The 121,896-nt window shown below is 38.7% G+C and overlaps 2 protein-coding genes, 1 long non-coding RNA gene and 2 pseudogenes across 6 annotated transcripts in view, besides 8 other annotated features; 3 read left to right on the top strand and 2 right to left on the bottom strand.

Annotated features, from left to right (window-relative positions):
• Positions 834–24,598, bottom strand: GSKIP (GSK3B interacting protein). 4 transcript variants are annotated; one of them, NM_001271904.1, is given in 4 exon segments: positions 834–2,601; positions 5,619–5,877; positions 8,336–8,436; positions 22,858–23,388. In NM_001271904.1, coding segments are annotated over 2 exon segments (420 nt in total). In that variant the 5' UTR covers position 5,877; positions 8,336–8,436; positions 22,858–23,388; the 3' UTR covers positions 834–2,439.
• RNU2-33P (RNA, U2 small nuclear 33, pseudogene) lies at positions 3,312–3,500 on the bottom strand (annotated as a pseudogene).
• Positions 23,877–24,697: an enhancer, noted in NCBI's record as "H3K27ac hESC enhancer chr14:96829764-96830584 (GRCh37/hg19 assembly coordinates)". NCBI's record gives its function as "activates a minimal SCP1, AML or CMV promoter by ChIP-STARR-seq in primed H9 embryonic stem cells {active_cell/tissue: H9 hESC(primed)}" and the evidence as "EXISTENCE:reporter gene assay evidence [ECO:0000049][PMID:30033119]".
• Positions 23,877–24,912: a biological region, named in NCBI's record as "Sharpr-MPRA regulatory region 11883".
• Positions 24,326–24,675: a silencer, noted in NCBI's record as "silent region_6053". NCBI's record gives its function as "represses an Ori minimal core promoter by ATAC-STARR-seq in GM12878 lymphoblastoid cells {active_cell/tissue: GM12878}" and the evidence as "EXISTENCE:reporter gene assay evidence [ECO:0000049][PMID:35858748]".
• Positions 24,618–24,912: an enhancer, noted in NCBI's record as "tiled region #11883; HepG2 Activating non-DNase unmatched - State 1:Tss, and K562 Activating DNase matched - State 1:Tss". NCBI's record gives its function as "activates a minimal TATA promoter and a strong SV40 promoter by Sharpr-MPRA in HepG2 and K562 cells {active_cell/tissue: HepG2 | K562}" and the evidence as "EXISTENCE:reporter gene assay evidence [ECO:0000049][PMID:27701403]".
• Positions 24,783–108,929, top strand: ATG2B (autophagy related 2B). The gene is made up of 42 exons (NM_018036.7): positions 24,783–25,309; positions 40,783–40,945; positions 42,739–42,891; positions 43,368–43,470; positions 44,843–45,005; positions 46,423–46,602; positions 53,623–53,719; positions 54,251–54,436; positions 55,469–55,623; positions 55,714–55,819; positions 56,487–56,748; positions 58,490–58,640; positions 59,358–59,450; positions 59,589–59,777; positions 62,202–62,475; positions 64,126–64,228; positions 65,389–65,584; positions 65,870–66,012; positions 70,269–70,426; positions 70,807–70,979; positions 71,441–71,591; positions 72,541–72,740; positions 72,890–72,970; positions 74,689–74,795; positions 74,967–75,059; positions 75,965–76,035; positions 76,506–76,582; positions 76,837–77,007; positions 78,530–78,671; positions 81,208–81,410; positions 82,309–82,535; positions 83,521–83,629; positions 84,869–85,063; positions 86,016–86,117; positions 92,564–92,642; positions 92,957–93,164; positions 96,026–96,095; positions 96,442–96,524; positions 97,189–97,310; positions 97,534–97,688; positions 98,319–98,468; positions 102,139–108,929. The coding sequence occupies exons 1-42, from the start codon at positions 25,148–25,150 to the stop codon at positions 102,367–102,369; spliced, it is 6,237 nt and encodes a 2,078-aa protein (NP_060506.6). The 5' UTR covers positions 24,783–25,147; the 3' UTR covers positions 102,370–108,929.
• Positions 26,154–26,223: an enhancer, noted in NCBI's record as "active region_8985". NCBI's record gives its function as "activates an Ori minimal core promoter by ATAC-STARR-seq in GM12878 lymphoblastoid cells {active_cell/tissue: GM12878}" and the evidence as "EXISTENCE:reporter gene assay evidence [ECO:0000049][PMID:35858748]".
• LOC124903430 (uncharacterized) lies at positions 64,337–64,433 on the top strand (annotated as a pseudogene).
• Positions 101,560–101,729: an enhancer, noted in NCBI's record as "experimental_38870 CRE fragment used in MPRA reporter constructs". NCBI's record gives its function as "activates a minimal promoter by MPRAs in K562 erythroleukemia cells, with activity observed for both the introgressed and non-introgressed 14:96752817 variant alleles {active_cell/tissue: K562}" and the evidence as "EXISTENCE:reporter gene assay evidence [ECO:0000049][PMID:34662402]".
• Positions 105,264–105,804: an enhancer, noted in NCBI's record as "NANOG hESC enhancer chr14:96748657-96749197 (GRCh37/hg19 assembly coordinates)". NCBI's record gives its function as "activates a minimal SCP1, AML or CMV promoter by ChIP-STARR-seq in naive H9 embryonic stem cells {active_cell/tissue: H9 hESC(naive)}" and the evidence as "EXISTENCE:reporter gene assay evidence [ECO:0000049][PMID:30033119]".
• Positions 118,270–119,469: an enhancer, noted in NCBI's record as "CDK7 strongly-dependent group 2 enhancer chr14:96734992-96736191 (GRCh37/hg19 assembly coordinates)". NCBI's record gives its function as "activates an origin of replication core promoter dependent on BRD2, BRD4, P300/CBP, MED14 and CDK7 cofactors, with strong dependence on CDK7, by STARR-seq in HCT116 cells {active_cell/tissue: HCT116}" and the evidence as "EXISTENCE:reporter gene assay evidence [ECO:0000049][PMID:35650434]".
• The window catches only part of BDKRB1-AS1 (BDKRB1 antisense RNA 1), a 9,350-nt gene continuing 6,997 nt past the window's right edge, over positions 119,544–121,896 (top strand). Inside the window, exon 1 of the long non-coding RNA XR_007064322.1 lies at positions 119,544–119,755. This is a non-coding gene — a long non-coding RNA (BDKRB1 antisense RNA 1). The remainder of the gene's footprint in view (positions 119,756–121,896) is intronic.

The following is a 121,896-nucleotide window of genomic DNA, read 5'->3' as shown; positions in this document are numbered from 1 at the left end:
AAAGATTTCAACAATATACCCTCCAATAGAATGTAAGAGTGCTTCCTCATTAAATCCTTACTGGTATTAAGTTTAAATAAGAAGAATCACAAAAGTAGCAGGTGAAATGACCCAATAACTTAAAATTTCTCTTTCTTGAGTTAATGGTTGGGTTGGGCCTCTTTCAAGTAGTTACTGACATCTATTTTTTTTTCTGAGTTGACCATATTATTTGCCCACTGTTTGCATTTTTTCTTCCTACTGATTTGTAAAAGTTATTTATATAAAAGTTTTTTTTTTCTTTTTCCTTTAGAAGTGAAATCAAGGCTTAATTTATCTGGTTAAGTTTTATAATTTTCATTTTTTTTTTTTTTTTTTAAGAGACAGGGTCTTGTTCTGTCATCCAGGCTGGAGCGCAGCAGCACGATTGTAGCTCACTGCAGTCTCCAATTCCTGGGCTCAAGCAATCTTCATGCTTCAGCTTTCCTAATAGCTAGGACTGCAGGCATGTGTCACCAGGCCATGCTTTTATAATTTTTTGTAGAAATGGGATCTATGTTGCGCAGGCTGTCTTGCACTCCTGGCCTCAAGTGATCCTCCTGCCTGGGCCTCCCAAACCACTGGAATTGCAAGTGTGAGCCACGACACCTGGCCTATCTGCTGGTTAAGTTCTTTAAACAGACCAGGTAAAATGGAGGTTTTAATATCTAGATTCTCATGTATATCTGTGTAGTTTTATTAATGTCCTCTCCTCTTGTTCCTCATTGCTCTTTCATAGTAGTAACAAGAGAAAGCTCACTTCAGTCATTTCAAATCCAAATGTAACAATGCAGAATTAAAAAATGGAAACAAGCTCTTGGAATTAATCATTTATCACAAAATGAACAATTTCAATTCTTAAACATACAATCACTTTTTTTCATACTAACTCAAAATGAGTAAACAGAATTTTATTCAAACTTTACAAATATCATTTACATTTAGCCTGAGATTAAACATGAGAAAGTTCAACCTGAAGTTAGACTTCGTTGCCCAGTTAAGCATCTGAAAATAAAGCTGAGAATGAACATACATCATCAAACAAAGCATTCCAATGAAGTCTGGCAATGAATTGTGACACAAACTGAACTTTAATTTGCTCTGGTCCACATGATCTTCAGAGCCTAAAAGTTCCTGTTTTTTAATAATGATGGAAAAATATCTGCAAATGATAAATGCATGAAGGTATGACCAGATGCAAAATTTTAGTTCAACATTTCTATAGCAGCTGCTTTAGGTGACCATTAAAAAACAACTCCCCAATCCTTACTGTTCAACATGTACTTGAAAACATGCAGCAGCATGGTACAGTTTATTAAATTTATAAATATCAGTACCTGTAATAAAATATAAAATACTGACTATTCCTTTTTCAAATATTAAGTCTCTGAATGCTTCATTCATCCTTTGGTTTCAAACCCATACAATGCACTCATATTACATTGTAGATTTCGAATGGAGACAGAACACTGTACATCTGTTGGGGAAGGTGGGGTGCTGTAGGAATACCAAAGCACTACATCATAGAAAGTAAACGTTGAAGCAAAAATACTTTCTGAATATATACTGTACATTATGTAAACACACATTCAGAATAAGAATCAACACAGGCCAAAATATTGTTTTCTAGGAAACCAGAATCTTCTTTCTTTTAAATCACACACTGAAGATGCTTTTTTGTTAAGAAAAAGAATGAAGTCTGTTCCTGTATTTGCTTATGTGCTTAGATATCTTGGAAATGAGTAATTATTACATTCATTTGCTAACGGTTTATCCTCTGCTTAGTTGGCTGGCTGTTGCAAACACGGAATACAGAACTATTTCAGTCCCTGTTTTTCATTTAATACTAGTTAAGTAATATATAATTAATTCATCTTTATTAATCCATTATTAGTAATATAAATAGATTAAGTGAAGCAGTGAATTTCAAAATTTGTGCAGGGGAAACTAGTTGATAATTTGTTTCCAATAAGGCTGGTAGCAATTAATTACTACAAAGTTTGTCCAAGCTAGTATTGAACCCCTGATTTAGCAGGCTGAATCAAAGTGTATAGTTAGGTACTTCTAATTCCTCTATTACTGTGCAAATCTAGAATTTCCTATGTAAAAGACAGTGCTGGCAGCATCAAAGCCCTGTAATAGTATGAAATAGTGATTAGGATTTGAAATGAAGAGATATTATATGAAGACATGTGAATGTCTTAATGATGGTATCATAGCAACGGCCTCAGAATTCCCTTACTGAAACAGAAACTAAGACAAATCATTATTCAATAATCTTCTGAGCCAAAAGCCTAAGTTGGAAGCAAGTGATAAAAACACAAAACCAAAGATGCATTTTCTATGACCATATGCAAGAATTTTAAGCTTTATATCAACATTCTGTACCAGCACCAGCCCCTCTGAAAGGAAAAAGTGTAGTCATGACTGTCCATCTCTTTTCAAAGCTTCCAGTCTTTGAAGCAGTGCGTTTCCAAATGCTTCTCGGTAGGCGGGGCTGAGTGTATCCAACAAGGAGTAGACTGTTTCATGGTAGGGAGTCTGTAAATGATCATCTACCTGGTCAAAAGCATAGCCTACCACCTACAAGAGAAATGCAACAGTGAATTCATTAGTTTTCATGTTGGTACAGAAAGCAAAATCCAAGTGTTTATGTGAGTAATCATCCTTTCAAAAAAATAAATTATTTCTTTTCCTAGCCACTAGACCACCAGATACATGGGTAACTGAGTGAAACTATTTCTCAAAGTCAGAGTATACACATTTTAAATACAACCTTTAATACTTCAGCAACTTATAATGTATAACACAGAAACACCACTAAAATGCTCCCTATAGAATTTTCAACATTTAAAAGGTTTTACTTAGAAGCTCAAGGAAATGCAGAGAAAGAATTTGAAAAGCTACACAAAAATGGTATTTCATTTTCATATTCTAAAACATGCATCTATTATTTACCCCATTTAATTCCACATATATTGAGGGTCCACTATATTAAGTACTATAATAGGTAATATATCATTAGTTCATATTTTTTTCATTATTTTTCACTTCTTTTATAAACAATTCTAAAAATTATTCCTAATAATTTAGTTTTAATAATTAGTTGTTAATTTTAATAATTGTTTATTAATAATTGGTTTAATAGTTTATTAGTTTTAATAACTGTTTAGCTTTATTATTAGTAATCTGAAAGGCCACTTTCACCTAATATATTTCTTACCTGACAGGGAATAAATGCTCAATTCTGTGAGATAAAAGAACATGTTAATGTGTTTTTTTTTTCTTGGTAGGGGTACACTATTTCTGGAGGTATTTGCAATACCAGGTCGATGTGTGAAGTTAATGGAGCAAGAGCCTATTCTATCTCCCTGCTCCAAAAATCCATTTAATATATTGTCCTTAGATAGAGGACATAACAGATATTAAACTGATAAGAAAAGATACTCCAATTGATCTTAGGCAAAAGGCTGACAGGCCATGTGTTTTTCTTTTTTTTTTTTTCCTGTGAACACAGCTACAACTTTTCTTTTTGACAAGATTATAAGGTATATCATGGTTCACCAGCACAATATAGGGCAAAATTAATTTAGTTTTTGCTGACTTAAGTGTGTACATTCCCTATATAAATCCTAAATTTTTATGACATCTATTTAAGCCATAGGAGGTGAAAGTTTGTGTTAGAAATAGAAGCTGAGTTTTTTTTTTTTTAAATGAAAAGCAGAGGCAGACACCTAAGGAAAATGAATCACACCTCTTCAGATCCATGCTCTATTACTGCACTCTCTACAGTGGAGTACAGTTCAGTTTGCCTTCTTCCTCTTATCTCTGCTAGACTGTGATCTTCCTGGTGGACAGGGATCATGTCTTATGCATGGTTTGATTTTCAATTGCTGACACAGGATAGTTGCTCAATAAATGTTAACTGAATCAGACTGAAAAACAAACAAATATTTGAGCACCTACTACATGTCAGGTTTTACATATGGTTCAGATCTTTCTGTATCATACAGTCATATAATCATTCCCCAAATCGTTTTAAGTTTTTTTTAAATCTCCAAGTTATAGATTAAGAAGCAGAAACTCTCTCAGGGGTAGACGGACTCACTCAAGATCACTTAAATTCACATTTAAGACTGCTGACTCTCTGATCAGAACTCCTTCTACCTCTCCACAGTCAACTTAGAATTAACCAACACAAGACAGAATTATCTTACTAATTCTGTCATTTATCTCTACTTCTGATTTAAGATTCACCTCTAAATACTCTGAGCTTTTAGTACAAATTTAAGGATGTGAAAAGAAGTGCACAAAAATTAGTTAATTCAGGTACTATGCTTAAAGCTAAGCAGCTATCTTTGCAGCAGCTGTGAGGGAACTGAGGGTAGTACAGATGCTGGCCTTGCAATTTGCTCCATCAAGGAATATACAGTATACACGACTCATCTTCAGCAAAGTGAATCCAGCGAATTAAAGAGATGTTTATGTACTTGATATCATGTGACATTCTTACTTGCTTAGGCAGGCCTTGCTCACCACCTTATGATAATGTACAATTACTTTGAATAAATATAGAAACACAGAAATGTATGACATTTTCTAAGACTGAAGATTCACTGATTAGTAAGGTTAAAACTAGATTTTAGATTTTCTAATGTCTATCCCTTTGTTCAGTAGGTCAAAGATTTTATAATAGTTTTTTTTTTTTTTTAAACAGGGTCTGTGTACCCAGGCTGGAGTATAGTGGCCCAATCCTAGCTCACTGCAACCTCGAACTCATAGGCCCCCTCCTAAGCCTCCCAGGTAGCTGGATTACAGGCAAGTGCTGCCATGTTGGGTTAATTAACAAAAAATATATTGTAGAAACACGGTCTTGCTATGCTGCCCAGGCTGGTCTTGAACTTCTGCTCTAAAATGATCCTACCAGCTTGGCCTCCCTAAGTGCTGGGATTACAGGTAAGAGCCCGCAGGTCTGGCCTATAGTTTTTTCTTTTTTAATTAAAAGTTGCTCTCAGGTGATGTTTTCTACTATTCTAAACTCATGATTTTGGTTTAAAGAATGGAAAGGTTAATCCGCCTAGAAAAGCTCTCATAATAAAGAGATACTCATAATAAAGGGTTAATGGGACACTCTTGGAAATCTGGGGGTGGAATGTTCTGCTCTGATTTATTTCTGATCTCAGAGTTGGAAAACAGTGTTGTCAAGTATGTTATTTTAACAGAAGCGACATTTTCAAGAGGTGTTGAAAATCTTTTCAACACAGTGACTGCAAAACCCATTCAATGCAAAGAATGTATGTATAATTCTGGTGAACACATTTAGCTATAGATGAGAAATAAATTAGTTTTGGGGGTCATGATTAAAACAAAGTCACGCCCTGCAAATCAAATGTTTTTCAAAAAAATTCTGTTTCCCCATATCGATCAAAAGCCTTTAAAATTAATAAAAATTTCTAGGTTAAAAGTTTTTCTTAAAAAAATTTGGAAGCTACTGAATATCCAGTTCTCTTTTAACACTCTTCCCCTCCCCACTACCCCTCTTTTTGATAAAGTGGTAAAGACATAAATAATTTTTTTTTCTAAAAGGAAAAGTGAGTTACCTTGAGCCCTGCTTCAGTGAGTTCTAGGCAATATCTGTTTCTTTCCTTTGTTTCCACATTGATATAGGCCACATCATCCGCACACCGCAGGCTTTTCGAGACAAACATGTTGTTAACAGCAAAGAGAACATCATTTACAACTGCTTCAGCTTCGAGCCTCATGTCTTTCATGTCAGTTCCTTCAAAACCGTTCAGCTCTGAACCTTCTTCAAATCCTGACATACTGCTTAGCTCCATGGGATTACAGTCTGTTTCCATTCTGTAAAAAAAAAAAAAAGCAGTTATAAAATTTGTTTATAGAAAGACATTCAAACTACTACATTTGATTAAAATTAGCTATGCCTTACAATTGCTCCTTAGTACAAAACACTAGCTAACAATTGTTAGGAAAAATACTATCTAAAAACATTTCTAGTGGTTTTTCACAGCAAAATCACCGACACCCATAGATCTTCAAAAAAAAGAATCTCCCTTCTCCACTTACCCCCAACAGGTCAATTTCCATATTGATAAGCATTTAGAATATTGTGTTTTTTAGCTATTTTGAATAATGCCTCAGTAACAATCCTAGTACATATTTTTAAATGTATAATTATTTCTCTAGGACAGATATTTAGGACTGAAATTGCTGAGTCAAAGGACATACTTATTTTAACTTTTAATAGATACTGTCAATTTACCCTTCAAAAAAACAAAAAAAGAGAGTATGACTTATACTTTACCAATAGAATATGAGGGACTGTACTCTTTTTCACCTCTTTCCAATTCTTTTAAATTTTTGCCAATTTAAGAGGCAAAGAATGATAGCTCATTGTTGTAATATGTATTTCCTTGAGTAAACATCTGTTTGGATGTTTAAAGGATAGTTTTAGTTCTAAGATCATACAGTTGCAATAAGCAGAAATGGAAATAAATCTAAATTGCATGAAATCAGAGTGCAAGTCTTTACCTACCACAGTAGGTAAGTCTCAGTAGCTCCTTTTATGACTTCTGGATTGGGGTTCTGCTCTAGGCCTTCCCCATACCATGATTACATTTTAAAAATCCCCTAAATTCTCGTTGTATCTGAATTTAACTCATCCATCTGGAATTTATTTTGCATAACTTTATTTTCCAAATGGATAGCCAACTGTACCAATACCATTTACTGAATAACTCATCTTTTCACCATTAATTTGAACTGACCCAAATGTTATATTTTGAAAAATATTATTTCTAATTTCTCACGCTAACTTGATCAAATATTACTGCCAGGCTGCTATGTGGTTTTAGCTTTTCTTCTGTAACTGGGGTTAAAAAAGATCTTCCTGGCTATATGTATTGTTAAAATTTGAAATGTATGAATGAGAAAAGTTAATGTGAAAGTGCTTTGGAATGTACAAAAGGCTTTACAGAACAAGTTATGGTGAGCTATTGTGCTTTCTTTTTGCTTGGCAGGTTTTAAAAGTAAAGTTTCACTTCTCTGATATGGATTAAGCATCTGCTGTCGTGAATGAAGCATAACTCTTCACTCACTCACATATTCAATCAACATTCATTTCCTATCTACTTGGGCACTGTGGTCAAGGTCTAGTCCCACCCCCTCACCACACTGGAGTTAGATTAGACTGGTAAGAAACTCATTGTATTTTAAGAGACAAGGTCTCACCATGTTGCCCAGGCTGGCGTGCAGTGGTTATTCACAGGTGTGATCACTGTGCACTATAGCCTAGAACTCCTGAGCTCAAGCCATCCTACTACCTCAGCCGCCTGAGTAGTTGAGACTACAGGCTCAAGCCACCACACCTGGCTCTTAAATGCATTTTTAGAAGGAGTCTCAATTTTTTTCTGACAATATGGACACCGATCTGGTACACTGCACAGTCCATTGCTATTTCCAAGTTATGCCCTATTTGTGTAATATTCAAAATCCTTCAAGATAGTGACATTCAAAATCCTTTAAGCTAGTCATTAGAATTACCTGTAAGAGCTTATAAAATTACAGATACATTTTCCTCACTGCAGAAAAACAAAATCAAAATCTCTGGAAGACGAGTTATTTTTTTCAGAGCTCCTGAGTGATTTTGCTGTGCAGCCACTGCTCTAAATTATCAGCAAAAATCTTAAGAAGCTGGAGTTCCTACAGCTGAATGTCATTTGCACATTACAAAAGTCAGAACTACTTGCTGAATGCAATTTATAATAACATATGTAAAGCTATTTCAAAAACTTACATAGCAAATGTATAATGTATTCCTCCAATCCTATTTCAATTAATAATGTTTTAAAGACTCTTTATCTCGTCTCTCACAGCACTTTACAGAATTAGTCACTCGCTACAAACAACAGAAGTTAATTATAAAATTACCAATTATTGCTGGAGCAATCTGTTGGGTAACTGAAAGCTCAAATTGACTTATTATATAGGAAAAAAAATTTGGCTTTCCAAATTTTACCTTATTCCAAAAATAATCAGTATACTGCTCAAGATTATATTTGGTCTTATACATACAAAATGAGCCCTTTCTTTTTTACATAGTTTTGAAGATTTAGAAATGACTACTATAAATCTCTTGACATCATGAATATCAAACATCTTAATTTTGCTTAAGTTATCAAGTACTTCAATTGGAGATGTCAGAAATAATGATCATTACATAAAAAGATGTTTATATGAGAAAGTTTTACATTTATAAAGCTTTTTTTTAAGCAAGAGTGTAATTCATTGCAATTAGGACCTTGATGATGCAGAAAGATCAAGAATCCAGTACCTGAAGGGAAGGAATCCTCACAGGTCAGTGAAGTAGGTCACCAAACAGTTGTGATAATCAGCACCGAGCTGCAAAAAAGAGGAAGACACCTTTCCTAAGACTGAACTTTTAAGACACTTTCCCTGAAATGTCTTTGAATAACATACAATTTAGAACTTTTGATGATACATATAAATTAAAGTAATGGAGCATTACATAAATAACATTTTTAGCTATTATTTTAAGGTATGATTACAACTTGTTTTTTGTTGGTTGAAGCAGGTTCTTGATTATTTACCAATATCCTTTTCCCTGCCTATGACCACCCATATTTTCCAAGGGCAACCATAATGCTCCCTTCCCGTACTAAGTAAAGTAACCAAGCAATTTGGCTGAGATTGACTCCAATCCCCAGATACAGACTCTTCAAACTAATTAATACATGAAATTCTTCCTGGTCACTTTACTTTTTTGAGACAGAGTCTCGCTCTGTTGCCCAGGCTGGAGTGCAGTGACATGATCTCGGCTCACTGCAACCTCTGCCTCCCGGCTTCAAGTGATTCTCCCGCCTCAGCCTCCCGAGTAGCTGGGATTACAGACCCGGCTAATTTTTGTATTTTTAGTCAAGACAAGGTTTCACCATGTTGGCCAGGCTTGTCTTGAACTCCCGACCTCAAGCAATCCACCCGCCTCAGCCTCCCAAAGTGCTGGGATTACAGGCATGAACCACTGCGCCCGGACTTCTTGGTCACTTTAATCAGATTAGTTCAGTCACAGCACACAGCTCAAGCTGTTCCAAGTAGCCATGTTGAGATGGGGCCACTAGCCCAAGCATGATGCTGACAACAGAAAAAAACAGAGCCAAGAGATTCACAGAGAAATGTGGCCAGAGCCCATGCTGGTTTCCCAGGATTTGCACTTTTCAGTTATCGGAGCCAACAAATTCCTATTATCTTACGGGCAACAGAAAGCATTCTATTGGATTTAGGAGTCTACCCATAATGAAAGGCAGTGATTGATTTAGCTCTATAACAGCCCTATGAAGGTAAAAAGGTTTAGAAAATGGAGCTCGGGTGATCATGATGAATATTTTTGTGCCTGCCATGTAGAAAGTGCTTAATAAAAGCTTTATAGATAAATATCCAAAATCTTTGGATATCAATTAGTGTCCTATTGCTACTATAATAAATTACCAAATTAGTGGCTTCAAATAGCACACACTTATTCTCTTACAGTTCTGGAGATGAGAAGTCTAAAAGCAAGATGTCAGCAGGTCTGTATTCCTTCTAGAGGCTTCAGGAAGGAATCTGTTTCCTTACCTTTTCTCACTTCTAGAGGCCATCTGAATTCCTTAGCTTATGGTACCTTCCTCAATCTTTAACATAATAAAAACATTCAAATGACTTCTTTTTCTGCTCTTCCTTTTTTTTTGGAGAGTTATTTATTTATGAGGCAGGATCTTGCTGTCACCTAGGCCATAGTGCAGTGGCACAATCTCAGGCTCAAATGATCCTCCCACCTCAACCTCCCAAGTAGTTGGGACTGCAGGTGGGTGCCATCAGGTCCGGGTGATTCTATTTTTTGGAGAGACAGGGTCTTCCTATGTTTACCCAGGCTAGTCTTGAACTCCTGGGATCCAGCAATCCTCCTGCCTTGGTCTCCCACAATGCTGGGATTACAGGTGTGAGCCACTGCGCTTGGCCATAATTTATTTTCAGTGAACACATTTGATGGGCAACATAAGGTGCTAAGCAGTTTACATGCTTCTCTTAAAAGGAAGCCTAGAGTACTTGCCAAGCCCATTGCCTTCTCTGGAAAGGTTTCTGAATCATAGGTTTCATGCTTTGTATTTTAATTCCAGCATCATCATAGCAACATGTACTGGGGATGGGTATTCCAATTAAAGGCACCATCTCAAGGTTGGCAAGGGGTTTATTTATGTCCCAAGTCAAGAGCTTTGTCCAACTACTTCCGGATGGTGGTCTAGCTAATCAGATGCTCTCTCAAGGAGTTTGAAAAGAGCCAAAAACCATGAAGTCAGTTAGCTGGTGATGACAGGAGTTACAGAGGCAGAGCAGTGAGCAGCTAGGTTGCTATGTTGACCGACACTTGAGAAGCAGCTTCCACACTTTGGATTATGTACCCCAGAAGGTAAAAATATTTTGAGCAGACACCTTATTATAAGCACTTATATAAATATTCTACCACAATTAAAATATTTAAGACATATAAATATACATTTAAACAGAAGGTAAAGATGGAATATAGATATATTTTCTGCTCAATGGATTATCTGTGTACCTGACTAGAAGCCTGTACCATTGAGGATGAGAAAATACACGCCCATTTCAGCGAAGGAACAACCACTAGAATTACTATCAACACTTTAGAACTGCCATCAGGTTACCAGAATGGTTGACTCATCAATGTGAATCCTGTAAAAATCTTTGCTTTCCCTTTTTGTACACAAAACAATTTATCATCATATAAGAAATTCTAAATGAATGGAACTTTCTGTGATGACGGAAATGTTCTTTATTGTTGCCCTCCAATACAGCAGCTAATAGCCATCTGAAGTTTGGCTACTGTGATGGAGAAATTGAATTAAAAATTTATTTAATTTTGGTTCATTTAAATTTAAATAGCTAGTGGCCACTGTATCAGATGGCACAGGTCTAGACCTCTGTGAAAACTTGCAGATAATATAATAAGCAGAGTTTATACTAAGGTTGAAAAATCTCAGCAGATGTAAAGGCACTGAATCAAACTTTATATATGAGTAGCAAAATTTGGAACTTGAGATATAATTGAATCTTAATTACTGTATGTAAAGGAATCAATCATCATTGTTTCAAATAGTAAAAACTAATGAATCATTATCCTATGTTTTATAATCTTGTCTACTTGGATTCTAAGTTTATTAATCAAATATCATAATCCACTCGGTACCTACATAGCCGACTTTTTTTTAAGCACTAGAATACTAATAAAAGATATCTACTGGTAGCTTGCAGTCTACTTTGGGAAAGAAAACAGGCACATGAAATATTTGCACAAATATTAATGCCATACACACACATCATAATTATTCTCCCCAAATGTACTTAATTGTGAGTGGCAGATAATTACAGAAAACAATGATATGTCTTCGTCCTACTACAAACTCTTATCACTAAACTTGTATGAACCTGAGTTGGGCACATAATCTCATTGGTCTTACGGAGGTCTCATCTACAAAATAAGGTAAATAGGCAGAAAATTCTTTACTGTTCTAAGAGCTTTGACATTCTATAATCTATGACGTAATGGTTAGTTATGATGGGGCTTGACTAAGGGTACAGGTCAGTCAAAATTGGTTTGGAATGAGCATGAATAAAGAGTTATAAATAAGCAAAAAGGTCTTGAGAGTTGTGAAAAATTCTGTGTAGGGAACAAAGCATAAGCAAAGGTCAGCACAGGGTGTGGCAGGAACTAGTCGGGCTAAAATACAAGGATATGCAGGGATGGCCCAATCTGACAGCATGCTGACACCTAGAGAGAGGAATTTGATTTTGATATAATAGGCTGTTTTAAGGTCTTCGGAATGGAAATACAAATATCTTTTTATTTAATATGGGTTTCTTACTGGCAGTATGTAGTGTGGTCCTGCTTTTTCATCCATCTGGCAACCTCTTTTAATTGGGGTGTGCTATTAGTATGAATACTTGTCCCCTCCAAAACTCATGTTGAAATTCAATTTCCAATGCAACGTGGCAGCACCAAAAAGTGAAGCCTTAAGAGGTGACTGGGTCATGAGTGCTCTACCCAAAGAGTGGATTAATCCATTTATGGATTAATAGTTTAATGGGTTATCATGCAAGTGGAACTGGTGGCTCTGTAAGAAGAGGGGGAAAGATGTGAGCCAGCACATTCAGCCCCCTCACCATGTGATACCCTGTGCCACCTCAGGACTCTGCAGAGTCCCCACCGCCAAGAAGGCCCTCTCCAAATGTGACCCCTCTACCTTGGACTTCTCAGCCTCCATTACTATAAGAAATAAATTTCAAGCCGGGCGTGGTGGCTCACGCCTGTTATCCCAGCACTTTGGGAGAATGAGGTGGGTGGATCACGAGGTCAGGAGTTCGAGACCAGCCTGGCCAATATGGTGAAACCCCATCTCTACTATAAATACAAAAATTAGCCAGGCGTGGTGGTGCATGCCTGTAGTCCCAGCTACTCGGGAGGCTGAGGCAGGAGAATCGCTTGAACCTGGGAGGCGGAGGTTGCAGTGAGCCGAGATTGCGCCACTGTACTCTAGCCGGGGCAACAGAGTGAGACGCTGTCTCAAAAAAAAAAAAAAAGAGAGAAAAAGAAATAAATTTCTTTTCTTTATAAATTTTCGAGTTTCAGGTATTCTGTTATAAGCAACTGAAAATGGACTAAGGGTGTTCAGACCACTTACATTTGATTACTGTAATTATTGATATAGTTGAGTGTGAATTTGCTGTCTTGCTATTTCTTTGCTTTTAGTCCCATCTGTACTTTACTCCCTTTTCCTTATTTTCCTCCTTGCTTTTGAATTAACCACTTTTTAGGATTCTATTTTATATCTTTTGGTTCTTATTAACGATATTTTTTGTTGTGTTTTTGGTGGTTGCTTTAAAGCTTATAGTATACATCTTTATCACAATGTACCTCCAATTAATACTATACTACTTCATGTATATGAACTTTACAAAACACTACTATATAGCATTTGCTATTTTTGTCACATATTTTACTTCTACATAAATTATAAACTTCATCATAATGTTATTATTCTTGCTTTAAAGAGTCAATTATTTTTCAGAGAGATTAGATAAGTCTTTTTATATGTAATATATAATTACCATTTTTTGTGCTCCTTCATTTGTACTGATCTATATCTACATGTATTATCTGTATCATTTTCCTTCTGCCTGAATAACTTCTTTCAACATTTCCTGTAGTGTAGGTCTGCTGTTGATGAATCCTTTCAACTTTCCTATGTCTGAACTAGTCTCCTTTTCATCTTCATTTGTGAAAGATGTTTTTGCTGGGTAGAGAATCCTAGGTTGGCAGTTTTTTTTTCTTTCAAGTCTTTAAATATGTTTCTTGGATGCAGTAGCATACACCTGCAGTCCCGGCTATTTGGGAGTCTAAGGTGGAAGAACTGCTTGAGCTCAGTTCATGACCAGCCTGGGCAAAATAGTAAGAGCCTGTGTCTCTAAAATAAAAAAATTAAAAAGATGTTTCTCGACTATCACACCTTGCTTGTCTTGTTTCCCATGAAACATTTGATGTGATTGTTATCTTTGTTCCTCTTGGTGTAGTTTTTTCATGCTTCTTTTCCTTAGGTTTCATTGAGATTCTGGAATCTGTAGGTTTAGAGTTTTCAACAAATTTGGAAAATTTCTGGCCATTATTTCTTCAAACATTTATGTGTCCCTATCCTCTTTGGGGACTCTAATTTTATGTATATTAGTCCAAGTGAAGGTGTCCTGTTCCTCATTGCTGTATTTATTTTTTTCACTGTTTCATTTTGAATTGTTTATTGATATGTCTTCAAGTTTGTTAGTCTTTTCTTCAGTATCTATTCTATTTGTGTCTTTTAATCTTTTAAACATATTTTCCATGTCTTTGCTTAATTTGCTCAATCTTTTTTCTAGCTTTTTGAACATATAAAATACAGCCATAATAAGTGTTATAATGTCCTGCCTACTAATTTCAAGTATTATTTCTGGGTTACTCTCAACGGACAGATTTTTCTTCTCAATTGTAGGTTATATTCTGCTGCTCTGCATGCCTGGTCTTTTCTGACTGGATGCCAGACATTGTGAATGTGGTGCTGAATGTTTTTATATTATTTTAAATATTATTGAATTCATTTGGTTAGACGCATGGTGAGAAAAAATTTAAAAAGTAATAAATATTGTTGAGCATTGTCCTGGGAGGTAGTTATCTGGAAACAGCTTGATCTTTCTGGGTCTTGCTTTTAGACAAGATCTGCGTTTAATCTCTAGTTAATTCTGTCCCATTACAGAGGCAAAACCTTTCTGAGTACTCTACCCAATGCCCTATGAATTACGAGGGTTTCTATTCTGTGTGATAAGAATGGGAATTATCCCTAGTCCTGCTTTAGCTCAGAAAACTGTTTCCTGTAATTCTTTTTTTTTTTTAATGGAAGAACAGAAATGATTATTAAACACATGAAAATACACTCACAGTTAGAAATTATAGAAATAATTAAAATGAGGTAACATTTAACATCTTGCAGATCAGTAAGACATTTTCCTTTTTGAGTCTATGCATAAAAAATTTTCTAAATCAAGTATTATTGAGGATGCAGAACACAGAACATTTAGACACTGAGTGGGAGTGTAAACTGGCACAACACTTTGGAAAATGATTTGATATTATCCAATAAAGATGAAGATCCAGCAACTTAGTCTCCAAAGAAATGAGGAGATGTATAATTTTCATATCACCTCTGCTTCAGAAAGTCCCAAACTGAGTATCCTCCTTTCTTTTTTTTTTTTTTTTTTTTTTTGAGACAGAGTCTCGCTCTGTCACCCAGGCTGGAGTATAGTGGTGCTATCTCAGTTCACTGCAATCCGGGCCTTCTGGGTTCATGCCATTCTCCTGCCTCAGCCTCCTGAGTAGCTGGGATTACAAGTGGCCACCACCGTGCCTGGCTAATCTTTGTATTTTTAGTATAGACGGGGTTTCATCATGTTGGTTAGGCTGGTCTCAAACTCTTGACCTCAAGTGATCCACCCACCTCAGCCTCCCAAGTGTTGGGATTACAGGCGTGAGCCACAGCACCTGGCCCCTCCTCTCATTCTTTTTGGTAGTTCTTTCCCCAGCCTAGGGCAGTGAACTCATGAATTAGTATTCAGCTACAGGCTGGAGGGAGACCCTTCCTATATCCTCACAGTCCTTGCTTTCTGTGAAGCTATTTACTTTCTAGTACTCTGTCCTAGCTGCCTTGGCCTTCTTGGGTTTCCAGCTCTATGTCCTCAATTCAGGGAGACCATCAGGCTTTACCTGGATTTTTCTTTCCAGTGCCATGCCTGGCTCTAGGCAATACAATAGGGCAACAGGCTCACCATATTTGTATGATGCTTCTCAGGGATCACCTATACTACTCTGAACCAACTTTTACCATCTTGTTGTTTGTTTCATTAATGAATTAAATGCATTTTGACACATGCTCACCATATGTTTTATGAGATCCATGTTTTTAACTTAAAAAATTTTATTTTAACACGACTTTGAAGACTTTTAGTCCTCTAAAATTCAGCTCAGACAAACCTATTTCAGGATTGTGTATCTGCTCTCAAGATGGCCAATCACTGTATCTTCCTGAACAGCATCTCTGCTTTGGTACTGCTGTACTTAAGCCTCATGGCAAATAATTTTTGTGTCTGTACTACTACAGACCCATGAAGATGGGAGCCTGTGATATACACATCACCAGCACAGTGTCTGGCATAAAGCAGGACTTCATTGAATATTTCCTGAATGAATAAAACAGAGAAAATTCTAACTCTCTGCTTCTCAGGTGTGATACTCGGCTCTGTGACAAGGAGTATACAAAGACTCAGGACAAACATGGCAGATATTCTTGGAAAATACATATCACTGTTACTATATCAATATCAGGAAATATTACAGAACTGCCTAGAATTTTAATGAAAAAGTACACAAATGTTTGGATGTCTCAAGCCACATCCTCTTTAGATTATACCCCTACGCGTCTAGGGTTTCCTTTGCCTCTAAAAGGTACATTCGAGTGAGGAATATTGGCATGAAAAATACGTTTTAGAAGTATAGCCCTAACCCAAGGACTTAATTCAACAAGATGAAAATTTCAGGCACCGTGTCTGGCAGTATAAAGTTAACAAGCAGAGGCAGGAGCTGGTAAAAGGATACAAGGTTAGGGCTGAGTTAGGCCTTCTCTAAGTTTTTGCAACTCTTTCCACTTCAGTTATGCTATTGCTCTTTGTTAAAAATTAATTGTTGATAGTTTTGGCTGGGTGTGGTGGCCCACACCTGTAATCCCAACACTTTGGGAGGCTGAGGCAGGTGGATCACTCAAGGTCAGGAGTTTGTGACCAGTCTGGCCAACATGGCGAAACCCCATCTCTACTAAAAATAGAAAAAAATTAGCCAGGTGTGGTGGCACGTGCCTATAATCCCAGCTACTGGGGAGGCTGAGGCGGGAGAATCTCTTGAACCCGAGAGGCAGAGGCTGCAGTGAGCTGAGATTGCACCAGTGTACTCCAGCCTGGGTGACAGAGTGAGACTCTGTCTCAAAAAAAAAAAAAAAAAAAAGATTGTTGATAGCTTTAATTTTTTAATATTCTAATTTTCCTATGGTGAAAAGAAAATGATTATGTTTTCAATAAGAAAAAACAATTTAAAAATTGCAGTCTTTTGGAAAGTATAGGGTGTAGGAAGCAGAAATCTTTTTCTTAGAGAAGTCAGGTTATTATTCAGACACTTAAAATAACTGGTAGCATCAGTTACAAATAAAACAAGAGTTCTGAATTTATCTGCATTTCCAACAACTGTTTTGAAAGTAAAGATGAATAAAGTTTATTAATTATTATCAGCAAGATTTAGAATTTAGGCAAAGCTAAAACTCAATTTAACCTTTGTTTTCTGTAACACATAACATTTAATCTGTTTTCAATAGCTTACAGATGTATTTGTTTTGAAATAAAACATTTTAATTCAGAATCATGTGTAGTATCACAAATATAAAGTATTTGTAATTCAAGTAAGAATGGCTATTTTCCCATTTATACTCTGGTTTATAAAATTATTCTGCACCCCATTTTCAGCAATAACACAGACATATTTATATTCTTGTAATTATAAATCTAGACAACAGAATTGTGCTTATCTTAGTCTCTATGTATTGCTGTAAAGAAATATGTGAGGCTGGGTAATTTCTAAAGAAAAGAGGTTTATTTGGCTCATCGTTCCACAGGCTGTACACAAAGCACAGTGCCGGCATTTGCAATGGCCTCCAGCTGCTTCCGCTCGTGGTGGAAGGGGAGCCAGTGTGTGAAGATCACACAGTCAGAAAGGGTGGAGGTGGGGGAGATAGACAGATAGGTAGGTAGGTAGATAGAAAGCAGGAGATCCAGGCTCTTTTCAACAACCAGTTCTGTCAGAAACTGAGAGTGAAAACTCACTCATTCCTGGGAGAAAGACACCGGGCCATTCATGAGAGATCCACACCTCTCCCACCTCAAACTGGCCCCCCAACCCTACCCCGCCCCAACTCCCTGACCCAAACAGCTCTCACCACGTCCCATCTCCAATAGTGGGGATCATATTTTGACAAGAGACTTGATGGGGCCAAACGAACCATATCCAAACCATAGCCTTCCACTCCTCGCTTCTCAAATCTAGTGTCCTTCTCACATTCAAAATACAACCATTCTATCCCAATAGTCCCCAAGTCTTAACTTGTTCTAGCACCAACTCAAAAGTCCAAATTCTTATGAGACTCAAGGCAAGTTCCTTGCAGCTATAAGCTTGTGAAGTAAAAAACCAAGTTATTTACTTCCAAGATACACAATGACGGAAAAGTCATTGGATAAATGCTGTTTTCCAAAGGGAGAAATTGGCCAAGAGAAAAGGGTAAGATACTCCATGAGAATCTAAAGCCCATCAGGGCAGACATTAAACCTTCAAGTTCCAAAATCTCCTTTTAGCATGTCCTGCATCCTGGCACAGCAGTATGAGGGGTGGGCTCCCAAGGCTTTGGGCAGTCTCATCCCTATGACTCTGCTGGGTACAGCTCATGTGGCTGCTCTCATGAGTTGGAGTCAAATGCCTGAGGCTTTTCCAGGATGAGGGTGCACACTGCCAGTGGCTGTGCAATTCTGTGGTCCCCATGGCATCCCTGTTCTACTAGGCAATACCCCAGTGGAGACTCTCCATCGGGGCTCCAACACCACATTTCTGCTTGGCAATGTCCTAGCAGAGTCTTTCTGTGACACCTAGGCCTTCTGATACATCCTCTAAAATCTAAAATCTAAAATCTAAAATCTAGGTGGAAGCTGCCAAGCCTCTGCCACTTTTGCATTCTGTGCCCCAAAGTCCTAACAACACATAGAAGCTGCAAAGACATACAGCTTACAGCCTGAGCTGAGTACCTGGAGCCCTTTGAAACAGAACTGGAGCTGGAGCAACCAGGATGCAGGGAGCAGCATTCCAAGGTGGCACAGGACAGTTGCGCCCATGGCTTTGACTGTGGAAACCATTCTTGTCTTCTAGACTTGTGATGAGAGGGACAGCCTAGGAGATTTCTGAAATACCTTGAGGGCCTTTTCCCCATTGTCTTGGCTATTAGCACCTGGCTCCCTTTTATCTGAACTAACTGGATTCTTCTCCTGAAAATGCTCTTTCCTTCTTTAACACAAGGCCAGGCTGCATATTTTCCCATATTTTTATGCTCTGCTTTCCTTTTAAATTCCAACTTTAGGTCATTCCTTTCCTCCCATATTTAATTGTAAGCTGTTAAAAGCAGCCACGCCACTTCTTGAACCCTTTGCTGCTTAGACATTTCTTCTACCAGATACTCTAGGTCATCACTCAAGTTGGGCCTTCCACAAAGCCCTAGGGTATGGAGGCAATGCAGCCAAGTTCTTCGCTACAGTGTAACAAGGGTGATGTTTGCTCCAATTCCCAATAAGATCCTCATTTCCATCTGAGCTCTCCTCAGCATAGCCTTTACTGTCTATATTTCTATCAGCATTTTGGTCACAACCATTTAACCAATCTCTAAGAAGTTCCAAACATTCTTTCATCTTCCTGTTTTCTGAGCCCTTCAAGCTCTTTCAACCTCTGCCCATTACCCAGTTCTAAAGCTGCTTCCGCATTTTCAAGTCTCTTTATATCAACACCCCACTCTCAGTACCAATTTTCTGCCTTAGATGTTTCCACTCATGACAGAAGGGGAGCTGGGATATGCAGATCACATGGTGAAGGAAGGAAGGAGGGAGGGAGGGGAAGTGAGAGAGAAAGAGGGAGTAGGGGAGAGGGAGGGAGACAGATATACAGAGAGATACAGAGAGAAAGCCATTCATGAGGGATCCACCCCCATGATCCAAACACCTCCCACCAGGATTCACCTCTAACACCAGGGATCAAATTTCAACATGAGGCTTGGTGGGGCCAAACCATATCCAAACCACAGCAGTGCTTTTGTTGATTAAGGAGGGAACTCAGAAGAAAGAAATACACAGGGTTAATTTGAGTTTTTACAAACTGTAAATAAGCAGCAACACTGGCTGGGTGCTGTGGCTCATGCCTGTAATCCCAGCACTTTGGGAGGCCAAGGTGGGTGGATTGCTTGAGTCCAGGAGTTCGAGACCAGCATGGGCAACATGGTGAAACCCTGTCTCTACAAAAAAATACAAAAATTAGTGGCACAAGCCTGTAGTCCCAGCTACTTAGGGGCTGAGGTAGGAGGATCGGTTGAACCTGGGAGGTTGAGGCTACAATGAGCTATCGTGCCACTGCACTCCAGTCTGAGTGACAAAGTGAGACTCTGTCTCAAAAAAAAAAAAAAAAGAGTAGCAATACAACCTTGTAAACCTTTCCTTCGAAACCAGAAACTGTAAATGAGACTCTAGGAAAAGACACTCAAAAATGGAATGTAAAAAAAAAAAAAAATTCCAGTTATTACAGTTTCTTATTTCTATATAATCCTCTAGGAAATAAGTATTACTTGGCACTATATTTAAAGTACATTCTAACAAACATAAATCAATATCTACAGAGACATAAAATAGAAAACCTCACTGCTTTCCATTTAAACTCCAAATTGGTTCTCTACCAGATCCTGAGCAATATTCTGTTTCTAGCAAAGAGACAAAAATTGGAATACTTGACAATTGCTATTATTTATTCTGGTAGGTTGTATCACCTGATGTAAAGTTTCCATAAATGATTCCTTAAAACATCATACATAAATTATTTAGGAACCAGCTCTTTCTCCATAATTTTTGGGCGGTGTTCGGGTGTTTGTGTTTTTGGAGGATTCATCCAACTGGTTATTATGACATTGATTACTAAATCGTTTATTCTTTACTTCCTAATTTATTAGACTATTTTGTTTCATTACGAGTTCAGAGCATCAAAGAGCTTTATCCTTGATGACAAAAAAATGGGCAAAGACAGTCATATATACTTAGTCTGACAAAAGAACAGCCCCAGAAAGATTTCAAGAACATATGGAGTGCAAATTTTCACTTTGAAAGTCTGACCTTTCAGTTGACATTGTTAACAGTCAGCTGAGGGCAGGATACGATATCTTAATCATGATTACCTTTATTTGTATCACACACTACAACCTGGTAAATCCTCTCAATATGAACAAGGGGCCAGGAAGATGTGATGGTTAACAGGCTCTCAAGCAGACTGACTGGGGCTAGAATTTTAGCTTGGCCACTTAATTTACTCTGGGACTTGGAAAAAGATGTTTTAATCTTTCTCAGTCACACATTCCTCCTCTTTAAAATGATGTTAAAATAGCATCTACCTTTAAGTGATATTGAGAGAACTAAATGAATGAATACATGGAAAGTGCTTAGAACTGTGCTGGGCAAACAGCTGAAAAAATATAATCTATTATATTAAAAGTATTTAACACTATCTTTCAAGAAGAAAGCCTGACCCTGAAGCTCAAGCCATGTGGCTCCAAGTTAGGTGCTCTTTACATTATGTGGGGGATTGGCTGCTGCTGTGTTGTACAATTCCTCCAAGAGCCGTGAGGTGTGGAGCCCTGACAGCGTCGTCCTGTTACCTCAGGTGCAAGTCATTAAAAAAGGTCAAATACATCTCCTTGGCTTTTCTTTCATTTCCCATGTTAACAGATTTCTCTGAAGGAGGATTATTTTGACATGACCCATTTAGCCTCTGGCATACAGCCTCTCACCTGTCACTTCAAACTTTTACATAATTCTTAATAAGCTGACAATATTCGGTTGGGTAATTATTTTCTTTTTTAAAATTTATTATTATTTTTTGAAATAGGGTCTTGCTCTGGCACCAAGGCTGGTTTCAAACTCCTGGTCTCAGGTGATCCTTCCGGCCTTGGCCTTCCAAAGTGCTGGGATTACAGGGGCACGTCACCACACCTGGCCAGGGTAATTATTTTCATCTTCCTTAATTAATGCAAGGTGTTAACATTTTGTGACAGGTACTTTGTCTTTGACAAAACACAAAAATGGCACTGTGATTTGAGATGAGTTTGTACCCTACTGTAGCCAAAGATATCATAATGACAGGTCCTAAACCTTAACATTTATACTGAATTTCTCCTAGAAAGCATAAAGTTTACAAGGCAACACACAATACTCTGAATAGAGCATATTTGTTATTGCAAAACCGTCGTTTTAATTTTCCTTTCTGATATTTGAAATTGCAGGCACTCTATGGATAGCCCGAATGCAATTCTATATTGAAAAAGGAAACCACTTATTTAATAACTGCTGAAAGAAGTCCAAATTGTATCTATTTGTCAGAAGTCTATTTCAAACCTTCCAAAGCCTATTCTAATTTCTTGCAAGATCCCACCTTTGCCTTTTCATACCACCTTGTTTGTATTCCTTTTATGGCAAATATTAGAATTATTATTTACAAACATGTCTTATCTTCAAAATATATCCAGAATCCAACTGCTTCTAACTAATCATTTTCACCGCTACCGCTTTGGTCCAAACCACTGTCATCTTTTCCTTGCATTACGGTGATATCCTTCTAACTGGTTCTGCTGTTTTCACTCTGGCCCTCCCACTTCCACACCAGACTATTCTTAACAGCAGTTAGCATGATCCCATAGAAACTTAGGCCATACTGTGTCACTCCTCTCCTAAATCCACCTCACCCAGAGTAAAGGCCAAAGTTCTTTTTATTTTTTTAAGATAGAGTCTCACTCTGTTGCCCAGGCTGGAGTGCAGTGGCACAATCTCGGCTCACTGCAACCTCCGCCTCTCGGGTTCAAGCAATTCTCCTGCCTCAGCCTCCCAAGTAGCTGGGATTACAGGTGCACGCCATCACACCTGACTGATTTTTTATATATTTTTGGTAAAGACAGGGTTTCACCATGTTGGCCATGCTAGTCTTGAACTCCTGACCTCAAGTGATCCGCCCACCTCGGCCTCCCAAAAGTTCTGGGATTACAGGAGTGAGCCACTGTGCCCGGCTCCAAAGTTCTTATCAATGGCCTACGAGGCCCTACATGATGTGCTTCCTCTGCGCCCCGCCCGCCCCACCCCCCACCCCCAAACTGCCCAGCTTCTACTTTTTCCTTCACTCACTCTTGATGTTCCCTAAATTCATCAAGCATTCTCCCGTGACAGGGCGTTGCACTTGCTGTTCCCCTTGCATGGAAAACAACTCTTCCAGGTATACATGTGCCTCACTTCCCAGCTTTCTCCAAGTTTCTGCTAAAATGTAATCTTATTAAACAAGAGAATTTCTCTTACCATCTCATATAAAAATGGCAAGTCCCTTCTCTCTTCCCCATCTCCACTCCCTTTACATTGCTTTCGTTTTTCCAACAGCCCTTATCACCACAAAGCATATTATTCACTCATTTATTGTATGTCTCCTCCCTTCAATAAAATGTAAGTTCCAGGAAGGAAGAGATTTATCTGTTCACTGCTGTAATCCCAGTACCTAGAACAGTGCTTGGCACACAGAAGGCAATCAATAAATATTTACTGAATAAATGAACAAACTTCCACTTTATTGAGAGAAAGGGTCTTGCTCTGTGGTTCAGGCTGGAGTGCAGTGGCATGATCATAGCTCGTACGATCCTTTCTGATATTTGAAATTGCAGGCACTCTATGGATAGCGTCAATGCAATTATGCAGCCTCAAAGTCCTGGGCTCAAGCGATCCTTCCGCCTCAGCCTCCACAAGCAGGTACCACCATGCTTCCGTTTTAGAACATAAACTCCTTGAAGGTTCGGCCTGATTCTTGACACTGTTCACATGATCAACTGTGGTGACTTTCATTTAATGGACCTTAACAAATATTTCTGAATGAAGAGCAAGGGAATCTAAGTTACTGAGAATACTTGAGATGAGTCTACAAAGAATGAGGGAAATCAACAATCCAAGCAACTGCATACAAAGTACCCTGGTTCTAAAACGAAAAGGTGGTTGTGGAAAGGGGAACCAGATGTTTCTCCATCTACCAATATTTTGGGCTGTATTTCCAAGGCATTCATGAAAGTTGCCGAGACAGTAAACATTTCACTCCTTAAACTGGTCGTCTTAATTCACTGTGATTAAACAGCTGTATGTTTCAGGACTCTGTTCAGGTTCGTGCCCTACTCATATCATTTAATCTTCCCAACAAATCCATGCACATAAGATTTTAATCCGCTCACACTCGGCAAAGGAGGCAACGTGGGCTCGGGGAGGGCAGTGGCCGCTCAAAGTGGCTGGGCGGCTAATAGGTGTCAGTGCCGGGATTCTAACGAAGGACATCTGGCTTCTGGGCCATAGAACACCCGCACCCAGGCCTTTCGAGGTTGACTTAACTTAACAGCCGGCTCCGCCTCTGCAGGAGTTACCTCCCAAAAGGCAGAAATACGATTGCGCAGACTGCCAGAACAGCCCAAGTTCTTCACCCAGGTTCCGGCGGGGTCAGGAGCCTTTAGCATTTCTCAAGGAATGCAGTTTTGCCCACAGATGCTTCGAAAACCCAAGTTTCCTGATCGTTGCTATGACACACCCAGGATTAAGCGAGCGTATGCGAGAAGCGCTCTGCAAACCGCCAGGCAAACGGCAACGAAGAAGCTGCCTCAGAAACAATACCTGAATGAGGCGGGGGCCGAAGAACTTGCTGACAATGGGCACCGGTCAATGCTCGGGTGCGGGCGGGGATGCTCGAGAAGGGCTCCAGTCCTCCCAGCGGAGACGGCGGAGCCCCAAGTGTGCGTTTCCGGGGCGCCGAGGTCTGAGGGGAGCCGGGAGAGCCAGGCCGGCCAGACCGGCCCCCAGACCCCTCTTAACACGGGCGCGGGGCCCCTGCAGCCTGCCGCCCCTCTCGGCCCAGCCAGCTGCATGGCGTCGCGTCCCCATCCGGAAGGCCTGACGGCCCGCCGGCGCCCCGAGCCCCTAGCCCTTCTCGGGGGCCGCCCCTCGCCCGCAGCCACCCCGGCTGCCGCTCACCTGCGCGCCCGGCGTCCTCTTCTTCCTTCCTCCGGAGGCGACTGGAGCCGACCGGCGGTGCCGCCCCCTCCCTCCCCGCCTTCTTCCGCCCCGCCCCCTCGGAGCCGGAACTGCTCCAGCCCCCGCCCTTCTGCCCGCCTTCCGCGGCCCCAGTGTGGCGTCACTTCCGCCAGCGCCCGGCGGCGCGCCGGGAGTCTGGGTCTCGTGAACGCGCCAGGAGCGTCCCTACAGCCGGGAACGCGCCTCGCGGATGACAACAAATTCGTCGCGCGGCGGCAGTGGCGGTGGCTGCCTCAGCCCCTGCCGCCTCCTCTCGCGCTCTCTTGCACTCTCTCCGAGCCGGTTGGGACCCTCCTCGGAAGTCCCCTGGCCTGGGGCCAGGAGGACCCCTCTGCGTCTTGCCTCCGCCAGGCCCAGCGCGAGCGGTGCGGCGCCGGCGATGGGGTCTCCCTGAGGGACTCCCGGCACCAAATAGGGATGGAGGGGCCGCCCCAGGCTTAGGCCCCGCCGCGGCCTGGAGCCGGAGTCGCTACCCCGAGGCCGGAGCCGTCGCAACCCGCAGCCGCAGTCAGCCCAGCTGCCAGCAGTCACTATGCCTTGGCCGTTTTCGGAGTCCATCAAGAAGAGGGCCTGCCGGTACCTCCTGCAGAGGTACCTGGGCCACTTTCTGCAGGAGAAGCTGAGCCTGGAGCAGCTCAGCCTGGACCTGTACCAAGGCACCGGGTCCCTCGCCCAGGTCCCCTTGGACAAATGGGTAAGAGCTGCCGGCGGCGAGCCGGGCGGGGCTCGCTCCCCTCTTTAGGGCGCTTTGAACCAGTGCCATCCAAGATTGGTGACAGTCAGTCCCTCCTTGGGAATTGTTTGGACCCGAGTGTGACACGGCTCAGAGAAATGTGTTAGAGTGTTGTTTAATCTGTTTCTAACAAGTTTGCTCTCCTAAATCACGTGTTCCGGAAACTTTAACAGATGTAATGGAATCTACACTGTGGGAATAATTGAGTCAGTGCTTCGGGGGTCTGTGAAGCAGGCTCAATAGGTCCGTGGGAGGAGGTGACCAGAACTGTCCCTCGGGATGTGAGGGGCCGCAGGGTTTTGTGGCAAACAAACCCTGCCTTGTGGGATGACATTCTGGAAGGATTAAGGATGAAGAGGACCTTTGGATGTCAGAATCCCTAGTTATTTGTTTTGGGTTGGCTGCTTGCGCACCATGTTTGCCTTGTTTGTCATCGTGCAGCGTTTGCCATCTGGAAGAAAGTTAGGTGAAGGCCTCTTGTGCCGGTTTGCCTGCTTTTGCTTGATTATATGTTTACAAGATAGGTTTGTGTATCCAGCCTGTGAATGGTCGTCTGGCCCTAGTAGTGCTGTTGAGTTATGCCTCTTTGCTCCACGTGACAGATCGTAAAAGCAGGTGTTGCAAAAGCGCTGAAGTTGCAATTTTCAGACATTTTAAAACCTGCCTTCTACTTGTCATCTAGAGGCTGTGAATTCACTCATTGCTATACAGGTGCTTCATCTGAATTTCGACTCACCACATGCAGTCGTACCTGCATTTGTGTGTTCAATGCATAGCATTTTACTTAAAGTATATTCACTTTTGGGTTTGACAGGAATAGAGTGACTTCTACCCTTTGCCCAACCCTTACTTCCTTAGCCACAGAAAATCTTAAATTATGGAAATACCTTATTATGACCCTTAAGCGAATTTGTGCTAGAGACTATAAATCAGTATATAATTTTATCAGTATGTACCTGACATAAACTAGGGAGAGGACACAAGATAGTGGAAAGAGCCCTGGTTTGAGAGCAGTAAGACCCAGTCGCTCACCAGGAGGTGAGAGTCCTACCCCTGGAGAGACTCTCCAGACCGCCACAATTAGCCGAGTGATAATGGACTTAGCAATTCACCTGAGTTCAGTAAACACTAATGGAGCACACACTTCATCTCTGTGTCGTCCGTCTTATGGTATTGTATTCCTGTAATTCTTCCAAAAGATAGGGATTCTGAAGGATATTTTTGAATTCAACAACCCATGATTCTATACTTTTGATACAGTTATGAATAGGTTATCTTGAAAAAAGAGGGTTCAGGATTTATTAATGCCTTTTGTGGGTGGAAGGGCTTTGTATGCATTATCCTTTAATGACTTTAACCCTATAAGGTGGGCATTAATATTTCCATTTTACAGATGGAGTTAAGCAGTTTGCCCCATCACACATCTAGCAAGTATTACATCACATGGCCTAAGATCAAAAGAAAGGCAGTTAATGTTTATTGAGTATGTATTTATGTCAGGCATTGTACTAGGCACTTTCATTTGTGAGGTTTTATTTAGTCCTTATGGGAAATCAGAGGTAGTGATATTTGAATTTTATAGTTTGAGTTCAGAATCATTGGCAAAATGATTTATTACTAAACTTAATCTGAGGATGATGTTTTGTTCTTGATGGGCGGGTTTTGTAAACTAAAATGATAATGTCAAAGCATCCAGTAAACATTTGCTGTTGCTGATTTATTTTCATGTGCTGTGTTGATGGTTAGGATAAATCTTAGTGTGACCCTTAGATACAGCTGTTCAGAGTTCTGATTCCAAATTCAGTTTATTTTCACACTTGATTTTTTTTTTTTTTTTTTTTTGGTAGAGGATTCATTCTCTTGCTTTGTTGCCAAAGCTGGTCTTGAACTCCTGGTTTCAAGTGGTCCTCCCACTTCTGCCTCCCAAGTGCTCAGATTACAGGCATGAGCCATAGGACCCAGCCAGATACTTGATTTTAATGACTTACATGACTGAAAAAAAGGTACCTTCGGAGATTCACAGATCCTAATGGAAAAACTGATGCTAATTGAAGAATTGCTGTACTCCTACTGTTTCAATTCTAAATGATCAATTATGCAAAGAATTTTGTTGAACTCAGCAATGACATTCCTTTCATTCCTGATCTCAATTAGTTTTTCTATTATGGCTAATTGACATTGCATATATACACACAATTAGGTTTAAAATTCAGTTTTTCAAGCTCTTTGTTCAGAAGACTTAGATTGGTTGGAATAGTCTTTTCATGTTTTTAAACATTTTGTAAACTATATAGATAATGACTTAAAAAATAAGCAATGTTTTTAATAGACATTGTTTTCAGCAACAAAATCATGGAACAATGGAAACATTTCCAAATACAGTTTTTCAAATGTTCTCCTCATAGTACAAGTAGTCTTTGAAAAGTGGTTGCTTTCTTACTCATTATTAAAGTGCTATCTTTATTTTGAAAAGACAGATTAAGTATGTTTTGTTTTTTGGAAAATATCTGCTAGGTAGCATGTACTACTGATAGTCATTGTCATAAATACATAAATAGTCAGTGGAGAATTCTTCTCTGTGTAAAAGGAAAATGCTTATCTTTAAATCCAACCCTTAAACACTTGGCCATAGGAGAAACCAGGAAACCAGAAGGTAATTGCCATTCACTTTCTCTTTACAAAGATTCTACTGTTTAAAGGTCTGGTTTTATTCTATAGAATGTATGTGGAAATGTTTCAGTGTGCAGAAGTGGAAGGAACATCCAACTGAGGGCACCACTCTTAATCCTTCTCTGTTGTGGAACTACTAGTTTTCTCTTTGTACCAGTTTGATATGTGGCTTGAAGGAAGGTGCCAGTGCCCATTTGTATATTAAATATAAGTACAACTTTTCAATCTAAATTTGGAAAATTTAATATAGAATGTCTCATTTTCCTCTCACATCCTTATGAATCATCTGATAATACTTTAGGATATATGCATCCAGTTTTGGAGATTACTACCTTAAACGTGGCATGAAGTGGAGGGAGAAATAGAGGCAAGGGGTTTGGGATTGTTCCATCATTGGAATAGACTGTCTAAAAATTTCATAAACTCCTTGTCCCTAGAAGTGGTTGAAATGGCAAAATGTTGAAAGGAGGAAATTCTATTTGGGGTGGGAAGTTGGATTTAATGACTCATTCCTTTTTAACTCTATGACTGTGCCTTTATTTTTGATTTTTAAATGGAATTTCTTTCATTAATCGATTCAGTACATTTATTGAGCTCTTAGCATGTGCCACTGTGAGGGGCTGGGGGATATAGCAGTGAACTAAACAAAGACCCTTTTCTTACAGGAGCTCAAGAAGATACACATTAACAATTTATTACACTGAGGCCTTTTATTTTATTTTTTTTTTGAGACAGGGTCTCACTCTGTCACCCAGACTGGAGTGCAGTGGCGTGATCTAGGCTTACTGCAGCCTCAACCTGCTAGGCTCAAGCGATCCTCCTACCTCTCCTCCCCTCCCTGCAGTAGCTGGGACTACAGGTGCATGCCACCACACCTGGCTACTTTTTGTATTTTTTGTAGAGACGGGATTTCGCCATGTTGCCCAGGCTGGTCTTGAACTCCTGGACTCAAGCAGTCTGCCCATGTCGGCCTCCCAAAGTGCTGGGATTACAGACGTGAGCCACCACGCCTGGCCACTGAGGCCTTTTAACTTCAGTTTAAGAATGTTTCGATTGCTGCTTATATTCTCTTGGTGTTTAATAAAATTATCTTCAGTTCAAGAAACATTGATTACTGATTATTTGTCAAAGGTCACCTGGAGACTAGAGTGTTACCTTCACTTTTTCTGTTTATATGCGTGAAACTCATTGATGATAATTGAAAGCAAAATACCCTTAAACAGAAGAATAAAAAGCTCTAAAGGACTCTATGGTGGGGCATTTATTTGCTGAGTAGTTCAGGTGTCTCCACTTTTAGTTTAAGAGTTATTTTCTCGTTAGCATAGTGGTGACTAAAAAAAAAAAAATACTTGATAGGACTGGTGAGGAAACACTTCATAGGACTGGTGTGGAAAATGTTGCTTGAGCCAAGTAGGTTGAGAATTTTTACTACTCATATACTATAGTAGCCTTGGATTTTCCCAGAATGACTGAATTTCAAGGTACCTTATGCTACAAGATATATGGGATTTTGCTCAAGTGGTTATAAGACTGGGCATAAATATAACCTATTTAAACATCTTATACTTAGGGAAATTATTTTGTAGCTTAGTGGTGCAATGTAAATTCTGGAACTGTTGACTCTCCAAAACTGTTAACATTTATCAGTTTTTTTCTTTTTTTCCTTTTCTTTCTTTAGAGACAGTCTCTGTTACCTAGGCTGGAGTACAGTGGTGTGATCAGCTCACTGCAGCCTCAAACTCATGGGTTCAAGCGATCCTCCAATCCAGCCTCCTGAGTAGGTGGGGACTACTGATGTACACCACCACACCCAGTTAATTTCTTTTAATTTTTGTAGAGACCGGATTTCACTATGTTGCCCAGGCTGATCTTGACCTCCTGGGCTCAAGTGATCCTCCCACCTCAGCCCCCCCCAGTTTCTGGAATTACAGGCATGAGCCACCGTACCAGGCCCCTTTAATATTACTCTTCACTGCTGTAATAAACCTTTTTGTATTTAGAGGTTTAACTTTATTTCAACTTCTCTGCCACAAAATTGGGACGAAAACTTGGTGTTTACTGAGAAGAGAGTTCCATCAAGTCCCGTTTCTCTCATAGTTGTCTAAGGTTGACAGTTTGCAGAAGCTAAGTCATTGCCTCCATATGTTTTAAACACTGTTAGGTTTTTAATAGTTCATTTTTACTATACAATTAATATATGCTCATTACAAAAAATTCAAACAGTAAAGAAATATATGAGGTATGAAGTAATAGAGCTTAATCCCATCTCTTCCAGAGATAACAATATGGTACAAAAGTTTCAAACTTTTAGTTGTGGAAATACTTAATACATGAAGCAAGCAGTTCTACTTACCTTTTGAAGTCTTTTATGATGGGCCATTTTTTTAATGGAATGTGTCAAACATTCTTAAAAAAAAAAAACTATGAAAAAATCTGAAAAACACAAGTAGAGGGAAGAACCTTGATGACCGTAACTTGTGGTACCTAGTTGATGGTGAAATAGGAAATTCTAGAGAAGGAGCAGGTTTTCTCCACTGTCTGGAGTTGGGAGTGGGAGGAGGAGATTGAGATTGGACAGAGAATAAGTTTTACTATATTGATTTTTGAGGGGGCTTTAGAATGTGGGGGCTTTAGATCCAGGTAGAGAAGCTCAGGAGGCACTGGGAATATACGTATAGGAAGATTGCAGTTGTAAAGATATGGGAGTTATCAGAGTATCAATAGTGAATAACAGTGGCAGGAGATGGAACTGCACAAAGTGCGTGGGTAGTAAGTAGATCAGCTTGAGAAACAAAAAAGGCCGAAGATGAAACTTAGATGAACTCCAACATTTTAAATTGTAAAGGATCAGAAAAAAGATTGAGAGAGTGAAGTGTTACAGAAGTCAAGGGAAGTTAGAATTTCAAAAAAGGTGAGTGGTCCTAGGAACTAGGTAGAGATGAGAATTCAATAAAGATGAGGACTAAATATTGTTTATTGCATTTGTCATTTTAATGGTGGTTACAAGCAGTTTCAGAGGAGCTGAGGGTTAGAAGGTCGCTTGTAGTTTGCAGTTTGAGCAGATAACTACCTTGACAGAGAAAATGGGGTTGATGGCTAGGGGGAACATGGAGCAAGGTTAGGGGTTTTAGTTTACTTTTGAAAATAATAATGATCATTTATTAAATACCTTCCATCTCTATATACTGTACTGTGTGGGTGCTTTTACATACATTATTTTACTCTAAATTGGGTACTAACTTTCTGTTTACTGTGAGGTTAAATAACTTACTCAAGCTTAGTATTAAACAGTGCAGCAAGGTTTGAAACCTGTCTTTCTGACTTTATATTTTTTTTTTGTACACCACACTGCCCCAGATTCAAGAAACTTGAGCTTCTCAGACATAACAGCACTGGGTTCACCTGGGAATTTGCTAACATTCAGGCTTCTGGCCCCTTCCATACAGATTTTGGCTCTAGAAATTCAAGAATCTGCATTTTTAATAAACATCCTAGGAGATTCTGATACATGTGATCCTTGACTGCATTTTTAAAAATACTTGCACTAAAGGAATGGAGAGTTTTTCCATTGCGTTTTAAAAGCTTGTTCTATGAGCCAGCCCCCAAACCAGTACTACGTTAAAAAAAATTATGATATGTTAACACATGATTTTGCTTAGCCTCCTGCAAAATCTTCCATGTGAAAATACATTTCTCTTTTTTGTGGGTTTCCGCAGTGATTAATTGAAGACCTTTTGCAAGTTACTTAGTTTTTCTGATCCTCAATTGCCATATTTGTAAAGTAGGCACAAAAATACCTAATTCGGAGGGTTATTATGAAGATTTAATGCAGGTGTAAATGTAGGTATAAAATAGTACACTCTAGTGTCCTGTTTGTAGTAGGTGCTGATGAAATGTTAATCTAAATTAGCTCATGCACTTTTTTTTTTTTTTTTGAGCCGCATTCTTGCTCTGTCACCCAGGTTGGAGTGCAGTGGCGTGATCTCAGCTCACTGCAAGCTCCGCCTCCCGGGTTTATGCCATTCTTCTGCCTCAGCCTCCCGAGTAGCTGGGACTACAGGCTCCCACCCCGACGCCTGGCAAATTTTTTTGTATCTTTAGTAGAGACGGGGTTTCACCATGTTAGCCAGGATGGTCTCCATCCCCTGATCTTGTGTTCCCCCGCCTCTGCCTCTCAAAGTGCTGGGATTACAGGTGTGAGCCACCGCCCTCAGCCAGCTCATGCGCGTTTTTATGCTCTGTCTTATCTCGATTTGAATTCTGATGCCTTGGTTTAAACTAATAAAGATGTATTCTTTGCCTAGTTAATCTATGGAATTACGTATTAAGAAGAAATATATAATTTAATGTTTGCTTTTTTTTCATATTGTCAAGCACACCTTGAGTTCCTTTATAGAGCTCATCATTGTACTAGGTAGGTACTGTGAAAGATAAAGACCAATGGCCCGCATTTAAAAAGTGTTTGCTTAGTACCAGGAACTATTAATATGTTGGTAGTTTTACATATATTACCTCATTAATGGTCACAGTAACTCTGTGGAGTTACTATTTCTATTTTATGGACCAGGAAATTGAGACTTGGAAATTAAGGATTTGTTCAGAGCCACCCAGCTAGCTAGTAAGTAACCTGAACATATGCTGTTTTAAAGGAGTGGGCTTCTCACACCTGCAACTATCTGATCTTTGACAAACCTGACACAAACAAGCAATGCGGAAAGGATTCCCTGATGGTGCTGGGAGAACTGGCTAGCCCTATGCAGAAAATTGAAACTGGACCCCTTCCTTACACCATATACAAAAATCAGCTCAAGATGAATTAAAGACTTAATTATAAAACCCCAAGCTATAAAAACCCTAAAAGAAAATCTAGGCAGTACCATTCAGGACATAGGCATGGGCAAAGATTTCATGATGAAGAAGCAAAAAGCAATTGCAACAAAAGCAAAAACTGAGAAATGGTTATCTAATTAAAGAGCTTCTGCACAGCAAAAGAAACTGTCATCAGAATGAACAGACAGCCTACAGAATGGGAGAAAATTTTTGCAAGCTATCCGTCTGACAAAGGTCTAAAATTCAGCATCTGTAAGGAACTTAACAAATTTACAAGAAAAAAACAACCCCATTAAAAAGTGGGCAAAGGATGTGAACAGACACTTCTGAAAAGACAACATACATGTGACCAACAAATGTGGAAAAAAAAGCTCAACATCACTGTCATTAGAGAAATGCAAATCAAAACCACAATGAGATACCATCTCGCACCACTCAAAATGGCTATTATTAAAAAGTAAAACAACAACAATAACAACAAAAACAAAACACACGGGCTGGTGAGATTGTGGAGAAAAAGGAATGCTTTTACACTGTTGATGGGAGTGTAAATTAGTTTAACCATTATGGAAGACAGTGTGGCGATTCCTCAGAGACCTAGAGGCAGAAATACCATTTGACCTAGCAACCTCATTACTGGGTATATACCCAAAGGAATATAAATTGTTCTATTATAAAGATATATGCACGCTTATGTTCATTGCAGTACTGTTGACAATAGCAAAGACACGGAATCAACCCAAATGCCCATCAGTGATAGACTGGATAAAGAAAGTATACATACACACAGTGGACTACTATGCAGCCATAAAAAGGAATGAGATCATGTCCTTTGCAGGCACGTGGATGGAGCTGGAAGCCGTTATCCTTGGCAGACTGATGCAGGAACAGAAAACCAAATACTGCATGTTCTCAAGTGGGAGCTGAATGATGAGAACACATGGACACATGGTGGGAACAACACCCACTGTGGCCTGTCAGAGGGTGAGGAGTGAGAGCATCAGGAAGAATAGCTAATGGATACTGGGCTTAATACTAAGTGATGGGATGATCTGTGCAGCAAACCACCATGGGACACATTTACGTATGTAACAAACCTGGATGTACTACACATGTATCCCTGAACTTAAAAGTTGGAAAAAATAAATGAAGGAGTGGTCTTTAACCATGTTTGCTCAATTATCTCTGAAATTTTTTTTAAAAAACTACATATTCCTTGTATGTTTAAAATTGACTTACTTTTTATTATAATTTTAAATAGTTGTAGAGAATAACTTGTTTAAATATTGATATTAAAATATAACTTTTTTCATCCAGTGGGATTTAAAAATCGTACACATTATCCGTTAAAAAATGCTTGAACAATCTCTTCATTAAAGTTGGAAATTTAACATCGTGTCTTTTTCCATTGAACTCCTGTGTCCATTTTACTTTGCAAGATTCCATTGTAATTTATATAGTTTATGCTTGTCTTTTATTGATCATGCTGCCATTTCTCTACAATAAAAACATATAAATTGAAATTGTTTATATTAAATTTTTTCTGTTGGCATTAGGCTTTCTTTTGCATTAAGCAAATATTTTCTAGTGTAACATTTTAATTCCTTTAATGATTTATATATATATATATATAAAATATGAAATTTTTTTGAGACAGATTCTCACTGTTTCGCCCTGGCTGGAATGCAGTGGCACAATCTCGGCTCTCTGCAACCTCAGCCTCCCAGGTTCCAGCGATTCTCGTACCTCAGCCTCCCGAGTAGCTGAGACTACAGGCCCATGTCACCATGCCTGGCTAATTTTTTGGGTTTTTAGTAGAGACAGGGTTTTACCATGCTGCCTAGGCTGGTCTTGAACTCCTGAGCTCAGGCAATCTGCCCACCTTGGCCTCTCAAAGTGCTAGGATTACAGGTGGGAGCCACCATGCCCAGCCCAGTATGTATTTTTAAATTGTTTCTTAGTGGTTGCTCTAGGGCTTACTATATTCATTTTATCAGTACAGTCATGTGTTGCTTAACGACAGGGATATGTTCTGAGAAATGGGTCATTAGGCAGTTTTGTTGTGTGAACGTCATAGTGTACTTGCCTAAACCCAGTGGTATAGCCTACTGTATACCTAGGCTATAGGGTACAGCCTATTGCTCCTAGGCTATACACCTGCACAGCATGTTACTGAATACTGTAGGCAACTGTGACACAATGGTATTTGTGTATCTAAACATAGAAAAGGTATGTACAAATATGGCATAAAATATAAAAAATAAAAATTTTAAAAAGATAAAAATTGATATGGCTGTATGGGGCACTTACCATGAATGGAGCTTGCAGGACTAGAAATTCCTCTGAGTGAGTCAGTGAGTGAATGTGAAGGCCTAGGACATCACTGTCCACTACTGTAGACTTTATAAACACTGTACACTTCGGCTAGAATAAACACTGTACACTTCGGCTAGACTATATTAATAAAGACATCTTTTTTTTTTCAATAATAAGTTAACCTGAGGTTACAGTAACTTTATAAACTTTAAAAAAATTTTTGAACTTTTTGTTTCTTTTGTAATAACATTTAGCTTAAACACACATTGTACAGCTATGCAAAAATACTTTTTCTTTATATTCTTATGCTATAAGCATTTTTTTGTATTTTTAATTTTTTTTTTTAATTTTTAAACTTTTTTGTCAAAAACTAAGACGCAAAAAAACACAGCCTAGGCCTACACAGGGTAAGGATCATCAATGTCACCACCTTCTACCTCCACATCTTGTTCCACTGGAAGGTCTTCAGGAACAGTAACATGCATGGAGCTGTCCTTTCCTATGATAACAATGCCTTCTTCTGGGTACCTCCTGAAAGAACTGCCTGAGCCTGTTTTACAGTTAACTTTTTTTTTTTTAAAGTAGGAGTATACTCTAAAATAATGATTAAATTGTATAGTATAGGTATTAAAACAGAAGCCGGTAGCATAGTTGTTTATTATCACCCTCGAGTATTATGTACTGTGTATAACTGTTTGTGCTAGACTTATGACTGGCAGAGCAAGAGGTTTATTTACACCAGCATCACCACAGACATGTGAGTAATGTGTTGTGCTACATTGCCTTATGATGGCTGCGATGTCACTAAGGTGATAGGAATTTTTCAGCTCCATTATAATCTTACAGGACCACTATCCTATACATGGTCTGTCATTGACCAGATGTCCTTCTGTGATGCATAACTTTATTTCCTTCAGATAATCATGGGGCTTTAAGTGTTACTTTTCTTCTGGATTGTGTTGTAATTACAATTATTGTTAAGTGTATAGTTGATCAAAACAGTATAAATTTATGCATTTTGATAAGCATAAAAATTTTTTTTTCTTTTTTTTTTTTTTGAGACAAGGTCTTGCTGTGTCACCCAGGCTTGGGTGCAGTGGGTGATCACAGCTCAACCGCAGCCTTGACCTCCTGGGATCAAGCGATTATCCCCACCTTAGCCCGCCAAGGAGCTGGGACTACAGGCACGGGCTACCATGCCATCTAATTTTTTTTTTTTTTTTTGAGACGGAGTCTTGCTCTGCCGCCCAGGCTGGAGTGCAGTGGCGCGATTTCGGCTCACGGTAACTTCCGCCTCCCGGGTTCAAGTGATTCTCCTACCTCAGCCTCCCGAGTAGCTGGGATTAAAGGCGTGGGCCACCATGCCTGGCTAATTCTTGTACTTTTAGTAGAGACAGGGTTTCACCATGTTGGCCAGGCTGGTCTCAAACTCCTGACCTCAGGCAATCTGCCTGCCTCAGCCTCCCAAAGTGCTGAGATTACAGGCTTGAGCCACTGCGCCTGGCCAATTTTTGTATTTTTTGTAGAGACGAGTTTCACCATGTCTCCCAGGATGGTCTCAAATTCCTGGACTCAAGCAATCCTTCTGCCTCAGTCTCCAAAATTGCTGGGACTACTGGCATGAGCCACTGTACCCAGCAAACATAAAAACTTTTACTGGAAATAAATTTCTTAATGATAGAGGTTGGTTGTGATCCCCTCCTCCCTAATTTGTTAGTGCATCCATAGGTGAATATACTTATAGCTGGAATTCAGCAGGGCTCGGCACACATTTTATTCTAAATTAAAATGTAGATACAAGCTTGAGAAATACTGATGTTATAAATCAGTAGATGAGAATTGAGAGATTTTGCAGGAGCAACATCACTGAGTTCTTTGAATTTCTGAGTGTCATGCCAAAAAAAGTATAAGATGGGAAAAGATAGAAAATGTACTGCTGGCCCTGTCTGGAGGTTTTTATACCTTAGACAGTACATAAGGGAGAATTTCTGAAGAGAGGAAGAATATGGCTATTTTGGCTAAATGGGAGAAGGAAGATTGTACAAGGAACTATGGGACAGGAGACCCAGCATGATGCCACCACTGTCTGTAGTCTTCTCAGTCCATTTTAGGAAAGAATATGTTTGGATGCTTATACCTTAAAACCATCCATGCCCATGTACTACTGGGAAAGTCTTTAGGATTATGCAAATGTCAGCATGAAGAAAGCCTTTTAAAGTAGTGATCTCCAAAAATAAAACGAGCCGATCAAGTCTCACTATTCAACACTAGGGTACAGACAAAGAATTATACTACCCTATGCAATATAGCATGCAGGAAGCACTTTACATATAAGCTGGCGTTTAATAAATATGTTATTTTAATTTGAAAAGTAAATTGTCTTTTAAAAATCGCATTTACGTTCTTTCTGTCTGTCTCCTGTTGTAGTCTGGTTTGCTCCACCATGCCACTGAAATTGCAGTTAATGGGATCACTAGTACTTTAAATATTACTGATTTCAGTAGACATTTAAAAATCTTTGACTTCTTGTTAGCTTTTGTTGAGCTTGACCACTCTTCTCTGTCATGTTGTTCTTCCATGATTTTCTGGGACATGAACCTCTTTCAATTTTCCTTCTATGTCTCTGTTTGCTTTTTTCTAGTTTCTTCTGCAGGCTCCTCTTTCATAACCCTTTTCTTAAATATTGGTGTCTATGAGTTCTGTCTTAAGCCACCTCTCATTTTACACTGTATAAGTTCCCAAACATTTCTCTCCTCGTGCTGTGGCTTCAGTTACCCATTTGTTTATTATTTTATTATTTTTTTGAGACAGGGTCTTACTAAGTTGCTCAGACTGGAGTATAGGGGCACAGTCTTGGCTCACTATAACCTCTGCCTCCCGGGCTTAAGCATTCCTCCCACCTCGGCTTCTCAAGTAGCTGGGATTACGGGTATGTGCCACTACACCTGGTTAATTTTTGAATTTCTTGTAGAGTCAGGGTTTTGATGTGTTGCCCAGGCTGGTCTCAAACTGCTCAGCTCAAGATCCTCCCGCCTTGGCTTCCCAGTGTTGGAGTTAAAGGCGTGAGTCACCATACCTGACCTACCCTCTGTGTTTGTAATGTTAATCTGTATCTCCCACCCAGATGGCTCTCCTGAGCTCTAGCTGGAGGAAGCTCCAGCTTCCTCCTTAGCACCTCTACCTAGATGTCTCCTTAAATGTGTACTTTGGAAGTGAACTTCTCATCTTCCCTCTAACCTGCTTCCCTGTGTTTCTGTATCTCAGTAAATGACACCTCTATCTAAGCAATTGCCCAAGCCAGCCTCCTAAGTGTCATTCATAATTCTTTCTTTCTTTTACCCCTCATGATGCCAATTAATCATTCTACTTCCTAAATATGTTACAAAAATTTATCCACTTGTGACTGTCCTCAGTGTTGCTATCTGTGCCAAACCAGCCTCTCTAGCTTCTATTACTCATAACAGCCTTCCTGCTGGCATCTTCCCTTCATGCTGTACATGGCAACTGAAGGGGCCCACTCAAAGTTTGAATCTCATCATGGCGTCCTTGCTTAAAGCCCTTCAGTGGCTTCACATCACCCTTAAGATAAATTTCAGACGCTTTAACATGCATTACAAGGCTCTTTGGATCCTACTCCTCTTTATCTACATAGCCTTGTCTCTGGGTCTTCGCCCTGGCACACTGAAGCCTAAAGCAACTTTTCTTTTTCAAATACTGCGATGTATCAAATATGCCTGCATGTATTTCTTTGACTTCTGCTTTCTTTGAATCCTTCCACATGCTTTGTTTTTGCCTGGACCATTTTGCCTGATTAACTCCTTCTGGTCTTCTGGTCCCAGCTTAAAATAGCACTCCTTCAAGTGGGCTGCCTTGAATCTGCAGGTTAGGTTCTATTATGTGTTCAAATAGCACAGTGTGTTTCCTCTGTATATAATCATCACACTTTAATTACTTGTCTCTTTCATGGTATACTATCTTGTAAGCTTAGTGAGGACCGAGATCATCTTTATCTTGGTCTCTGCTTTCTTTTTAATTTTTAACTTTTAATTTTTGTGGGTACATAGTAGGTATATATATTAATGGGGTACGTGAGATATTTGACACAGGCATACAATGCCTAATAATTACATCAGGGTAAAAGGGGTATGCATCACCTCAAGCATTTATCCTTTGTGTTACATATAATTCAGTTGTGCTCTTTTAGATATTTAAAAATGTACAATAAATTATTGACTGTAGCCACCTTGTTGTACTATTAATTACTAGATCTTACTCATTTTTTTTTTTTTTTGAGATGGAGTCCCCTGTCGCCCAGGCTGGAGTGCAGTGGCTCACTGCAGCCTCCGCCTCCTGGGTCCAAGTGATTCTTTTGTTTCAGCCTCCCAAGCAGCTGGGATTACAGGCACGTCCTACCACGCCTGGCTAATTTTTGTAATTTTAGTAGAGACGGGATTTCACCATGTTGGCCAGGCTGGTCTCGAACTGCTGACCTCGAGAGATCTGCCCGTCTCAGCCTCCCAAAGTGCCGGGATTATAGGTGTGAGCCACCATGCCTGGCCCTTGGGCTTATTCATTTTAACTATATTTTTGTACCCATTAACCATCCCTGCTACCCTACTACCATTCCCACCCTCTGGTAACCATCCTTCTGCTATCACCATGAGTTCAATTGTTTTAATTTTTAGCTTCCATAGATAAGTGAGAACATGCAAAGTTTGTTTTTCTGTGCCTGGCTTATTTCATATAACATAATGACCTCTAGTTCCATTCATGTTGTTGCAAATGACAGGATCTTATTCATTTTCATGGCTGAATAGTACTCCATTGTGTATATGTACCACATTTTCTTTATCCATTCATCTGTTAATGGACACTTAGGTTGCTTCCAAATCTTGGCTATTGTGAATATTGCTGCAGTAAACATGGGAGCGTGGATATCTCTTCCATAAACTGATTTCCTTTTTTGGGGGCTATACCTAACAGTGGGATTGCCGAATCATATAGTAGTTCTATGTTTAGTTTTTTTGAGGAACCTCCAAATTGTTCTCCATAGTGGGTGTAATAATTTACAATTCCACCAACAGTGTATGAGGGTTGCCTTTGCTCCACATCCTCTCCAGCATTTGTTAATTGCCTGTCTTCTGGATAGAAGCCATTTTAACTGTAGTGAGATGATATCTCATTGTAGTTTTCATTTGTGTTTCTCCGATGGTCAGTGATGTTGAGCACCTTTTCACATGCCTGTTTGCCATTTTATGTCTTCTTTTGAGGAATGTCTATTCAAATCATTTGCCCATTTCTTAGTAGGATTATTAGATTTTTTTCCTGTAGAGTTGTTTGAGCTCCTTATATGTTCTGATTAGTAATCCTGGGTCAGATAGATAGTTTGCAAATATTTTCTGCCATTCTGCGGGTTATCCCTTCACTTTGTTAATTGTGTCCTTTGCTGTGCAGAAGCATTTGTCCACTTTTGCTTTGATTGCCTGTACTTGTGGAAGTCTCTGCTTTCTTTATACCTAGTGCCTAACATGTGTGGGCATATTTGACACCTTTGAATAAGTTCACAACTTTGTGTTCTTGTTCTTGTGATTCATAATGAACCTGTTTTTTCTCCTTAGTGTCTCAATGAGATCTTGGAGTCAGCAGATGCACCCTTAGAAGTCACTGAAGGATTCATTCAGTCAATTTCCCTGTCAGTTCCATGGGGCTCTTTACTGCAGGATAATTGTGCACTGGAAGTGAGAGGATTAGAAATGGTCTTCCGGCCTAGACCTCGCCCAGGTTGGTGTGTTGTATGTTTCTGTTTTATGTGTTTTTATTCTTCAGAGACTGGGAAAGTAACCTGATTACCTTAAATTTAGTATTTTTGCTTTGTATTTGTGAAATTTTCAGTTGATAATACATTACGACTTGGCTCTTTGTAGAATGTGCATGTTTACAAATTTAGAGTTGTTTCTTTCCCCGATTTTTCACAGAAACTTTAGTATACAGATTGTTTGGTTTATTTAATTATTTGTTATCAGTTATCTAAAATGAGACTTGGGTTTTAAAGATTCAAAAAGTATTGTGCCAGAAAGCAAAGAAGAATGCTCAAAGATTGTTGGAAAAATGTTAAAGGGACACAGGATTGAGTGTCAGGGGGCTTCCCTTGGCCATATTTGGGAAAATTTGAGTATTACAAAGAATGATGACAATAATGGTTTATAACACATGAAATAAAAAATCTCTAGGACCATACTGATACAGATAAATCAGTATGTAAGGTGGACAGGGAGAAGGAATGCTCTTCTTTATAGCAGAATAGCTACTTATAAATAGAGAAAAAAATGATAGAATTAGATAGAATTGACAATCTAGGTGACAGGTATGTTGGTATGCAATGACAGAATTATAATCCCAAGTACTGCCCAAAACATGAAAGTTTAAATTATATTTAGTAGAATTAAAGTGAAACTCTGTATTTTGAAAACCGATTATGCATGCATGGAAATCGTCTTTAGTAATCTGGCATTTAATTTACAAGAATATTCTATCTTTTAACTATGATGAGTGGATATAATATTTTTCTATGGGAAGGCAAACTTTCAAATATTTTTCTCTTTAAAGCATTCCATTAGAAAGACTTTTAAATTCCATTTTGGAAGGCAGTAATTCTTGCAATCTCTGTCACTTTGCTTTGAATAATGTAGGGAGGTGTGGGGAGAATTTTCTCATGAGGGAAGATCTGGAAATGATTTTTCACATCTCATATGTTTCCTCCTCCAAGGATGCTCTTTTATTTTATCTACATATATACTAATTTCCAAAGCCTGTATCATCTACTACTTCTGCCACATTTCCTGTTAATTTTCTCAGCTAGAAGGAAATAATTAACTAAAGAAGAATTAACCTCTTCTTTTAGCTTTCATAATGTTTTCTGTTGACATTCAATAGTTGTCTACTAATCGTATCTTATTTCTTTAACTATATAGTAGGTTCTCTGAGGGCAGAATTTACTATTATTTTTTCTACTTTCAACAGCAGGGTTAGTAAACTATAACCTGCAGGCCAAATTGGTCCTGTCGTCTGTTTTTGTTAATAAAGTTTTATTGGAACACAGCCATGCTTATTTGTTTATTTACTTTAATGGCTGTTTTGTGCTATAATATGAGAGTTGAGAAGTTGTGATACAGACCATATGGCCCACAAAATATAAAATATTTACTGTCTGACCCTTTACAGAAAAAAGTATGTCAACCCCTGCTTATAATATTTAGAACAGTTCCATGCATCTGTAGGATATCCATTAAGTATTTGTTGAATGAATACATGAATTGATATTTGGTAAAATATAACATGTTGTGAGAGCACATTCTCTGGACTTTTTTCTGTGATCTTTTTTTCCTTCTTGGTTATTATAAGGTGATTTTAAATCTCAAGAGTACTTTCTAGAATATTGTTTACCTGGGTAACATCATGATGTTAAAAATCTCTTAAAAGATTAAGAATTTGTCTATTTGAAATGTATTATTTTAAGAACTGGCATTGTTGTAACTCTTAAGAAATTATTTAGGATTAATTTATATTTTCCACAGCAACTGGTTCTGAGCCTATGTATTGGTCAAGTTTTATGACCAGCAGTATGCAATTGGCAAAAGAATGTCTTAGCCAGAAACTAACAGATGAACAAGGAGAAGGATCCCAGCCTTTTGAAGGACTTGAAAAGTTTGCTGAAACCATTGAAACAGGTTTGGTGTTACTGAGAATTTTCAAAAATTTAGATTTGATTTAGTAGTTTTGTACCTTCATGTAATAAGCTTTGTATAAGGCAAATCCATTGGAATGGATTTTTAAAAGAATTACTGTTCCCACTTCAGAACTTTAGAATTGAGGTATTTTAAATATTCCATTTAATTGCATGTTGTTTTTTTTTTTGTACCTTAGTTTCTCCATTTATTATGCTTGCATAGTGAATGGATTAGAATATAACAGATAGTGTTAGTCGTTGTCCCAAGCATCTGTTGAGATGTAACATGGTTAAGTGCTCAGTAAGACAAAATATTTATTACAAAACTCAGGATTTAAGGATTTTAATGGAAAGAAATTCAGCTTCTTTATTTTGTAAACAAAAGTTCTTATCAAACTAGTACTTATTTATTTCTTTGGAGGTTTTTATTTAGCATATATGTGGTCTCTTACGTTGACAATTACTTGTTTACTTTAGTACTAAGAAGAGTAAAAGTCACTTTTATAGATACTGTTTTGAGAATTGAACATGTGCCAGAAAATTCCAAAACTGGAACTGCACTTGAAATTCGAATAGAAAGGTAAGAATTCTTATGTCTGAAAATAAATGACCCTATTGTAACTCTGATATTACATTTTCAGGGAGGTTTTGGAGATTAGAGCTAATGATATGAAAATATTGCATAATTTCAGAGTAAAGTGCTGCTCTTCAAGTTATTTGCTAATTTTATTATTCTAATTCCCTTATTGAAAACTTGAAAGTGCCAGTTGGGGTATAATTATATATAATACCATGTTGAATTTAAAGCAAGTTATTCTGTTTTAGTTAATATCAGATCAGAATAATAAGCATTTGAGTGCCACTGAATTTAAGGCTTTCCTGTGGGAAAGTTTCAGTTTTTTCATATTAACAATGCAATATTTAGGCATATTTCATTAACGTGAAAGACATTTTTGTTTTGCTGTGCTTAATCTAAGTGCTGCTTTAGTGAGAAAGGCTAAGGCCACTGTTTTGAGGATCCTCTACGGATTATTTTAAGGTTAATATGTGCAATATTTACTTAAAAAAATATAAGTACGTTGCTTTTAGTTTTTTGCATATGCCCACTTGAAGCTCTTATACATAGCTGTAAAGCAAGGTTAATTTACATACATACACCTAAGCATTGATTTGAGGCAGTAACTGGTCACCCGTGTGTTAATGCTGTATGAACTGCCAACAGAAATGAGCAGGATGAAGCGTGTACACTGCATGAGCACCAGAGACACTTCGTACATGGATCTACTGGGGGTCTCTACTGAATTTTAAGCAGCTGTGTTAAGATTTCTGTCTTTCACAAAACACCTATTAGTAAAACAGTTATTGTTAGCAGATCTTTGGAATAAGGGTCCATTGCCTTAAATAGTAGATTTAAAAAAATCTAAAATTTCATGCATTTAGAACCACCTTATGTGTTTTGTTTAAACTGAAAATTAGTCACATATAGGAATTCAAGAAACGTCATTTGTGACTTGGAGCCAAATGCTGTCACACTGTTACCAAGAGATGTTTTGTGGGGGAGTACAGGAATTGTTTTCCTTAAAACTAACTTAAGGGAGTTATTAATTTTTTTCTCTCAATTTAAGCCTCATAAAGTTACCTTTTTGGAGTTAAGACCTCTTCATGAAAATATTTATGGTAGTAAAGCATGGTGAGACTGACCATATTATAGGCATATTCTAAGAAGTGCTAACACTTGAAAAAACCCCTTAACTTAAAAAAGCTATGTGCGTTTCTTATTGTAAATAGGTTTTCCTAGGAGATTTTATTTATTTATTTATTATTATTATTATACTTTAAGTTTTAGGGTACATGTGCACAATGTGCAGGTTAGTTACATATGTATACATGTGCCATGCTGGTGCGCTGCACCCCTAGGAGCTTTTTGTAAATGCTTTTTAAAAAAATTTCAGAACTGTGTACTGTGATGAAACTGCTGACGAATCCTCAGGAATTAATGTGCATCAACCCACTGCTTTTGCTCACAAGTTACTTCAGCTCTCTGGAGTGTCTCTCTTCTGGGATGAGTTTTCTGCATCAGCCAAATCTTCCCCAGTGTGTTCAACTGCACCAGTGGTAAGAAAAAACAAAAACCCTAAAACCATAATCATAGATTTTTTAAAAGGTTTAAATGGGGGCTATTAAATTTTGCTAGGATGTATAATATGTCTTAATGAATCTCTGTCTTGAGATTTAATGCAAATATTCAGTAATGGTAATATATGTTTCAGAGATTTGAAAATACTAATATTTATATTCCTACCAGTGTGCTGTGTATTAGTTTGAAAGAGAAATGTTGGGTACTGTATCTTGGGGGAAAATGGTGTAGAAGTTGAGTATCTCTTATTCAAAATGCTGGGACTGTGTTTCAGATTTTTGAATATTTTTATAGACATAATGAGGTATCTTGGGGATGAGACCCAAGTGTAAATACAAAACTCATAAAACTCATTTATGTTTGTTTTTTTTTTTTTTTTGGAGAGAGTCTCTTGTCGCCCAGGCTGGTGTGCAGTGGCGCAATCTCGACTCACTGCAACCTCCACCTCGCAGGTTCAAGGGATTCTCCTGCCTCAGCCTCCTGAGTAGCTGGGATTACAGGCACATGCTACCATGCCCGGCTAATTTTTGTATTTTTAGTAGAGACGGGGTTTCGCAACGTTGGCCAGGCTGGTCTCGAACTCCTGACCTCAGGCGATCCACCTGCCTCAGCCTCCCAAAGTGCTGAGATTACAGGCGTGAGCCACCACGTCTGGCCCATTTATGTTTCATATATGCCTTATACACATAGCCTGAAGGTAATTTTATACAATATTTTCAATAATTTTGTGCATGAAACAAATATTTGACTGCAGCCCATCACGTGAGGTCAGGTGTATTTTCCTGACCTTGTGGGAGTGTCATGTTGGCACTCAAAAAAGTTTTGGATTTTGGAGCATTTTGGATTTTGGGTTTTTGGTTTAGAGATGTTTAGCCTATATTAACGTCTAATTTTTTTTTTTTTTACAATCAAAACAGAGGAAATTAAGCAGTGTGCAAATTTACCTTACATAGTGACTGTATTGATGAAATTTTATTCTACAAATCATCTCTTTAAAAAGCTTTATAATTAAGGAACTCTGTTAAATCCCTTCCAAGAGGAGAGTCCTTTTATAAGTCAGTCACTGTATAATTTGCCTTTTTTGTTATTTTACAAATCAGATTTTCTTAATTATACAGTGCCCATTAGGTTTTCTTACTGCTGTAACTTGAACAGATACTGTGCTTTTTTTCATGAAGTCCTTTTTCATGACTTGCTTTTATTACCAGTGGACTGTGCTAACATTTTAGTGGACTGTGTTTCATTTTAGCTATACGATACTGGTTTGTCCATTGTAACATCATACAGTTTTACATGTCAAATATTTTATTCTTCTTAAGTTGACATTTATATTTTACATTTCATTTTATTTATATGAAAGTATTTTAAATAATTATTTTTGTCACTTTATTGTAGGAAACTGAGCCAAAGCTCTCACCTAGCTGGAACCCCAAAATTATTTATGAGCCACACCCACAGCTAACTAGAAATTTACCAGAGATAGCACCTTCTGACCCAGTGCAGATTGGACGGTTAATTGGTAGGTTGGAGTTGAGTCTCACGTTGAAACAGAATGAAGTGCTTCCTGGAGCTAAGGTCAGTGTTTGTTTCACTTTCTGTAGTAAAACCAAAATAAAAGTACAAGTATTCTTTATTCTATGCAGTGATTCACTGATTGATTACTGCAGATTATCCTGTAACTAGTGTACTGCTGTCACCGAGTTAGCATTTTTACTCTCAGTTGATGCTTCTATCCTAGGTCACAAAATTTATGTGAGGACTGCCTTTGCCCTACTGTTGCAGCTCAAGTTTTATAAAGAGTTGCCTTCTACACTCACTCTCCCGTATTCCGACAATTCGAAACTGACAAACCTCTCTTTTTGGTATTAAACATGGTTTCATTAGTTCAGATAACTAGGAATTTATTTAAAAAATTCTTTCTATTTTCATAAAATTAAGTTTAAAGGAAAAGAGATTTGGCAAGCAAGAAATCTGTAGAAGATGTTTTTATAATTATATGTATGTAAAAATATCTACCCATCTATTTTGAACAGAATGACCATTTTTATATAGTTGTATAATATTTGTGAAAAGAGATAGACTTTTTCCATTGTCTCATAGCTTTAAAATTTTTTGACATAAAATAAACCTATATAATATATCATCTTTCATTCTTTTTTTTTTTTTTTTTCGAGATGGGGTCTCCCTCTGTTGCCCAGGCAGGGGTGCAGGGGTGCAGTGACAAGATCTTGGCTCACTGCAGCCTCGACTTCCTGGGCTCAAGCAACCCTCCCGCCTCAGCCTCGCAAGTAGCTGGGGCTACAGGCACATGCCACCATGCCTGGCTAATTTTTGTATTATGTTTTTTGTAGAGACAGGGTCTCACTATGTTGCCCAGGCTGGTCTTGAACTCCTGGGCTGAAGCAGTCCTTCTTGCTCAGCCTCCCAAAGTGTTGGGATTATAGGCATGAGCCACCTCACCAGGACCCTTTACTATTTTTAAGTGTAAGTTAAGTGATAATCAGTATATTTATATTCTTTTTCCCTTCATTTCCCCACTGTTCCCAGCCTCTGGTAACCATCAGTCTACTCTTCGTGAGTAGGGGAATCTTCATGAGATCCCCTTTTTTAGCTCCTGCCTATGAGTGAGAACATGCGTTATCTTTTTGTGCTTGGCTTATGTCACTTAACATAATGGCTTCTAGTTCCATTCATGTTGTTACAAATGACAGGACTTCATTATTTTTTATGGTTGAATAATATTCCATTGTTCATATATACCACATTTTCTTTATCCATTCATCTGTTGATGGATATGTAGGATGAGTCCATATTTTGGTCCATATATGGGTCCATATATAGGATGAGTCCATATATATAAATACACACACACACACACACACACACAAAGATGTGTGTGTGAATATATATACGTGTGTGTGAATATATATCATATATGATATATATATTCATATATATCATATATGATATATATATTCATATATATCATATATTCTATATAGCATATATTCATATATATCATATCACATATAGCATATATTCATATATATCATATATATTCACTATGTGAATAGTGTGCTGTAAACATGGCAGTGCAGCTATCTCTTTGGTATATTGCTTTCCTTTCTTGTGGGTATATACCTTATGTGGAATTGTTGAATCATATGGAAGTTCTATTTTTAGTTTTTGTTGTTGTCCCTTTGTTTTCTTTTTTCAAAAATTTCAGTTGTTTTTGGGATACAGGTGGTTTTTGGTTACGTAGATGAGTTCTTTAGTGGTAAATTCTGAGATTTTAGTGTACTTGTCACCTGAGCAGTGTACGGTATACTCAGTATGTTGTCTTTTATCCTTCACCTCCTTCCTAACCTCCCCTCCTCCTGAGTCCCTACAGTCCATTATATACCTCTGTATGTTTTGCATTCTCATAGCTTAGCTCCCACTTATAAGTGAGAACATATGGTATTTGGTTTTCCATTCCTAAGTTCCTTAACTTAGAATAATGGCCTCCAGTTCCATCCAAGTTGCTGCAAAAGACATTATTTTGTTCCTTTTTATGGCTGAGTGGTATTTCACTGTGTGTAAATATATATACATATATTTGTATATGGTGTATATATATGTGGTGTATATGTGTATGTGGTGTGTATGTATACCACATAAATATACACCATATATATATACACGCACCACATACATATATACACATGTGTGTATATACACCACATACATATATATGTGTGTATATATATGTTTGTGTATATATGTGTATATATGTGTGTGTATATATGTATACACACACACACACACACACACACACACACACACTGTGGAATTGCTGGGTCGAATGGTAGATCTACTTTTAGTTTTTTAAGGAATTTCCATACTGCTTTCCATAATAGTTGTACAAGTTTACATTCCTACCAGCAGTGTAAAAGTGTTCCTTTTTTACGATGTCCATCCCAACATCTATTGTTTTTTGACTTTTTAATTATGGCCATTCTTGCAGGAGTAAGGTGGTATCTCATTGTGTTTTTAATTTGCATTTTCCTGATGATTAGTGATGTTGAACACTTTTTCATGGTTGTTGGCTGTTTAAATATCTTCTTTGAGAAATATATAATCATGTCCCTTGCTCACTTTCTGATGGGATTATTTTTTTCTTGCCGATTTGTTTGAACTCCTTGTAGATTCTGGATATTAGTCCTTTGCTGGATGCATAGTTTACAAATATTTTCTCCTACTCTGTGGGTTGTCCATTTACTCTGCTGGTTATTTCTTTTGCTGAGCAGAAGCTTTTTAATTTAATCAGGTCCCATTTATTTTTGTTTTTGTTGCATTCACTGAGGTCTTAGTCATGAATTCTTTGCCTAAGCCAATGTCCAGAAGAGTTTTTCCAATGTTTTCTTATAGAATTTTTATGGTTTCAAGTCTTATATTTACATCTTTGGTCCATCTTGAGTTGATTCTTGTATAGGGTGAGAGATGAGGATCCAGGTTCTTTCTTCCACATGTGGCTTGCCAGTTTTCCCAGCATCATTTATTGAATAGGGGGTGTTTTAACCAATTTATGGTTTTGCATTTGATGAAATTCAGCATCCCTTTATGATAAAAACTCTCAACAAAATAGGCACAGAAGGGACTTACCTCAAAGTGTAATAAAAGACATATATAACAAACTTACAACCAACATCATACTGAATGGGGAAAAGTTGAAAGCATTCCCCCTGAGAACTGGAACAAGACAAGGATGCCCACTTTCACCACTTCTATTCAACATAGTACTGGAAGTCCTAGCCAGGGCAATCAGGCAAGAGAAAGAAATAAAGGACATCCAAATTGGAAAAGAGGAAGTCTAACTATAGCTGTTCACCTATGCTATGTCATATACCTAGACAACCCTGAAGACTCATCAAAAAGGCTCCTAGATCTGATCAATGAATTCAGTAAACTCCTAGGTTACAAAATCAGCGTACACGAATCAGTAGCAGTGCTATACACCAACAGTGACCAAGCTAAGAATCAAATCAAGAGCTCAATCCCTTTTACAATAGCTGCAAATAAAATAAAATAAAATAAAATACAATACCTAGGCATATACTTAACCAAGGAGCTGAATCTCTCTACAAGTGGAAAACTGCAAAACACTGCTGAAAGAATAGATGGCACAAACAAATGGAAACACATCCCATACTCATGGATGGAAATAATGCATTTTGTGAAAATGACCATACTGCCCACAACAATCCACATATTCAATGCAATTCCCATCAAAATACCGTCATTTTTCACAGAACTAGAAAAAACAACCCTAAAATTCATATGGAACCAGAGAAGAGCCCACCACAGCCAAAACAATACTAAACAAAAAACAGATCTGGGGTTATCACATTACTGGACTTTAAATTATACTACAAGGCTGTAGTTAGCAAAACAGTATGGTACTGGTATAAAAATAGGCACTTAGTCCAATGGAACAGAATAGAGAACCCAGAAATAAAACCAAATGCATACAACTAACTGATCTTTGACAAAGCATACAAAAACATATTTTTTAGTTTTCTGAGGAACCTTCATACTGTTCTCTGTAGTGGTTGTACTAATCTGCATTCCCACCAAAAGCATATGAGGGTTCTCCTTCTCATAGCTTTGACACTGTATAAAGACACTGTATAAATACAACTATATTTGCCTCTTAGGGAATCATATTGATCAGTCTTATGGAGAACCAGGAAACTTGCATTTACTTAGTTAAAAATGTATTTGTCAAGCATTATTTTCACACCTTGAAAACAAATTTTCTACATAATCTCTATAAAACGTAGTTTTAATTAAGAAGATACCCGGATTTATTCATTTGTTTATTTACTGATCTCCCTAGTTGTAGATGTTCAAGTGACTACCACATGCCAGCCACTTACCTGTCCCAGTTTTTCGGACAGATGCAAAGATGAATCAGATACAATCTTTGCCTTGGTAAAAGATACAGTAAGGGGTATGGAAATTGCTGTGGGGACACAGAAGAGGGAGCCACTAAGTACATGTCAATATACATAAAATGATTTTTCAGAGGATTGAAGAATCTCCGGAAATCCCTCCTTGGATTGGAACCTCTGACTAGAGTTGGAGGAGGAGGAAAGTAGAATGAAGACACTCCTATTACTGATTACTCAGGCCCCTTCTGTTTACTGCTCTGTCCTTCTTCAGATGGTGCAAAATCCTTTTACAATGTCAAAAGGCCCTTTACAAGTAACATGTTGGGATTGTTAGCAGAACAGGTAGTCAAAAGATTATGTAAACTCTACAGGGAATCCTCTGCTGTGGTAACATCCTTGGGAAACTATACTAATAATATGTTTATGTCTCTGGGGAATGCATTTGCCATGTCTGTAAGGAGGAAGCATAGCAATAACTTTTATAGTTCTGTTTTGGTTAATTATATGTAGTCCTCAACATTTGTATGCTTTTATATTTATGTAAACCCAAACTTTTGTACATGATGTGTTGATTTGTACAAATGTCTTTTATAATAAAACATTATGTATACATTTGTACAAATGTATAAATATATGTTACTTTTAGAGTTCTGTATATTAGTGACAAATGAACATGTGGAAAAACTGCGTAGTGGCATTGTGTGCCAGCCAATATTTAATATTTAGAAGTACTACCCTTGCCTATAGAGTAATTTTTGTGTAATGACTTGAGTATTTGAGTATAATTTGTTTTTATTTAATGCAAATGATGCTAAATGGAAAAAGACAAGTTCTGGATTTTAGTATTGAGAAACATAGATCTCATAAAATATAGTGTAGATAAAGATGGCATTAATTAGGGGTGCTGAAAATGTCAGATCTTTAATCTCTTTCTGATGTACATTAGCCTTAACTCTTTCAACTGTGGATTCAAAATGTTATGAAAGATTTCATGTTTTTTTTTTTTTTTTAAGTTCTCTGAATAGTATTCCCTTGAGTAGTGTGTAAGTCTGTGTTTCATGTATTCAGTTTTAGCCTATGTTTTTAGGAATGCATTTTATTGAAAATTGGAGACTGCCCGTATTGAATTTAGAGATGTTTTGTTTCAGTTACCATGTTACATTGAGTTGAAATTTGTTTTTTAGTTATGTTCTTTTATATTTTCAAAAGAAAGTAGTAAGTACTTTGTTCTTTTTATGCCAAACTTAGAATGTACAAATAATGAAATATTTCTATGAAAATTTTAATTTCAATGAATTAGAAATGAAACTCTTGATTGGCCATTCTAATGAAAGTCAGAGATTGTGCTTTCAGTACAACAATTGTGAAATTATAAAACAATTTTTAAATTTGGCATGTAGTTAGAAACACATTTTCTCTCTCCTCTCAGCCTTAGGTTGGCTCATGGCTTGGGATGTCAGTAGTCAGGAAGGTGCCCCGTAAAATAAGTTGTCTGTGGGCAGAACAAGGGAGCCATGCCGTGGAAGGAGTGAGGGCTTTTCCTCCAGGTCAGCCTAGGTGAAAATCCAGCTCTGGATCTGCTACATGGGCCTTGTGCAATTCACTGAATCTTTGTGAACTCATTTCTTCACCTATAAAACAGGAACATTAATAAGAATTAGAGGAAATATATATAAAAGCACTTAGCATGGTACCCCAATGCTAAAAATAAAAGTGATAATAATGATTTATTTTACTGGATTTCTTAGGTCATCGAAATTTCTCAATCATTATGTAGTTTATTTGATTTTTTGTTTGTTTTGTTTTAGAATCAGAAGGAATCCCTTTTTCTCCTGGGAAGAAGTCATTTTCTAGATATAAATGTTTTGTTAATTCTATTATTTTTCAGTTGCAAAATGACATAAAAATAATAGGAGTCAGTGTTAAGAGGAGGCGAATGAAAAGTAAGGCAGGGATATTCTGCTTTTTAGAATGTAATATAGAGAATAAAGTAATTGCTTTTGTCAGAGTATTCAGGAATCATCAAGAGAGTGGGATGGAGCTTTTATTTCTAGATGGAAAAGTGGGCAAAGAGTTGGAAAAGAGAAAGGAAGTCCACCTAAGCACCATCTTCTGTCCACGTTTCTGTAGTGGCGTCCCCTTGCATGCAGAGCGGGCTTTGTGGACCACAGTAGGTACTGGGAAGGCACAGTGTTGGAGGAGAAGGTCCTTACATGCTCTGCTAGAGTATGATTGGTAGTGTACTTAAGAAAGCCAACTTTATTTGTTCTTGATGTGAATCAGACTTTAAGGATTATGATTTCAGTCTTTTGAAAGTCAATGAATACTGTGCTATTGCTACCTTAATATTCATCCTTGGAGACTATGTCTTAAGTCCTCCTCAAATACTTTTAAGTACTCAGAAGACTTGAAGAGACAAAAAGTATAACATTGGACTCGTCAGCATGGAATTTCTCAGGAGGGTTTTTCCTTTTAGAACAACAGTTTGGTGGCCTTTAAGTCTTTTCATTTAGATGGTGTGAATTAGTAGAGAGAGTCTCAGATGAAGGACTCCAAGACTAAAGACTCAGTATTCATCTCAGTTCATTAAAATATACTGACGTTTATGGTGATAAGGTTATAAAGAATACTCCTCATGAATAGTTTTTTTTTTTCCCTTAAGTTGGATGTTGATGGACAGATAGACTCTATTCATCTACTCCTGTCACCAAGACAGGTGCACTTGCTTTTGGATATGTTGGCAGCTATTGCTGGACCAGGCAAGTATAATTCTGTTATTATATATACTTGTTACTTTTTTAAATTTTAAAAAACTTTAAAATATGTAATGTATGTACATGTAGGAAAGTCTATTATTTTTGAATATCTGAATTGAAAGAAGCAAATAAGAATGTTAAGTAGTAAAATTTGATTGGGTGTTTTGAATGTGTTACCATGGGACATATTCACTTCAGATTATGTGTGTCACATTCTTAACTTTTCTAAAATTGTTCTGACTTCTTTGGTTGGGGATAGTACTTCATACAATCGAGAAAGTATAATTCTTGAACACAGTAAGTGGTACACATTTTAAAATATTTTCAATGGCTTCTATCTATCAGCGATAAGATTTTGGGATTCCTGGCTAGTTGCTTAAAGCTGTTGCTTAGAGCTCTGACTCACTAAATAGCAGTGGTTTTGCACTGTGGTGTTAAGTTGCCATTGTTGTTCCATAAATGGGTTTTGGGAAAGAAATGCTTAATTAACTCCAAATTTAATTACTGTTTTGGTTTCCTTTTGTATGCTTATAGAAAATTCTAGCAAAATAGGGTTAGCTAATAAAGATAGGAAAAATCGACCCATGCAGCAGGAAGACGAGTATCGAATTCAGATGGAATTAAACCGGTATTATTTGAGAAAAGATTCCCTCTCTGTGGGTGTATCTTCAGAGCAAAGCTTTTATGAGACAGAAACAGCTCGTACACCTTCTAGCCGTGGTAAGCAACTCAAACTGTTGACACCAGAATCATATATTATAATCATAGATAAAATTACACTTAATTTTGGCTGCTGTGAACAGAAGTTTAGGAATGAAAGAACAAAAAGATCCACATTGTAAGAAATCCACAACTTTTAATTTACGATTAATCTAATCACAACATTACAGTAATGCACCAGCACATAGGTGCTATAGTATATTTTTTTGATTTTGATTGTGTAGTTTTGTTTTCTAAATGATTTAGTCTAAGGAAAACCAATTTATAAAAATGTAAATTTATGTGAAAGTTAAATTAGGTAGTTATATATTTTGTCAAATTATTATGTGCTCATGTAATGATTTCTAGATTAAGAAACTACTGAACTACTAAAGTTTAATAAGGAAACTTTCCTTTATTGATCTTTCCATCAGTTATATGTAAATAATGATCTCTACCCAGCTTACTTTACATTTATAGGTGTTTCACAATGTATAAATGCTAATAACATAAATAATATGGATCAATTTAAGTATGGAATGTTGGACAAAATAAGAAATCAAACCCTACTCAAAAAATTTTGGCCATAATAAACTTCATTTGCATGAGAGTAAAACAATTCCGAAAGAAGGAACTGAAATGTAAATGGAATTCCAAATAATGTTTTTGGCTCTGAATAAAAGAAATAACTGTATCCAGATGAAACTAGAGGTTGCAATATATTTATACTATTTTAATATCTGATTTTAATTCCTAAACTGGCATATCACATTAAAAATATACCAGGTAATACTACATTTATATATTTAAAACAAAAGAAAACATGTTCATCAGTAGGGTAGCTTCATTTTTTATTAATTTATATTGAGTTTTTACTATGCCATTAATATTTTGGACTCATAAATTACACCACTGTAAGTAACATAAAATTTGGGGCATCGCTGTATCTCATATAATCTGAAGGAAGAGGATTGTATTAACGTATATTAACTTACTTAAAAGACTTGAATTGGTGGGATTATAATACAAGTGACATAGTTTAATTCTCTCTAGAAGAAGAAGTATTCTTCTCCATGGCTGATATGGACATGTCTCATAGTCTCTCTTCTCTTCCACCCCTTGGGGACCCCCCAAACATGGACCTTGAGTTATCATTAACTAGTACATATACAAATACCCCAGCAGGATCTCCATTAAGTGCTACTGTGGTAAAGTATTACTTAATTTTTCTTCTAGACTGAAAAGTTGCTTCTAAAATTCTACACTTCATTCATGTGCTTAAAAAAAATCTTTTATAGCTTCAGCCCACTTGGGGAGAGTTCCTTGATCATCATAAAGAACAGCCAGTAAGAGGGTCAACATTTCCATCCAACCTAGTTCACCCAACACCTTTACAGAAGACATGTAAGTAAAAATAAGACATTTGTTGTTAGTTTCCGCTGGAATTTTTAAAATGCCATTCTACTGGTGCTTTTCTTTCTTTTTTTTTTTTTTCTGGTCTTGGCCATTTACAAAGTTCAGAAAGCAAAATGAACCATTGTTAAACAATTCACTGTGAAGTGTTTTAGAATAGTTGCTCATTTATTGTATTCTTTGTGTATTTAAATACTTAAATATTTTTAGTTAAAAGTACACTGTAAGTTTCATATTATTATTGCAGTTCAGGACCCTCAGTCAATCATGTGATTTTTGTTTCACTATTTACATTTTCCTTGGAAGAGAACCTCAGGTTTCTTTTCTGCAAAATTTAATTGATATAGACCCAAGGCTTAAAGGAAAATTTGGTGAGCAGTTTTTGGTTAATCTTGAGTTTTCCAGTATGTTTTTATTAATATAAAAGCTTGGTTTGTACATTTACTGTTGTCACGTACTCTTGTACTTTAGTACAAAAATCTTGGATGTAAGATGCAGCAAGATAGCAGTTGATTTTACTTAAATTAATTGTTTAATATCATTCAAACTGTTGTATGATCATCTGTTTTTTAAAGCTAATAAATGAGTAAATGTTTTATAATTTTAATAGTTTTATGTGTCAAATTTTATGTATATAATTTTAATACTTGTATTTTAGCTCTCCCATCTAGATCTGTTTCAGTGGATGAATCAAGGCCTGAACTTATTTTTAGACTAGCTGTGGGAACTTTTTCAATCTCTGTGCTTCACATTGATCCTTTATCTCCACCTGAAACGTCACAGAACCTTAATCCATTGACACCTATGGCAGTAGCTTTCTTTACTTGTATAGAAAAGATTGATCCAGCAAGATTTTCAACAGAAGATTTTAAGTCTTTCCGAGCAGTGTTTGCAGAAGCTTGCTCACACGATCACCTTAGGTAAACTCTCACATATGTATTAATGATCCTTTAAACTTCCACATATGCTAATGATCCTTGAAAAAGAACCACATGTGGACTTTTGTATCTGCCTATCTGCATTTGTTTTTCTAATTCACATTTTATTTGTAAATGAATGGAATGAGTGAAGTTTTCTTGCAGTGCTGCAAAGGTGTTTAGAATCTTTCATTCAGGTTATTTGGCATGCAGAATAACAGATCTAGATAATAGGAGTTTTCAAAGTGATCTCTTTAGTTCCCTGCCCAGCTCTTGTCAAGTTTCTTTAACCACATTTTGCCTTCATCCCTATTGACACCACTGCAGTCGTGAAAACAGTTCTTATTGTCACTGGCATTAGCAGAGATGACAGTGGTGATGAAAAATAAAATAATACTATTGGAACTGATCCATATGCCACTGGCCATGGGGTGGGAAACATTACCAAGGCTGATCCTGAAACTTGGATGCTACGTTTCAACTTCTGCTTAAGAAAAATCAAAGCTATCCAAATAGCCAGTGAGTGATCCTTTCATGGGTTGAGTCTTAACAGATGAGGAGATAATTGAATTTGTAATATAGTTGGTTTTTTTGTTTTGTTTTGTTTTTTGTTTTGAGACAGAGTCTCACTCCATCGTCCAGGCTGGAGTGCAGTGGCGCAATCTTGGCTCACTGCAACCTCTGCCTCTCAGGTTCAAGCTATTCTGCAGCCTCAGCCTCCTGAGTAGCTGAGATTACAGGCATGTGCCACCATGCCCAGCTAGTTTTTGTATCTTTAGTAGAGATGGGGTTTCACCATGTTGGCCAGGCTGGTCTCGAACTCCTGCCCTCCAGTGATCCACCTGCCTCGGTCTCCCAAAGTGCTGGGATTACAGGCGTGAGCCACCACGCCCAGCCTTTAGTATTGTTAACATGCAAACTCTGTTTTACAATTTTAATGTGAAAGTGATCTATAAATTGTTGAATGACATCTTATACGGTGGTTTAAACATATCATATATTAGTATTTTTAGAAAATACTTTGGGCGTTTATTTAATCTTTTTAACTTTTTTAAAGTATGAAAATTGATATGAAAAGTAGTTTTACACCTAATACAAGAAAAACTCTACAGGTTAGGATTATAGTATTTATACTCAAACTGTAAAAACATTTTGTTTTCTTCCACCCCCCTTTTTTTTTCTTGTATTTTTAAGAGAGATGGGGTTTCACCATACTGGCCAGGCTGGTCTCGAAGTCCTGACCTCAGGTGATCCGCCCACCTTGTCCTCCTCAAGTGCTGGGATTACAGGCATGAGCCACTGTGCCTGGACTTTTTTTTTTTTTTTTCCCATTTTTGACAAAGTTTCAAACATCTGCCAGTAGGAAAATAGAACAAAAGCGGCAGAAAATATAGGTAGACCTCATTTGGGCTTCACCGACTAAAGTTTTTGAAATATTGCATAATGTTTTTAGATAATTTTAAGAGACTATTTCATATATTTTACAGATCTGAAAGATTTTGCCTTTGCAATGTAAATTTTTAAATGTGGAAGACGAAGGGCAGTGTTGGGAAATAAACAGATCCTGGAAAATTTCCCATCAACAGAACTGATTTTTTATCTTAAGGAAAGGGAAATTTGAAGCAATCTTTCTGGTTAATTTCCTTAGGAGTATTAATTATTGATAACTTGAACTTGTCAGACTAGGTGGATAATTGTTACATTTTAACACTAATAATCTTAAATGGTGCATTTTTTATAATAGATTTATAGGTACTGGCATTAAAGTATCCTATGAACAAAGACAAAGATCAGCTTCCCGATATTTTAGTACTGATATGTCCATTGGGCAAATGGAATTTTTGGAGTGCCTATTTCCAACTGATTTTCATTCTGTTCCTCCTCACTATACAGAGGTAAATATTGAATACTTTTTCTTTAAGATTATTTTTTAAATCTACCTTGCTTTTTAATGATTGTATGAGGCAATGATTTTCTTTAAAAATGTATAGAAAGCCATAGGAGGAATATTGTCATTTTCTTTTTGCACTTGTGTTCTATAGAAATATATTTAAGAATGTCACTCAACATCGTTATAAGGATCTGTTAGAATTTTAAATTAGAGTTGACTTGTTTAGGAGTGACAGGTGGGTTATGAGAGAAATGACTTCATTTCACTCATGTTCAAAGCACTCTTCATTTCAGAAGAATTTGATTATTGAACAAATAATTATCGAATGCCTGCTGTGTGCTAAGCATTGTTTAAGACAAGTTAAATGTCTTGTGTTCATTCACCATTTTTCTGATATTTTTCCTAATGTAAAAGTGTGACCTAAAGAAACTTTAGAAAACTGTCAAAGTTATGTTCATTGCTGTTACTTTGACCCTTTATAGTGTTTTATTTCAAAAACACTTTCTTGGAAATGAATTTATTTGAATCCTCGCCTACATTTTACAGATGAGATATCACATGAGTTAACTAACTTGTCTAAGGTTCACATTGCTAGTAAGTGACAAAAATGAAACTTAAAACCAGATTTCTGACTTCAGAAAGCCTTTCTCATTATTGTATGGGCACCTCTGTAAATTCTTGTGATTAATACATTTAATTTATCTTCATCTTTACTTTTAAGCTTTTAACGTTCCATTCCAAAGAAGAAACTGGTTCCCATTCCCCTGTGTGTCTTCAGCTTCATTATAAGCATTCTGAGAATAGAGGGCCCCAGGTAAGAGATCTTTTTCTATAATTGCCACCTGTAAATTTTAATCTGATATATATTTTGTCACAATTATAAGGTTTTAACCCAATTATATAGTAGTTTTTAGTGATTGTATTAATGCCTTTTCTTTTTTTTTTTTAAAAGGGTAATCAAGCAAGACTTAGTTCAGTTCCTCACAAGGCAGAATTGCAAATTAAATTAAATCCAGTGTGTTGTGAGCTGGATATCAGTATTGTGGACAGGTTAAATTCCTTGCTTCAACCACAGAAACTTGCCACAGTAGAGATGATGGCATCCCACATGTATACTTCATATAATAAACATATTAGTCTGGTAAGTATTCAAAAGCTGCAAATACTAATCATAATTATGGTTAGCTAATAGGGTTATTGAGATAATTTCTGAACTTAAGTATTTTTAATAGATTAAACAGTATAATTAAAATAGCATTATTTGTAATAATAAAAAAAGGAGACATCTTTTATGTCTTGATAGTAGACTAGCTAAATAAGTTTTTGAGACACACTGAATGAAATGTTATGTGGTCATTTAAAATGATGGTTATGGCCAGGCGTGGCGGCTCACACCTGTAATCCCAACACTTTAGGAGGCTGAGGTGGGAGGATCACTTGAGGCCAGTTCGAGACAAGCCTGGCCAACATGGCGAAACTCTGTCTCTACTAAAAATACAAAAATTAACTGGGCATGGTGGCACACACCTGTAATCTCAGCTACTCAGGAGGCTGAGGCATGAGAATAGCTTGAACCCAGGAGGCGGAGGTTGCAGTTAGATCGCATCACTGCACTTCAGCTTGGGTGACAGAGCGAGACTCTGTCTCAAGAAAAAGAAAAAGAAAATGATGGTTATGAAGATGGTATAACAACATGAAGAAGGCTCATCAAGGATTAAATGAAAAAGTAGAATATATTGCTTTACATAAACTTGTCACACCTGTGTAAATAAAATTGATGTATAGAAAAAGAATGGCGAGAAATATGCCAGTCAGTAGCATTGTTTATATTACAGTGGAATTAGGTTTCCTTTACTTTTCATGTCTATCAGAGTTTTTATAAGCTGTGATTATAACGACTTTATAAAATTTTATCTATTTATACATTTGATAAGTTACTTGAACTACCTAAAACATGAAGCCCAAACAATATGGGATATACTTTTGAAAATAATCTATTGAACATCACATTATATCACTTTTACTTGCATCTGGTGCCTGGGGTCTTTTCTAAGCAAATTAAATCAGTCAAGTTTGCAAGAAGTCTGTTAGGAATTTTGGGGCCAGAGGACCAGGATCAGATGGAGACAACCTTAGTTAAAAAGAAAAGGAAAAAGATATTTTATTTTTCTACTTCTTTGCTTTTCTCTTAGTATTGAGTATTCACATCAAATTAGCATTGTTTATTATTATTATTATTATTATTATTATTATTATTGAGACAGACATCTGTTGCCCAGACCGCAGTGCTGTCATACGGTATCAGCTCACTTCAGTCTTGACCCCCTTGGCTTAAGCGATCCTTCTACCTCAGCCCCCCAAATAGTTGGGGCTACATGCATGTGCCACCACACCCGGTTAAGTTTTTATATTTTGTCTCCCTATGTTTCCCAGGCTGGGCATTCTTTGTTATTGTTATCAATTGCTAGTTATTTTAGTTTCTGTGGGGTAGTCTGTATATTAGCTGTAACTATATATGCAATTGGATGATGGTTTAATCTGTTGGGTTATTTTTGCCTGAGAGTGGTGGTTAAATATTAGCAAATCAAATGGGGAGAGTTAGAATAGATTTGTTAAAAATCCAAGTCTGGATGGGTGTGGTGGCTTGCACCCATAGTCCCAGCAACTCAGGAGGCTGAAGCAGGAGGATTGCTTGAGCCCAGGAGTTTGAGACCAGCCTGGGTGATACAGCAAGACCTGTTTCGAAAAAAACAAACACAAAAATTGTAAGTCTAGCATATGCAGGGAGTTTTCAAATCATGGAGGTTAGAAATTGATTGAAGAAACTGAGGAGTGTTACAACGTAGAGTGGAATAAAGCTTTTTTAGTTTCAATATATTTTAGAGAAAAAATAGAAATAGATTTCTATTTGAATGGGATGTTCTTTGACCCTTTTATTGTAAGATGGCTTTGGGTAAAATGGTGCATATATCTTGGTCTCATAGAACCATTTGATGAGATCATACCCTTGGATTGGATAGGAGCTCAGAGTGCGTCATTTAGTGAATATTTATTTAGAACCTGTGATGTGCCAGCCTCTGGGTTTTATCTTAGAAGTACAAAGTTGAGTCAGCGATTGTATTTGGCATAATTCATCTGATTTCACATTGAGTATTTAAAATCATATATTGGTAGAAAAGTCTTTCAAACTGAATGTTGGACACTACAGTGATTTTTAACCGTATTGAATTTGTTGGTAGGCTAATTTACACCGTATTCTTTATAAATTTATAGTAAGATAAATATTAATATATAGTGCCTTTGTCTTCACTTTGGCTCAGTTTTTAATTTAATTTTTTATTTCAGAGTTTAACTTTTGCCAATAGTTTTCACTTTTGCTAATAGTTGTTGCATTATAAAATTTTTTTACACTAAATTAATATGGTAGTGGTTAATTTGAATTGACTTTTAATGCATTATACCAAATGGGGAGATAGTGATTATACATATTGTAATGTTGAATACTGTGTAATTTATGTTCATTTACTTTAATATTTTGGCATATTTTTGATGTTTTGTGTTTTAGCACAAGGCTTTCACTGAAGTGTTTCTAGATGATTCACATAGTCCTGCAAATTGTCGGATATCAGTACAAGTTGCCACACCAGCATTAAACCTTTCTGTTCGCTTCCCAATACCTGATCTTCGATCTGATCAAGAAAGAGGACCATGGTTTAAGAAGTCACTTCAGAAGGAGATCCTTTATTTAGCCTTCACAGATCTAGAATTTAAGACTGAATTTATAGGAGGATCAACCCCAGAACAAATTAAATTGGAACTTACCTTTAGAGAACTAATTGGTAAGATTGAATGTGCCTGTAAAAGAACCATCCTAGATAACAAACAACTGCTACTGAAACTTAACATCACAAAAGTATCTGACAGCCCTGCAATATAGTACAATTAAAGAACATTATGTTAAAATCAACAGCAACAATGTCTTTCTAGTATTGTATGCAAATATGTGATATAGGTAATTTTTTAAAAACTAAGGATGATGATTCATTCACTTTGTTAAAATTCCTGTTTACTGCAGGAGAGTGTAGTACTTTAGCCTACATTTTTATTACCACCTCTCGTTTATTTATTGTAGGACTGATAATAGAACTTGTTAAGTGCCACTGTATGTTAAATATTATGCTAAGCACTTGATACACATTTTCTTGTTTTTTTAGTCATCATAATCACCATATGTTTATTTTTCCAGTTATTTTTATAATTTAATAGATGAGACCATCTGTGGACCTAGAAGGAAGTATCTACCAAGATCATGTTGTAGTCAATGGCAGAATCAAGATTTGAACCCAAGTCTGACAGTGGAGCTTGAGCTTTCAACCATTACACTAACTAATCGCTAGTGACTTTTATTTGTAAAACTCGTTTTGATTTTTTCTGCATTACTTTGTTTTTGTCAGTTAATGAAGGGAATTTATAAAAACTTTAAAGTGAACCAAGTCTATGAAGACCTGGAAAACCTTTTATCCTGTGGTTCCTAGACCACCTGCCTCTGCCACGACACCCTCTCTCCGCAACCACACTCCCACCCCTCATGAGAATAGTTTGCAAAAGTTCCCCTTCTTTTCTCTCTCGGTTTTACGTATCTTAAGAGGTATTTAAAATTGATTGTTGTCAATTATGACTTCATGAAAGGGCCTTCAGGTGTTGTGAGATCATCCCTTATCTCCAGTGGTGAGAAACTCATTATTCTGGAGGAAAGCCATTTTTCATTTGTAAAATGGATTGAAAAAACACGTATAGAATTTTTGTTGTTGTTGTTTTTGTTTTTCAGACAGAGTCTTGCTTTGTTGCCCAGGCTGGAGTGCAGTGGCATGATCTTGGCTCACTGCAATCTTCATCTCCTGGCTTCAAGCGATTCTCGTGCCTCAGTTGGATGTCACCACACCCAGCTAATTTTTGTATTTTTTAGTAGAGACGGGTTTTTTCCATGTTGGAGAGGCTGGTCTCTTAACTCCTGACCTCAGGTGATCCGCCTGCCTCAGCCTCCCAAATGCTGGGATTACAGGTGTGAGTCACCGCGCCCAGCCCGTGTAGAATTATTTTGAACAGAGGTGTTTCTTACAGTGTTTGGTACAAAATACATATTTAAGAAATGTAGTTATTTTTCTAGTGGTAGATTATATAGACTTTATGAAGAAATAATCACTAATAGCACTTAGTAAGTGGTAAGTGCTTGCTCTATTTACTATGTCATTATGTACTTTATGCAGTGTACCTTGGTACTTAAGAATTTGAGTTTGAACACAAAACAGAATCTTTAATTTATTGGCTCATTCTGTCTACCACACGTGCACATGAAACCAGAACAACTGAAAAATGCTGTAGAACTTAAGGTTGCATTATGTTCCTGATTGAGAGGATCTTTGCTCCTCCATCTCTTCTTTTAGTACTTGAGAAGAAGCACATTTCAGTAAATCAGTCTTTTTTTTTAGGATCGTTCCAGGAAGAGAAAGGAGATCCATCTATTAAGTTTTTCCATGTGTCTAGTGGAGTAGATGGAGATACAACATCGTCAGATGACTTTGACTGGCCACGGTGAGTAAGCAAATGCATAGGTTTAATAGGATTTTCCTTTTAAAAATAAAATATTCTTTTAAACCAACATTTTGTCTATTAAATATAAGCTAAACATGTCCATCCTTGATTCTTTTGTGGTTCATAAGCGTGATGATTGGGTGTTCACATGAATGTGTGAGATGTGTCACCCTCAAACCTTGTTGTGCTATTTTTCTGCCTGCCTTGCTTTACTCCTCCTCTCCACTGTCTATTAGACCGATTAGATTCTTAGGACAGATGTTGCTCATACACACCTGGTAATAAGCATGAGTTTAGAGCACAAGTTTCATAAGGACTGGATCTACTTCGGTTAAATAATTCAGAAGCACAATTTATATTAGGATATGTATCAATTAGGAAAAAAGCCTGTGATCATTTACAAACCAAATAACACCACTACCTAGGGAATAAGAGTTGCAGTTGCAGCACAGCTATTCTCTTTGAGGGTTCCATGCCTCCTTATAACAATGGGTGGATGTGGTAATCAAAGGAGAATGAAAAGTCTGTGCTAGAGATGTTCTGTAGAAGCTTAGGAAAGGGATTACTCTGGAGTAAAAAGCTCATTAGTTTTTGTAGTCATAGGCTGCATTAACTCAGTGATCTTTAGGTTTTGTGGTTATAAAACAGAAACAGCACCAGCCCTTTATTATTGAAATTACTAGATGAAAACATAACTTTGTTGTTAGAGTTTTGAAACTGTTTCCTAATCAGCTTCTCCCTTTTCCCTTTGAACAACTGATATAATATGAGGTTGATATAACATGAGGTTTCTTAGGTAGACAAGTAATTTATTATAGCAGAACAGACTATATGTGAGAAGATTTGGTTTAATGATAACTAGAATCCTTAGGTAAAGTTTGCTGACTTTTAATGAAATTTAAAAATAACCTTTTTGCCCCCTTCAGTTACCCAAGTATAAAATGTTTATGTCTTTCTGTTACTTACTTGTTTCAGTTCCACACTTGTAAGTTTACAACATGTTCATAAGTGGGTTACCTTAGACATAATTAGACTTTGTAGAGAAGTTTAATTCTATCATTAAGATTTAACCAGTGGTGTGTGTATTAATTTGCACAAAAGTTAAAGTTTTGCTGTTTACACTTAGATCTTGGTCTTTTTAAAATTGTCTTTGCTATCAGAATTGTACTGAAAATAAATCCACCAGCCATGCATTCCATTTTGGAGAGAATTGCAGCTGAAGAAGAAGAGGAGAATGATGGTCACTACCAGGAGGAAGAGGAAGGAGGTGCTCATTCCTTGAAAGATGTTTGTGATCTAAGAAGACCAGCCCCATCTCCTTTTTCTTCTCGTAGAGTAATGTTTGAAAATGAACAGGTAAAAGTGTGAGCAAGCTACAAAGGAATAATACTATTATTCTCTGTCATAGAGCAATGCTTTTGATTTTTTATTTTTAAAAAAATGCCTTGTGTACTGTTTTTGCTAGGTCTTAAACTTCAAAATTGAATAATACCTATTTTTTCTTGGTGTATATTTTCTCTAGTTAAATGTTTCATGCTTATTTATTTCTCACATACCAAGTCCTATGGATAGGCTAAGAAGATGCTACTACTATTTTAAACATGGATGCCTTTTTTTTTGCACTGAACTATTATGTTTTAGATGGTGATGCCAGGAGACCCTGTAGAAATGACAGAATTTCAGGATAAAGCAATCAGCAATTCTCACTATGTGCTGGAACTTACGTTACCAAATATTTATGTAACACTACCTAATAAGAGCTTTTATGAGAAGCTTTATAATAGGTGAGTTTATACACATTTAGTTGAATCTTTGGAATCAGATTTTCTAATTGCCTCCCTGATTTTCCTCTTCCCCCTTTCCTTTCCTTGCCTGAATATTATATGCCATCTCTGTGTACTTTGTGTGGTGTTGATGGTGACTATTGCCGTTATGATGTGCTATTGTCATAGCAGAGTTTCCTAACTAGCGTGGTGCCGGGTGTGTGAGATATTTATTTCCTCAGCCCTGAGGTTGGCTGATTGCCCTCTGTCAGCTTACTGCAGGTTACCGATCAAATACAATTTTTTTCTTTATGTGCAGTGACGTGAAGAGTTAAGAGATGCTAATACAGCTAGCCAATGCTGGAGTAGAATCAGAACCCCATTCATTGTACAAGAAGCATCTTTTCTTCAGCATTCAAAAAGATATCTTGTTGGAATTCAAAATTCTGTGAACGTGTACAAAATTTAAATTTATTATATTTAGATACCCCTCAATATTTATGCCAGGCAGGTATTTTGATACTAATGGAATTCTAGGTCATAGACTCTGAAGGCCTTGAGCAGTTTATCTAGCCTCTGTAAGACTCAGCATCCTCTTCTGTAAAATGGAGATGATCCTGGCTCCCACCTATAAGGGTTGTTTGGAGGATTAAATGATATAACACTTGGAGAGTTCTGAGAATAGTGTATGGCATATCGTAAGAACTTAGTGGTTGTCTGTTATAATTCCTACCCACTGAAGGGATTTCTCCGTAGCATACCTGAAAGATTGTCATGTGGGTTTCTAGAAAAAGAAGTCCTTAGTGTTTGTCATCACTAGCTTCCTACATGTAGACAAGTTATTCTAGTTTCCATTAATCTTCAGAAACTTCAGACTGTTGTTTCTGCTGTAGGTTTACTTGGTATCAGATACCACTCGGTATTTATTCCTTAAATGTTAGTAATAAACCCTGGGTTTTCTCACTGGGTGCTATTGACTTTTGCTCTTAGAATCAGAAAATTAAGTTCCAGGATTCTTCTAGGGTTCACATTACTTCAGTGGTCTTGAAAATGAGATTCAGAGAACAGTCCACTCTGGTATAGGAAGAAAATGTTATCACTTACGTTTAACTTTAAAAATAATCTTTTAAAATTTATATTTTTATATTTGTTTTATAATATACATTATAAATAGCACCTAATGTATATTCAATTCACATTAGAGAGGTTTCAAATTGGTTTTAAATGTTGGGGTTTGTTTATATATGATCTACAGTTTCAAAATGACTGATCTCTAGGCTCCTCCTTTTATTTCATAGTTCAGGGGTGTCCGCAAAGAGCTGATGTATGTGCAAGGCTGAGATTGAGGGAAATGAAATGACTCTTTCAAGGCCTAGCCCAGAGATCAAAAACACTTGACCTATTTTTTTCTCATTCTGCATTGACTGAGCAGATTGCTTTTGATTAAATCAGGGCATCAAGAACAGTAATACATACCTTAAACATTCACTTTATAAATGTATATTTATTTACCACTTCATTTCTAAATACAGGACAAGGCCTTTTCTTTGAATATGAGCCACTGATTGGAATTCTATGTTGTCTTTTTTTCCCCCTTTCCTTTTTTTTAATCCTGCATGTGGCATCTGACTATTTTGTCTTTTTTTTGCATAAAGTGTACCCAGAAGGCATTGTCTACCGTTTTTAGTTCCAGTTTCTTTAAAGTGAAGTGAAAAAAATTTTTTCAGAGATATGTAAGAGGAGAATCTTTGTAGGTTTTTAAGATTTTTTTTTACCCCAGTCTGCATTAATTAAAACGGTACAGTTTTTATTTAAACTATACTTAAAAGTAACAAATACAAGCAGATTTGAAGCCAGACACAGTTGGTCTTTGGCGAGTATATGAAATATATAACTCCACTGATAGGAACAGTTCTCAGCTCTACTAGAGAGATGTCCACCAACAGCAGGCAGTTAGCATATTGGGGGCTTCCGTTGTTGTGGCACTTGGGGGTAATTGGGTAGCTGACTGCTTAAGTCAGGGAGTATGTATTAGAATCGTGTATTAGAGTATGTATCTGTTAATCTGGATAGTTGGTTTAATGGATTGCTTAAGAGAGTTTCTATTCTATTAAATACCTTCCACTAACCACTTTTTGGTCTCTCAGGCCCCTAGAATTGCATAAATACTGAAGCGCTCCCTCACTTTCTGGGATCATATAAATCTCATATCTAACTTCCTCAGGGTTTGCATCCTTTGCCCCTTATCCGGCTTTGTATTTTCAAATTAATACTGTTTAAATAATTTTCAAACATTCTCAGAGAAGATTTGCTTTACAGTACGAAGAACTCCCCGTGCCCTAACCATCTGAGAGTAAGTTGCTGACCTGAGTCCCTTCAATGTTTAGTACTTGAATGCATATTTCCCACATACAAGGACATTCTACATTAACTGGTAATTCAGCTCTCAGAAGCAGGAAGCTAAACTGGATACGTACTACCATATAATCCTCATACCCCATTCAAGTTTTACTTAATATGTCAATACTATCCTTTTATTTTTCATTTTTTTTTCTGAGCAGGAGTTATAACCAACTCTGCCTTTATATATTTAAAATGTTGATTTACTCCTTTAGTGCCTTGGTCAACAGGCTGTTTTTAGCAGTATGGTTTTAGGTACAGGAGAATGTTTTCTGTGTCGAAAATTGTTTAAAATAGAATATAAAAAAGAATTCTAATTGCTTTCATTAAATATGTACTGAGCATCTATTTTGTTTCAGCCTCATAGACACAGAGTCATGGTGATATGTCCTTATGTATCTTAAGCATTGTTTTCTTTCTTGATATTTCTTGATACTACAAGCACCATCCAATATTCGATAGTACTAATGGTATCAAGACTGTGTTTAGACCAAAATATAAATAAGGAGAACATAATAGGTGAGTGGATTATAATCTCCTGAGAGTCACAATCCTCAGTCCTGGTGTACACCTTCTAGGACTTCAGAAGCTCAAGAATTGTCCTGGCAGTGGCTTCTCACAGAAGGGGGCAGGGCTGCCTCACCACGCGGCGCCTTGACCGGTATTCACACCAGGCTTTACGATGAGTCTGGGTTTTGGCAGCACTTCCATGTGAATCATTCACTGTCCTCACCAACTGTCCGTGCCTGTTATGTGACAGCCACTGTGCTAGGCACATGTAGAGATGATCGACACAAGTCCCTCTCTTGGGCGGCTTGCAGTCTAAAAAGGGGAAACGAGAAAATTCAGGAGGGTGCTGTAGGTGCTGTGATTTAAGTGGGTCTGTGTGAAGCATATGCTGTGGGTCCAGATCTTACGATGGGTTTACTAGAAGACGTGGTGAAGTTTGAGTTTTCTTGAAAACTTCGAGGATGGATGAGGGGAGGAGGCTAGGACAGGGGCATCTGAGCAGTGACAGGTAGTTCTTTGAAAAAGTAGGATGTGGTGACAGCCTAGGTATGACATATGCCTTCCCATTGGTTGCCAGTATTGATTGGGCTAGTCTCGCTAGTCATAAGGGTTTTTCTCTCCTTATTTTTTGCTCCATATGCATTCTTCATCTCATGAAGTCTTCCCAGTGAAGCTGTGCTTTCTGTTGCTGATGAGAGAAAAATCAGGTATTTCTAGGGAAAGAACTGAATTGATCCCACAGATAAATACTTGCCTTAAAAAAAGAACTGAATTGGGAGCTGGATGTAATCTACATAATCTGGACTTTCATCCCCATTTTTCCACTAATTAGCCATGTGACTTTGGGAAGGTCACATAACCTTTATGAGACAGTTTCTTCAGGTGTAAAGTGAGAATAATGATTCTGCCCTGGACACCCCACAGGACTGAGGGGAGGGTCAGTGAGATGATGCAGGATCAGTTCCAGTTTACAAAGTGCTCTCATATAGGTGAGCCGTCCTCCTTTTCTGTTCTTTGTGGGTTTTTATTTTTCATGAGCTTCTGTTTCTAAGGTATATTTTGAAATGTAATATGAATTTGTAATTTGATGTATATAACATAGGTAAAATTAGGCAAGTATCTATTTAGGTATCTAATTGTGCAGATTCTTTTGTCACTGCCCTGCATTATAGCCATATCAGTTATTTTTTCATTGAAAGAATGCAGTTGTTATTTTTGTTGTTTTTCCAAATTCTTGTAGGATCTAATTTCCATTTTGCCGTTTAAAAAATTATTGTTCATACGATCTTTTAAAAGGATTTTTTTTTAAGTTTGCCTTCTGTTGAACTAGGAGTTAAGTACTTATTTTTCAACTTTTGTCTTTATAGGATCTTTAATGACTTGCTACTGTGGGAACCAACAGCTCCTTCACCAGTGGAGACATTCGAGAATATTTCCTATGGCATTGGGCTTTCAGTAGCCAGTCAGCTCATTAATACTTTCAACAAAGATAGTTTTAGTGCATTTAAATCTGCAGTTCACTATGGTAATATATTTTTAATTTGTTTTGATTTAAAATGCCTAGTTTATCAATTAACAAAGTACTAACCTTTGAATTGTGGATTTAAAAATCTTTATGTTTCATTGTAACTATATTTTGCAATTTCTTTTAGTAATTTATAAGAATATTTCCTTATTTCTATCTGTATATTGAGAATATCATTATCACTTAAATATGTTCTCTTTAGAATGATAGTGTGCACATTGTTTGAAGTTCAAAGCTAAAGAGAAAAACAGTATGTATTTCTGTGTTCACACCATATTCTTTGTAAAACTAAGCAGGTTATATAAAATATTTTCATGATCATTTTTATGTTGCTGTTTTAATATGCTATCAGAATGTAATTGTATGTTTATTTCTCATAGATGAGGAAAGTGGATCTGAGGAGGAGACTTTGCAGTATTTTTCCACTGTTGATCCCAACTATCGTTCTCGCAGGAAAAAAAAATTAGACTCTCAGAACAAGAACTCTCAGAGTTTTCTCTCAGTTCTTCTGAATATTAATCATGGATTAATAGCAGTGTTCACAGATGTGAAGGTGAGGTTTACAAATCCGAAGTGTTTTTTCAAATGTATCTTACTTTAAATAAATCTGCTAGGATACATATCTAGTGATTGAAGTATTTGATATTTTGAAGTTGTTTCAGGGACTGATGAAGACCAGTGTCCTGGGGCAAACCATGATGATAGCAACTTTGGGGATTTAGCTTTCGTTGCAGATCAAACTTTGTGGGGCTCTCCCTTTGGAAAACAGGTGCTAATTCTGCTTCTGGGGTGACAACAAAGTACAGAGATTCATCTGATAGAAGAGGTTCCACATAGCATTTAAGTTATCCAGTTTTATTTTATACCATGATATTGAATAGTTCAAGGATTAGACTGCTTTGCTGCAGTATGGGAGATTTTCCTAAGCTGAATCAACAAAGAGCATCTCAAGGAACATGCTTACTTTTCTGCATTTAAGTAATAACTTCTGTGTTTTTCTGATCTTTTTACTAGCAAGATAATGGAGATCTGTTGGAAAACAAGCATGGTGAATTCTGGTTAGAGTTCAATAGTGGTTCATTATTTTGTGTGACAAAATATGAAGGTTTTGATGACAAGCACTACATTTGCCTTCATTCTAGCAGTTTCAGTCTGTACCATAAAGGTAGGACAAACACGTGTCTTGGTTTCTTCTCTTTAGACATGTTTAAATTTCTTGTTTAACAAAGAAAATCTATTGAGAACAGAACTTTGGTATTAGAAATTATTTTCTGTGGAGGGCTCTCATTCTGCTGTCAAAGTAATATTTACAAATTAGAAGTCAACTTCAGGTTCTTTTTTTGCAATAGCTTTGTTGAGGTATAATTCACACACCATACTCATTTAAAGTGTACCTTTCAGTGGTTTTTAGTATTTCACAAGAGTTATGCAACCGTCACCATAGTCAATTTTAAAACATGTTTATTACCCCATGAAGAAATTTCATACACTTTAGTGATAAACTTTCACCCCTTCCGCTCTCTCCTTCCCGTAAACACACTAACCTACACTCTGTTTCTATGGATTTGCATATTCAGAAGTTTCTTATAAATGGAATCATACAATATTTGGCCTTTTTGACTGGCTTCTTTCATTTGACACGCTTTCAAAGTTCATCCAAGTTGTATCTGTACTTCATTCCTTTTTATTGCCAAATAATATTCCACTGTAAAGATAGATCACATCTTATGTATCCATTCATCAGTCGATGGGACTATATGTTCTTTATTCTTCTTTAAGGAATATTTCCTTTTGGTTCCAGATATAGAACCTACCATTTTTTGAGCAGTTACCTGAGTTTACCTTGTTTCATAGACATGAGATGTTTGTGATAGTTTTCTATTTAATTTTCCTAGCATTTCAGAATCTTTTGTTTCTTTAAGCTGTGTACGGTCAGTCACACTAACATTAGCAAAGAGGAGTGGATTATTAATGCCATGCTGGTTTTTGTCATCATGCCTCCTTAAGTTATATTCAGTGGAAGTACGTGGATTTTTGTTTTGAGTCATGTAAGTTGATTAGCTAATTTCAAGTAATCATTTTGTTACTATTTTTACCTCAATGTGGATCTCTAGGCATAGTGAATGGAGTGATTCTCCCGACAGAAACACGACTTCCCAGCTCAACCCGCCCACACTGGTTGGAACCTACTATTTATTCCTCTGAAGAAGATGGCCTCAGTAAAACTTCTTCAGATGGAGTTGGAGGAGACAGTTTGAATATGCTGTCTGTTGCCGTTAAAATATTGTCTGATAAATCAGAGTCCAATACAAAGGTTTGTGTTTTGTACTTTTATGCCACTGTTGATTTGATTCTAGCTAAAAATAATTACATAAAAGGCAACATATTTATTTTCTTGGAAAAACTTTTGAGTTATAGGATTACATAGGTGGTAAATGTCATTCTTTGTCTTGTTCTGTATAGGAATTTCTCATTGCCGTAGGACTGAAAGGAGCCACTCTCCAGCATAGAATGCTTCCTTCTGGGCTTAGCTGGCATGAGCAGGTAAGAGAGCTGTTATATATGTATTAATTTATTTAAAAATTTGTGTTGACATCTAATACACATACTGAAAAGTTTGTAAGTCATAAATGTTCAGCTCAGTGAATTATCATTAAGTGAATACTACGGTGTCACCACCTTTTAGGTTAAGAAATAGAACAGTATTGGCCGGGCACGGTGGCTCATGCCTGTAATCCCAGCACTTTGGGAAGCCAAGGCAGGTGGATCACCTGAGGTCAGGAGTTCGAGCCCAGCTTGGTCAATCCCGTCTCTACTAAAAATACAAAAATTAGCTGGGCGTGGTGGAATGCACCTGTAATCCCAGCTACTGGAGAGGCTGAGGCAGGAGAATCGCTTGAACCCGGGAGGCGGAGGTTGCAGTGAGCTGAGATCGTGCCACTGCACTCCAGTCTGGCGACAAGAGCGAAGCTCTGTCTCAAAAAACAAAACAAAACAAAACAAAACAAAACAAAACAAAACAAAACAGTATTATCACCTCAGAATGTAATTGGTTTTTTACCTTAAAGTGTGGTCCTCAAAACCTCTCAATGACAGAGTTATCTTATATGTCATTAAAGGAAGGGAAGGGACTCTGTATCCCAGGACTTGTAGAATGTCTGGCGTAGAGGAGCAGTGAATGGTGTGTTGAATTGCTTTTATAATCAGAAGTTCTTTAAGTGCAATATTTCCATATAATTCCCTAGGCCAATAATATGATGTTGCTTTAAAGCATTTTATCAGGATTTCTCTCATTAATTTCCAGTTCAACAACTTTTTATGGTAATAAAATACAATTGGTTATTTTTCAGAGGAGACTTTGAGTAAGAAGTTAGCTTTTCCTTATGTGAGAATGAAAACTAGTGCACTATGATTGCTTCTCATGTTTCTTATAAAGGAGAACTTCTTAATTGTGCTGGGAAAATAATACATTATTTAAAAACTTGAGTGTTTTCAAAATTCTTTTCTCATGAAAGCATTTAGGAAACATGAGAATATCTGTCTGACTTTCTATCTGGTAGGAGTAGAGAAGTGGTTAGGGTGAATAACCAGCTGGAAGGGAGACATTTAGCAGAACCTCCTTATTTGTTTGGATTAGAAATATGAAAGAATAGATGTTGGTGAGAGGGACTGGTTTTTAGACTGAGCTAGGTATACATTAAGGAAAAAGAGCTTCCTTCAACAATGACTTATATGAAAAACCAATCGCCCCTGCACACAATGAGTTATATAAGAAGCCAGATTGATAGTTTTAAGCAGTCTTTAGCAAAATTTATTTTTTCTGAGAATTGTTCCAAGCCAAAAAATATGAAATTATATTATGCATACATTGTTATTAATTTCATAAGGTGTGATTTTCTAAGATTTCTGTAGCATTGGAGTTGTTGGATAGGCTTCTGCATTTCAAATTCTAATTTTGCAAATACTTTTAAAAAATTTATTTTTATTATATATAAGGTGAATAACATGTCTTGATATGCATAGTAAAATGCCTATTGTAGTCAAACGAACACATCCATCAGTATCCATTACCTTCTTTTCTGATGCAAGTACTTTTTGAAACTAATTCCTTCAAAATGATGATTTTTTTCCTTTTACCGTTATGATTTTCCAATTAAATGATTTTTTCTGTGAGATATTCTGGTTTACATTGGTATTAAGGATATTATATGAAACCTTTTTTTTCTTCTAAAGCAGGGCGTTTTAATTTTTTGTGATTATAGATTTTATACTTCTTGAATATTGCTGATGAACCTGTTTTGGGATATAATCCTCCAACTTCATTTACAACTTTTCATGTTCATCTTTGGAGCTGTGCACTTGATTATAGGTAAGTTCACAAATGGAACAAAATAAAGTTTTATTTAAAATGCTACTAAATTTTGAAAAAAATACATAATTCAGTAGAGTTAAGGTTCAAATTGTTGTTGTTGTTGTTGTTTTTAATAGAGTTTCTGGAGCCGTATCAAACTGATGTTCTTTTGTTTCTCTTTGGCATTAGACCCCTTTATTTGCCAATCCGATCTCTTCTTACCGTGGAAACATTCAGTGTTTCCAGTAGCGTTGCATTGGATAAATCTTCCTCTACTCTCAGGTACCTGTGTAAACTTCATTGTATACTAAACAAAGCTGTTCGAAACATACCAATTGATATTTACCTAAACCATTTTATTAAAGTCTCAATTTTTTGTTAAACGTTCTTTTACTAATAGTTATAACCTTTTACCCAAATTACCCAATTTTTCTCAGGTGACATGTTTCATCTACCCATTTATTATTGCATTTCATTTTTAGGGAAGAAATTAATTCTGGAGATTCTTTAAAAAGTTTGCATTTTAAAACATATGGTAAACTTCCCATGCTACCTGATACACTTTATACTTTTTATTTAATTTTTTTATTTTTTAGAGACAGGGTCTTGCTCTGTGTGGCCCAGGCTGGAATGCAGTGGCATGATCACAGCTTATTACAGCTTTCAACTCCTGAGCCCAAGTGATCTTTTGCCCTCACCCTACTGAGTAGCTAGGACTATAGACGTGTGCCTCTATCCCTGGCTGATTAAAAAAAAAGTTTTGTTTTTGTAGAGAAGGGGTCTTGCTGTGTTGCCCAGGCTAGTTGAGAACTCCTGGCCTCAGGTGGTCCTCCTGCCTTGTCCTCCCAAACGGCTGGGATTACAGGTGTGAGCCACTACATCTGGCCCACTCTATCTTTATACTATAGTTTAAACCTTGTGAATTTGGGCATCTCTTTAAAAACTGCCAAAAATTTAGAATTAATTTGAGTAGATGATTTAATCTAATTCTTTACACCATTTAAATATTCCTAGCATTCATAAACAGTTTTTAAAAAATGTTAGATGACAGTTATAAGTTAGAAACTGCTTATGATTTCAACAATGTTCATACCAGAAAGAATGATGCAATTAAGCATATAGTGATTATGGGGTATGATACTCAAAGCTTAGTTTTTCAGATGTTGGTTTTATCTTTCTTGCCTCAGAATAATCTTGGATGAAGCTGCTTTACATCTATCTGACAAATGCAATACTGTCACTATAAATCTGAGTAGAGGTAAGAGTTAAAAAACAAATGGAGTAGATAAATTCTGCTTTATTTTTGTGCGTAAATAATTTTAAAGCATTTTAACTCTGGGATAATGCTAGTGAACTAAGAATCTTATTAAAGATCCTTAAAGATTAAAGGGTCTTTAAGTATATAGTGATCATGTGGTATATATTCACAGCTTCATTTTTCAGATACTGGTTTTTCAGTTTGAAATTGTAATGTTCTTATAATGCTAGTTAAGTACATCAAATTACTATATATACTACAAATTTTTATTTAAGATAATTTTTGTTTCTAACAAAAAATAAAGTGAATTTTAGGACTTCTATGGGATGAAACTATTTTCATTGCATTATAATTATTTGTAGTGCTCTCTGCAATGAATTTTAAAGGAATGCTAGTTGTATTGGGTGTTGGTTGGATACACATTTTTGAAAGCTGTACTGAAGAGATTTTCTTAATTTTAAAAATTTTAGATTATGTTCGTGTGATGGATATGGGGCTTTTGGAGTTAACCATAACTGCAGTGAAGTCTGATTCTGATGGAGAGCAAGTGAGTTATTAAAATAAATGAAAATTTTAAGTTCTATTTTTTAAGAGATTAAAAAAATTGAGTTTAACATTTTTCCGTGTACCTAATTTTGGTCAGAAATAGAGTAAGTATATTAAAAATGGATTTATTTAAATACTTTTTTTATGTAGCGAGACAGATTATCATGAATCTTATTTAATGTAAATCTATGCAAAAAAAGAAACTTTTGTCTCATTTGGAAAACATTTTCATCCCTTTTTCTGTGTCTTGTCCAGACTGAGCCCCGCTTTGAGTTACACTGTTCCAGCGATGTTGTCCATATCAGAACGTGCTCAGACTCTTGTGCTGCGTTAATGAATCTCATTCAGTACATTGCAAGCTATGGTGACTTGCAGACACCTAACAAGGCAGATATGAAGCCTGGAGCCTTTCAAAGAAGGTCTAAGGTACAGTCAGCAATGTGATTCCTCCAGTCCCTGCCATGTCGTGACATGTTTACATTATTGAGGTCTTCATGACAGTCATAAGGTAGAAAAGAAACTTTGAAAGTCATTCATCTGTTCTTTACCTTCAGAATAATGGGGTCTGAAACGGTGGTTTCATGGGCCTTTTTGGAAAACCATTCTGCTGTTTTGATATTCTTTGTTTCCATTAATCTTCCTAGCAAACATCATACTTTTTTTTTTCTAGACTTGTTATTTTCATCTGTCCTAAGGGAAGAAAGAAAACATTTATCATGCAAAAGCTTGTTCTATGCAAGTTGTATGTAAAAATGCTATGAAAAGATAGATGGCAGGTGTTAGTATTGTTACCAGAAGACTTACTTATATCATCATATTTTCCCTATTTTTTTATCTCTAAGACAATCCAGTTTTCAGTGTACTTTGTCATATATGACTTCCTTTTCCTTTCATGATGACCTGGTGAGATAGAGAGGTTAAAAATTAATAAGACCCAGAGAATTTAGATGATTGCTCTAAAGAGTAGCAGAAACAGCAACAAACCCAGATATTTTGGTGTCCAGTTCAATGCACTTTTCTGCCCCAAGTGTCACCTTTCTAACTTCTCTTATGTCCAAATTGAAGAATGTCCAGTTTGTTTAGCATTTTTTCTTTTTCATTGTTATTCTTTGTGGTCTCTCTTATGAACAGAAATCTCAGTCCCCTTAGGTTCTAGAGCCTCTGTTATGTACTCTAGTAAAGGCCTGACTGGCATCGTGTTTGTTGTCTTTTGTTCAGGATTATTTTACACTTTATTTGTGTTAATTTCTGTTTGTGACTCCTTGTTCCTGCTGTATTCTCACGATAAGGTGATTTATGACACCCCGCCTACTATTTATTCCCTTTTAAAAAACATTCTTCTTATTTTAAATTATCCCTTTCAGCTTGGAACTTGCTATTTTAGAGTCATGCTCACATATAAAAAGCACGATCTGGGTTTAATGAATCTACAGTTCACCAACCATTGGTGAAGTATTTGGTTAAGTATTTGGTGCTGGAACTGAGCTCTGAATCACCGTTTAGTATATTTCCCCTGCTGTGTGTGCCCCCTACTGTTGTTAGGTGTCCAAGAAATGAGGCCTCGTCCTACAGGGGCTTTATGTCAAAGGGATGAAAGTCATTGCAACCATCAGAGTTGAGGAGATCAAACTTATTTAGTTATCCCTTCTTTCCCAGCTTTATTGCAGTTTGTTCAACTTCCCTGTTTTCAAATGCATTGCCTCTTCAAGATCCCAGTTCACTGTGCTTGCTTTGAGGTGGTGACACATTTATTGCTCTTTGCCAGTATTTGTTAGGGTGATAATACTAAAAACTTGAAATATAACAGCTGCTGGGCATAGAAAAATGAGTAGGTTTCTATTTCTGATGTTTTTGTACAATGTAATGTATTTTTGGGATAAAATAAATGTAAGTAGTTTGGTTTTTAAGAGCATTTTCAGTTATTTTTAATTAGGTTTTTTGGCTATAGGTAGATTCCAGTGGTCGATCATCCTCACGTGGTCCAGTACTTCCTGAAGCAGATCAACAAATGTTACGAGATCTGATGAGTGATGCTATGGAGGAGATCGACATGCAACAAGGCACCTCGTCAGTAAAACCACAGGCTAATGGTAAGACCAGGACTCTTCTCAGGGAGCACTGATGTTAATGTTGGGGCTTACTTTATTTGTGTTCTCGTAAATTTAATAAGTCACTTATTAAAGACGCATATGAGTTTTTATGGATATCTGTTAATCATTCAGCTTGTGTCTACTCAGTGTCTAGTAAATAGGTAACTCTGGCCAGGCTGGTGTCGGGAATGCAGAGTGAGTAGAAGACAGTGCTTATGTTTTCTGGTAGCTTGTAGCCTAGTAAAACAAATGGGCACAAAACTGGTGCCAGTACTTAGACTGATTGATAAATGATGTAAGAAAATACTTCAACTGTGGTATATCCTCTACTGTTTGGAAAGGATTGGGATAATTTTATTAGACTTTAGTAAAGTAAGATGGCTTGGCTTTTTAAAAGTGGTTGGGATTTAGGTATGTAAAGAGGGAGGAGAAGGTAATCTTGGCAAGGTCATTAACATCAACAGAGCACAGACAAAGGCATGCATGAGCCTCAGTTATTTAGCCATGACATTCGGGTTCTTACTGAAACAAAAGTTCTCTTATTGAAAAGAATTAGATAATAAAGTTGGGTAAGCAAAGAGGGACCCAGGTGATTCAAGATCCTTGAAAGCCAAAGGGAAGCAGGTAAACATTTTAAAGCCTCTATTTCAACAGTATTTTCTTCTAATTGAATGGTCATAGCTATATCTATATATTGGGAAATCTTAATTAAAAATTATTTCATGGAGTTGTAAAAGTCTAGTGTTAACTGTTGCTGTCTTGCTAATTTAGGATAAATTAGAACTAAGGAAGCAAACTGGGGCTTTTAGTGTTCTATGTACTACATTATTTGTAATAAATGTTAGCAGCTAGGCTGGGCACAGTGGCTCATGCCTGTAATCTAGCACTTTGGGAAGCTGAGGCAGGTGGATCACTTGAACTCAGGAGTTTGAGACCAGCCTCGGCAACATGGTGAAACCCCATCTCTCCAATTAAAAAAAAAAAAAAAAAAAGCTAGATGTGGGATGTGTTGGCAGGCGCCTATAGTCCCAGATACTTGGGAGGCTTAGGTGGGGTGGGAGGATCACCTGAGCCCAGGAGACGGAGGTTGCAGTGAGCCAAGATTGTGCCACTGCACTCCAGCCCGGGTAATAGAGCGAGATTCTGTCTCAAAAAAAAAAAAAAAAAAAATATATATATATATATATATATATATGTGTGTATATATATATATATATATATGTATATATATATTTATGTATTTATATATATATGTATATATATATTTATGTATTTATATATATTTATATATGTGTGTGTGTGTATATGTATATATGCAGCTACCTTAATTACATGGGAAAGAATATTTAGTGATTATTTACTGGGTGGCTTCAATATACAAGATTCTGTACTAGGCCCTGGGTACCTGTAAGGATGAGTAATTCTGAGGTACTGCTGTAGAAGAATCTAAAATCTAATCTGTGAGTCTCTTAAAGCCAGTATGTCTCTTGATTCAGCTTAGTGTTCTCAGCCTCATCACAGTGTTTGGTTTTAATGAATGAATGGGAAAAGAATGAGTGACTCTTAATATGTAATGTAAACATATTAAAATATATGTTGACATGCAGATTTTGGTGCACATGTAATCTTTTGCGATAGCTACCTAAGATTAGGTATCCAGTTTGGGTATCCCAGGCCCCAGGAAGAGGTCTTCTTTTCATACTTGAATCACTGCCTCCTCTGCCACCTAATGCTTGCTCAACAGCTATTCTTCCCTCCCCTTCCCCTTCCCTCCCCCTACATTTAGGCTCTGCTAAATGTAACCAGTTTCCCCTCACATTGTAATATTGTCCAAGAAGTTTCTTCCAGAGCTCCGCCTATAGGACAGAATTGTCAAAGGTGAAATTCTGGGTAAAGCAAAACTCCACTCAACACTAACCAGCAACTGCTGAGCTTCCCCAACGCCAACTAACTGGGAGGAAACTGTCTTTGTGACATTGCCATTTCGAATTTATCATTTGTCTTTTTATTAGTTGTTGTTTTTTGTTTGTTTGTTTGTTTTTTTGACAGGTTCTTGGTCTGTCACGCAGGCTGGAGTGCAGTGGTGTGATGTCAGCTCACTGCAACCTCCACCTCCCGGCTTCAAACAATTCTCCTACCTCGGCCTCCCAGGTAGCTGGGACTCAGGTGTGTGCCACCATGCCCAGCTGATTTTTGTATTTTTAGTAGAGACAGGGTTTCATCATGTTGGCCAGGCTGGTCTGTAACTCCTGACCTCAGGTGATCCACCCATCTCGGCCTTCTAAAGTGCTGGGATTACAGGCATGAGCCACCATGCCTGGCCTATTAGTGGTTTTTGATGTATTTCTGACTCTTGCTGAGGTGTTTTGGTGCATGTTACTTAGCTCTCTTTAAGCCTCAGATTCATAGACTTATTTTAGGAAATAAATGAGATATTGCAGGTAAAAGCACACAACATATATCTGACACATGGTTAAAATGCTTGTTGTTGTTGATATTTCAAAGTGTGCCAAAATGTTGTAATCTTTTTATCTAGGTGTTTTGGATGAAAAATCTCAAATTCAGGAGCCATGTTGTTCAGACCTCTTCCTGTTTCCTGACGAGAGTGGGAATGTATCCCAGGAGTCCGGCCCCACCTATGCCTCATTCTCTCACCATTTCATCAGTGATGCAATGACAGGTGTGCCCACTGAGAATGATGACTTTTGCATTCTTTTTGCACCAAAAGCAGCCATGCAGGTAATAAATTAATAACATTATTGAAGCCTTGAATGGTGTTACAAATGAATTGACCAAAGGGTACCTGGAGAAAATTCTGTTGATTTTGTAAATTCTTTATAGTTCAGAGTTACTTTTTTTTTTTTAATATACTATTGACAGTTGGTGAATGGTTACTGTACTATTTCTGTGACACATCTAAAGACTCAGAGAAGAATGCTATTTGCAAAATTTCCAACATAGATTATTGAACTCCAGATTTTTTATATAGTAAGATGACTATTCAAGGATCGTGAAATTAAATGGCAGAAGGATCTGCTGGACAGAATTGCTAGTCCAAGAATCGGGAAAGATAAGATGTGGTTTGTGTGAAGGCTGATGGTTGGGGTGTGTTTGTGTGTATGTATAGATATAAGTGTGTGTGTGTATGTGTATTTGGAAACTTTCCAGGAATTGTCCAGTAGGTGACCGTATTTGTTTACAAAGTTCTGAGAACCTTCTGGTTAAATTTTTAAAAATCCAAACAATCAAACTCAGGATAAACCTATTATTAAAAACATGGTAATATCATCCATATGTTGAAATTTGTTAACTTTTGGTTTGCAGTATTGACTTTAAACAAAAAAAAATACCCACACACTAAATTTGTGCTTTTTTATTATCAAACAAGTAGTGAAAGCCGAATTGTAAACCATAAAAAATCCTTATGGAGTGGTTTACGTAGAACAAAGAGAGTTTATTTTATGGTTAATAAAGCAGAATATCTTTGTGGTGACTAATGTCGGTAACCATCACCTTATTTTATATACTGGAATTATTAAAAAGAATGTAGAAGCAAGAATGCCCCTTGAGATGTGCAGCATAATCAGTTGTTTCTAATTAGAAAAGAGAGTATGTGTTACCTGTTTGTTTATTTTAGGAGAAGGAAGAAGAACCAGTTATAAAAATCATGGTTGATGATGCAATTGTGATAAGAGACAATTATTTCAGTCTGCCCGTTAATAAGACCGATACGAGCAAAGCCCCCTTACACTTTCCCATTCCTGTGATTCGCTATGTGGTGAAGGAGGTCTCTCTTGTCTGGCATCTTTATGGAGGAAAGGATTTTGGAATAGTCCCTCCCACTTCTCCGGCTAAAAGTTATATGTAAGTTAATTTCTATATAAGTTTATTTGGGAGGCCAATATATTCTTTTCTTAGAAAAATAGAATTTTCCATTTCCCCTTTAGAGAGAAAAAAGAAAAATAGGATTTATCATTTTAAGAATTATTAATAAAGTAGTATTAAAAACTGTAATTTAAATGTTACTCTCACAGTTTTCCAATTGTGAACTTATTTGTATTATTTGTATTTTTACTAAAATGTTGACTCTCATCATTTTCATTCAGCAGAAATTTTCAGGTATCTACCATGTACCTATTTCACAAAAATGAGTAGGTCCTGTGAGTCATGTGAGTGACAGAGGGCAGTGAAACGCAGGAAGTGTGTCAGGAGGTGGGGTCGGGCATGCCCTGTCCCCAGCATTCAGCAGGGCACTGAGCAGAGAGCCTGTGGTCATTGAGCGCCTGTGAGACGAGTGCAGTGTGCCGGTCGCTGGGAGAATCAGGTGGACAGAATCCCTGTAGGGGGCAGACTTCCTTATTGAGGTGGGGCATGGCATGGAGGCTGCGTGGAGCAGTAACATTTGACACTATAGTTCAGCAGCTTTTTCTACTTAAAAGCGACTTTAAAACACGTCCAACTTTACTATAATTATTTTGTGTATTAGTTGGGATTCCTAGGACTTGTGTTCTGACTATAAAGGGTTTCCAAAGTAACAAGAAGCTTATAAGGAGGTCTCATTTCTAAGTGTATCCTGTGATACGGATCCCAGCATCATAATTAGCTTTTCCTGTAGTTTTGAGTATTTAGCAAGCAGGTGATTACTCTAATGGCAATAATGAAACGCGTGTTTCAGTGTCTACAGAGTAAAGAAGATACGGTTTTGGTTTCTAGTAATTTGTGGCAGCGTTCTGATAGCTCTGTACTCTTACTTTGTCTTTCATCTTATCATTTTCCTTAATGTCATTCATTGACTTTCTTTGAATATTCCTTTAACAAAAGGGTTTTTTTTTTTTTTGCTCATTTTTAGTAGTCCCCACAGTTCGCCTTCTCACACACCCACGAGACATGGACGTAATACAGTATGTGGGGGAAAAGGAAGGAACCATGACTTTTTAATGGAAATACAGCTAAGCAAGGTAAGATGGCATTTGAAGGAAAAATCCACTTAAGTAGGATATTGGCGGGGGGTTCTTTTGTTATCCCCCACCACGTAGTCTTGAGCCTTAAGTCCCAACCCTTTGGATTGGAAAAGTGCAAGGATCTTGTATAAAACTCTTACCTCTTTTTCATTCTCAAATGTTCTAAGAAGACTGAGGTGTTTTTCTTTTATTTTTGTTTGTCTGGGCTACCGCTAGAGCGGTGGTTCTCACAGTTGAGCAAGCCCAGAATCCCCTGGAGGGCTTATTAAAACACAGGTTTCTGGGCTCCACCCCAGAGTTTCTGATTCAGGAAGTCTGAGGTAGGGTCAGACTGAGGAGATGCTGCCCTAGAGCATCTGTCTGGGAAAGCCTGTGTTTGGACAGTGCATCTGGCAGGTCCTTTGTGAGACTAGAGACCAGTAGGGCCAGACTACTGATGGCATCACACGCATTTAATTCTACCAGCTTGTCTGAGATTGTACCAAGTGTCATATTTTAGGATAGTTAGCATGGCAATATTGTAGTGATGACAATTCCCTGTATTTAATCATATCTGTGCCTCCTTTTGGAACTTGAACCCTGCCTCTGCTGATTCATTTTAAAGCAATTTCATAGGTATGCAAGATAATAATTTTATGTCTTATTCCTATTGAGAATTTTCCTTGGAAATAAGGGATTTTACCAAGGTCAAATAGAAATATTAGTCAAGCTTCTCTGTGTATGGTAGGGTCCACATAGTCCCCCTTATCCACAGACATACATGGTAATAGCCTCAGTGGATGCCTGAAACTGCAAATAGTACTGAACTTTATGTATACTGTGTTTTTCCTATACATACATACCTATGATAAAGTTTAATTTCTAAGTTAGGCATAGTAAGAGATTAACAATAATGAATAATAAAATAGAATAATTATAACACTATACTAAAATAAAAGTTATATGGAAGGTATTTCTCTTGGTTTCAAAATACTGAAATATTTTTGGACCTCAGTTGACCATGGGTAACTGAAACTGTGGAAAGCAAAACCTTGGACAAGCAGGGAGCACTGTAGATTAATAAATGAGTGAACAAGTGAAGGAATGTCATGTTGTTGAGTTTTTTGAAGGTGGAATTGTAAGCTGAGGTAGAATTCAGAGGAAAAATGAGTGATATTTTGCATTTTAAAGAGAAAATACAATTTAATAAAAGGAATGTAAAGAACTGTTCCGCGTTCTTCCTCCTTACCCGTTAAGGTGAAGTTTCAGCATGAAGTCTACCCGCCATGCAAACCTGATTGTGATTCCAGCCTCTCAGAACACCCAGTCTCCCGGCAGGTGTTCATTGTTCAGGATCTTGAGATTCGAGATCGTTTGGCAACATCACAAATGAATAAATTTTTATACCTGTATTGCAGTAAAGAAATGCCTCGAAAAGCTCACTCCAACATGGTAAGAGTTAACCTCATCGTTGTGTTATGTTAGTTTTGGAAACGTGTTTTTATTATATCTAACTTCAGGAGAGTTAAAGTAGGGAAAATTACTAGATATCTTTTCTCATTTTAATGTGAAAAGTCCCTTTTGAATGTATTGCTTAAAGTTTTATGTTTAAAAAATTATTTTGCATGTCACTTCTAGGGTCCATTAACTCTAATTGCTAATAAATTGATATCTGAGGAAAAGTAGAAGTCCCTAGTGATCAGTACAAAATAGGTAGTATTGCTGAAGGTGTTCCAGATTTCTAACACTCTTTACATTTTAGTAAGGTAGAAATGATTCTTTCAGGACTTTGGAGGTCCCTCACAGAATTTGATTTTGGCATATGGACCTATGGTTAGCTTCAGGGTTTCAGTAAACTGTTACTAAGTACAACATTATCCATTTGCAATTTTTCCTCTAAAGAGAGTCTACATCTTTAAGCAGTTTTTTTTTTCCCCCCAACAGTGTCTCACTCTGTGACCCAGGCTGGAGTGCAGATTGTAGTTCACTGCAGCCGTGACCTCCTGCGCTCAAACTAGCCTCCCATTCAACCTCCTGAGTAGCTGGGACTACTGGCAGTGCACCACCGTGCCTGGCTAATTTTTTGTTTTTTGTGGAGTTGGGGTTTTCCTATATTGCACAGGCTGGTCTGGAACTCCTGAACTCAAGTAATCCTCCCACCTTAGCCTCCCAAAGTGTTGAGATTACTGGCATGAGCCACCGTGCCCAGCCTTTAATCAGATTATTGATGGGGGCATGTGACCCAAAAATGTTTGATTCAGACTTTTAAGGAAAGAGGGTAAACAATTCCTCTTTTTCTCATATGGTATAGGAATAGGAATTTTTCTTTTTTTTTCTTATTTTTAAAGAGAAGAAGGTCATCATATTATTGGGGAAAAATGTTATTCTCTTTCTTGCCTTGTAGTTGACAGTGAAAGCCTTACACGTGTGTCCAGAATCTGGCAGGTCCCCACAGGAGTGCTGCTTGAGAGTGTCGCTGATGCCGCTCCGCCTCAATATTGACCAGGTTTGTAGCATGAGCGTGATTCCTGCCGTTACAGTTAGATTAGACTGCATGTTCAGAATAAAGAAATTGTAATGTTTATCATTATTGAACTTTTATGGCGGTTACATATATAAAGCAAACTTCTGATAAAGAATAGGGCAAATTCATTAGATGTTTGGAATCTGAACTATGGCTGAGTCAACATCATTAGATGTTATTCCCCAGTCTCCTACTCATGGTGTGATGTAGACCTTAATACCTGCTTCTTGTTCTCTAATCCTCAAGTACTCTACTCCCAGTTCAGATATGCATACATTTTCAGAGAGTATTAGAGGATTCCCTGATGAATTGAATGCTGCTCTGTCTTCATTGCAGCATCTGGAAGAGAATTCTTTCTGTGCTGGGCAAAATGACAAATGAGTAAATTGGTATACATAAAGAGGTCAGAAACAACAGAGATTTAGACTTTCCCTAAAAAAAACTGGAGTTGGGCACAGTGAAATCCACTTTCCCGTATTCTAGCAGGCATCCCATCAAATTCTTCTGGGCTTTGCTTTGACCCAGCGATCTGTTTAAAACATAGCTGGTGCCTCTTCCAGAAACTTTTTACCAAGATGTATGAAAATAGGATGCGCAGCCAAGGTATAGTAATAGAATGGCGAGAAGCATGGGTTTGGAGTCAGACCTGGGTTCCAGTCTTAGTTCTGTAGCTTTTACTAGTTGTATGGCTTCGGGTAAGTTACTGAACATCTCCAAGCCTTAGTTCCTTCACTGATAAAATGGGAGAAATAGTAATATGTGTATCATAATGCTTTTTAAAATGAAGATTAAATAAATCAGTGTGTGAAAAACATTAACTGGGTGCCTGACACACTAGGTTAGGGATCAGTAATGTTAACTGTTGTTATTTAATAATAACATAACATATGATAATTGCAGAACATAAATGGAGTTTTTAACTAATCTGCTGTGAAATAACAAAACCTTCTTGACAGAAATTGTGTTGATATGAGCTCAGGTTTGGAAGTAGAGTATTTATTTGTGGGGTGGACGTTATTAATTTGCTTAAATAGTACTGGTTGAATAATGTTCATTAGTTGTTTAAATAAAACTTGAATAACTAAAAGCTGGTAACAAATATTTCAAGACTGAGCTTAAATAATATTTATAAACAAAAAATAGGCGCTGTCTTAGAGAAAATGTACTGTGAAGTACAGAAGCTTAGCATAGCTCTACATTAATGCTTATAGCCTCTGACCTAGGTTAGACTTGCCAATCAGTACTTTAAGTTTATGTTTTATCATTATGAAAAGAAGATATTTTGATATCCATACTTTAACTAAATTTATCCATATATTGATTGGCCTAGTGGAAATACAATGAAATATTTGTGGGAAAATTGATCTGTGGCGATCACCAGTGTGAACAAGACTTTGAGTAAGATACATCTTTCTGGCATGACTTTACGAAACTTAGCAAGCCCAATTTTCTTTCTTTTTTTCTTCCCCCGCCACAGTGTCTCACTCTGTCACCCAGGCTGGAGTGTAGATCATGGCTCACTGCAGCCTTGACCTCCTGGGCTCAAACTATCCTCCCGCCTCAGACTCCTGAACAGCTGGGATTATAGGCGCATACCACCATGTCCAGCTAATTTTCTATTTTTATTTTTTTGTAGAGACGTGGTCCCATTATGTTGCCCAGACTGGTCTTGAACTCCTGGGCTCAAGTAATCCTCCCACCTTGGCCTCCCAAAGTGCTGGGATGATAGGCATAAGCCACTGTGCCCACCCTAATTTTCTTTAATAGACTTTTAAATTTAATATTGAACACAATTTCTTATTTAGAACTATAAAGCATTATGATTTTAAAGTGGAGAGTTATTAATCTTAGAACCATCAGGGAAATAAATTTTATGACTACCTTGAGGAAGAATGAGAAATAATTCATTAAGACATAAAAGCTAGGAAAACAAAGCCACACCACAAATATGTAAGCGTTAATGAGGTATATCACCTGACACAAAAATTCTTTTCAGTTCGCCTCTTTTAAGATTGCTATACCATATTTTGGGATAGTAAATGGTCGTCTGAGTAGAAAATCAAATATTTTTGTTTATTTTTTCTTGTGAAAACAAATCAGTTGGTGAATGATAATGCTTTGAGTATTATTTTTCTAACCGAGCACATCCCCACTTATTCTTCTTAATTGAATCATGTTAAGTATGAAAGCAACACATTATTCTTTCATGTTTTTGAAAAAGCTGCATTGCCATTGAAGGTAAGTGCAACTGCTTCCAAAGCTCAGTGTTCCCTTAGGGCAGGCAGTAAGCATTGCAGATGGAATGAGTTCCATCTGGTGGATAAGTGGATGATGGAGGTCATACAGCTAGGCAGTTTGAGATTCAAAATAGGAAGGGGGCCGGATTTCCTGACTCTGCTAGCCTATTATCCATTTTAGTTTTGTACTGCCTGGAACTCTGCCGGGAAAGCGTATCAATTCATTCAAGACCATTTGGTGAATGCCTGCCTTGTCCCAAGTTTTATATTAGGATGCTGGGGATACAAAGATGAATAAGACATCTCTATCTTCAAGGATCTCTTTATAGAAGACTGACATAAAAGAGATAGTTTTAATGTGCTGTGGTGAGTACAAGTGATACAGATAGGCATGGGATGGTATGCCTGACCAGAAGATGGCTCTTAACCTAGACTGGGAGTTTGGAAGGGTGAGGGATGCTCAGGAAAGGCTTTCTGGAGGTGGTGACATTCAAGGTGGGCCTTAAGGAGTGCAGTGGAGCTAGGCAGGTGAAGATTTTTGTAAAGATACCAAAAGCCTTACTCTGATTGTGGACTGGGACTGGGAGACCATTCTGCTAAGGAAGATAAGTAAGTGCTCAACCAGGCTCTATAGGATGAACATGGAGCAGCACCAGTTTGCACAATTGTGTTTTTCATCATTATTGCTTCATTGCTTGAGTATGACATTAAAAGGAATTCTTTTAACACTGTAAGTCATAGTGCAGTATTAATATCCTTTATCATAGGATCTTCAAACTAGACATTTTACAGTCAAAGTTTAGCATAAACAATTTTTTAAAGTTTAAAAACATTGATTGCACTGAGGTATAATTTACATACACTAAAATGCACAGCTTTTAAGTGTTCAATGGAGGTTTCACAGATTTACACACTTGAGTAGCTACTACCCCAGTTGAGATATAGAACATTTTCCTTACCGTGAAGACGTCACTCATGTCCCTTTGTAGTTCATCTTCACCATCCCAAAGTGACTACTGACTGATCTTTTGGTCACCATAGATTAGTTTTTTCCTGTTCTGCAACTTCATGTAAATGGAATTGTACTTGGCTTCCTGTACTTAGCGTTAAGTCTTTGAGATCCATCTATGTTGTAGCATGTATCCACAGTGATGTTTATTGCTGAGTAGGATTTTGCTGTGGATATACCACGGTTTATCTGTTTACCTGCTGGTTCACACTGAGGTTGTTCCATGGTTTTGGCTCTTAGGAATAAAGCTGTTAGGAAATTTATGTAGAAGTCTTTTTATGGGCATACGTTTTCACTTCTCTTGGTTGAATAAATACATATATAAGAGTAGAATTTCTGGGTCATAAGATAAGTATATGTTGAGCTCTCTTAAGAAGCTGCCAAACAATTCTTCACAGTGGCTGTTGCATTGCATATTCCCACCAATAGCCATGAGAGCTGCAGCTGCTTCATAGCCTTGCCAAACTTGGTATTGTCGTTCTTAAAATTTTAGCTGGGATGCTTTGTGTACACTGTGGTTTTAAATTGGATTTCCCTGGTAACAGGTGATGCTGAGCATCTTTTTATGTGCTTATTAGCCATTTGTGTATTTTCTTTTGTGTGTCTGAAGTGTCTGTGTCTTGCTAGTTTTAAAATTGGGTTGTTTGGGTCGGGTGCGGGTTACTCATGCCTGTAATCCTACCACTTTGGGAGGCCAAGGCAGGAGGATTGCTTGAGCCTAGAAGTTCAAGATCAGCCTGGGCAACATAGTGAGATCTTGTTTCTACAAAAAATAGAAAAAAAAATAGCCAGGCATGGTGGTGCCTGCCTATATTCCCAGCTATTCAGGAGGCTGAGGTGGGAGGATCGCTTGAACTCAGGAGGTGGAGGCTGCAGTGAGCCATGATCATGCTACTGTACTCCAGTCTGGGTGACAGAGCGAGACCCCCATCTGTAAAATAAAATAAAATAAAATTGAGTTGTTGGTCTTACTGATTTGTAAAGAGTTTAGCATAAATACCAAAATCAAAAAATTTTGAGAACATTTTAAAAAGCTAGTGATTAGTGGCCGGGTGCGGTGGCTCACGCCTGTAATCTCAGCACTTTGGGAGGCCGAGGCGGGTGGATCACGAGGTCAGGGGTTCGAGACTCAGCCTGACCAACATGATGAAACCCCGTCTCTACTAAAAATACAAAAATTAGCTGGGCTTGGTGGCGGGTGCCTGTAATCCCAGCTACTCAGGAGGCTGAGGCAGGAGAATTGCTTGAACCCGGGAGGCAGAGGTTGCAGTGAGCCGAGATCGTGCCACTGCACTCCAGCCTGGGCAACAGAGCGAGACTCTGTCTCAAAACAAAACAAAACAAAACAAAAAAAGCTGGTGATTAGCATCTCTTTATCTGTTGTTTTGTGCATTTGTGGTGAAAAATGAGTAGAAACCATTGTATCTTTAGTCTCCCTTTTTTTTTTTTAAAGAGGAAATTGATACCTGAAAATTTGCTGTTTTTTTGAAGGTAATCATGGAGTCCCACCATTTATGGCATTAAAATATCACCATCTAGTGGCCAAAGAATAGCATTTTATATGCTGTTAAACTGTAAACATGTAATATTTGGTATAATATGAATTATATATATTAAATGTGTATGATGGAAATAATACATAAAATACATACATGAATATATATGTAAAGCATAACAATATAATGAACAATTCATGAACCCACTACCCCGCTTCAGAATCAGAATATTTCCACTACTGACGAAACCACCTGCTTGTGCTGCAGTCCATTGCTTAGTCTCCCATATGCATGTTACCTAGGATATCCTTCTCATTTGCATCATTTGTACTTCTGAGATATGTGATCAGTAGACAGAGCTTTTGGAATTGTCAAACTGTTTTGGCGTGCCACTAAATATTTTGACCCTTCACATTGCATTTTGGCACAGTATTAATGTTTTATATTAGTTTAGGTTTTTTGTTGTTGGGTTTTTTTTTTTTTTTTGAGACAGTGTCTCGCACTGTCGCCTGGGCTGGAGTGCAATGGCGTGATCTCTGCTCACTGCAGCCTCCGCCTCCCAGGTTCAAGTGATTCTCCTGCCTCAGCCTCCTGAGTAGCTGGGATTATAGGCACCTGCCACCACGCCTGGCTAATTTTTTGTGTTTTTAGTAGAGACGGGATTTCACTGTGTTGGCCAGGCTGGTCTTGAACTCCTGACCTCATGATCTGCCCGCCTCAGCCTCCCAAAGTGTTGGGATTACAGATGTGAGCCACTGCACCCGGCCAGTTTAGGATTATGAAAGGAAAGAATAAGATCAGGCTCAGGCATATATACAAATATATCCTCGAAGATATATTTGTCAGTTTGAGTGAGATAGGCAAAACGAAGCTGCCTATAATGGGCAAATATGGCATGTACGTACAAAGTGAAGACAGAGCCATGCAGTTTTTGTTTGTAATTATGTAATTTCAGGAGAGACCATACTGAATGGATTATTTTCATTATTTTGAATATCATGTTCAATGATGAAATGTATTAAGGCAATATAATGTATGAAAAGCAGAAGTTAAGTCATTTGGAACTTTGAAGACACTTAAAAGTGTCCACATGGTGAAACCCGGTCTCTACTGAAAATACCAAAAATTAGCTGGGCATGGTGGCGGGCGCCTGTAGTCCCAGCCACTTGGGAGGCTGAGGCAGGAGAATGGCGTGAACCCAGGAGGCAGAGCTTGCAGTGAGCCGAGATTGTGCCACTGCACTCCAGCCTGGCGACAGAGCGAGACTCCGTCTCAAAAAAAAAAGTGTCCAGCACATGATTGTTGGTAATATCACCACAATGCAGAATGAGAGCCAGGGCCAAGAGTGAGAGTGCTCCATTTCTAAGAAAACTCAAATGTACTTTGATTTAGTCCTTTTTACTTTTGTAATCTTTAACTTCTGTCTCTCAGTTTTCATACCTATAAATTAATTTCCTCATAAAGTTATGAGAATTAAAAGGGAAGTGTGTATCTGTGTGTGTGTGTGTGTGTGTGTGTGGTGGGGGGAAGAATAGGAATAATGACTAGCATGGAGAAAGAATTCAATAAATTGTAGCTATATTTGAACAATGAGTAAAATATATGAGTTTAAGATACTTTGTTTCATAGTTTTAGAAATAGGTGATTCTTTTCTTCCTTAGTTAAAATTACATCTCTTAATTTTAGGATGCTTTGTTCTTCCTGAAGGATTTCTTCACAAGTCTTTCTGCAGAAGTAGAGCTTCAAATGACTCCAGATCCAGAAGGTATTAAATATGTATAGTTGAAAAGACTATACCAAGTACTTGGATTGATTTTAATTGTTATGAGGCTTTTTTGAGAATGTACTTACAATATTTATTCCCACTTACATAAATGTGTTCTGTGTTTATTTTTGTTGATTCGCGAATACTGTTTATATAAAAGTAATAATTTAAAAGGTGAAAGCAAATTTTCTCTGTAACAAGAATCGTATTTTGATTAAATAAAATGTAGAAAAACAAATTAGATCAAGATTGATTTAAATGTTTGCTAAGAAGAAGCATATCTAATTTTTCAAACATGCACATTACATTTTCAGTTAAAAAGTCTCCTGGAGCTGATGTCACCTGCAGTTTGCCAAGGCATTTGAGTACCTCAAAGGAGCCAAATCTGGTTATTTCTTTCTCTGGGCCAAAACAGCCTTCCCAAAATGATAGTGCCAATTCAGTGGAAGTGGTTAATGGCATGGAAGAGAAGAACTTCTCTGCTGAAGAAGCATCTTTTAGGGATCAGCCTGTGTTTTTTAGGTAACTAATTTAGTTTTAATAACAAATGAAGTTATTTTAGACTTTTGAAGATTGTTCTGTGATGTATGTGTGCTGGTAATCATGAGGTTCCGTCAGCTTTTCTTTGCACTGCCAAATCATCAGCTGGTGTATTTATCTGTTTGTGGTCCCCATCTAATTGCACCCCCCTTATTTGCACATAGTAACCTGGTTCCAAATTCGTCTCTCTTTCAATTCTCTGGCAGGAATTTCCTTTTCTTCTAGCTTCTTCCTTCTTTTTCTCTCCTCTGTCCCCTCTTTCCAGCACTGTTATGGTGTGTTTGTACCAGCCCAGCAGGATATCATCCTTTTGCTTTTTTTCCTTTATGTATCTCAACCTGGCTATGCCTGTCTGTCTTTTCCCTTGTGGGGATTTTCTACCTATTTTCTCTGTCTGCCCTTCCCAGTCGTTATGTGTCTTTCCTGACCCTTCCCTCCCTGCTCAGTGGGCACTGTTAAGAGACCCAGGTCCGCTGTGCTGCTGCCGTCGGCTGTGACTGCTGCCCAACGGCTCGGCCAGCTCGAGCACAGCACACTGCAGTTTCCTCATTTACAGACCTGTTTGTTCTTCTCATCTTCTTTCTTTTCCAAAACTGGATGGTAGGGATGGTGGCTTGGCCCTATGGGAAAGAGAAGGGACTGAAGATCAGTGCCCCCTTGTTATGAGGAGCAGTTACATCTTCCCTGATTTTCTGTGCTGCTTTCTCATATGTCCCGGGTTGCTGATTTCTCTCTTTCTCTCTAGGTTCTGAAGTTAGACTTTAGGCATGGGCCAAAGTCAGCAGTATTACTAATTGGAAGGGTTGTCACGTTTTAAATATTTTGCATAGTGATGAAAATAGGTAGAAAAAATGGAATATGATAATTGGAAAGATCTTGGAATAGATGATTCCTGGTGGTTCTAAATCTTTCCACCGCCAAAGAAGGACCTTTTAAAATTAATTTCCTACATTGATCCTTTTATTTTTACAAAAACATGTATCTTAAGTGATAATATGCATTCTTATTTTATTAGTCACATTTATAAACTGCCAATTTGGTTTTTGTAAACATGGGCCTGAAAGCAAAGAATTTTGCCTTTTTTTTTTAGCCCAGAGGAAGTAGGGTTACCCATTTATTTACGTTTAAAAAGTACACAAGCCCTATACTTACTTAGGTAAATGTTTATTTTTTCCATTAGACTATTTAAAATATTGAGAATAGCTTATAGATTTTCATTTGTACTCTCAAAGGCTCCTAATCAGTGCCATAGTCTAAATTACACACCTTACAAATGAGGAAATGAATGCCCAGAGAGATTAGTTGACTTGCTCAAGACCACAGTTCGTGGCCAAGGCACAACTAGAACACAGATTTTCTTATCTCTAATCCAGAAAATCCAGTACAGTTTTTAGTAATGTCATGAGAGCCCCCTTCCTCCAAACATTTATTCATTTTACAAATATTTACTGAGCACTTAACTGTATGCCAGGTTTTGATCTAGGCACAAATGAACAAAGTAGAGAAAATATTTAATTGAGTTTACAAATTGAGATTACAAATAATTAAAATAAATGGTTTGTCCTATTAATATGTGCCATGGAGAAAAAAAAAGTGAGAAAGGAGAGTATTGGAGGGCACTGGCCCGACAGCCAAGTGGAGCTGAGTATTCAGGGGATGGGCGTGACCTGGGGTCTGAGGCTTCTGGTAGTGATTGGTGTAAATATAGCATCTCCATTTTGTTGTAGGCGCAGTGGACTTTGGTGAGATGGCTTAGGATGTAACCACCAACATTAATTCTGTGGGAAAACTGTGTTTCAAGTTCCAAACATTGTTTGCAGCCAACTTTTGGAAGCCAGATCATTTTGTTAGATGTGTACCATCAGTGTACAACCAGCCCTCTATATCTGGAATTCTACATCTGAGATTCAACCAAAATATTAATTAAAAAAGGCAATAAAAATAATACAAATTAAAAATACAAAAATGATTTGCACAGCATTTACATTGTATTAATACTATAAGTAATCTAGAAATGATTTAGAGTATATGAAAGGATATGTGTGGCATATATGCAAATACTATCCCATTTTATATAAGGGACTTGAACATCAAGGGGTTTGGTATCCATAAAGGCCCTGGAAGCAATCCACTTCAGAAACCAAGGGACAACTGTATAATTATAATTTCATTCTCACACCGTTCCCTATATTTGTTTGTCGATAATTCTGTTTACTTAGAATCATTAGTTTCAAGGATTCTCACAAAATTTAACAATGTAGGTGGCATTTTAACAATTTCTGAAGACTGAGCAGCAGAGAGTTCAAGTGACTTGCCCACAGTTGCATGTCATAGATGAACCTGGGGTTCATGCCAGGATTGCTGGCTCTGTTTTACCAGACAGTCAAAATAATTCCTTAGGCCTTCTCTTTATATTTCTTGGTCATGACTATCTGGTTTAATCTTGAAGGTTGCTTTTATTAATTTATTCTTTGAATGAATTGTGAATATATATAAGAATAAATTTTTGTAAGTGTACATTATTTCATAAACTGAGAAAAGGTTTTTATTACATTTTATGTTAGTATTATTTTTATTTTCCTACACTATATAGACGTAACTAAGAAAAGCTTTCTGTGAGAAATGCAAATATAATAATATATGAGATGATTAACATCTGTTTAATTGTTATATTAGGAAAAGATAGAGCTAAAAGACATTCTCTTTTATTTAGTTCTTAAGATATTTATATGATTTATTTTGTGGTTTTGTTTTTATTCTCCAATTGAACAAATTAATTTATATCTAATTTCACCTATTAGTAATTGTAAATGTAAATAACTCCCTCCTTCCTTTATCTTCAGAGAATTTAGATTCACGTCAGAAGTTCCCATTCGACTTGATTATCATGGCAAACATGTATCAATGGATCAGGTTGGGAAACTCTACAAATATACTCCACAAAATTATCATATGTTTCTCTAATGAGCTCGTTTTTATTTTTAACTTTGCTTTGTCATAGTTTATATATATGTTTGAAATGAAGTGCAAGGTTTTTAAATTTAATTGTTTTTAATGTAAATATTTACTTAAGTACCATGAGTAAAATTTGGTATAAATTGGGTCATATGTATTGTAAGATATATATTTTTACTGTAAATATTTTAAGTGTTTTAGTATCAATAATGACTACTGCTTTGACTTTCAAAATAACAATTATTTTAGATGTTGAGTCTCTTAATTTACAGTAAGGTTAATTTGGCCTTTTTTAATTTTGAAGGGTACGCTAGCTGGGATTTTGATTGGTCTGGCTCAGTTAAACTGCTCTGAACTAAAGCTCAAGAGGCTTTCCTATCGACATGGGTAAGTGAATTTATTATATGAAGCTTTAAGTGAAGTTATCAAAGTTAGTGTACAACAAATTTAAAAACTGAGTTTTCTTAGCATGCATACACAATTTTACAGTATTTTATTTAGAGAGCTCATTTTTAGAGGACTCTTAAGATTTAGGCACTGATTTCTATTCTGAGGGATTAGAAGTAGTTTGAAAAGAGTAGTATTTGGAAAAAACAGTTATAGTTTAGGATATTTTAAATAATTTTCTAAGGTTGTAAATTAGCTTATTCAGTGAAAAGATTGGAAGTTCTTAGTAGCAATTACTGGCAATTTAGAAACTTTGGGTTAATCTTATGCCAAAGCCTTAAGATGTTCAAGAAATAAGAACATTGGAAAAACACACTAATACGTATTACCTGAGTCTTGTAGAAATTATTAACATTAGAATTGGATTTTATATATATGTGTGTGTGTATGTATGTATATGTATATTTAGAGAAATTCAGGTTGTGAGTTAAAAGGATGATTTGTGTTTCTTTTTGATTTGAAAAATGTTACCTGTTTTTGAAGCACCTGTAATATTTGCCCTTATAATTTGTAGAATTTGTTTTAAGTAAAAAAAAACCCTCAAACTAATCTGTGTCTATAAATGTATTTCTCCTTTTGACATACTAATAATCATTTGCTCTAGTTTACTAGGCGTTGACAAATTATTCTCATATGCAATCACTGAGTGGCTTAATGACATTAAGAAGAACCAGCTACCAGGAATCCTGGGAGGTGTTGGACCTATGCATTCACTAGTACAATTAGGTGAGTTTTCTTCTTTTTTAATCAAAAGATAAGTTATTTTTTCAGATGAGTAATTCTTATCCCTTTGAGAACTTATGTGAGGACCATTAGTCTAGAAAACTCACATATGTACTCATATACACAAAACTTTGCCTCCAGTTTTAGGAGTTAAAAACCCCAGGGTTAGAATGATAGAAAAGTCTGAACTGTGGCACTGATGTTGATTTTGTGTTGACTGTTGTAGTACAAGGCCTAAAGGACTTGGTCTGGCTCCCAATAGAGCAGTACCGGAAGGATGGCCGCATTGTCAGAGGGTTTCAGAGAGGCGCTGCTTCCTTTGGTACCTCGACAGCGATGGCTGCTCTAGAACTCACAAACAGAATGGTTCAAACCATACAGGTATCTTTTTAGACTGCCTTAGTCTATCCAAAAAGAGCCATTGTGAAATGGTTGGGTCCTTTTGTTTTTAAAACGATACTGTGAAGATATACAAAATGTTGTGAGTAGATACTTTATTCGTAGTGATTTAATGTCATGCTTGTTTTATTGCTTAAATGTTTAGTGTTAAATAATTAGAATAAAGCAGTGGAATACAGTGTCAGATTTGTTTGCCTATTTCAGGTAAATTGTAAACATTAAGTTAGCAGAGGATTGATTTCACCATATTTGTATGAAAGGATCGTAGCTAAATTTGAAGAAGGCGTTGTAGATTAAACAGAAGTATTAAAGATCATTCTAGTAAGTATTAAGCTCCATAGACTGATGTGGAAATGTTGAGTGTTCTCAGTGAACAGAGGAGGGGCTAAAAATTTAGCTCAATCCAGGTGTTAGTTATTAATTTATACTTTTATGTTCTCGTTATAAAAGTCATCAATTCTTGTGGTAAAGAATTCAGATACGCAGAAGTGTCTTCATTAGGGTTTGTGAGTTCCTCTGCTCTTCCTCACTCCCTGTAGGAAGTGCTCTGCTGGTCCGTAACTCTTCAGACTTTCTTCTAATTCATTTCTTCCTTTTGACAAAATGATCCAGGCAGCTGCAGAGACTGCTTATGATATGGTGTCTCCTGGTACCCTTTCTATCGAGCCCAAGAAGACCAAAAGGTTTCCTCATCACCGGTTAGCCCACCAGCCAGTAGACCTGAGGGAAGGTGTGGCCAAGGCCTACAGTGTTGTGAAAGAGGTAACTGAATACTTGGGTGGACACATCAGAACCCTTCTGTGCGCTTTCCCAACTTTCACCTAAAGAGCATTTAATGGCTTAAATGTATTCTGTAGAAATCCCTGGGAGCAGAATGGCAACTGCCACTAATAACATGTGCCCATATCTGTGTGAGGTGATGGAAAAGGGCCAGTCTGGGACCAATAGGCTGACAGGAATACTAGTGATTGCGTGGGTGGATGGATTCTCTCTCTTCACCTGCAGAAGCACTCAGGGAGTGATAGAAACAAATGCCGTGTGATCGCTGTCTAGGTTTAACACATTTATACTCTGCCCTGCTTACCTCAGATTTGCTTAAGAACTAGAACTTTTCAGATGAATCTCCCACCCTGATCCTATTCCCATGCCTTCACTATGCTGAACGTGGAACATATTTTTTTGTACATGTTTTTATATAGTTTTATTATGTATGTATTTTTATTTAGTATGTATTTATAAGCAAAACATACTAGTGTTAATGTTTTAAAAGTTTCCGTAAATGGTGTTATGTGTCTCATTCTGCAACTTATTTCAAGATAGATCCATGTTAATCTTAATCCATGTAGGTCTAATTTCCACAGTTTTATGGTATTTCACTGTATGAATATATCATAATTTATTTATTTTCCTGTTGGTGGACATTCAGTTTCCATTTTTCCCCTGAAACACCACTATGGGGAGTGCTCATTTAACTCTCTTTTTGTTCATATGTACAAGAAATTCTTTAGGGTCAACTGGGGAGTAACCGTTGGAATCTCGACATGTATTAAGCATTGCTGAATTGCTCTCTGACACGGTTGTGCCAGTGAACCCTGTTTTTTTTTTTTTTTCTGGGTGTTGTCAGCGTCATTCCCTGGCATACTCTTTTTGACATTCTTTTTAATATGACATAAGGGAGTTTGAGGTCATTTGACTTATGATTTGTGTTTTAGGATTTCATGAAAGATATTTTTCTCAGTCATATTCTAACAACAGTCAGACGTGCCTAGGATGGTCTTTTACTTGAGAAAAGTAGCCTCTGTGGTCCCAAACGGCAGGAAGTCCACGAAGGTAGGGCCCCAAGAAATGTATTAGTGGATAAATAAAGGTAAGACCAATGGTCAGCTTTGAAAAAAAGATTTACTGGGGAGAATAAAGAGATAATTACCAGTCAGATTTGCTCCTACAGATGTCAGGATTGAGCCAGCTATCAATAGGCTAAAATTAGATCTGTGAAACAGACACTGGGGTTAGTAAGGGCAGTGGGCAGTAAGATGTAATAGCAGTTTGATTTAACAACTTGTGAAGTGGTTGCCTAATTTAATCTATATTAATTTTAAAATAAATGTGTGCTTACTTTGTGCCAAATATATGGTAATCACCATTAGAGATAGGCGATATTTCTAATTTACAGATGAGGAAACGGGTTCTGCCAGACAGTGGCCTTCCCCAAGTACCACAGAGAAAAGGGAGTGGAGCCAGGATTGGAACTGGGTATTTGGGTTTAAAGTTTAGTTCTCTTTCTCTAAGCTGTCACTAGGAAGAATGAGGGAAGGGAGGGTGAGATTAGTAAGTGTGGATTGAGATGGTAGGATGTGCTTGTTTGGACTTGCTCTGGATTCTCTATTAAAGTTAAAAAAAAAAAAGTTCCTAAGTGGTGCTTGGTATTTCTTTTCCATTTTAGATGTCAGTAAGTCAAAGATGAAGAGAAAATGCCTTGTGTGTGTCATAGATAGGCTCATCTTTTAGATCAGAAGTTGGCAGACTAGGCTGCAGGGTAGACTAGCCATGCCTCTTTTGTATGGGCCTTTGAGCTATTAATAATGGTATTTACAATTTTAAAGGATTGTAAAACAAAACAAAACAAAAAATAAATAACAGAGACCATGGCCCACAAATACCTTCTGTGTGGCCCTTACATAAAAAGTATGTCAACCCCTACTTACATAGTTCTATTTGGTGGTAGTCAGGCACTTACGAGGGTGGTAGTAGGAATTATTTATTGAACACTTACTGTCTTCCAAACTCTGTCAAGCTCTTGAGATGAATTATTTAATTCTAACAATCACCGTAGGAGGAAGGCAGCATTTTAGTTCCCTCTTTAAATGACTTATCTAAGGTCACACAGCTAAATAATAGGGCTGAGACTGGAATTTACTTCTGTTGTCCGCAAACGTAGTGGTGGTCGGCCTCGTACTCTACTCATCTACTCCTGTTTATCGCAGGTGGGATAGGGAGGAGAGCTGGTGGAGAGGGGAGGGAGATGGTGCAGGGAAATGTACAAGTTGTAAACATTGTTGTGCTCATGGTTTCTCTTATTGGCTGTTATCCTCTAGATAGTTTTTAAAGTAGTACTTATTATTTCTTTGAGTTTTTCTGGACACGTTTTTTTTTTTTTTTTTTTTGAGACGGAGTCTCGCTCTGTTGCCCAGGCTGGAGTGCAGTGGCATGATCTCGGCTCTCTGCAAGCTCTGCCTCCTGGTTCACGCCATTCTCCTGCCTCAGCCTCCCAAGTAGCTGGGACTACAGGCGCCTGCCACCACGCCCGGCTAGTTTTGTGTATTTTTAGTAGAGACGGGGTTTCACTGTGTTAGCCAGGATGGTCTTGATCTCCTGACCTCGTGATCCGCCTGCCTCGGCCTCCTAAAGTGCTGAGATTACAGGTGTGAGCCACCGCGCCCGGCCTTCTGGACATCTTTTTTATTGCTCTGTGGTATTACGTTTTTGCCAGATATACTGGGTAGATAGGACGCTCTTGTTAACTTGCCAAAATGATGGCTAGATTCTGGGTTAGTTCAAGGTCCTTGATTTCCCTGGAGAACTCAAAGTTCCTTTATGCTGTCCCCATCACTGAAGCTGTCACAATAATATAATAATATAATAATAATAATGGAATGTTGCTTTGAGTTCCCTAGGGATTTCTGAGTTAGATAAATGGTAAAGATTCAGAAGTCATGTGAAGTTTTACCACATTGGTTTGACCTACATGTTTGTATATTCAGCTTCAAAGCTCAGAAGTCATTACTAGCATAGAGACTGAATAAATGAAAAAGAAAGCTTAGCAATCATCATTATTTTATTATGTTGTGAGAAAGATGGAAAATGCTACTAAAGTTTTGTTGAGAATTATTAAACATGTTCCTGCTTTTTGTTCTCAGAATTCTCTAATCCAATAAAATGTTCTATTGAGCTTTTTATCTTAATTGAATTTTCCATTTTTTTCCTAATACATAGCCAGTAATTTAAAACAAATTAAGTAATTTCCCAGAGCTTAGTAGAATTAGGTTGAATCAAAGGGAACTATCACCATATTTCTTTAGTGAATATATTCAAGAAGCTTTGTTTGCCAAGTTTGATTTAACTGGAGTGATTAATAGTACCAGCAAAGCCCGTATTTCTGTCTTCCCAATGCGAAATTTTAGTTTACCTACATTTTCCACGCACTAGTGTCACAACAAAATACTAAGTCATAATTGCCTCTTTCCCTTATAGTTAGAATTCTGTCATTAAAAATAATAATCCTGGTTTATCTAAAAGCATGGCATTTTTTTTTGTCTGGTTACAAACATAATGTTACCTGCTTTAAAAGTGTGTACTGCAGGATAGCTTAGAGAGTTTTCCGACCAGAGTTTGTTCACTGCCCTCCTCTCTCCTACCTCCCTCCTCTACGCAGGGAATCACAGACACGGCTCAGACCATTTATGAAACTGCGGCTCGAGAACACGAGAGCAGAGGGGTGACTGGTGCCGTGGGCGAGGTTCTGCGCCAGATTCCTCCGGCAGTGGTGAAACCTCTGATTGTTGCCACAGAAGCAACGTCAAACGTGCTGGGTGGCATGAGAAACCAAATTAGGCCAGATGTCCGGCAAGACGAGTCACAGAAATGGCGCCACGGGGATGACTGATGGCTTGGAACTGACAGTGTGAAGATAAGGAGAGTGGAACCAGGAGCTCAGAGTCCTGACAGCAGCTTCAGAGGAAGCTCGTTTAATTTTATTGTGCTCATCTCAGGAACAAAAGCATTTTTTAGTTAAATAATTTAACATCAAAACAACATGCAACCAAAAACTTCTGACATTTATAGTTGATACTTGCCTATAGAAATGTTTGGTGGCTGGTGTCAAAGGTCCTTAAAGCATTTGCTGCCAAGTTAGTGGAAGGCTCACTTTTGTTAAGATGACTGTAATTCTCCTTGTTACCGACGAGAGATCATTGGAAGCTGCCTTCTAACACTTTGTGTAGCTCTGTGGAGTTGGATTTTCTTAAGGTTTAAAAAGAATCACAGCTTCGGAACTTTTAACTGAAAATGAGAGACAGAAGCCACAGGGGAAGCAAAGCAAATAGGATTTTCAATATAAATATCAGTGTGGAAAAATAACCTATTCTGTTGAATTTAGTGTTCATGCACTTGAGAACAACATTATTTCCATTTACTCCGAAAATCCTTCTGTGGGGGTTTGAGAAAGTGAATGTTGCAGACATGTTCTGTTGTGTTGCACTTTATCCTGTGTTTATGTGTATGTGTTTTTAGATTAATTCAAGTTGTGTGCTATATTTCTTGTATAATTTACAAAGTTACACAAAATATAAAGAGCAGTAAACTTGTCTGAAAGTTTTTGGCAAAGGAAGGTAACTTCAATGTAATAGCTTCCTTTAAGAGTACAGGAAAATGCATTCTGTAATGAAGTGGGGCCCATGTAATTGTTTATATTTTCAGTTTTAAGCAGGTATAGTGCAGGCTTGTTAGGAATGTGTGGAAGGGAAGATTGGAAGTGATTTTTCCTCTTTTAAAAGTAAACAAAATTCTTCAAATATGCCCTAGTTAACTATTTCAGCATACCATTTTTACTTGGTTAACAGTGTACATTTTGATAACCTATCAGGAATGAATAAAGTATTTTTATTTAAAGGTGATATTGTTTTATGCTTCCATGAATATTTTGCTTTTCTTAGAGCATATTCATAGATGCAGTACTGTGATTTACCACAAGATAATTGGGAACACTTTCTCAAAATCGATTTTGGTTAATATCAGGTAAATCATTACCTAGGAGTAAGAGGGAAATTGTTGTCAATTCCTGACTTTAGATTGATCCAGCAGAAAGAAAAGGTGGAACTTTGTATATATCCACTGTTGAAAGTTGCATGACCTGACTTCCTGTTTTCTAAAGTTGGGGGAATATTATTGAACTTCAATTTCAGAACTGCATTTCAATTTGGGGCTTGGAAAATGTAGTTAAATCAATTTCGTTCTCTAAATTTTCTAAGCAGGAAAGCAATGTAAACCAAAAATCAAAATGTTTAGAATTTATAAAAATGGGGTTATATAGCTTTTAATTTTAGTTTCCTTTTTACTGCCAAAAAACTTAAAAAGACAACAGCGTAACCACCTGTTTAAGCACCGTGGGACCATCTCTTATTCGGGTAGAGCCTGGTCCTGGCGACACACTAACAGGAAGGCGTGCTGTGTTACCGGGAAGGCGCCTCTGGCTGTGGGGTGCGTTCTGACCACCCCGCTCAGATGCCAGCATTTTCCATTTGCCCTTAAGGAAACTTGCTATGTGTGTTAACCCAGTTATGATTAGTCAAACTGGAAAACACTTGATCAAACTTAAAATTGTAAAATCTGTCTAACTTTTAAATATACTTTCCACAGTTGTACTTAAGTTCAATTAACTACAGTATAGAGAAAAATAATTATTCTCTTCTTTGCACCCGGAGTTGCAAACAAATTAAGTTTACAAATCTCATTTAAACATATATCTTTGTAATGTAATCTCCGCGGTTCTTTCTTTGTTCTACCCTCCTGCACCTGTTGTCGATGTAATCATTTTGGGAACAGAAACGTTGTGTCTCAAAAAGATTCGTTGTCAGTTCAGCCAAGATGTTCTTTACCTGAGATTCTGGAAAGATGTTTATCTATATCGGAACACTTCTACATTATTAAATGTCCTTAAGCTTTTTCTTTTTTACAAGTGTCTTTTCAGACTTTGGTGTTGTGATGACACAGTAGAAAGAGCGTGGCTAGAATCCGTGGTTTGCCACATCTGCAGCTTACCAAACGGATGACTTGTCCAGGACATCTGATCCCTGTAAGCCTCAGCATCCCTCCTGGTAAATGGAGGGTTTTTTACGACAAAGCCCAAAGGGAGGTTTTGGATGATTAGGCTGTGTGTGCGTGTGAGAATGATCACATGTGGCGTCATGCTTTGTACAGAGCCTCAGACCACTGGGCCTCGTCCAGTGAGAGTCCTCTCTGGCGACATCACACGCGGAGCAGCCAGGGGCCACCTTAGATCTCAGATCTCTCAGAGCAATACTTTTCTGAACTGCCACTGTGCCTGGGTGGTTGGGTTGGTGTCATGCTTCTGACTAGAGTAGATCGCGCATGTCCACCAGTGATACGTTGAGTCCTTACAGTTCCCCCCATGGAGTCCCATAAGCAGCTCCATCGAGATCTGTCAGCAAGTTGCAGGACCCCACAATGTTCTGACATGTTAAGACCCCCTTACATGACGAGTAGAGAGGCAGCTGAGGCCACAACCGTGTCTTCCTCTTGAATGGAGCTAACTCGGAACCCCCCGTTTTCTCTTCCTTTCTGCCCACCACTGAACATTGCCTTTTAGATAACTCAGTGTTTCTTCTAGATGTCATAGCAATAGACTTTCACTTTCATGAAGTTTGGGTACGATTTGGATTCTCGCTTAAGTACATATATTTATCAATATTTTTATAAGGCAAAGTTCACTTAAAAAATCTTTCCAAGTAGCAGTGTGCCTAAGATGGCAAAATACTAAAAACTGGTGTTTCCTGCTCCTGTTGTGTGTCACTTTTCAAGCCGATTGAAATATTTCTGGCTTTTAGGGCATTACTTTTTAACTATCTCCTTTAAAAACGATGTTCTGTAGGTTTAGTGTCTTTGTTCATTTCCAAAAGAGTCCAGACAACTGTGTCTGCCCCTGCAGAGGCTGTTTGTCCAAAGGCAGCATGCCGCTTCCACCGGAATGCAGACAGCAGGGGAGCGGAATTCTAAAGCAGCGACTTAAAATGAGGAATCCCCAATTGCACTAAATGGTTTCAGGATTGACTAATCATTGTCTTAACATTAACTCAGATTTTCAATGTGTAAAGAGCTGTGTGACTTGGCGTCTGAGAGATCCCTCTGCTTTGCTTTGCTTCAGAGTCCTCGCACCCGCATCCTCAGAACTGTGGGGCATGGTGGGCTCTAACGAGCACTCCCCTTCTGTTTTCCTTCATTACTTTTGACCTCCTTAAGACTTCAGAGAGAATGTCCGTCAAGTTCTTTTCTCCATCAAGTTCTTTAAGTTCCTTGAAAGGAAGGGACTGTGCAAACACAAAGCAATATTCTTTTGTATCTGCAAATGCATCAGCTGGACATACCAATTGGTATCAAATAGAATAAAATCAAATATAAATGTTTGAGTCTTAGGTTAAAAAGGAAGGTTATTTGTATAGTTTATAGATAATGAAGGAAAAATTTCTTTTTCATTGCAGGAAATCTTGTTTACTGGAAGATAGAGTCACTCTTTTCATATAAGACAAATAGTGCTTTAATGCCAACTTCTTTTTATCTCAACATTTCAGGATCATGCTAGGCACACTGCCCCCTTGAATAGACATTATATGCACAGTTGCAAGTCAGCCAATGTTTTTATTCAGAAGTATTTCCCCCCATTATAGTGCCTGCATATCAGAGATACAAAAAGCATCCAACACACTACCGTAATAGGCTTCTTTGGGGATGAGAAATTTGAGTCTCAACAACTCAGAGTTTGAGATGTCAGCTTTTTTGGTAAACGTAGGTGTTAGAGGTATATTTTGCTTTCCTACAACAATTGTTGGCCCTTGATTTCAAGCATGTTGCTTCATAGGAAGCACCAGAGTGCCATCTGCTGCATTTCAAGAGATTGTAAATGTCATCTCAGCTGGCTCAGTTATATCTCTAATGTCCCGGGTAGCAGCACCTCCCTCTAAAAATATGTTTACTTCACTGTTTCACTTGTATTTTGTGTATACGAAATGGCAGCTTCCGATTTCTAGTTGGATTTGTCTTGCATTGTTTGTATAACTTGCTGGTCACCCAGGGCTATTTGCTTTTTCATTGAGAAATTTGGTAGGGGTGTCTAGTTCAGCTTTTATGTTGATCCATCCTGACTTATTTTAGACATTGAATTTATCTCACCACAAGTAAAAGAACATGTGTATTGACTGTCTTTGCTAAGTTTCCTAATTTTTCCTAATTATGGCAATTATGGATGTGAATAAGAATACTGATGCTGTACAAATATTTTTGTGGAAATGTACCTTGTTAATGTGACTATTTAAATAATATGAAAATAAGAATACTCTTGAAGAAAAAATTAAAATATTTACTCTTTGGATTTTGCTTTAAACACTTGTCTTTCACCAAGAAGTGTTCCCAAAACTTGTGTAAAATACTTATTGGGGTGGGGTGTACATCTGCCTCAGACCTTGTTATTGGGAAATGATGTTCCAGTGCCCCTGATGCTTCTGATAGCAGATCTTGGGTCTGTCTGCTACTGATTGCTGAGCTGTATGGAGTTTTAACAGTTCTTCCCTCCCTGCTTTGGATTTTAGTCCCTCTATTAGTTATCCTATCCCTGCAATAAGGACTTGCAGCAAACACACCTCCTAGTTTGATATCACGAAACTGATAACTATTTGGAGGAGTATTTTTACTTATGAAGGGAATATTTAAAAGACATACTTATTTTTATTTTATTTATTTATTTTTTCAGACGGAGCTTTGCTCTTGTTGCCCAGGCTGGAGTACAATGGAGCAATCTTAGCTCACTGCAGCCTCCACCTCCTGGGTTCAAGCGATTCTCTTGCCTCAGCCTCCTGAGTAGTTGGGATTACAGGCACCTGCCACCACGCCCCACAAATTTTTTGTTTTTTTAGTAGAGACGAGGTTTCACCGTGTTGGCCAGGTTAACCTCAGCCTGGTCTCGAACTCTTGACCTCAGCCTCCAAAAATGCTGGGATTACAGGCATGAGCCACCGTGCCTGGCCAGACATACTTATTTTTAAGGGCAATTTACTTTAAAAGATTTTGTTGTGACAGATGTGACTATATAACATCCACTTTGAACAATTAGGGAAAAAATGACAAGTCACACTTCACCCATGGCTCTTGTTGAAAAAAGGGATGGGGACAATTGTGAGATGCTTACTGTGTGCCAAGTATCCTACTGTCTTTTTATAATTTCACAGCCCCCACTCAGAGGCAGTTACTAGAGTCCCTGTTTTCCAGATGAGGAGACAGGTTCAGAGAGGTCAAGAAACTTGCTCACCGTCACATGGTTTGACTTCCAGACCTCATGCTCTTCCCAGGACTTCATTTAAGAAAAGCTTGGAGCAGTTACCTAACTTAGCAAAAAGTCTTCACTAATTGGGAAACCACAGAATTTTGCTAGAAGATTGAGATTAAAGGCTCTTAGAATATTTGAGCAAGAAAATGTGCTTGATCTCTTCCTGGCGTCTCCAGCCCCTCTCCCCTCTTCTGGCTGTGCTTAGCCACCCCAGCGGTTCAGTTCTGCATGCCCGTGAGTAGGGGTTAGCACCACCTGGAAGATTTCTTTCTATAAATGCTGCACCACAGGCCACAGTCAACACTGATTAAAGCAAAATCTCAGAATGGGGCTAAAGTCGGGTTTCTCCACCTCAGCAGTTGACATTTGGGACCAGCCTGTGCATTGTAGGATGCAGGGGATGTTGCCACCCTCCCACCCCCCGCTGGCCTCTGGCCACTGGATGCCAGTAACAAACTCCCCTCCCCCAGTTGTGACAGCCAAAGACGTCTCCAGACATGGCCAAATATGCCAAATATGACAAAAATCCCCTGTTAAAAATCACTGGGCTAAGAGCTCTCCTGGGGAAAATCATGCACAGCCTGGGGCAAGAACGCGCTATGGCCGCCCCAACTCGGATGCTCTGTCGGGATCTCTGGCTGCTCCTGCTGTCTCAGCCCGGAGGCTCCACTTCAGGCAGCCTGGCCACCCTCCCTTCCTCTCTGTTTCCCACTATAGCATGCTTTCCTTTTTTTTGTTTGTTAAACTTTGCGGCACTCCCCGCATACTGTAGATCCACGTCTGTTTCCCTGTTTGACTTCCTTCAGGAGGGCAAGGGACTTAGGGACCCGGTGCCTAGCACAGTGCCTTGCCCAGAGTCAGGGATCAGCAAATGGTGAATGAGTGAATGAATGAATGAATGAGTGAGTGAACCCGAGTGGTCATCTAGTCCTGTCTGCAGGTGAGGAAATCGAAGCCCGGAGAGGGGAAATTCTTTGCCCAAGATCACATGATTACTACTTACAGATGTCCTTTATTCAATGTAAGCTCACGTTTTCTTGATTTTAGCAATACTTGTAATAATTTTTAAAATATAAATATATATGAAATAAAAGTTCATCATTGATTGACTATTTCCTATGTGGCGACTCCTCTGCTTGGCACTCGACAACACTCTTGGCCACTGTGTCATGGTTCCCAAACTTGTCTGCACATTAGTCCCCTGGGGAGCTTTAAAAATACACCCCAGGGATTGGGATTTAGCTGGTCTTTGGTGTGGGCTGCGCTTTGGCATTTTTGAGAGATCCCCTGGTTCTCATGTGCAGACAAGTTCTGAGACCCAGTGTATTACACTGCCCTGCCTCATTCACCAGGGCAGGGGGACATTCACATTCAGTATCAGCCAGGGTATGTAACATTCACATTCAGTATCAGTATTGACAATGTAACATTCACATTCAGTATCAGCCAGGGTCCCAGCAAGAGATGTGACCACTCCATGTGACAGACAGGTGCTAGGAAGGAAATACTCAGCACATGGTGGGCAGCACAGGGTAAGGGAAGCCCACAGGCACCTCGTGGCTGTCTCTGAGCCAAGTGAAGACTTGGTAGCTCTTCTCTAATCCCCTCTCAGCTCTGGGCCTGCCCTGGCCTCAAAGTCATGTGAGCCAATGGCCATTCCTCACCTTTTGTGGCTCTCCTTGTGGGAATGGGATTAGGATGCCCCTCCTTCTTCATCCATCTCTCAAGAGACTGAACACCAGGCACAGCCACAGTCCTGAAAAGACGAAGGGAGCGATTCCCAAAACTTAATAGCTGAAAGAGGGCTGCCTGACCGGAGCTATGACCCTAGGTGGAGGGAAGCAGCCAGAGGGATAGACCCCCACCCCCACTCTCCTGCCCTCCCATCTCCTGCTGGAACCTCCCATGGGTAGAATGTGGCTCATGCCCAGTCCATAAGGCACAGGGTTCTGGGCAGAGGGCAAGGTGGAGAGGGGCAGAAGAGAGGAGAGTGTATCTATTTTGTCTTGTTCATATTTGTACCATTATTTGTATTTTGCAGATGACAAAACTAAGGCTTAGGTTAAGTAACCTATCCCAAGCCACACCATGTACTTGTTAAGGGACATGAGTCACTAGTGACAGCTAGATCCCCAAACCTCGGCAGCTTAACAAAAAGAGAGGTTTATTTCTCATTTACAGAAAGTCTGGTTGGCAGTCTGGAATATCTGACAGCTCTCCTTCAAGCAGTGATGGAGGAGCCCAGGCTCCTTCCATCTTGTGGCTCTGCATCCCCTGGAACCTCAGAATCCCCAGCTGGGATCTCTGCACAGGAGAGACAGGAGGACCACTTTTGTGGCCAGGACATACATAGCCAGGGAGACAGGAGCAAACATCACTTATGCCCACATTGGTCAGAATTCTGTCACATGGTCACAGCCAACAGGAAACATGGGTAATGGAGTCTACCTGTGTACCCAGGAAGGAAGGAAAGTGAGGTTGGTGAGCACCTGGCCTGACTGGTACCTGCAGATCATAACCAGCCCATTTAGACTCTGAATGCAGGAATATCTGACTGCAGACCCATGTGCTTACATGCTCTATTGGAATTACATTCTGCTGCACTTGAAGATAATATGCTGTTGCCAGAGTTAGGAGTATTTTCCCCTGGGCTTGTTTGTTTATATCCCTGAAAGCAGTTCCACACAGAGCAAATCCCATTCAGCAAACATCTGCTGGTGAATGGGGCAGGGCAGTGTAATGCACTGGGTCTCAGAACTTGTCTGCACATGAGAACCAGGGGATCTCTCAAAAATGCCAAAGCACAGGCCATGCCCAAGACCAGCTAAATCCCAATCCCTGGGGTGTATTTTTAAAGCTCCCCAGGGGACTAATGTGTAGACAAGATTGGGAACCATGACACAGTGGCTAAGAGTGTAGACGTTAGAGTTAGGCTACTTGGGGTCGAACTCAAGCTCCACTACTTCTGATCTGTGTGGCTTTGGGGAAGTTACTTAACCTCTCTGTGCTTCAGTTTCCTTCTGTATAAAATAATAATACAATTGGTAGGAGGATTCAAGTGCTTTGAACAGTGTCTCTGTGGCACACGGTAAGTATAAGACTTAGATATTGTTACCATTTCTTGAATGCCTACTGTGTGCAAATGCCTGCGCTGGAGAGGAAGGATATGGTCCTTGCTCCCAGGGAGCTCAGAATCCAGTGAGAAGACATCAAACTCTCCACACCATAGAAAAGATAAAAGAAAAAAAAAAGATGGCAAATTCTAATATGCAAGAGACCAAACAGTTAATCATCCCAGCCATTTGTTCCTTACAAATGTAAATCAATTTGCTTTGCTCCCCGAGAGATTTGAGTGTCAGTTCACAATGCTGAGGAAAGGAACATATACCACTGAGAGCACTGTTAGAGTTGGAATTCCTGGTTTTGAAGACACCACCTGGTCTTGTCTTGTTTCTGGGTGTCTGGACTTCTGCTTCCCTGGCATTAAACGCAGATCCGGGGTGGCCTCGGGGTAGGTGGGGGAGCCAGCTCCTTTTTAGCCTGATATTTAGGATTGCCTACTTACAAGGAAATTTAATCTTAGAGATACAACAAGGGTCGTATTTAAAAATCAGTTTCAAAAAGGGTGTTGGAGGCCAAGTTTTTTGAGATTTGGAATAACTGAGAAAAATGAACACTAGTGCATCCTTACTGTAAGAATTTCTAAGGCTACCAGAAGAGGACGAACCATTCTTTCAAATTTGGATTCCACTGAAGTATAGGGGAAAACACAACTGCTCAGTGCAAAGTACTCACTTGACTTCCAGAACTCTTAACGTGAACATTTTGTCAGCCCAGATGTGGCCCAGTTATTTTCAGTGATGGAGACTTCAAGGCAATCCCTCCATAAACTGTTTAGCATTTAGTAAAAGACAAGTGAAAAAAATGCCAACATCTATGCTATTTTCAATACAGTATCAATGTTCTAATGCTGTAGACAGAAATCCTCCTTCCATTAATAATAAACACTTCAAAGGCCAAATACAGTTTCCCTCACGCCTCCATTTCAGCTTAAAGTTTTACTCCCCCTCAACTCCCACTCTTTCAGGACATAACTATTTTCTTGACACCAGATTCCGTTTTAATTTCTTCTTAATTGTCCATACCGCGTTCTATTTGGAAAGCAATCTTAACGTGGCCCAGCCTTTATTTCCATTTGCTTTGGTGCCAATGAACTGGAATTTCAGCCAAATCTCCGCCCTAAAGGTTCACTTTGAGCCACTTAACTTTGCTGCTTCTCCATTTCTGATAAGTATATCTGATGGATAAATCACCATAAGGGGTAACACTGTGTCAATATGGGACACCATTTGAAATTTGGGTAGCTATTGTCAACTGCCTTCCCATGGAAGTTGTATCTATTGACATGCCCACAAAACAGGTTTATTTTTAAATTTTTTTGAAGAGATCTTTAAACAACCCCTTTCAAGAGGCCTTGTCCTGTTTCTGTGTTCTGTTTCGCTTTGGAACGGATCTGTAGTGAATCCCATGTAAGGGTTTGCTTTGAGAGAAAGTGGGTGCAGAATCATGTCTGGGGAAAGAGCAGTCTGCCCCTGATGCCAGCAGGGGGCGCCCGCCCTCTTCTCAGTGGAACTTTGGTTTGGAAATCACCCCCTACCAAGCATGGCACCCGAGCCCGTGCAAATTCCGACCCCACGCGCGGTGGGAAGGACTTGGAAACATCCTAACTATCCTAACTCTCTCACGAGGCTTGTCGGTGACAGCTTCCTCTTAGTCAAGGACACTGCGTGGATTAAAAAGAAAAACATCATTTTATTCCATGGTTAATTTCTCGCTGTAAACATGGGGCTGGGGGCCAGCACACCAGGCCCTCTCTCAACATGAAAATTGCCCCTGGTGGCACTTTCACGGCAGACTGATAAAGCCCATGTTTGGGGCATGAGAGAATAGAAATGTGCTTTGTATACAGATAAAGAGCTTCTGTGGCCTTCTCTGAGGATTGTCTACAGATGAGTGTGAAATAGAAGCCTGCAGAAGCTTCTCTGCCAGATCCCTCTGCTGGAAATGCAGCCCCCACCCTCCCACTCAGGGTGGGATTAGGGTGAGGCAAGTGAGGCTCTCAGCTGGGCGCAAAGTCTAAGGTGGGAGCACATCTGTCATCAAACAATAATGCAAAGTTTTAAAAAATAAAAAGTAATGCAAAAACATCCATGATGAACGAAACCTCAAAATTTTAAATAAAGACATGATTTGACATGGCATCTCCATGCTTGATTTACTTCCCTCAAGGTCACCCTGGTCCCACTGGATCCTGATCGTTCTAAGAACGTTGGCATTTTGTTCATGATGGATGAATCCCATTCTTCCTTTCTCACCGCTCCCCAGGCTTACATTTTCCCTGCCACAAGGTTGGCTGTAGGACAGTGAAGGGAAAATCACACTGGAAGAAGCCACAAGGCATTGGCTGGGGGTGTTGTGAAACACCAGGGAAAGACCCCAAAATCAATAATAGCGACTTGTTAGGAGCTGACGCCACGTATTGCACTTACAGAGAGATTCTGCTCTAATGATGTTAGCAAATACTTGTACGTGCAATGCATGCCAGAGATGGTTAGGACTGATTGTGCATGGTTGGCTATGTCATCATTCCAGCTGCAGTTTGTGTGATCCTCCTGCTACCCTGCCATCCCATCAGCGCCTGCCTCCAAGCCTCCCTTTGCTCACTCTTTCCTTCCCAGCACCATGGCCTCCCTCCTTCATTTCATAAAGTCCAATTCTTCAAGGGCTGAAGACCTATTTTTCTAAGAGAAAGAGAGTGAGCTGGATTTTTTAAATTATTATTTTCTTCTTTTTCCCCCTTCCCCCCTGTTCCCCACTTCCTACTTAGCTCTTTAGAAATGCAATTTATAACCTTCCCTTCACCAGACACTCATTACAGGGCAAGCTTATCTAACCATGTACTTGCTTAGAAGCTCCAGAGCCCAGCCCCTCTCCCACCAGGAGACTGCCTCGAGAGACATTAGTCAATTTACAACCTCAAGTATGCCCGCTAGAAAACTCTCTCCCACCTGGACAGTATCTCGAGACAACGGGCCACGTTACAACCTAGTTCTGCTCTGCCAGATGGTTGAGCTGGCACCACTGCAGGCAGAACTAGGAAGAATCATGTAGACCCCCACCTGCCCGCTCCCTCCCCTGCGTGCCATTCATGCCAAGTCCCACTTTAACAGCCCCTGCTTTCTGCCCCGGAAGCAAAGCAGTACCCTTAAGGCAGGAGCTTGTACTTCTTCCCCTAAGTGAAGCTTTGGAAATAAATCACTTTCTTTATACCAGGCCCTGCTCTTGTTAATTGGACTCTGCCAGCGGCGAGTGATTGAACCTGTGATTCAGTTTCAGTCCTACCACCTCCAAGAAGTCTCTCCAGACAACCAGGCTTTCCTTGAGGCTATTGTTGAATAACTTGATCAGATCAGCTAAAATGTGTTTCTCAGCTGGGGAAGGGGGTGATTTTGCCCCGTAGGGGACATCTGTGATATCTTGAGACATGCTGGTTGCCACTACCAGGAGAGGGAGGCTGCTCTGGGCGTCTAACACATAGAGGCCTGGGATGCTGGTAAACATCCTATAATGCACAGGACAGACATCCATGACAAAGAACTATCGAGTCCAAAATATCTATAAGGCTAATACACCTTACATCAGAACTCACCAAGATATTAGTAAGGATTTTGTGAAAAATCTCCCATGAATCAGATGTGTAGTTCACCAACAAGCTTTCTCCAAGGGATAACAGATATTTGAAATTTGCATCCTCTATAGTAAGAGATGGACAGGATCATAGGAGCTGGGGTGTGAAGACACTCCTGTTTTCCCTCATGAGTTCTGCACTAAAGAGGCAGACGGTGGAGTCAGTGCACAGGGCCTGCACTCTCCTCTTTATTACTGATAAGGGCTAGGTTGGAAGGTATCACTCAGGCACACGGCCAGAAAATAGACTTTTTGATACTGAATCCCAGAATCAGGCTGACTCATGCAGGCCCAGGCAATGCTGATGACTTCCCCCACTAGGGCAGAGCCTTTAACTCTATGCTTACCTTATGGGCAAGAGAAGACCAATCTGCAGTCAGGTACTTCCCAAAGAGTGAGAATGGAGTAAGGAACTGGGCTCTACAGGCCAGGCCCAATTCCTTTTTTTTTTTTTTTTTTTTTTTGAAACCGGATAATCAGAGAAGTCACTCCTCTTCCAGGGAGAGGAGTCAGGGGTGGGGAAGAAGCCAAGGGTTTAGGGAGCAATCCCTCTTCATCAAAACCTGATGAGTTAGTCAGGATGAGCTGAGTTCTGCTGCAGTAACAAAACCCTTGACTCTTTGTGGTTTAAAACAACAAATGTTTATTTTCTCCTCACCTACATGTTTGATGTAGGTTGGTAGGAAACTTTGCTTTTCCTAGTCACTCAGAGGTTCAGGCTGATAAAGTCCCCAGATCTTAATGATATCACTATATTAACATAGCTTTTCAGGTTTTTCTACAGCAGAGAAAGAATGGAGGACTATGATCTTGAATTTTCTTCTGCCTAGAAGTGACACACAATTTTGCTTACATTGGCCAAAGCAAGCAAGAAGCCATTCTTAGTCTCTATAGGGTGAGGAAGTTTAGCACCTTCAACCTCCCATTTTTCAGAAGAGGAGAACTGGAATTCTCAGTGAGCAGTAGTAATGTCTCCCACAGAAGAATGAGGAAGAAGAATTTTCTGCCCTTCACCAGCTCCCAACCCCAAATCAACATTGACCAAATGGCACTTCTATTCAAAAGACAAGCTGCTCAGGAACCATTTTCTAGGGAGCACTGTGTTGGGCTACAGTACTCAGAGTAGAAGAGCTGGCACTTGATCCCAGACCTCACACTGACGAAGTTGCTCTGTCTTGGGGCAAAGCATTCTGGGCCTCAGTTTTTCCATCTATAAAATGGGCATGATGAGCTTTTTCACATCCTGTGAACTCACTGAAGGTGGGATTTTATATTTTACTTTTACAATTTTACTTTTACATGCCATGTATTGGTCACTCAGTAAGTGTTGGACACACAAAGCCATGAATGAAGAAGCTGCTCTGATTCTGTCTTAGATTGTGGAGGTCAGGACTGGAGTACTCCCTAGTCTGCCATAATTTCACCTAACCCATCAGTGGGGTTTTTTTTTTGGTTTTTTTTTTTAAGATGGAGTCTCATTCTGTCACCCAGGCTGGAGGGCAGTGGTGCAATCTCGGCTCACTGCAACCTCCATCTCCCAGGTTCAAGCCATTCTCCTGCCTCAGCCTCCCGAGTAGCTGGGACTACAGGCATGCACCACCATGACCAGCTAATTTTTGTATTTTTAGTAGAGATGGGGTTTTACCATGTTGACCAGGCTGGTTTTGAACTCCTGACGTCCTTGGCCTCCCAAAGTGCTGGGATTACAGGTGTGAGCCACCACTCTCGGCCCCATCAGTGGGTTTTAATTCCATCTGATGTTGGCCTTGTGCTTGCTGCAGCCTCCTGCCCATTCTCCAGAAGCAGAGTGATAGCTGCCTGGCTGTTGATCACAGATTCATGAGTAAGCCCAGCCAAGACCAGTAGAAGAACCACCCGGCTAAACCCAGCCCAAATGGCCAATTACAGAATTATGAGTTGAGGTGGTTGTTTTAAACCACTAAGTGTGGGAGTGGTTTTTTATGCAACATAGATAACTGATACACTGTGCAAGCCATCATCCATATTCTAGTGAAAGTGATCTCTCTGAAATGCAGTTCCAAACATGCCACTTCCTTGTTCAGTCTTCACTGACTCACATGGCCCAGAGGACAACAGTCACTCCTTGGGATTGGCATACATCTTCCAGCCCTTGATTTTGTTGGCTGAGAACTCGCGTGAGGGAAAAGTTGCAGGTGGCCAACACTCTCATTGTCCTACTTAACTTTAAGATCCAGCTCAAGGAACCCCCTTTCCTTCTGGAACTCCTTGCAGCAGACTTCGTCACCCCATGACGAGACATCTCACACTGAGGAATGATCTCTTTTCTTTTCTGCCTCCCTTACATGCAGTGAGCTCCTCAAGGGTGAGTGTGCAGTAGATGCTTCCTGGATTCTTGTTGCAGCCTCCTGCCAAGAGATCCTGCAGCTTCGCTGGGCTCCTCCAGAGACCAGGAACCCACGTCATTGAGGGCCATCAGTTCTATCATGGGACAGCTCTGCCTGTCAAAGAGCCCATCCTTAAATTAAGACAGAAAGTGTTTCTCAGGATTTTTTTCTCTTTGGTCCCTTTGGGGTAACACTAAGTGCATTTGTTCCTCTCTCCACATAAGTCTTATCTTCTGTGGTAAGCCCTCTGCCGCCATGTGTCTGGAGGGTGTGCTGTTGCATCCTCTCACCAGTCTGATCCCTGTCTTTGGAATCAGCCAAGAGCTGGACACAATACTCCTAATGGACCCTGTCCAGTGCTAAATTAAGGGAATATGACCTTCCTCATTTTAGAGGCTATACTCCTTTGAATGCAGCTGAGAGCTGGCAGCTATTTTGGCAGCTACAGTACACTGAGCCCCTTGTTGACTGAAGCCCTGAAATGTCTTCCTCTCGTACTTGCTGGGTCCCAACCAATCCTTCCTGATAGTTTTCTGTCCCCTGAAGCTCCTGAAAAGTAGGCTTGGCTTCCTGTTTACTGCCTTAAACACAATCCTGGCCATAGGGAGTCTCTGCAATCATCATGGCCACTCAAATGAGAACCCTGGCACTCAGGCCTCTTCTCTGACCTCAGCCTGAGACTGAGACCTGTCACCAGGGCCCAGCGGGCATCTTGGGTCTGAACAGAGCCCTTCAGCAGGAGCCCTGCTTACTCGGTGACCTTGGACAAGTCTGCTTGTCTCTGGACCTTGGTTTCTTCATCTGTAAGGCAGAGTGGTTGAACTTAATGATGCATTCTTTTTAAGGTTTTTAGTAGATTTGCATACAGTGATAAGAAAGATGCCTTGTACTCATTCTTTTTTTTTTTTTTTTTCTGAGACAGGGTCTCACTTTATTGCCCAGGCTGGAGTGCAATGGCACAATCATGGCTCACTGCAGCCTTGAACCCTGGGCTCTACTGATTTTCCCACCACATTCTCCCAAGTACCTGATACTACAGGTGTGCACCCCCATGCCTGGCTAATTTTTGTATTTTTACTAGAGACAGGGTTTCACCATGTTGCCTGGGCTGGTCTTTGAACTCCTGGGCTCATGTGATCTGCCTGTCTCGGCCTCCCAAAGTGCTGGGATTATAGGCATGAGCACTGTGCCCGGCCCCATTATTCTTTACTCAGTTTCCCCCAATAGTAACATCTTACACAAGGATCGTGCCATATCACAACCAGGAGAGTGACACGGACACCATTTTTGGGATTTTATTCAGACTGTGCTTTGACATGCATTCATTTCAGTCATAGTTAAAGCCTCTTCTGCTCATAGGAGAAAATGGTTGTTGGTGCTTGCTGGGGTGGCGCTGTCCTGGTGTCTCACATACATCTCTGACCTTCCTCTTGTCCTTTCTCGCCTTTCCTTCCCTTTCTTTGCCCATTACCTCTTTCCAAAAAGGGAATAAGGCCGTCCTTTTGGGTCACTTAATTTTCACAACGACACAGTGAGGCACTGCTCTCCTCATTCCCATTTTACAGATGGGATGCCGAGTTTCGGTGGTCGGCCAGGCCCATGCGGTGGTGGAGTGAGGACTGGAACAGTGGCATGTGTGACTCAGAGACCTGGACCTCTGACCGGCTGCACTGTGCACTCTGCAGCCCCGCGGTGAGGCCCTTCTTGGGCAGGGGCCTGAGCTGGGGGTGGTCCGGGGAGGCAAGAGGATGCTGAGAAGGAATCAAGGGGGTCTGGAGAAAGGGGCTGGGCACAGGGAAAGAGAAGGGCAGGAAGGAGCTGAAGGTGCACAGAGGCCAGAGCGGAGCTCAGCCGGAGCCAAGGCTTGGATCAGCCCTGGTTGGATGCCCAGGCTCCTCGGAGCTGTGGTGGGAGCAGGGGTGGGGAGGAACACTTTCCAGGGCTGCTTCCGACCTGCTCCTCATCAAATTTGTGACTCATCTCCGGAGAGCAAGAGCCTGCCTGTGGCCATTGCAACATCAGGGAGTTTCCCCGAGGCTGGGATTTGGAGGGCCTTAGTGCCACCCACTCCCCATGATGGATTGGGGTGATGATGGGGCAGGGTGGGGGCAGTTTTCTTACCTTCCCACTGCAGAGAGCAGTGAAGGCCACATATGGCCCCTGATCACGCGGTTCTGGAGCCCAGGACAGACCCAGAGCTGGGAACGGATTGGAGTGAAACCTTGTTCTCTCTTTCTACTTGGCCCTTCTCAGGGAGAGAGTGGAAGCCCACATGGGTGCTGGAGCTGGGGATGCTGGAAGACTATTTGCTAATTCCTCCCTCCACCCCAGGTGTTAGCACCACAGGTGTGGCCTGGGCCTGGCCCCATATGGAACACGCCAGGTGAACCTATCAACCAGATCCATGGGAACTCAGATATATTACCTTTTCCCACAGCATCGATCCTTTTAGTCAAGGCAGAAATTTCTCCCTCTGTAAATGAATAACTGGCCTTCCCCACAGAAGGGCAACAGAATTCTACTGTACGGGTTTGCCAGTTTCTCTCCCACTGTGGGGCCATTTGCTGGGCTTCGGTAAACGTTACTTATGTGCGTCTCATAAATCAGGTGTCTGAGTTCTCAGGCTGTGGCTGCAGTCTACCATTGAATTACATCCCGTGAGCAATGTTGTCCGATTTCACCGGCCAGCACGTTCTTCTCGAGTGTGGGATTGGTTTTTGCAAGACCTCGAAAGGATTTTGATAAGCCACCTGCTTAAGGCCGGCTGAAAAAGAAGAAAGGAGGGCATATGTGGGTCAGCTCACTCGGAATAGAAGAGGAATCAGGTATTATTTTCCCTTTCCCACTCTCTATTCCTGCCTGTTCCTGCCTACTTTTGCCACTTTGCCACAGAGCCTTTGCCCAATGAATTCCTGCCTGGGGGCTTGGAAATCACATTGGTGTTGGAGTCAGATGAGTTGGGTGAATCCAGCCTCTGCAGTCTGAGCAGGCACTGCCTTCCTTAGCCTCCTCTTCCTCACCTAGAAAGTGGACATCCTGAAACAGACCTCACAAGGGAGTCAGGCGATTAAATGAGATGACTGAGCCTACTCCTGTGTGTGGCTGCTGAGTCGCACTGGGTGTGCTTGGGCAGGTCTTACTGCTCTCTGTTTCCTAGACTGTATGTGAAGGGATGGTCTGGATGAGGGGTTGCAAACTTAACCTCCCATAGCTTCCATGCGTGTGAACCTGATGGGAGGGCGCCCTGTTCACGGGGCCTCTGCTACACAGCACCAAAGAATTGGAGCCCCGGGGGGACCCTGGAAGGTCAACTCCAAGGGCCCAGGGATGTTCCTCTCTTTTGTTCACTGCCATATTTTCAGTGCCCAAAACAGTGTCTGACAAAGTAGATGCTTAATAAATATCTGCTGAATGAATGAAATTGAATCAGTGTTGCTGGATGTTCCAAACTTTCAAAAGAAACTGGAAAGCTGGCTCCCAATGGGGAGTTTCAGTACTGGTAACCAACTCAAGAGCCTGGGGGCTTGGAGTTTTAAAAAATACCATGTGGTTCAAATTAAACACATGTGCAGGCTGGATCTTGCCTGTTGGCTCAGCTCCAGGCCTTCTGACGACACTCTGCTCTCCAGGAAACCTGCAGGGGCTGGAACACTGATCACAGGGTTATCACTGATGAGGTCCTGGTGGCCCAGCCGCTGCCAGCCTCTCAAACCCTGTCTCCAGGCTCCAAGAACATGGCATTCTTTCCATTCCTGGAATGAATGAGTCTTTGCTGCTATTCTGTGAGGACCAGCCCTTCCCGTGCAGCTGTGGGGACTGCCATTCTCCCCATTCCCCCAAGTGTCTTGGAGTCCAGTCACTACACCCTCTCCCCCACTCCATGGAAACTGACCTTGGAATGGCCTCCTGGCCCACGGACTCTCTCCTCCCCAGGGCCTGACAATGTCCCGCCTGCCTGTGAGGGCCCAGGTAGGGCCCACCCACCACCTGACCTCTCCATTCTCTATGTTGTCTCCAACCTCCTTCTTCTTCCCTCTACTTCAGCCACCTGGTGCCAGGGATACACTTGGTCCTTGTCATCTCCTGAGATGGCTCTGCCTCTGGAATGTTCTACTCAAACATTCCTGCTCTGTGGCTATGCCTTCCTCTCTCTCTTTTAATGAGACAGGGTCTCACTCTGTCAGCCAGGCTGGAATGCAGTGGCACAATCTTGGCTCACTGCTTGTAGCCCTGACCTCCTGGGCTCAGATGATCCTCTTGCCTCAGCCTCCCAAGTAGCTGGGACTACAGGTGCGCACTACCACGCCTGGATAATTTTTGTATTTTTTGTAGAGACGGGGTCTTGCTATGTTGCCCAGGCTGGTCTCAAACTCCCGGGCTCAAGCCATCCACCTGTCTCAGCCTCCCAAAGTGCTGGGATTACAGATTGCACCCTTTGTGGAAACCAGGCTCACGGCTGATTCCCTTCACAGTGTACAGAAGATCACGCCTGGCTCTTCTTCTGTTTCTTGCTGTCACCCAGGTTCTCTCACTATATCCATCCTTTAACACACTGATCTCACTTCACTTCCTTCTCTCCCTGTGCTCGTTTCTTCCCTCTCCATCATTCCCCCGAGTCTGACCAGGATCCCCAACTCCCATGACGTATGGCCGTCTATCTGGCTAAACCCTACTCCAGAGCAATCCTTTCCTGGGTCTGTCGAGCATTATCAGAGTAAATTCACACAACACAGCCACGCTTTCCAGCTTCAATGGGGCCCTCAAAGCTGCCTGGAGCCCACCATCCTTCCTGGGTGAACTGTCTTTGCCAGCTGACCATGGTGGACCCAGCCTGTCCATTCTCCTCCAGCCCCAATTCTCTCCATGACCCGCCTCCTCCTCTGCCATCCTTCAACCTCTCCCTCCTAACCTGTAACCCCACCTGCCTCTGGGCCTACTTTGTTCCTTCTGTCTGGAACACTCCTTT

Source organism: Homo sapiens, chromosome 14 (genome assembly GCF_000001405.40).
Source record: "Homo sapiens chromosome 14, GRCh38.p14 Primary Assembly".
NCBI classification, from domain to species: domain Eukaryota; kingdom Metazoa; phylum Chordata; class Mammalia; order Primates; family Hominidae; genus Homo; species Homo sapiens.
Note: the sequence above shows the minus strand (reverse complement) of the source record. Positions and strands in the feature narration are given on the sequence as shown.

Bases quoted from the DNA above. Each gene is read 5' to 3' on its own strand.
- GSKIP (NM_016472.5), bottom strand. From the start codon at position 5,876: ATGGAAACAGACTGTAATCCCATGGAGCTAAGCAGTATGTCAGGATTT. The intron at 2,602-5,618 runs GTAACTCACTTT...TTTCTCTTGTAG, and splicing joins TCACTGAAGCAGGGCTCAAG to GTGGTAGGCTATGCTTTTGA.
- ATG2B (NM_018036.7), top strand. From the start codon at position 25,148: ATGCCTTGGCCGTTTTCGGAGTCCATCAAGAAGAGGGCCTGCCGGTAC. The intron at 66,013-70,268 runs GTGAGTTTATAC...TTGTCTTTATAG, and splicing joins TATGAGAAGCTTTATAATAG to GATCTTTAATGACTTGCTAC. The intron at 70,980-71,440 runs GTGAGGTTTACA...TCTTTTTACTAG, and splicing joins CAGTGTTCACAGATGTGAAG to CAAGATAATGGAGATCTGTT.